This window comes from Gopherus evgoodei, chromosome 5, assembly GCF_007399415.2.
Source record: "Gopherus evgoodei ecotype Sinaloan lineage chromosome 5, rGopEvg1_v1.p, whole genome shotgun sequence".
Lineage (NCBI taxonomy): Eukaryota > Metazoa > Chordata > Testudines > Testudinidae > Gopherus > Gopherus evgoodei.
The window spans coordinates 93,579,643-93,723,821 of NC_044326.1; the positions used below are offsets into that span (position 1 = coordinate 93,579,643).

The 144,179-nt window shown below is 39.3% G+C and overlaps 1 long non-coding RNA gene across 1 annotated transcript; it reads left to right on the forward strand.

The window, feature by feature from the left end:
* Nucleotides 1-29,384: 29,384 nt before the first annotated feature.
* LOC115652152 lies at nt 29,385-79,617 on the forward strand. The gene is made up of 6 exons (XR_004000564.1): nt 29,385-29,563; nt 30,958-31,040; nt 65,686-65,769; nt 68,046-68,146; nt 69,415-69,529; nt 77,072-79,617. It is a non-coding gene; the product is annotated as an uncharacterized LOC115652152 (long non-coding RNA).
* The last annotated feature ends 64,562 nt before the right edge of the window (nt 79,618-144,179 follow it).

Genomic DNA, 144,179 nt, shown 5'->3' on the forward strand with positions numbered 1-144,179 from the left:
ATGCTCAGTGGAGACTAAATGTTTCCAAATGTTGAAGGAGATTCAGACTGCACTGACTATGCAGTTAAAAAAAAAATCTGATTTCAATAGGGCTCCTTGTGAATGCGGGGTTCATCTTATATAGATCACCATACATTTCTGGGGCCTAACATTTCCTGATTGTGTAATTATAGTCTCCTTTTTAACCCTCTCAATATAGTTTAGCCAGATTATTAATTATACAAATGAATAGATGTGGAATTAATGACGTTTGACAGTTTTCTTGTTTAGTTTGTTTATTTTGCAGATACATGTTTGAATTTCCTCCTTTATACAGCTGCTTCTTTCTCTCCTCTGCAATGGAGAGAGAGAAGCAATATGTTCAATATGTTCCACAGTGAACTGGGGAGAAGATCTACTGGAGATCAAGGACCTAGTATTTTACTTTTTATTCATTGCATAGCTTTCCCCCTACCTTGGTTGTGTTTCCACCCTTCTGTACACATGGAACTCCAGTCTTGATGTGGAGTCTTGGCCTAATGGAGCTGGTGCTATAGAGGTGATCAACCTCCCTCCCACTCCTCCAGTCTGGCACAAAAGGATTTTCTCCAGGTAGCTCCAGGAGGACACAATCAAGCCCTAAATTCCTTTGTGCTAGGTAGTTTTTGCATGCACTTCTAGAACCCTATTATCTCTGTCTGTTAATCAAGAGATATCAGTTAGGATTTACTGTATCTATTTTCTTCTATGCTTATTTTTATAGTTGTAAAATTCTATGATCCAGCATAGTTACCTGCCCTTTGGTTTTGAATATATGTTTTCTCATAGGTCAGCTTATGATAAACGTCTGCACTTCACCTCAGTAAACGAACTGTGGTTGGCTTTACATATTTAACAGAAAAAAAAAAACTTTAGCATTTTCCTTTTCATGTGAACTGAAGCAGCAAAAAACTTCAAGGGCTAGTGTAGTGTTACTGCTGTAGAGGCAGTCACAGACACAAATAATGTGGACCTGTTTCAAAATGAACTATACTTTTATTCTCAAATTTCCAATCTACATTAGCAGAATGCTAAACAATTGAGCCTTTCTTTTTTTCTTGGCAACAATTTTTATATATTTTATGTGCTGAATCTTACAATATCTCCTTCCCCCTCTTCTATATATGGAAAGGATAAGAGAGGTTCCCCTGGTGCACATTGAATACAATAAAAAACAGATGCTGAAACTCTCAGAAGGTACTGTATTCTTTAAGCAATGAGACTGTGTTTGGTGGGTTTCATAGGCAAATACTGCAGATTATTCTAAAGTAGTCTTTTATTTATCACTTAATTATTTAAGTCTCTGAAAAGATGTCTCTTTCCCTTTGACTTGCCTTTGAGTTTGCCAGCTTTAAAATACACAAGAATAATGCCATATAACTGACATGCAATGCAGAAGGCTTTTAAGATAAGGATTCTTAATCAAATAGAGAAAGTTTGTTTGTTGTCCGGCTTTCCTTAATCCTATTTAAATCTTATTGTATGTGTTGTAAATCAGTCAAGAGTGTGAGAGACAGCCTTGCACAAACATACATATCAATACCTGCAAGTGCATACAACTGAAATTTTTTAAAAGGACAAAACAAACACCTTAATGAATCTAATTTTCAGACACCCTGTGTGAGACTGTAGCCAATAAATACCATAACATTAAAATTCTTTCAAAGTCCATTTCTCTTTTATTACCCAGAAATTGGAATCCATTTGAAAGATTTCAACATGAACAAAAGCAGTAAAGTCTGCTGGGATGAAAGCTCCTGTCAAAGTTAATGTAAACTTGACTTTTCTGCAAAGCTCAAAGTGCTTTCAGATTAAGGTAGATTCAGGTCCCAGTGCCAGTATGACTTTAAAAGTGCATATATAAAAAGGAGGAAAGTCTTCTCTTTACTTGCAATTCTTTTGGGAGGCAAGTGTCATTTTTCTCTGTGTACTAAAACTGCCTCTAAAAACACTCTTCAAACTATAATGGAGCCTTTTAGTCAGAAAAAAAGAAATGAAAACAGAATTGCTTCACGTATTTCATTGTACTGATATTGGAAAAAAATAAAAATACATACAAAAATAAATAGTTCCTTTTTTCCCCCAATTGCCATAGGAGTTTGTTATATGGAGGCAGATTGTGATGGTCTGCCTGGGTTTAAAAAGGAGTGCAGAAAGCCACAAGGACCTTCCTCATCCATATTGCTATATTTCTGTGGTATCTACACTTCCTTCACAGTGAGCTACCCTTTGTACTCCCTTGAGTGTACATAAGGATATGGAGAGCTGATGAGGATGCTCAGGGGCCTGTCATGCTGGGAAGGGAATTAACCTTATCCATTATTCAGGAAAAGAAAACTTAACACACAGTTGGACAGTAATTGCAAGCTGAGCCACACATGTATCCCTGCATCTGCACAGGGCACCACTGAAGTCTATGTAGATACAGGCAGGGTGGCTCTAGACATTTCGCTGCCCCAAGCATGGCAGCATGCCGCGGGGGGCGGGGGGGCGCAGACAGCTCCGGTGGACCTCCCGCAGGTGACCAGCAGAGCGCCCCCTCATGGCATACCGCCCCAAGCACGTGCTTGGCGTGCTGGGGCCTGGAGCCGCCCCTGGATGCAGGATACTACCTATTTTTGATAGGTTGCAGGGTCATATGCTTGGTTTCCTGTCATCCCCAATTCAGAGCATACATGGGGAGGATTTATGAACCTAGAGTGAAGGCCATGATAGTTCAAATGATTTCTTGTTTAATATAACCATTTAAAAGGCTAACTCTCTTCTAACTGGAGTCTTAAAAATCACAGACAAATTCTGCTGCCAGTTACCCAGATACTACGTCCATTGAATTCAGTGGAGTTTGCCCCCTTGAATTTGAGAGCAGAATTCATTCCCACATCTTTATATGGCTGAACTGACCTTTTAAATTTTCATATGAAGTTTTTATTAGACAGATAACATTAGGTTCTTGCACTAACTTAGCTTAAAGTCACTTATGAGACACAGATATAATTATTTTTAGTTTGTATAATGGGAACAGTATAAGGGCCTTCAGGAAAAATCAAAAAGAATAACTATGGCACAAGTTTGTGCCTAGAGTAATATTCTGACATACTCTGTTCTATAGTTTTGCAATGGTTTTCCTTGTAGAAAAGAAATGAATCTCTTTGGACTTCCAAACTCAACTTTCTAACAGGTTTAAAATATGCAAGAAGAATTTCTTTAAAGATTTTTTCTGCATAATTCATATTCATTATTCTATAGCAAATTCTTCTTTCAGCTGAAGAGAGGACTATGGAGACTATGTTTAGAAATTGTGACTCAGTCTAACAAATTTAAATATAAATGTGCCCAAATGTGCTCTAAAAATTCAGGTGCTGTAGAACTTAAAGCAGAGGAAATTGCAGGCATATGTTTTTTCATACCCACGTTTCTAGCTAAAGTATATAATAGGCCAAATCCTGAAGTTCTCTTTCAAGTAAACTGCCAGTGAGACAAGGGTTTTCACTGACTTCCTGCCTACAGACTTCAGGATTTGTCCTGTTTTGATTAATATTCCTTCTACGTGTTTGTAATAGAACCCATGCTTTTCAGAATTGGTCTATTCAGTGCAAGAAATATCTCACTATTTCTAAGTTAATCTCACAAAGTCCTTACCTTCTTTGATTTACTGGCTTCAACTAGAAGCCATTAATTTTGGCTACATATTGCACCAAAGTTATGTTCAGCTTTTGAAACTTATAATTAAAAATGGCTCCATAATATGGAGTCAGTGTACAAACGGACACCTATTGGCTTATACTGGATGGCTTGTTCAAGTTGAAAAGTCCATAACTACATGTGTTGATTCTCTTAACACTCATGACATCCATCTGTTTGTTCATTCACTGTACTGCTGTGCAGTGTTTCACATTAAGTCAGGCAGACTAACTACAGATATGTTATTTCTAAGGTTTTCCATTCCAAAAGTTAGTACACCTCTACCCTGATATAACGCTGTCCTCGGGAGCCAAAAAATATTACCGTGTTATAGGTGAAACCGCATTATATAGAATTTGCTTTGATCCAGCGGAGAGCACAGCGCCCCTCACCCTTGGAGCACTGCTTTACCACGTTATATCCGAATTCATGTTATATCGGGTCGCATTATATCGGGGTAAAGGTGTACCTGTAATTTAACTTATGTCATAAATAGCAACATTTATGTCCCTTTATTTTCCTATGCACAAAATACTGGATGCAATTTTCAGAAAAAATAGTTTATTCAACAAAAATGCAGTTTTGCTATAACCAAAACTATTGGACCTGTTGAGTTTTGGCTTTGAAAGTTTTTCAGGGCCAGCTTCAGAAAAGTGTGTGTTGGTTTGTTCGTTCTTTCTCCTCCATACAAGCTTTAGTCTACTAGGTAGGTCACTTGCTTGGGATATGGGAGACTGAGATTTGAATCCCTACTTTGGTGATTACCCCTACGCCTGGACTGTAAGCTATTTTGGGGTAGATTGCACTCAGTTTTTCTTGCTGAAGGGATACCACTTTGTATAAATACGTAAATATTCCTTGGGCCAAAAAGAGCATGAGTCCAACTCTCTGGCCTGGTTCTTAAGGAACCTGCGTGATAGGAGACGTGGAGTCAAATCCCTCCCCTGAATCAGACAGATGATTTTGTTCTGATATCGTTATGATTATTCAGTTTGCTGGCGGAACAAAGAATCAAAAACTGGTTACTGGGTACAGTTAGGCAAATTTATTATCTGAAATATTTTGGCCAGATTATTGGATTAAGTATACATCAGTCAAGCATCGTTCCCATACTTGCTCAGTGAAGTAAACTTTCTGAACTGAATAGCACAACATTCACTGGCTCCTCATTTGAGCTCCTAATTAACCTCTGTCATGGGTAGATTTGTTACTGCACTTTTTATTACTTTCAGGTATTGAGATCAGAAATGCAGAATCAAAAAATTCTGAACTTCTTGAAAACACTTATTAAACAGGAAATCATTTTTATTTTTCTATTTTAATGTAGTATTTCTCATGTTGGGTTTATTCAATGCACTATACAGAGCACCATTTTAAATGTCTGACTATCTTAGAAGGTTGGATTCAGCTTTATGGGGAAATTTTCAGATCATGTCATTCAGGTTTAAGTGTGTTCTGTAAAATGTGATTTTTTTGACAGGATACTGTTTCACATTCTCTTTGCATATATTTTGATCTGTTCAGCACAAATTATATTTCGTAATACACTCAAGGTAAGCAGAGCGTTCATTTGGATCCAGACAAGTTGATTTTCATAAGTATGTTTGTGTTATTTGTGCAATATGCAAATACATATAGTTACAGCAGAAATTGGCCCTGAAATTAGAACATAGTTAAAAATTCTTTTGATGATTCATGAGCAGAGAAATTTATTCTCCTTAGTTTTGTAACTATTTTGAGCCTATAATACTGTGTGAACAGGAGTAAAAAAATATAGTTAACTACTTTTTCAGTAAAGTGAACAGATCCATTTTCAAAGTCACTTTCAAAACATGTTTTTCTTTGCAAAAACTGCAATTGTTATATACCCTTACTAAAAGAGTATTTCCACTGAGAGCCAGGGCAGATTTTGGACCACAATCCTTAGCTCTGTAAAAGCATATGTCCTGAACTACTGTCACATTGCCCTTTATGCTGTCCTTAATCATATGAAACATGGACCATAGCATAACAATGTCCTTGACCACATTAAATTCCTCCCTTCCCCATTCCAAATTGGAATTCCAAACCCATAAAATCACTTTTGGCATAAAACATTCTTTTTTACAACTGTTCTTCCACTTGGGACTCTGAAGATTTTTTTTCTTTAAATGACCCCAGTTCAGGCCATATTGGCAATGTGACTTTCTGTGCTAGAGTGAAATGGGGTTGACTCCTGTTAAGTGGGATTTTAGGTGTTTTCCTCCGTTAGTATGTACACAGAGCACTCACATTACCATTCTTACCACATTTTTATTCATTCTTCCTTTAAAAAGTAAGAATTTTTTATACTGTTACTATTAAAAAAGATTAGGCCACTTGGAGATGAAAAGTTGTGGTTTTTTTCTTTGGCAGGGGGCGAAGAGGTTTGAAGCCAGTCACTCAGAAGTCATCACAAGAAGTGTATTGCTTCCTATTCTTTTATTAGCAGCAAAATACCATGCAGTACTTGGCATTATTAATTTGAATAAACCATTGGGGAACATATGAATCTGCATATGAAATTATTCTTTATTCCTAAAGAAAAACACATTAATTAATCTTGAGTCTCTGACAGAAAAATGAAGACCTCAAAGCTTTCACAGAAATCATATGGACATATGGAGTAACTGAATAGTTGCTAATGCAAATGAAGCAAGCAGTGGCTTTGTACTATTCAGCTAGAGGCAATGTATATCATTATCTCTGTGCAGTAAAGTTTTGGGGCATCTATATCTATTTGCAAACACAGATAACATGAACAAAAAAACTCTATTTTTGAAGGACACCCCCAAAATGAGGATCTAAAAATGCCACCTCTCCCTCACCTGCTCCCTCACCCCACACAAAATAAATGAGATATTATGCAGAGGGGTTTTTGTGTTTTGTTTTACATTCTTTCAGGCTTTTCATTTAGCATGTGCGCTCTCTCGTATCTTGAGGACTGGAGATATGCCACCTCTGTTCCTCATTTCTCTGACAGCAGGCACTATAGTCAAAATGGTTAGATCTCCAGTTTATTTTTTTTAAATAACTGATCTCCATGACAAATATTGAGCCATGCATACTTTCTGTGAAATTATTTTCAAATAGGAACAGCTTCAGAAATTGATCTCAGTAGAACAGAGGATATCTGAAGGGGGCTAAGGATTGTCTGTTTAGGAGATAGCCAACACAAGGGACAACAAACATTGCTGAAGATAAAAGGCTAAATAACAATGGAAATGGTAGGAGTGTGTCACAGAAATGCAGTATTTCTAATTTTTAAAAAAAAAACTTACATACTCACTCAGCATGTTGTCCTACAAGGGAGAATCCCTCTTTATCACCACTTCATTCCTATGTTAAGTGTTACCAAACAGCATGTAATCCCAGTGGCAACAGTCTGGTCTAATCCCAACAGTCTGGTCTAATGCCACTAGAATACACTGGCTTAGCTCATGTGATGTGATCAGGTCTCCTAATGAATGGTCCTAGTAGTGCATGTAACAGTTTGCTACTTTCTCATAGGTAAAGGAGTACTACTTTTAATGCTAGTGGTAGAGGTCTGTGTGCTTGGGGAGAGGTTTGATCCTCTCTGTTGCCATGATGTTTGTAGTCAGAATTCATTAGTTCATTATACCACCGGGAGCTTTAATCGTTGAGCCAGATTCTTCGGACTTTCATGCTGTGTGGTCCCATGGGAGTCTTTGAAGTCAGTGGGGTTTCATGTTGTGCAAGTCAGTTGGCCCTGCGAGTTAAATTGATCCCTAGCACTCAGCTAGGTGCAATCAAAATCCTTGTATGTGCTCAAACACCTTTTTCTTCTCTCCCCATTTTCACCATCTTTACATTCACCATGCCTTTGACTGTTACATTGATTCCATCAGGCAGTAAGAAACTTGCTATTCAACATCTACACTACTATTTGAAATATGTGAATGGTACTGAAGTGTATATTATGTGTGATAAGGTGTGAATATTTTTTTTTTTTTAAATTTCTTTAATTCTTTGATATATGTTATGGAGGAGGTATTGCACAGTAATTGTTCCAGGAGTTGAAAATAATATGGGCCTCCTACGGACCCATATGGACCAATATTTCCTTTAAGGCCATGGCATGCACATTTTGGTGCAAACTCCTTATACTCAATTCCAAGTGGCTGTAGATTCCAATAACTATAAAAGGTGACACACAGCGTACCTTTAGCACACCAACAGAAGTGAAAAGTGACATCAGTTTAAAGTACAGAAGCACTATACTGCCTTACAATCCCTCTGAATATCCTAAAAATGACCAGCCTGGCTTCTGTCTCCAGGGTGGAAGTTTTCTAATGTATGAAACTCATAACTTTTCTTGCTTTAGGTTATATTGAATCATCTGCCATATTGCATTATGCTCTGTTGTATGTGTTGTGATGTAAGATCATGCAAACTGCTGTAATGCAAGTAACAAAGTGAAAAGCGGGATTTTTTTCACTCTCCCTAGTAGCCATCGTTTGAATTGCAAATTCATGAGCTGTTTTTTAATGTTCAGAGAAATGATTAAATTTACAAGAGAAGTTGTGGAATCACTTTCACTAGGAACACTAGACTTGGTGCCTATCTAATAAGGAGAGACTGTAGGGATAACTACTATGGAAGGGGATAGGCCAAGAGTTTTTTTTAAATCTAAATCATTCTGTAAATGTGCATGATGGATAAAAAAAGTCTGTTACTTGGAATCAAATAAACATGCTTGGCCCCCAGGTAAAAGTTACTTTAAATGCAGCTAGTTTAATGTACTATGTTTCAGATATAGATACTGCACAGCTACCAACAAGTTCAGTATAGCCACTGCATCACTATCACCTAGATTCTGCCACCCTTGGGTAATACCATACTCCTGAGTAGCTGGGAGTAAGGTACTTCTCACAGTGAGCAAAAGTAACAGAATGAGTCTATAAGCAAAGCTTTTTATATTTAATGTTTGTTCTTAGGTTAAAATTGTCACATTTCATGCTGTAAAATATTTTTATGGTCTACAAAGCAGCAGATTTATTTTATATAAAGCTAAAAATCTGGTAGATTCTTACCTATTGTACTTTATATAGGCTATGAACCAAATCCTGCGGTCCTTCATTAAAACTCCTCTTTAATTATTATTAGAGCACCCAGCAGCCCTGGTCATGGACCAGGACCTAGCTGCTTGTAGAAACACAAAACAAAGTAATGGTCACGGATCCAAAGAGTTACAATCTAAGTATAAGACATCAAATGGATACAGACAGATGGGGGAGTCACAGCAAACAAGACAATATTGGTCATTTTGACAGTGGCCTCAGCACACCAGCAGCCTGTTTAGGTTTTTTTGTAGATATCATCATGGAAAAGGAGAATTTTGAGGAGCAATTTGAAGGTGGGTAATGAGGTAGCTCTGTGAATATTTATAGGAAGATGTAGCATGGGAGAAAGCACAATGGTACTTGTTTGAACACATAGCAAGGGGGAAATGGAGGCTAGTATCAGTCAGTCGGAGTAGAACATCTACAGCATAGTAGCGAATGAGAGAGTTCATGTGTAGGTGAGGATGGGTTGTTTGCTATGGATTGTTTCAGGAGGTAACTGATCACTTCAGGATTTTTTAGGACAGTTTTCTGGCTACCTTCCCCTCCCACTGTTGTAACATGTAGCTCCTCTTTCTTTGTGGGGGATGGAGGTAATGTGGGCAAGAAGCAGGGGTGGCTCCAGGCCCCAGCTCTCCAAGCATGTGCGTGGGGCGGAATGCTGCGGGGGGGGGGCACTCTGCTGGCCGTCAGGAGGGCGGCAGGTGGCTTTGGTGGTCCCGCGGCTCCGGTGGACCTCCTGCAGGCACACGGGACCAGTGGACCGCAGAACCAGTGGACCCTCCGCAGCCACACCTGTGAGAGGTCCACCGGTGCTGCCTGCTGCCCTCCCGGCAACCGGCAGAGCGTCCCCCACGGCATGCTGCCGTGCTTGGGGCGGCGAAATGTCTAGAGCTGCCCCTGGCAAGATGCTATCTCTTGAGAAACTGGGAATTTGGGCAGATAACTCTTACGGAAAGGGCAGTCTGTATGCTCTGTGGTGGAGTGGACCAATCCAACATTGGATTAGGGCTGGAAGAGGTTAATGACCTGTCATGGAGATGGCAGCTGAAGTCTATTGTCATCATTATTGGCCTTGCAACACCTAACTGCAGTAGCAAGCCTGGATGGAAGGACATCCAAATGGAGGGAATAAAAATGTAGCCCTGCTGTCTTATTGGAGAGATCTAGGGACTGAGATAGAAAAGATCTAGAATGTGAGCTGAGCAGTCCTGAGAGAGGAATTCTAGCAACAACCATGACTGGGGAGAAGATTTGAGCTTTTATGCTGCTGCTAATTTGTTAATAAACCAAACCTTAGGGAGATGAGCTTTGAAAGCTAGGTGAGCTCCTTTGCTGTGGAGTGGCAGGATTGATAGCTCACTGGTGAATCATGCTCCTGAAAGCAGTTTGACAGTTAGAATGTCCGTAGCTAACTAAGATATTAGGCAAAATCCAATTGGTGGGCATCACCCCAGGAGAGAACTAGAACCAATGTGTTTGGAGCATGTGAAAATGGGCAGGGCTGGTTGCTGTTAAAAATCAAAAGGGACTCCTTTTGCACAGTCAGGTGAGTGTGGTGCTTTTGCATAACAGGTGGTAATAGTCAAGAGACTTTGGGAGAGGGAGAGCCAATATCCACCCTTTAAGTGGCTGCATCAATGATCCAAGTTTATAGAACTAATATCTATACAGTATAGCAATAGTTTTGACAAAATATCATTCTTTTTAGGAGCACAGTAAATAGATACATTTTTTGTGCCACTCTGATATTATTTTGAAATGATCTCATACTTTTTAAATAACAATATATGCTATTGTTCCCAACTAACTTAAAACTCATAAGAGAAACTTCCTTAAAATCATAGTTTGAGATGCAGATAGTCAACTAGCTTCTGAACATGCCATTGAAATGATGCAAACTTTTAAGGATTTGGATATACATTTTGTAATTGGGTATTTGTTGCCATTGGGGCTGTGCCTTCCCATCTTTTCATGTTTTAAAGGTTAATGTTGAAATTCTGTATCATTGGCCTCCTCTAATTCTGGTTTGATGGTAATGTATCGATAAATCAAACAATATCCACAAATATTGCCGTTCCTAGGGGCAATGAAGCAGCAATGCTCTGTGAAAGTTACATGTGAAACAATGTATGAAAAATATGCACTGCAGAATTTCACTTATTTTATCCATGATTCTGATCACTTAAAGGCAGACCTCCTATACTGTATGAACATTACATTCAGAATTTGACTCACCCCCAAATTTGGTATCTTTGTATTAGTACTCATCATATCATCTCAGTCTCCCTGTTTTCTATTATTTCTTCAGAAAAAGAAGAGTAAATATTTCATTGGTATATTTAATTGTCTGTGTCATAGGGCAGCCTCTTCCAGGACATCCCCTCATGGCTTCAGAGAAACACTGCAAATGGCCTCCTGCCTCAGTTTCCCCCTTCAAGGGACTTCTTCAATAACTTTCAAAACACTTTTTGAGAGTTATTGAACATTTCCAAGCCCTTCTTGGATCCTGGTTTATTAAATGAACATACATTCAAAATAAAATTCTCAGAACTCTCTTCAAGTCCATCCCTTATCGGTTCACTTCCAGGTCTTTCCTGCCTCTTTCCACTCCTCAAATTCCAGGGTGTGGTTTGTTTGTTTTTTTCTGTAGCCTGCTCATTCCAAGAAGCCTCCATTCTCCCTGTGAGATCTCTGTCCACCTTCTTTCTGCTCTTTATAGGGGAATCAGCTGATCCCTGCTCAGATGCGTCTGCTTAATAACTAGGGTTGGCTAGCCCCAGGATGCTAGCCTTTAAAAGAGCAAGCCACCCTGCTACTGTCTGTATGGGGAACACTGTCACATCAAAAACAGACAATACCATAGCAATCTTTACATTAATATTTACAGGTAACACAGCAAGTTATTGTGCTAGCCTTCCACTTCTAGGACCCTGGGTTTAATCCTGGCTTATGTTACAAGTGAAAATGCGGATGGTAGTCTGATCTTAGTTTTCAGGAGATGTTTGTTCATTTTACAAGAATGTTCTATCCTTCAGCATGACTGGAAGTTTCTTCTTATGAGAAGTCAAAGATTGCAAGGTGAGTGGGAGTACTAGGCAGGAGTGCAGTGGAATTAGAGCTGTTTATAGAAGCTTATGAAGTTCTACTAATCACAAGGCTGTTATTGCCTCACTTTTACAAGTATTTTTTGAAACTACTTTTCTGTGTGGACTTGCCTACTGAAGTCTAAAATGTATTGTATTTGCTCAAGTGGTATAGTTAGTCAAGTGATATAGCTTTTGCCTGTGAGTGTGTGTGTATAAAATACAAACATGTACATCACCGTGTACCAAATCAAACTGACAAATCAAACTTCAGAAGCTGTGGCTCTGTGATGATTAAGTGTTCAAATATGCTAAACCTATTTTTTATCATTTCTAAATGTGACAGCTAGTTTATACTCAAATAATTGTTGATATGTAGCATCCAAATTTACACTATGCCTGTGATAGTAATACATGTGGAAATTACCTTTGATGTGACAGAGTTGAAAAATTCAAGGCAGAAATTATTTAACACCTCCAATAATTATAGAACATGCTGTGTTTGAAATGGATAATGCTTCAAGTCAGAGTTCAGAGTAGTGTACAATGACAAGAAACATAAAAACTTGATTTAACTTGCATCAATATAAAAAGTTTGAATAACATGTACAAAGTTTGCAATTATAATAAGCCCTGTGACGTGAGAATGTCTGCTGTCAACCACAAACCAAAATTCTAATTTACCAGAACATTACTGCGAAATATGCAAACAAATCACATTATTTTATACTAGATCTAAAGCAAAAGGATGATTCTATGTCACATCGCTTAATATCAGTAAATACTTGTATAAAATATTTGCAGGGGAAACTGGCAATTGCTATAAGGAGTCTGTAATACATGACTGCTGGCGGGGAAGGAATTCAGAAACATGTATTATCTTAAGGCTAGAATGCAGAACAAAGAGAGAATGACATTTTGTGCACAGGGTTACTGTCCTAGTTGCAGACATCTTCCACATCCATCTGGGTGAATCCATGAAGACTGAGGGATTTACACTCATTTATGTGTATGCAAATGCCATCACCTATGGCTCAAGTGTAAATGGTATTGTTGATTATTGTGATGTTTGGGTGGGATTTTTAAAGCAACCTAAAGCAGCTGTGCCCAGATTCTACTGAATTTCAGTTGCACAATTCAAGCACATGTGCTAAATATTTGATATTAAAACAACAATTGAATACATATTTCTAAAATCTAACTTTTAATAAAAATCTAGAACTCTTGTGGGATTAGACTATGTTTATTTTTACTCACATCTTCTACTTGGGGCTTTTCTGGGTTTTTTGCCCTGAACAGCACCTAAAAAAAATGTAGGAAAACTTCGCTAACCACAACTGCATAACAAGCTTAAAAAAAAAACGTGGGGGAGAAAAATATTAAATAGACAGGATAATAAAGTAAAACAATCCCCTCCCCATGAAATCAGTTTTCAATAAAGCAAAATGAGCCATTTTATGAAACTGACTCTGCAAAAATAACTGCCATTGAAATCAGGACTATCAAATGTGAAGGCTTGCACTGAATTTAAAGTCGCAGCACTCTGAGGTAGCTTACAAAAGTCTCCACTGCTTGTTATCTCACGAGAACATTTTAAAATACATTGCTATTGTCACCCTCATAAGTAAAATATTTTCCCATTCATATGGTCTGCAGGCCTCTTGCAGCTAAATTACTTCATCTCAGAAAATGAGTTAAATTTTAAGCTGATTGGCACCATAAATGTGTCAGGAATCAATATCAATTGAAGATCACTAAATATTGCGTAGGAAGATCTTTACTGAAATTTAAGATGTTCTACAACTATTGATAAAATGTCATCCTAGGTGTTTAAAAGATCCCAATCACAGAATATTTACTTGATAAAAATAACAGACTTGGAGTGAAGTGAGGGCTAAGGAAATAAAGCATTTGCCTTTATGGATTAAACCCAGTAGAATTTTCTCTCCCCTTCTTTTACAACCCTTTATACAATAGTAATTAATTTCACACAGATTTTTAAACAAAAGGTCTTTAAATGATAAAAAAAAAATTGCCTGTGTGAAAATGTTTAATTCTGTGATAAAATTAGAGACAAGTAAAAAATGAACACTTTGGAGAAAAGTACATTGCATTTTATGATGTTTAAAGGGCTGGGTTCAAAAAGAAAGGGTTCTATATTGAATCCTCCAAAATATACAAACAGGCATTTATGGGCCCAGTTACCCATTTTTAGCTCTGATCCGGCTGGGACTCCTGAGATGTTATGTGAGAAGAGAGAGAGAGGTGGTGGATATATGTGCATACTGGGTTACTCATTGCTTTCTCCTCTTAAGCCACCCTAATGCAATTGGATCTATGACGATACAATGGCCTGTCTGCATGTAATTAGCTGCACCAATGTTTGTTCAAATATACCATTTTTGTGCATGGAGCATCCATCTTAAAAACGATCTTAAAATATTGACATAAGTTCATGCAACATAGAGACACCTTATGTGCATACAACTTCTCACTCCTGACGTGGGAGGCATCATTTCTTTTTTGTCCCTTACCCCCTGACCATTCTGCCAGGACCTCTACCCACAGTTTCCTGCCATCCTTTCCACCCTCAACCCCTAGTTTTCAGTTTTCTATGGAGAGACACTGAAACCTGGATTATGCCATGGAAAGCTGGTATAACCCAGAACTATATCAGTCCCTTTGTTTGTTCTTTGGATTTTCTGTTTCTCTCTTATTTTTACTCTCTTCTTTCTGTCGCTGTATGTGGTCATGTCGTTATCCTCCTTTCTTTTTAAACCATCTTTCACCCTAACACTTTTTCCTTCCTACTTATCCTCTCTACCAACATCTGTTCCGTCTCCATTTCTTCAGGACAGCCAAAAGAAAAGCCACTATGCTGGAGAAGTTTTGTGTGAGAGTTGTGAGTGGACTAAGGGACTGGAGGCCAGAGGAAGAGGATCTGTACTTCAAGTATGGAGCAGATGTTTTGTCCTCTTACGGCTAAGAAATGTTAGAGAAACATCTGCTGCACTGAGAGGTGGAAGGGAGCCTGAAGAGTCCAGGTGATTATATTTCATGGAGCTCAGCAGAAATGAGAGGTATATACATGTGTGGGAAAGATTTGTAAACCTGATCTAAAGACCAGGGCAGCCATGGCAAAAAAGGGGGATTCCTGGCAGAACAGGAGATATACAATGATAATACCTATCTTTTAGACTGCAATTTTCATCCTTGGATCTCAAAGCACTTTACAAAGGAGGTCACTATCATTATCACTATTTTACATCTAGGGAAACTGAGGCATAGGAAGATGAAATGGTTTGCCCACAGTCACCCAGAAAACCACCAGAAGAGCTTAGATTTGAACCCAGGGTCTTCTGAGTCTTCCAGTCCAGTGCCCCAGGCACTGAGCAAAGCTACCTCTCCTAGGTGTACATACTACAGCAGAGTTACCATCCACATAGAATTAGATTTGCATAAGATAAATGCTGTACAATTTTGTTGTGTGCGATGCTTAGATTTTTTTATATTGTCTGTGTAAATAACTTCTATTAGAGGAAGTCAGGGTAACCATCTAACACAACATAGGTTCAAATGAAAATAATTACAAATATTTATCAGGCTACCTGAGTGCAAAACAAGACTAGAAAAACCAATTAAAAGTCATTAAACTAATGGCTAAAGTCTTGAGGAAGGAATATTAAAATGGAAGATGATTTATAGTCCAGAATTGTTTGGGTTGAGGAGAGTAAAATGAATTACCTACCAAATTCTTAGGGAGTAGAGGGAGTCTAATGGAAAGGTCAAAGGGTACTTTGAGATGAAATTAGAAAAAGAACACCAACAGACTGAGGTAGGGCCTGGATTAATGCAGGGCAATATCAGGTTGGTAGAGACAGAGATCACACACAGCTCAGAATGGAACACTGAAAGCATCTGTGTGCAGCAAGGAAAAGAGACTTATTTTAGATGTGCTGTTAGAGAAAATTGTTTGTAACACAAAGATGTTTGGCCTGAAAAAGGTAGGATTTGTACAATTTCTAATTTCAGCCAACAAAGCACTCTGATTATGGATGTGTATCTGAACTCCTAGTCATTGTAATTAATGGCTAAAGATCTAGAGAGTAACAAATAGAGAAATTTGGGTCAAGGGAAGTGGAAGAGACCTGTGAAATACTATAGTGCAGGGATAGGCAACCTATGGCATGCGTGCCGAAGGCAGCACGCAAGCTGATTTTCAGTGATACTCACACTGCCTGCGGTCTGGCCACTGGTCCGGGGGGCTCTGCATTTTAATTTCATTTTAAATGAAGCTTCTTAAACATTTAAAAAACCTTATTTACTTTACATACAATAGTTTAGTTATATATTATAGACTTATAGAAAGACCACCTAAAAATGTTAAAATGTATTACTGGCACGCGAAACCTTAAATCAGATTGAATAACTGAAGACTCGGCACACCATTTCCACAAGGTTGCCGACCCCTGCTGTAGTGCCTTTACTAAACCAACATTTCTTTGGACTACCTGCAGGTAAGAGTCTCAAATTATGAAAATTTATGAGATCCCTTATTGAAGCAGATAGCAAAGTCTTACCAAAACATACATTAGAAATGGCTTTTCAAATTAGTTTCCAATGTTCAGATGTTCAAATTAGTCTCCTAAATTGTTCTCCCAGAGGAGTAAGATTTGGTATGTATAACCACAGGTGCTGGAACTAGAGGTACTGCTGTACCCCCTGGCTTGACGTGGTTTCCATCATATAAAGGATTTACAGTTTTGTTTAATGGCTCTCAACACCCCTACTATACAAATTGTTCCAGCATCCCCGTGTTTAACTGAGGCATAAGTCATACAAGAAATATAGATTCTGATTCTGCATACAGATCTGGTAGTATAGGCACCTGCACAAATTCCTCAAGACACACTAGCACCAGAGCATGTATCTCAGCACAGGCCTATACCATACTGTTCAGAACCTTATTCCAGAAGTAAGTGTATGTTATCTAGTAGGAACCCTGGTTTCAGCTGGGACCTTTAGGTGCTACTGTCATACAGGAAGTGCATGACATGCTAGTCCACACTTACACCACTAGTGCAGAGTAATGTACCATGTAGACAAGCCCTAACTCATCTCATCTGTGTCCAAAGTGGTCTGTGATATAAATACAGTCCCTTTCAAAACATCTTTCTGTTAGCATTCCATATTCCTTACCATATTCAGGCTCTTCTTTTGTCCTGAGAACTGCTGTGTCTTTATCAGCATATTCTTGCTTCCGAGGCTCCTCTCTGCTTCTCCACTTACACAGTCTTTTCAACCATCACACCTAATCATACATCCTTTGAATCACAGTCACCCCTGGCCTCATACCACGATGGTACTTTTGTAAGTGGCTAGTGGTTCATTTGGCACTGATCAAAATTCATGGTTAACAGTTTCCTGTAACAATTTGTGGAAACAATGGGAATCTCTTAGAACACATCTCTGAAAAACTGGAAGGCTGACATGTTCAATGCTTCCATTTGTATTTCCACCAGAATTTCATATACTTAAGGATTTTACCTATTGAGAAGCTCAAAAACCTTGTCAAATTACCTACTTACGTTATGGTTCCTACCTATACTCTTCTGCAAACATTATTATCTCTATTCTCAAACAGACCCTGTAGTGGAGTTACCCCACTCCTGCCCTGAAGGGCTTAAAACAGCCCTGGGAGACGGCTGTGGCAAGGGAAAAGCTGGGCTGATTGGGAAAGCAGCCACATCTGCGGCCGTGCAACCGGGGTCTAGTTGGCCCTTATAAGAGGGCGGTTGGCCAGAAGGAAGAACAGACTCTCTAGCCTCTTGAGAGAGAAGGACCTGGCTGCCAGAGAAGCTGAGGAGGGTACCTAATGTGGAGCAGTGCTAGGGAAGGGCAGAGGGAGCTGGGGAGCTCCAGCTTAGCTAAGCCCCAGGCTGCAGAACAAGTTAAGGGCCCACAAGGGTACTAGGGCTGCAGAGGGGCAGCCCAGGAACAGGCAGAGGCAGCTTGTCAGTCCCCCACCTTGCCGATGATGAGTGTTTAACAGGCTGCTGTCTGCCTCACTGAGCTGGAGCTAAATGGAGACTGGCATTAGCCACTGAGGGAAGGTGGGGATAGAGCATTGGGGGGTTCCCATGGGAGGGGAGACCCAAAGTAAGGGGGTGCTACAGTGGGCAGAACCCCTGGGCAAAGGGGACCAGGGTCTGGGAGGGACACGGGGGCCAGCGGCAGATGAGGCATCAGCCTTCAGAGGGCGCTCCAGAGCTGGAAAACAGCTAATTCCCTGGACAACCAGTAGGAGGCGCCATGCCAGTGAGTCATCACCCTGCCACACTTGGTGGAGAATGCAGGCATAGGCAATCTGCCCCTGAGACAAGGGACAAGGGCAAGGACTGTGGGACTATTGCCCAGACTTGAGAGATGTGCGGAACGGAAGGTGGATACAGATGGGCTGGTATTGGAGCGCCTGTGTGGCCTGGCTTGCATAGCAGCAAACAGGACTGTTTCAGCTGCTGTGGGAGAGGGCACATGGACCTCATGGGAGGCCAGGCACTTGGGGCTTGAGGCCAGTGCTATGGCCTAAAAACTGTTTCGCCTGTGGGTGACAGGAACAGTATAAATAGGATTGTCCCTATTGGAATGGAGCACAGAGGCCCCAGCTGGAAAAAGGAGGAAGTGGGAGAAAGCCCCCTGTGAAGTTAATGGGGGGGGGGTTCCAAATTCGCTGGGCCTGTGGGGAGCCAGGGCACAGGAAGAGGGAGTGCCCCTGCGGAACTCACAGGACCCGGGCTAGCCCTGAGGTGGCCAAAGGAAGGCTGTGCATGTGCTTCCTGTGCCACAAGGGGGGCCATTCCCGATGGCCGTCCCCCCCAGCGAAGGAGGGGGAGGCAGGAGGATCAGGCTGGGTCTGAAATTGCCCCAAAGGAGGGGATGGGGAAGACCAGGGCCCTCAAAAGGGGATTGTTGGGGGCAGAGTGGGAACCCGAGTAGAGAGGGGAACCCACATGGGAGCTGAGTGGGCTACGGTGGGGACCCAGACAATGGTGGGGGGGAGCAGTTGGCTCCAGATAGTGGAGACCCAGCAGCAGGAGAGGAATTCCCTGTGGGCCCAGCTGCGAGAGACACTGGGGCGATGGGGATCCCCCATGCATTCTTAAGGGGAAGGGTGTGTAATGGGGTGCTGCTCCTGCACTGAAGGTCTTAAAACAGCCCTGGGAGAGGGCTGTGGCAGGGGAAAAACTAGGCTGATTGGGAAAGCAGCCACATCTGCAGCTGGTGCAATCTGGGACCAGCTGGCCCCTATAAGAGAGCAGTTGGCCAGAAGGAAAAGCAGACTCTCTAGCCTCTTGAGAGAGAGGGACCTGGCTTCCAGGGAAGCTGAGGAGGGTACCTAGTGTGGAGCAGGTCTGGGGAAGGGCAGAGGGAGCTGGGGAGGTCCAGCTTAGCTAAGCTAAACCACAGGCTGCAGGACAAGTTAAGGGCCCACAAGGGTACTAGGGCTGCAGAGGAGCAGCCCAGGAATAGGCAGGTCAGCTCCCCTTGCCAATGATGAGTGGTTAACAGGCTGCCGTCTGCCTCAGTGAGAGGGGCCTAAATGGAGACTGGCAGTAGCCACTGAGGCAAGGTGGGGATAGGGTATTGGTTATTCCCTGGGAGAGGAGGCCCAGACAAATGGGGTACTGTGGTGGGCAGAACCCCTGGGAAAAGGACACTGGGGTCTGGGAGGGACACGGGGCCAGCAACAGGCGAGACATCAGCTGGCAGAGGTCGTACCAGAGCTGGAAAATAGCTAATTCCCTGGACAACCAGCAGGAGGCATCACACCAGTGAGTCTCGCCCTGCCACAGACCTCCTACTTTGGTTATGGACTGCGCAAATGTTCTTCTCAACCAATCAGATTCCCTTTCCAGTTGCTTTGCTGTCTAACATCTTTTCTTGTAGATTACATGTCTTATTCACAGGTAGACTATTAGAGTACAGTGAAATATCCTTTATGGTAAAACTTCAGTATAGCAGTGTGTGTGCTATGATAAAATGCTTTTTTAATTAAAAAAGGCAAATTTTGCTTTCTTTGCCAGTGAAGCTGTTAAGTGAGCTTGTACTGTGTCACATTGGCGAGGGAGACAGGAAGGTCAGAGGATAAATTCTGCTTTCTGTGTTATGTCTGAAGAAAACTAATCTTAATCACATGACTAGCAGCACTCGGGAGTGCCAAGAGAGAGAAGTTTTTGTTAGTGTCCCAGAACAAGGGAGAAGGAAAAGTTTTTGGGAAAACTTCACCAAGGAATGAAATTTGCCTCTCTTCACAACCTCCCTTCAACTTCTTTTAATTAAAAAAAAGTTTTTCTTTTTGAATGTGAAAATATGGAAATGTGAAAGTGCAAAGGAATGCGCTATGGGGAGATAGATCAGGGAAAGATCAAGCATTAGTGAGAGGAATTGGCAGGTCAGGCCAGGGCCCAACGCAGTATGAAGAAATGTAGCTTTGGTCCCCCTCCTCTCCCACCCATGCTTCCCTGAAGTAGTCACTGCACACAGAGAAACAGCAGCAGTTGCACCAGAAAGGTGCTGGTTACAGTGCTCATATCTCAAGTGGCAGTATTGATATGAAGAATGAGGCAAATAATCTGTTTTACAAAGTACATGTCAATGTGCAGATGACAAGCTGTTGGGGATATAGGGGCTTGTTTTTTAAGATACCACAAAGATGAGACAAGGAGGCCTAGATGAATTCCCTTTGGACTAAACTCATTGTGTATTTTTGGGTTTGGAAGGGTTCAATGTGACTATTATTCATTTTACAGATGGCTTGAAAAATGCACTTACCCAGGGGGCAGGGTAAATCCAGACACTAACCGGGTGAATACATGTTTCCCAGACAACCCTGCTAGGTACCCTGTTAGTGCTGCTCATGCTGCTTCCACGCTGCCAGCTTCTGTTGATGGATGCACAGGTTCCTTTGACTGTCTTTAAGCAGAATGAGCAGAACAGCAATCACAGGAGTTCTTCCATGGGTGGTCTCCTGTGATTTATGCACGTCAGACTGACCAAAGAAGGGAGCCATCACAATCTGACAAATGCTGAAGAATGCACTTTGCTGCAAAGGGGAGAGAAATACAGTACTTGGCCTCATTAGGGACTTGATCTTGCAAGATGCTGAGCATTCCAGTCCAGCAAAGCACTCAAGCACATGATTATGTGCTTAAAATGCAGACTGCAGAAACCTCTTAAAGGCAGAATGTGTCTCTGACTTCCCTCTCAGCCTCTCTACTGTGAAACAGTACAAGGCTAATTTTCACTGAACACAGTGCAATTTCAGTTGAAGCCAATGGGATTAATCACTTGCTCAAAGTTAAGCACATGCATTATATTACAATTCAAAACAACCTTGGCAAGTCAGGGAATTGGTCTGAAATCAACAAGCTAAAATTCAATAAAAACCTTATTCAATAAAAGGAACCTGAGGGTTGAGGAGGCAGGACTCTCTTGCAGGGAGAGAATCCCATTGAACAAAACAAGCAGACTCTTGTAAAAGAAGACCTGAAAGGAAATTTAGGGGATCTTAATGCCACCCTGTTCAGGTGCAGGAGAACCCACTTTGTTTATTGTTGATAGAAGCTTATGATGATGATGAACTTTAGATATTCTGCAAGAGGATGAGACTGGAGAAGTGTCCTATCCACAGAACTAGGTTACAGAGCACAAAGGACAAGCTTGTGTAGTGTAGAGAAAGTGACCCAAGGGAGTGCTTGAGGCACAGATCAGGGCAACACCAACTCCTGATTCAAGGAGGTGCTATGACTGTAAGTAGGGATAATTACAGGGGACCTGATAGTCTTTTAAATATATTAAGGGCTGTTATCAAGAGGACAGTGATCAATTGTTCTCCGTGTTCTTTGAAGGTAGAAAAAGAAATATTTGGCTTCATCTGCAGCAAGGGAGACTTAGGTTGGATATTAGGAAAATTTTTCTAACTGGAAGATTAGTTAAACACTATTATTATGGAATCTCTGTCACTGGAGGTTTTTAAGAACAGATGAAACAAACACCTGCCAGGGAAGGTCTAGCGACACTTGGTCCAGCACAGAGGACTAGACTTTTTGAGTTCCCTTCCAGCCCTGAATTTCTATGTTTCTGTGCCTAACTGCTTTTGCTGGGTCATGATCAAAGTGACTTCAATGGAACCACACTGATTTATGCCAGCTAAGGGTCCAGCCCTTGGCTTCAACAGCAGTTAAGGATCTGCCCCTAAATCTACTAAATGAAAAGATTCATATAGTGTACTAATCGGACTTTTCTCTCATCAGTAAAAAATCAAATGGATGCAGCATTCTAATGGAGCGGAAAATACAGCATGGAAAGGGCCTACAATAATTTTGTTTTCACATAAATCTATTTTTTCTCCTTTCATAAAATCTTGTTACCACAGACCAGTATCCAGATGATTCTATCACTTTTTTCCCATACATGGGAATATATTCTGATCAGCTGCACAAAGACGTTGAGAGGGGAAAATAATCAAAAGAGCATAATTGATTAGTAATGATGATTTTATTGTGGTAAAATGCAATGTTCGGTGAAGTTCCTTTATACTGTAAACTAAGCCAGTCAGAAAACTCTGGTATCTTCACCACAGAAAGGCTCTCCTCCCAGAACTCAGGTTCCTACGGCTGTGATAAACCTTTACAGTGTGACATCGTGACCTTAGATACAATTGCTTGAATGTGTAATTCTGTCAGTGACATTACAGCACTAGCTAGTTTATTTTTTCAGAACCTGGTTTGAAGACTGTAATTCCTATTAACTATACAGAAAAACATTGGAGGCAGCCTTGCAATTAGGTAGTGATATGACTTATAGTATTTTCAAACTGATTGATATACACTAAAGTAATCTTTAATCATGTCTAAATAAATTGACCCACTATCTGGTTGCACTATCTAGTGCATAATAAGAATGTGTAGTGGGATTTTCAAAAGTACTTAGGCACCTAACTCGAGTGGATGGTAGGTACCTTGAAGCTTTTGAAAATCCTAACTAATGTAAAGAGTGCAAATTTTCATACAATCAGAAAACTGTGAATGGAATGAACCTTCTCCTCTGCAGCTCAATTTGTTTCAATCTTTCTACTTTTTCATCTTTCTGCTTCATTGACTGTCCAGCTATTTTCAGACATCTGAAAGTAGGTACAACTTTTATCAGTGATTTGGGGTCAGGCATAGGTTTGTTGCTTTGGTTTTTAAACAAAGAACAAAATCTGTTTTAAACTTGTATACCTGGTCTTTCTCAATACTTATTTCTCTAATCCTTAAAGTTAGTGATATTAATGTTAAATAACTTCATGTCAACTGGAAATTCTGTGCTTGAAAAGTGATACTGTATATATAAAAATTGCTTTGCACTCAGATAAGGAGAGTTTTTTTTTCAGTGTGAAGTTCGGCAAAACCTGCAATGCCCCGTTTGTTGGTCTGTCTATCTTCCTTAGTTTCAGCACTACTAATACTACTTTGCACTTAGATCCTTTCATCTGAGAATATCAAAGTGATTTTCAAATATTAATTACTATAAGCCTCACAAAGCCCCTTTGAATCAAAGAATCCTTGTAATACAGCATTTGTTTTACTGGTGGATTAAACTGAGGCTCAGAGGTTAAGTGACCTACTTAAGGTCACATAACAAATCAGTGGCAGAGAAACTCAGGGTCCCTGTCTCTTGGTTACCTGCCCTACATAGGGTTGAAAATATTGCATTCAGAGAATTTCACTTAGAAAGTCTTCCTTGTGTTTTTAAATGTGCAGGTCACATTAGACAAACTCTTATTACTCCTTTAATGTAGGGAAATGAATCTTTAATGAATATGTCAGTAAAATATTGCTTCTCAAGAAAACTGTTTAAAAAAAAAGCAGTGCATATGACTCAAATGGTGACAATTAACATAAATATAGTTGTTCTGTGAAAGGAAATGGAATAAAAAACCAGTAATTGCTGCAGACTTCATTTTACATACAATGAAATATACATGGCAGTACATACATCTGAACCTACATCATAATGTAATCTTGATTCATGAGTGGATGTCGTCTGGAAATCAGTTTGATAGATGTATAAGAAAAGCACCCACTGCAAGAAACAATCTAGGGCATATTTTTATTTAAACATCAGAAATAAACTGGCCTGAAATCACTTAAAAGAACAAATTGCTCCTGTTGGCAACAAACGTGTTTCAACAGCTATAATCTAATTGCACTAATTCCTCTTTTAAATGTAGTGATTTCTTTTTAATTAATGACACTAACCTAATTAATGTACCCATGCTCACTTTTGGTACTTGATCAACCCGTTCTCCCTAAAATCATCCCTTTCAAAAGCAGTTTATTAGGTCTTATCAAATATTTCTACAAGTTCCTGAGAAACCTTCTTATTAATATAACTAATGAAAAAAAACTTCACCATGGTTACATGATCTCTCAGTAGTATATTCTGTGCATACCAGAGTATATAATCTTAAAATTAAGGAGCAAATGATAGAACTATAATCCTTTGATATTGTTCAGATACGCACATTAAAAGAAACCCTGCAAATCTTTTCAGTGTTCTCATTTTACCCTATTTAAATGCCCACCGCCAACCTCAAGCTGTTAGTCTCTCTTTTTTCCCACCATTTCAGTCAGAAGGATCTGAGATTTTTAAAAAGGATTTGGTAATCCAATTTGAGACAGTTGACTGAGAAATCTAATTAACTGCTGAAAGACAATCTTTAAGGATAAAGTAAGACTCTGAGACTTGAAAGAAGAGAAACAAGCCAGTTCTCTAGCCTAAAACTATCTCAAAAGCACAAATGTTTATCAGACCTATATTATGTTTAAACTTATCCTTCAGTTAGGATTAAATTGTGAGAGGAATATGTGTCAATAGTCTTTTATGAAATCTAATATTTAGATACACAGAAAGCTATAATGGATGGACACAGTCTTAAAATTTAATGATCATCTTGACAAAAGAGATTCTAATTAAATCTATTTTTTTACAAAAGGGCCCACTTTGTTTACTGGGGTCATGGCAATGACTACTGAAATGGATGTTTAGTTAGATAATTTTTGAAGACACTTAGTAGTTCAACTCATTGAGACACTCCTATATTTTATTTTATTTTCATCTTCATTTGTAAGTAAAAGCCAATTCCTGTCTTAAAAACCATGTTATTTTCACGTGGCAAGAAATATATAGGTTGCTGAGTCTGTCAGTGGGGAAAATAAAAACCCGACTGATTTGTGGTACTGAGTAATAATTTGTGGTAATGGTCAGGAAATTAAATGGCAACCTGTTTGTCCACATACTGTTGTTGGAATTTGTGTCTCTTGAGAGAAATCTATTATTCTTAAAATCCCACCCATGCCTCTTATAAAGTGATATTTGTTCTTTAATCTCAAGGTGCTTTTCACTGGATATAAATGCTGTTATCCCCATTTTACACTTGGGGAAATGAGGTACAGAGAGGCAAAGTGACTTGCCCATGGTCTTCCAACAAGCTAGTAGCAGAGCTGGGTATAGAACTGAGCTCTCTTGAGTTCTAGTCCAGTGCTTTATCCATTAGGTTCTTCTACTGCCAGAGCAGAAATGCACATTTTCACAAATGACAATTCAGTGCCCATATACACTAGTGATAAGCAGCCTCACTGAAATTTGCAATCAAGCTGCCATGCTGAATTCTTCTCTTAAAATCAAACAAGTTATGTTCATATAAAATACAATGTTAGGGCAGCATTTGTCTATCTTTTCAGATTGGCGACCTTGTACTTGAAGTTAAATATTTTGGCATCTCTAATATTGTGTAAGGTAATTTTTGTGTGTTTTCTGAGAGGTGGACAGAGAATAATTGATCTTGAAGTGTGTGGCAATCTGCTGAGGTTCTCAGAACTCAGTTACTGTGATCTTTCTCAGCCGCAGCCTGTGAGTTTTGCTACTGTTAAACTGTATGATAACTCTCTCTGACACAGCAGCATGTCTGCCTTGCTGGCAAGCTCTTCAGGACTCCTCCAGTCCAAGCCTTGTCTTGCAAGTTGTAGAACTGATAAATGAAATTGTTTTCAATTGTTCACTTTATTAATGTAACTTCTGTTCACCATTCACTACACTTGCCTATACTGTAACTTCTGTTCCATATTGTAATTCAAACCCCATTTTAAAACACTCACTCCATTTTGTAAAAGCTTCCTCCAACCTTCATTTTTGCAAACCCTGCTGTAATCTTATTAGTTTAGTTTAGATGTGTGAATGAGGTATGTATGAATGATGGAATCAACCTCCAGCCCCAGCCTGTCCTGATGAGAGAGTTCAAATACCAACGGCTGAAGACCTAGACAACAGCCCTAAACAAAGTAAGAAGCATCCACCCTAAAAAGAAAAGGACAACAGAAGGAAGATCAAAGCCAGGTCCAAGGCTGAAAGTCATGCCTGCAATTGATGGGTGATCAATCTAAACCCAGAGGCAGCTTGACACAGCAAGACCTATAGACTTTGAATCCAAACTAAAAGCCTATAAAAAAGAAGGGTGAGATGAGAGACTCTGGGTAACATTCTGCTGCCAACATGGAAGGACATCAGTGCCTGCCCAGCAGAGATCCAGCTTGTCCTTGTGCCTGGCTTTCCTGGCCAGTTAGTCGCCACAAGCTACGAACCCAAGCCACAAAATCAAGCTATGAACTTAAGCTATCTTCAGGACTGGTAACTATGCAGCAGCTGCAGAACACCTGATGAGTGAGTGTGTGTGTGTGTGGGTAATAGGTATAATGTGTGTGTATAAGAATTAAGATATTAGTCATAAATTGTTATCATAATAAATGTGGCATCTTTGCCTTGTCCCCTTTAATAAGATCCTGCTGGTTTTTACTGGTCTAATATAATTGGTGTAACAAACAATAAATCCCAAAGACATCTCCCTGCAGTGTCCAGCCCTTTCACTGAACTCTCACAGATATTGTATATTGCTCCTTAATCTAATGAGCTGCAGAGTTAAACTGAGGTTAACACACACTTCCCTTCAATCAGTGCACTGAATTTATTTAAAGTAAAACAACTTTATTTAAGACAAGGACATAGGATTAAGTGATATCAAGTGTGAGGAATAAAGTTAGGGTTACAAGCAAACAAAAGTTAAAAGTATGTTATTAAGACTAAAATATTATTTACCAAATTGCAAACTCTTGTTCAAAGAAACGTTTCTCACTGGCATGGCTGACCAGACTCGCTGGCCAGGATCCTTCACGGATCTCAAAGTGCTCGGACCCTTTCTCTGTCCAGGTGAAGGATATCAAAATGGCTTTCTCTCTCCTTATATCTTCCAAAGTTCATTGACTCTGCTTCAAGAGACAGAGAGCCCTCCTGGGGGGTCAGCTTGTTGTGCCCACAAGGGAGGCTGACACCATGTTAAATTTTGCAGTCCTTTCCCCCACCTCGATATAGGTAAGAGGCTATCTCCCACACTTGCTAGGGTGATGGTTTTGTTTATCTTTCATGAAAGTGTACTTTCAGTGTCTCTTCCTGATGATCAGGCTGGTCAGACAAGCAAATACACATTTCTTTGTCTAGGGCAGACTGGGCTTATGCATTGATTGCCAAACACATTTTAAAAACATAATTCTGGCAAATATTTGTGACTCTTTGAACACACCCTGTACATACATCATATGATGATTTTTTGGGACCACTGTGTCAACAGTTTGTATAGGATAACTTACATGATGCATTTTAGGTACAGATTAGGACAGCAGTGTAGTGAATATGTCAAACCTGAGAAGTTGCAGACACAGAGTAGTAAAGCACTGATGGGCCTCTGTCACAAAGAGTAAGGATGTGCAGAGAGTGAGATTTTCTTTGTTTAGATTGTAATAAAATTTTCAACAAGTACATTGTGACCCCGAGAGGGGTCACGAAAGATAGTCAAAGACCTGGTTAGGATATCTTGCAGACTCTAATGTCTTTACTTGTAGTATATTATTCAGCAAGCCACTTAATCATGTGCTTAAGTTCATCCCTATTCAATAAAGCAGTCAAGCACCTGCTTAAAGTTAAGCATGTGGCTAGGTGCTTTGCTTAATCTGGGCCTACATATCTCTGTGTAGAATTCCAGATATGGCATTGTACCTGGTAAGCACCAAGAGATAAAGCTGGAACTTGAGCTGTGTGGAAAACAGTTAGCGTCTATAGATGGTGGTTGTTTTTCTTCACTAAATACCTCCTACTTAAGACTGACTGATTGTCCTTTGACATAGAATGAAATACTATTTTGCATTCATAATAAGATGGCACAGTTGGACCTTGTGGCTGATGATGATATGAGACAGAAAACCAGTTTTATTTTCCACTACCAGAATGACTTTTAGTAAGGATCATTTTATTTGGGATGAGCAAATAAGATAGTCAAGTAACTAAGGTAGAACATAGACGGCACAGAACACCAGATGTGATTTCTGAGGAGTCTTTCTGAACATAACCACATTTTTACAATCTGACATAATTTGTAGTGTAAGCTATGCTTTTTGTGAACTTAAACCCTGTGTAAATATTTTCTCTGCCTAAAAATGGATCAAGAGCAAACTCTTTCTGAATAAAAATAATTTACTAGACTGGAGTGCCACCCTATGTGAACTGTCCCTTACTCCTATTTTACCCCTTCCCATTCTCCTTACTCAGATGCTAAGACCTCTCCCCCAACAATTAACTCTTTACTCTATTCTTTTTTGTTCTTGTTTTCTTCCATGTCTCATCTCCTCAGTCTCTCTCGGCTCCTTTCCCTTTTGCTTTAAAATAAGCTCCTTTGAAGTCCCCTCCCTCCTTTTTCTCCCTTATCCCCCCATCTCCCTCCACCAATCCTTATTACACTTCTGCTTTTATTATTATTTAATATGTATATTACTGTACAGACTATAAGCTTCAGTTAGGGACCTGGGCTAGGTATGGTAAAGACATATAGTAAAGAGTCCCTGTCCTAAAGGACTTGCACTCTGTTAATGACAAGACACATCAGGAGGATGAAATGGACAGGTATGGATGTGGGGAGGATGGGTGTGGTAGGAAAAATAGGTGTATATTTTCATGTAGACAAACTATGCACAACACAATTCTCTACCTAACTGGATGTTATCATGGTACGGTTATGTAAACACAACAGTAGAAGAGAGTTCTAAGAAGACATTTGAAATGGGATCTGTCTTATGCATTTTTTTATTTGAGTGTTTGTTGTGCACAAGAAGCAGGGTGGGAGAAAGTCCAGTTCACCCACAGACATTTTCACACTAACAGGCAGCAGAGGCAGGAAAGACTAGCATTACAAGGGCAACAATTAATGATTCAAATTAATGTTAAGTTAAGTGGGGTTCAGTACTGAAGTGCTTTGAAACTGAGGGGGATAATTGTGTGTTATATCTGATGTGATGAAGGTGGAGCTGGTGGTGTGCCTGAAAGAGAGGAGTGACAATCAGCAATAAGAAAAAAAAAATATTTTGGTGGCAGCAGTTTGAATGGATTTGAAAGCAGGATTTCAGTCAGCAAGGCAAAAGAAGAAAAGACTACAGTATCCAATGAGTGAGATAAGGACCTGTACAAAATTGTTGGTGCTGGATGGACCATATTCATTACTGGTGGCTCAGTCAGAATCTAGCCCAGAGAATGGTAAGCCTCTCATTTATTTCAGAAAATAACAAACAATGGTGAAGAAAACTGAATTGATTTCTTTTAGCAGGTTAACCATAAGTAATTGCACATGTACAAAAGGAATCAGTCATTTGCTTCCTCCTCCCCACACCATAATAGCAGGTTTACAAGACAATATGCAGCATATTAAGAGATTTTTTTTGTATTCTTTATTGGTGCTTGTTAATGTGCAGTATGTCAGGGCATGACAGCAGAAACCAGATTACAAAACAGCTATGCTTTAGAAAGGCTTACAACATTTAAATGCTAAAAATAAATGTATATTATCATGAATAGAAATTGAAAAAGAAAAATGGACAAATACATAATACCTTTCATTATATCAACTTCCTGTTCTTAAAGCTTCAGAATACTTGGATCAAAATATTAAGAAGTCACATCAGCATGAGAAAATAATTAACATTGAACGCACACAGAGTATACTGCTTGTTTCCTCATGCTTGTGCCTTTTCTGGTTATAGCTATAAGTGGAAATACCAAAATGCCATCAAAAACTAAACAGCCTAAGGTAGCTGGATTTTTTCATAATGATCACTATCACAATAGTGATCACATTCCTTGTCTAAGATGGCTGCATTTCATAATATCTGAAGATGCTTCTGATCTGAAGATTTCTGTCATATCAATAGCAGGCGTAGTTTTACATTGGTTTAATAGCAACAAAGAGAAAGGGATCTGCCAATATATCAGTCAGACAACTGAATTGGAATAAATGGTAAGACATTTTTTATGTTCCTAAACAAAATATAGTATATTTAAAGAGTTGTGTTGGTGAAAGGATAGCCAGCTAAATAGTTTAGTTTGATTATTTTAACTTGGATTAAATTAATCTTCTTCAAGAGTTCTGTGAGAGAGAGCCTAAGGTATGTCACCAAATTTCATGGCAAAGGAAAATTTTAAGCATGGGAAATCAATGCTACCTCAGTAAACAGCTAAGATGGAAACTAGATACATCCAGCATGAGGATGTGATCCAACAAATCAAGAAGACGGGATTAAACAATTAGAAGTCAGTTACCTTCATTGGGTAGGAGTGTTTATGAAAGTGGAGATCCAAATGGCCTTTGAAATTCTGTACTTGGTGACATCTAACACATGAGACTTGGTAAACCAGTCAGGAGAAGGATATGAGGAATTCCTCTGGACACACATGGAAGAGGCTGTGTCAGGGCTAATTAGGAAATGATCATATGGGACTTATGTCCAGATGTGAAAGAAAAGAAAATCTTACCCTATATATATATCTAAGCCAAGAATGCCTGTCTAATTTAGTTTATGAGAAGAGTAACGCTAGATAAATTATGCAAATAATTTGTTTTGCTAGGATTTTCTCTATCTTCAATCACATTTTAGGAAAACTTCTGTTTTGTGGGTAACTTGACACAGATGACCCCAAAGAGACAAGATTTTTTCTGCCTCTAAAGAGGATCTGGAGGGTAAGTCATTTCTGGAGACTCTCTCTCATGATCTGTTATACAGGGCATAGACATACATATTCCCTCCCCTTGAAGTGTATCACATAAGGGATATAGCTAGCAAACATGGGCGGGGTGGGGGGAAGGGGAGCCTAAAGACCAGAGAGAATATGTGAATTGGTAAGAGTGCAAGTGACAAGTTCAAAAATGCACACAAGTTCTCAACTGCACAAGGAGGGGAAGGGCTAAGTTGCCCCTAATTTTGTATGACATGGTAGGAAAATATTATCTTATTTTTAAAGACAGCCTTTTTCATGATGTTTTGCTGGACTTTTCAAGACCAGGAAAGACATGTGAGAAAATAGGGTGGTGGCTGAAAATCTGAGTTCAATTTGAGTTTTGAAGGAAGCTCCAAGTCAGATGGTGGTGATGTTACGGCAGTACCCAGAAAACACAAACAGGATTGAAGACTTATTGTGGTAGGCTGTGTATGATGATGTGGAAGTATTTTGTTTAGCTCTAATATGGATCAAGCTAATTTGTTGTGACATCTGAAGGATAGGTTAGGATTATCCAGCCCAATGTTAAATCTTACTTGGCAGAACTCTTAACTTCTTCACTTACAAATTTGTAAATGTTGCACAAATTTGAAAATTTCAAACAAATGTTAAAATAGGAACTCTCTGGAGTGAATTTTACACTTAATGAAAGTGAGCTTCTTCTAGAACAAGTGCATGCTGGCCTTTTCTGGCCAAAGCACGAAAAATAACACTGGAATTCTTAATAACTGACTGTCTTTAGATGCTTGTGTCTTCAGCTTCCAGTCCAAATAACAAGTAGTAACGAATGCCACCTTGAAGGTCAACTGCCAAAAGAAGTCAGAATGGCAGCCGCACTCTAGTATAAATGTATATTGTTTGGATTTTTCACTATCATTTCTGTGAAAGCAATGGAAATGCTATAAAAAATAATGCTAGGAATAGGCAGTGTGTTATTTTTATTTATGAGAAACCACAGATCCAAGAGTCATAAAGGAACAATGGTCACCTGTTAACTTATTGACATTTGTCTGATAGACTAGAGCCCTGAATCCTATTACAAATTTCATATCCATCCACATGTAGATAAATCAAAGTCAAGCTGTGGATGCTTGCTGACTGGTTTATTACTTGTTAATAAAGATTTCAATTATAGAACTATTAGAAGCAAAGAAAAATAAATACTATGATCTAGTTAAAATAATGCCACTTGAAAGAATAACTGGTCAGAAAACAATTGTAATAAAACTGATTTGTTTGAGATGTTAAAATTATCTGCCACTGCCTGGTTTAAAAGAATGTACTTTTGGTTTTGTTATACTATATCCATCTTAAGTGTGCTAAAATGCTAAACTGTGTAGTCTGTATATATAATTTTATGATGCATTATTAATGGATGCTGTGCTGTACAGAATCACAAGATTGGGGACATGCGGGAACAAGTAATTTAATTTTGCAAAAAAGTTATTACTATACATAATGTGGTTGTAATGATTCTATTCACAATTACTTGTTATGCATGTATATATGCCAAATATTTTAGAATCAATAGAGACTACTTTTTAAAAGTGCACAGAAACACGTGTGTGGTTATAATGTACTGTATATCTGTGCTGGCAAAAATCAAATTACATATCTGTTAAACCATCAGATAATGATATTAAAATGTAAACTGGAAAAAGAGCTCAGATTTTGGAATCTTTTAAAATGGGAAAATAACTAATATGGAAGCTGGCCAAGTCACCTGTGCTGTCACAGTTCACTGCCTACTTTCTGCCCTTCTTCATATGACTGCTTTGAACTGGAGTAAATTAAAATGGCTGTATACACAGGGAGGGGTTCATAAATTACCTGAATTGTTCTTATTGTGATTGTAAAACCCATGCTTTGCAGGTGGGTATCCCACAATGACTTATACTATGAAACTTTTTCTATCTTCCTCTCACTTTATATTCCAATAGTTTTAATATATATACATAAAAATATACAGCATAAGAAACCCTCTACCATGGCTTCATATTTACATAGTAAAATAAAGCCAGTTTTATTAACATTGACAATCTTTAATAGTTTTGCTTAGAGAATAACTGGATGGCTGTTCTTGAAGTGAAAAGTACCTCTTCCTCCTTAATTTACCTATTTGTGTTCAAGTGAGGTAATGTACGTCTACCCTCCACACTAAACTCAGGCTCTGACCCAGGTTTAAGCCCAAGCCCCCCTTCTATCCTCTCAAAAATCAGTTTGACCTTGGTCAGCAAGCACTCAGGACCCGTGTCGTAGAACCCTGCTGGTGAATGGATCAAAGTGTAAGTGTCCGAGCCCTGTCATTTTGCAATGTGGATGCAACTCCAGTCACTGACCTGTCAGAAGGTCTGCATAATGCAGTATGGATGTGCAAATGCAGCTCTGAGACCTCGGTCCAATAATTTTAAGCTGCGATCAGGACCGGTTCTAGGCACCAGCAAAGCAAGCACGTGATTGGGGCAGCACACTTCCAGGGGTGGCATTCCGGCCATCCTTTTTTTCCCCAGGAAAAATCCAACAATGTAAGAAGAAAAAAATGCATGAAGATCAAAAAAATCTCCAGTAGTGTGATAGGAGCATGATATGAAAAATACTGTCACGTCCTGACAGTCACTCATAATATGAACATGTATAAATGTTAATGGTTATTGATTGATTTAAATCAGGAATCATAATTATTTGCATGTACTGTGCCTCCCTATCGGTGCCATTCATGCCAATTTCCATGTCATGTTGGTGCCAGTGATTATAGGGCTAAAATGCTGGGGCAAAAACAAAAATGACTTTCTGATGCTGTCTACTGTCAACAAAGAGAGAAATGGCAAAAACAATTAGAAAAACTATCTCGTACTTCAAATAAGTATTTTTAAAAAGTCGACAATCAAGGAGAAAACTCTAAGCAATGCATTGAAAGTGATTATTCATCAACTGAAGAAGACCAGTTGAACCAGAGATTATCATTATCATCTAATAAAGATGAGCAACAATCTGACCAAAGATTATCTTCGCTAACTGATAAAGACAAACAATCACAATCCATCCAAAGATTTACTTCTTCAGCTGAAGAGTCCAGAAACAAAGAACTGTTATCCAAATCTAAAACTGAAGAACAAAATACTGTTCAGATGAAGGATTTGAAGAAACTGTCAAAGAAGCAACAACAATAGCAGAAGATCTTGATTTTGAACCGACGTTTGTCCTTCAATTCATTTGTCCTTGGGAAAAAAAACAAGACAGTTTTGTTATGAGGCTCATGATGATCCTATTCTCAATCCAAAAAGGTTTAAAGTTGAATGTTTCTGTTGTATTTTTGATGTACCTATAACTTCCACTGAAAGATTTTTATCAGTTGCATGGTCATTGTGAAACTTTTTTGAATTTTTATATGATATTGGAAACATTAAAAATCAGTTTTCCAAAGAAGACCTCATGAAGCACTGTCAAGACCTACATTTAGTGCTCAGTACCGATAAGGCTGCTGACTGATGGAGTAGAATTATATGATGAATTAATAGCTTCATCTGAGCTAATAAGTCCTAAAACTTCTCCTTTTAAAAGTATTAAGTATCAGAGGGGTAGCAGTGTTAGTCTGGATCTGTAAAAGCAGCAAAAAGTCCTGTGGCACCTTAGACTAACAGAAATTTTGGAGCATGAGCTTTCGTGGGTGAATACCCACTTCGTCGGATGCATGTGTCCAATGAAGTGGGTATTCACCCATGAAAGCTCATGCTCCAAAACTTCTGTTAGTCTATAAGGTGCCACAGGACTTTTTGCTGCTTTTAAAAGTATTAGAATTTATAGCAAGAAATGGTTTTTTTCATCCCAAACACTGTTATAGCATTACTCTTTCTTTTAACTTTACCAGTATCAGTGCCTTCTGGTGAGCACAGTTTCTCAAAACTGAAATTACTAAATTATTTGAGGTCCACCATTTCTCAATCATTTGTCAGGACTCACATTAATTTCAACTGAAAGTACCATTGCAAAAAAAAATTGATTTCACTGAATTATTAAAAAACTACACAAGTATAAAAACCAGGAACATTCAGTTCATATAAATTATTTTAATTTATGAGAAACTGGGTATACTAAGTCTGCAAGCCCTGATACTGCAGGTTTACAATAGTCAAAACAGTATGCTGTTTTTATCACATATGCTGTAATATGTGTACATGTACATTCATACAGACTGGAGTGAGCCAACAATAGAATGGTATGTTGCTTACATATCTTCTTGCATTTGTTAGTTTGTCTTTGGCTTGGAGGGCTATTTTCATATAACTTTTTGTTCTGAAATACTTTAAGGCAAGAAAATCTCTATTTATTGTACAGGGCCAAATCCTAACATCAGTACTTGGTTTTTATTGATTCCTTACACAGAAAATTTCTAACTGAATTCAGTGAAATTTTGCTTGCAAAAGAACGTCAGGCCACTCATTCATGCCTGTGTGTGAACCTACATGAGACTGTTAAAAGGAAAGAAATGTCTAGACGTTTTTTCCTTACAGAAATTTCTTCACAATCATTCTAGCAGGAAGTGTGTGATTCCTAAGCAACAAACCACAAGTGGTCAAGGACATCCGTACAGATCTTTGGGCATCAGCTCTTTGTATGTGTTTCAGCTCTGCCCCCCTTCCCACTGCAGTTCTGACCTTATTCATTGGCAGCACAGTTTCAATGGAGCCAGGCTGCAACAGTCATTCTTGTCGTCTGCAATTGTAACTGACCCTCTTTTATAGGGGGAATCCCACTGTGCAATTCTTAGGGCATGGAAATGTAATACAACTTCAGCCTCCCTGAGTTCTACATTATCACTGAGGATCAAACTGTCCTCTGACCCATTCCACCTACAGGCACTGGCATAGATCTCCAAAGTATCCACTGATTCCAAGCAGGAGTGCAGGGGAGTACACGTTGATGCAGGTGGCTGAGCCCTCGATCCCTTCCATGAAGAAAGAGGAGAGCTGTGTGCAGAGGATCAAGTGCTCTTAATGTATACAAGTAAAGGGGACCTAAAACAGGTTTAAAAGGATAATTGCCTGCATACAGTTTTAAATGAGAATAGTGTAAAACAGAAGCTAAATTTAAATGCAATTAAAATATGAGAGAGATCAGGAACAATTACCAAAGGTGGCATTTCTAAATCCTAGATGCTTCACTGGCAACTTTATTTCTAACAAAATATTGCTAATATCCATAGCAAGAACTACTTGATAGAATACTTAAAGTATAGAATGTCCTTGGAGGTGGAGAAAGGAGAGAAAAAATTCAATAGAAAAACACTACATCTTTTTATATACTATGCTCCTCAATAGTCACCTAATTTCTTTTAGACTACTGATTAATCCTCCTAGAGATCAAAATGATCAGCGACTTGGAATAGTTTCTCTCCCAGCAGAGCAGAAGAGACGGCTAAAGGCAGGAAAAAAAAGATGACTTAAATGTCCTAGGGAGAATCAGAATACTAAGATTAGCAAGGATATGTAGGACTGCTAGAAAATCACAGATGCCTTTACAAAAAGAAATGGCTGAAGCCTTGTCTAAATCTTCTCAAACCAGCAATCTAGGCCTGAAGTATTCTATCTGTCTGTGTATCTATACAGCTCTTTATATATTTATCTATCCATTTATGCACATATATTCAATATAGATTAATAAACAATGTTAATTTGTGAATATATTATGTTTACATATAGAATTGGCCTTTGGAGACTGCCTATGGTGCCATTGGCTTCCTGATTTTAGAGACCAAGAAATTCCAAGGCTAATCTCTGCATTCACTTATATATAGGAAAGTTTCTAGGTTTTTTTTTCCCTTGAAAAAATATCTTGAAAGCTATAGTACCGGGGTTTGATCTTTAGTTGATTTTTGTAAAGATCATGCATTATTTATGGTTGACACCAGAGTGACCTAAGTTTGTCCTTTTGAGCCCAGTAATTTACAGCCATGGATTCCCTGAATTTAGGGAAGGAGAACTAAACCAGTTCAAAGTCTGTAGAAGGGGTGGTGGTGGTGGTGGTGGTGGTGCTGCTGCTGCTGCTGCTGCTGCTGAGACTAGGATGATACAACACTATCCCAGCTGTTGACAAACAACTTGTGATGTATCTGGCAAACAACTTGTGATGTATCAGAGCCCAGAACTGGAGTGCAGAGCAGTTCCAGGGCAGTGGAGCTGCAGGTTTTTGCCTGGAGCTGGAGCAGAGCCGGAGCACAGCTCCAAAGCCCTGATATCTGGTTTGTCTGCTTATCATAACCTTATTCCCAGATTTGGACCTTAGCGTCCAAAATATGGGGGTTAGCATGAAAACCTCCAAGCTTAGTTACCAGCTTGGACCTGGTACTTGCTGCCACCACCCAAAAAATTAGAGTGTTTTGGGGCACTCTGGTCCCCCTGAAAAACCTTCCCTGGGGACCCCAAGACCCAAATCCCTTGAGTCTCACAACAAAGGGAAATAATCCTTTTTCCCTTCCCCCCTCCAGGTGCTCCTGGAGAGATACACAGATACAAGCTCTGTGAAACTACCCTCTCCGTTCCCAATCCTGGAAACAAAAAGGACTTTCCTATTCCCCCAGAGGGAATGCAAAATCAGGCTAGCCAATTCAACACACACAGATCTCCCCTGATTTCTTCCTCCCACCAATTCCCTGGTGAGCACAGACTCAATTTCCCTGAAGTAAAGAAAAACTCCAACAGGTCTTAAAAGAAAGCTTTATATAAAAAAGAAAGAAAAAATACAAATGGTCTCTCTGTATTAAGATGACACAACACAGGGTCGATTGCTTAAAAGAATATTGAATAAACAGCCTTATTCAAAAAGAATACAAATCAAAGCACTCCAGCACTTATATTCATGCAAATACCAAAGAAAATAAACCATATAACTTACTAGCTGATCTTTGTCCTTACACTTAGAAACAGAAAACTAGAAAGTAGAAACTACTTCTCCAAAGCTCAGAGAAAGCAGGCAGCCAGAAAACAAAGACCCAGACACAAACTTCCCTCCACCCAAAGTTGAAAAAATCCGGTTTCCTGATTGGTCCTCTGGTCAGGTGCTTCAGGTGAAAGAGACATTAACCCTTAGCTATCTGTTTATGACACTGCTAATCATGAGTAGAGACAGTTTAATAACATGTGAGGCATTAGGAGCCTGGGACAAGACAGGCTGAAGGGCCTAGGGGCAGAATGGGAGTCAGGTTTGAATGGGGTATGAGCAGAGGATCTATAATGCCTAGGGTGACCATATGTCCCATTTTGGCAGGGACAGTCCCATTTTAAAGCCCTGTCCCAGCCATCCTGACTTTTTGGCAAAAGCGGGCATTTGTCTTGTTTGCACTTGGCAACTTGATCAGTTGGCAAGAGCAAACGGGACAAATGCCCGCCTTTTGCAAAACAATGTAGTGCAGAGGAACGTGCAGGAGGATGAGCAGCAATGGCAGCCTCACACAGGTGTGGTGGCAGGGCTTTGGTGGGGGGAAGGCAGGACTCAAGTGAGCAGCACTGCCAGTCCCAGCCTCGTGTGGGGGTGGGGAACAGGCAGGACTCAGGCAACTAGCTATGCCAGCCCTGCGCAGCAAGCAGGGCTCTGGCCAGCCCTGTGTGGGAAGAGGTGCTCAGGCAGGTGACTCGGGCCACCCCATGTTTGTGGGGGCAAAAGCTTGGGCTAGCCTCACACAGTGTACCATTTTCCCTTTGGGAAATATGGTCTCTCTAGTGAAGCCTCAAAAAGTGGAATAGGATCCAGGATTCCTGAGTCCCAACACTTCTGTCCTATCTAGCAAATAACTGTGAAACCCACTTGCAAAATGTCTATCTCCAACCTCCCTAGTGATAGCAATCTTCAGCTGTTACACCATACTTTGTTACCTCATGTGACAGAGGAATGCACTGTTGATCTAAAGTTTCCAACCTTGCTGATGTGAGAGGTTAGTTTGGTTCTGCTTGACTGTTGTGTTTTTTATTTTTGGTAAAATTGTTAAAGACTTAAGATATTACATCATTAATAAGCTAGGAAATGCCTGAATGATGGTTGCCTGTGAAATGCTCCCATGTGAATTTGCATTATGATACAGTCTTTAATTATGTGATTATGTACTATTTTTTTTCGTGTGCAGGATAAATTGTGTTCACTGAATGAACTCAATCCTCATCCATCAACGTTTAAGTAGACCTTATTTCCTGATTTTTGCATGCTTAACTTACTAACCTTCATGTTCTTTCAGTGTATTTTTTGGTATGTAATATATGTATGGGTTAAAAGAGAGAGAAAATACTAGGGTGGTGATTACTTAAATCTTGCCTTTAAGGTGGGCCCATGCATGAAGTTTTCTTGTAGCTACAATTTTGATGAGAGAGGAACAGCTGAAGGGAACCCCACAGAACTGATACCCCAGAAATGGCCTTTTGCTTTTTCAGGTAACCTGGGGATATAAAGAGGTTGTGAGGGGACAAAATCTCTGCTTTTTGTGTATGAAGGCAAACTTTATTTACACTGCACAGAAAGTCTGGGACGGAATTTTGTGTAGCTTGTACAACAAACCTCATGGGCTTTCCTACCACCATTTCTTTTCTGTTGGAGAGGCAGCTGGACCCTATAATTTTACATTTAGCCTTCACTTCTGCTGTTGTGTATTAGCTTTTATTTTTTGCCAGTCTGTGTTGGATTTATAATTAATTCAAACAAAAAATCATTAAGCTTGAATAAAATTTGCTAGACTGCATGTCTTCCACTAACACAAACACACTACCCCTCTCTCATTCATTCCCTTTCAACTCTTCCCTTCTACTACTCATAGCCCCATATCACCAACCTCTTCCTGAACAACCAATAGTCACCCTGAAACTTCAGCCTTGTTTATTGGTTTTATATGTTTGTGTTTTGATGATTAATACAATTTTAATTAGTCTTTCATAAATTACATTGTTCTATTCCTGGTTTTATATTGGTAAGTATAATGGAGGTATGGTGACATGGAGTATAATGGAGGTTGTTCATGGTATATATGTCGTAAATGAGGGATCGTTGTTCGTGTTTGTTTAAAACATGGTATTTGTTTCTTTGCAAACGTCACAGGACTGAAATGTGAATGGAGTGTTATATAGATGATGGATTGTCCAACTCATGGGGCAGCAGCACTGAGAGAAGACCTACAAACACTGATGCCTCAGTTTAGAGAGACTTTGCTCCCCTGGCACAACTAGAGACACTGTAAGAAATGTGAGGAAACTAGGGCAAAAATCAGAAAGACTTTTCCAAAAATTCCTCTGCAAAAATTAGTAAGCATTTGTGGAGTTGGTTAGCAAGTATAGAAATCAGACTTATAATGCGAATCTGGCTTTGATTTTCCACTATGGAGCGGCCAAGCTATGATTGTTCCATAAAGGGACTATAAGGTGGCTGCAAAACTGGTTGAAATTCCATACTCAAAAAGTAGTTCCCAATGGTTTACTGTCAAACTGGAGGGATCTATCTGGTAGAGTCCCACAAGGGTCTTTGCTGGGTTCAGTACTAGTCAATATTTTCATTAATCACTTGAATACTGGAGTGAAGAGTATGCTTTTAAAATTTGCAGATGACATCAAGCTGGGAGAGGTTGGACGTACTTTGGAGGACAGGGTTAGAACTGACAAATTTGAGAATTGATCTGAATTCAACAAGATGAAATTCAATAAAGACAAGTGCAAAGTATTACTTTTAGGAAGAAATAAAACAAATGCACATCTATAAAATGGGAAATAACTGGCTAGGCTGTAGCACTGGTGTAAAGGATCTGGAGGTTATAGTGGATTACAAACTGAATATGAGTCGATGTCCACAAGCATGAGGTTTCAGCTACCATACTCCCTCCCCCTCCCTTTACTTTTGATAGTGGCCTGCTCCAGGGCTGGCTCTATAGGCAGGGAGCTAACTAAGGAACTACAGCTCCCAGGGCCCTCTGTTGGTTCTCAGCCCCCAGGCTGGATCCTTGCCAGCTGCCGCCCCTGCAAATGGGCTGCCCCAAGCAGCTGCTTGGTTTGCTGGTGCCTAGAGCCACCCCTGCTCACAGCTTTTGTTTGTGAATACCATAATAACTCATTTGTTGATTCACCAGACAGAGTAATGTACTCATGCAAATAGGACCTTTGTTCCATCCTTCTGTATTCATATTCTCTTTGTATATGCTTATATCTAACTGTATAAAATATAACTTTTAAGGAACCTACAAAACTAACATGTCTAGCAGCTGGGTTTTAACTAAATTGAACAAAGTTGAATTAGAAACCATGGGCATAATCTAAAAATATTATCTCAAAGACCAGCCTAATTCTCCAGTCAATTACATGAGTTTTACATTGGTGTGATATCACTGAAGTTAACAGAGTAATGATGACCATAAAACTGGTTCATAAGTGTGTCAAATCATGCTCTAGGCATCTTAGAGATAAAGCAATGAAAAATATGTGCCTTCTGCTATGCTGCTCCACCTGCATTTAAGAACCTCCTCATCTTGATGGGCCAGGTTCAAACCTTCTCCTCATTCAAATCTCTCCTAAAATTTAATTTCTTTCCCAATGCCCATGCTAACCCACATCAACATCCTTCTCCACCTCAGCATTATAAAAGATATCAAAAAAGGAAGGTTAAATAATACATTAAAAACCTATATCTTTTCTCTCTGTATGCTGTCTTCTCTGCCATGTTGTCTTTACTCAGGTCATGGACCATCAATATTTATGACATGCATAGCACCAACTCATTGGCTTTCAACAAGCAGTACATATAATAACAAAAAAATCCATCAATTGAAGCTTTAGTTCAATTTTCCCTTTATATTTCTCTGATTAAATGTTTAGCATGACTGTAAAGTTACCTATCTGGTGTACAGTAAAGTGGACTAATTGTATAGAAATGGTAGACTGCATACCATGAGTGGTGCTGTGATGTCTTTCTGCAAATGGCAGAAGGTGTTGTCACTGGTCCACTTCTGACATTTCACATGAACATTATGACTGGTTAGCAGATAGTGAGGTGATATTTCTAAAGACAAGGATTAAATTCTCTTGAGCAAGTATGGAGTTATTGAGAGTGGTGGTGGTGGTTCTTATGACGTGACAGAGGTTGGGAATTAAGGATAATGCCCTTCACTGAGAACTAACATCCAAGTCTGCATGAAAGTGGGTTGATCACCAGGGATGCCTTGATCTAGGATATTCAGAGGTTTCTGTATGCAGTAGCCTGCATAGGTATGCATCCTTTAGAATAGTCTGAGCCCTGATAGAGTCTTTGATTTCAGAGGGTTGGATAAGCCTGGGACAGTTGAGCATGGAAAGCAGGGTGAGAAAAAGAGCTGGGGTTGGGTGCTGCTTCCTTCTTTTCACTGGTGTTAGAGTTTGCCTTGAGGAGTTATCCTGTTACAATTACAAAGTTTTATGAAGTTGTTACCACTTTTTCCTAAAAATCTGAATATTCGTGTAAGTCCTCATTGGCCATTTTGCTATTTGAATTATGGAGGTACAGAGGAGCATCCAGTTTAAAATAGCAGGAGAACGCTTTAATGTATGATTATTTTTCTTTTTTGTATCACTGTCAAGAGTGCCAAAATAATTGCTACATTTGCTGTATTATTCCTCACTGTATTCCTTCTCATTTAGTTGAGGCTTAAATATTACAATCCATATTCATCACTTGATGTAAGTGGTTAAGCACTCTCATAGATTAAAGGCCTGGAGTATTTAGCTTACACAATGTTTCTACTCTTTGATCATGAAAGTCTTAAACTTCTGTTGACTAAAGGAAATTATCAGGAGTGGCACAGGGTATAGATAAGGTCAAGAAAATGCAGTCTGAGTATTACATATATGCTGTGGTGAAGTAACCTTGTTTATGGACAATTACAGAGGTGTCCAGGTTAAATTACCTCCAATCCTACTTAAGTGTTTTGCTCCTGAGAATTAAGCAAAGAGAAGTGTCTTAATCCTAACCATTCCTTCCAAACACCAGTGCATGTGGAATTATAGATCATCCAGCATATTTATGTCTTGTTTAAATGTATGGTATCTATTTGTACAATGCCTTGTTAAAAAACAAAACAAAAACCAAAACTATTTATAAAACTTACCCAGTTATGTTGAAGACTCCAACCTTTTTTAAAATGTAAGATAAAAGGCAATTAAAAACTTCCATTTGTTCTGTTACACAAGGGCATAGCAAAGGACCTTCAAGTGTATTGAAGCAAGTGAAGCTTTGGAGGATCAAGTTTGTCAAGCAGAGTGCCCCAGGGGTTGGTCCTGGGGCCAGTTTTGTTCAACATCTGTATCAGTCATCTTGATGATGGGATTAATTGCAACCTCAGCAAATTCAGATGACACTGAAGTGGAGTGGGAGGTAGATATACTGGAGGGTAGAGATAGGGTCCAGAGTGAATTAGACAAATTGAAGGATTGGGCCAAAAGAAATCTGAGGTTCAACAAGGACAAATGGAGAGTCCTGCATTTAGGAAGGAAGAATCCCATGCACCGCTACAGGCTGGGACTGACTGGCTAAGCAGCAGTTCTGCAGAAAAGGACCTTTGACTTACAGTGGACAAGAAGCTGGATATGAGTCAGCAGTGTGCCCTCTTTGCCAAGGAGGCTAACGGCATATTGGCTTATTATTAGGAGCATTGCCAGCAAATCGAGGGAAGTGATTATTCCCCTCTGTGCGGCACTGGTTAGGCCACACCTGGAGTATTGCATCCAGTTTTGGCCCCCACTACAGAAGGGATGTGGACAAATTGGAGAGAGTCCAGCGGTGGGCAATGAAAATGATTAGGGGGCTGGGGCCCATGACTTATGAGGAGAGGCTGAGGAAACTGGTCTTGTTTAGTCTGCAGAAGAGAAGAGTGAAGGGGGATTTGATAGCAGCCTTCAACTACCTGAAGGGGAGGTCCAAAGAGGATGGAGATAGACTGTTCTCAGTGGTGGCAGATGACAGAACAAGAAGCAATGGTCTCAAGTTGCAGTGGCGGAGGTCTAGGCTGGATATTAAGAAACACTATTTCACTAGGAGAGTGGAGAAGCACTGGAATGGGTTACCTAGGGAGGGGGAAGAATCTCCATCCTTAAAGGTTTTTAAGGCCTGGCTTGACAAAGACCTGGCTGGGATGATTGGTTGGTGTTGGTCCTGCTCTGAGCAGGGAATTGGACTAGATCTCCTGAGGTCTCTTCCAACCTTAATATTCTATGATTCATTTTTGCAGTGAAGAGAGTCAGGGAAGCAGCAAAGGCTTCCTGCTTCTTTTGTTGCCCAGTGTAGCAGGTATGTGGCCTCCCTTCCCATCAGTCTCGGAGGGAGGCCATGCCACTTCACTATATTTTTGCCTATATTATAACTACAATGCTTAACAAGGGAATTAGTCTTCGGCATCCTGACTCAGGCAGAAGCAACCTAAACAGTCTGGAAGGAGCTCTGATTGGGCAGAGCAACTAATTAGTCTTCCGCTTGGTCTCCTGGCTAAAGCACACAATACATAAACATTCTGTAAAGTGTTCTGATCCCCTGGGTGGGGCAGAACAAGTAAGAGTCTTTTGTTTTGTCTCCTGGCTCTGGCAGATAGTGGAGAAACACAGGCATCTGGGCCTAAGGTGGGTAGGTGGCCATCTCAGGGATGGGGTTGGTCACAGGGATAGGGGGAACCCGGCCCACACGACTCTACCAGATCTCAGCGCAGGGCTCTACAGTGGTTGGTGATCCCATCACTAAATCAGCAGGGATCTTTCCAAAACACACTGACTTGTTTCTTGGCAATATAACCAGACTACTGTCTGGTTTCCCTGGGCCACTTCCTGCTACCACTTCAAGTGTACCTCTTGTCTCCTAGGTTTCCTCAATCTCCCTGGGGTACAACCGGTAGCAATACTAGTAATTCCTCCAGGTGCTTGTCAGTTAGCAGTCCCAGCAACTCCTCTTGGTCCTTGACACTGTAGCACTCAGTCTTTGGCACATAGCTTGGCAGCAGGTGGGAGACATCTGCTTTCTTCCCTGGCTCTTGCACAACTTAGCTGTAGGTCCCACCTTGTAAGTGTCCTGTCCCACCCCTCTGCTTCTGGCTGGGAGTAGGGGACATGGCTGGTTTGGCTCTACCCACCAAGGAGGGTGGTGTAGTCCTTCCCCATTAGTCTTTGAGGGAGACTCCGCTGCTTCACTACACCCAGGTTTCTAAAGCCTGCTGAGATGATCACGTGCAAACTACCCCTAACCGTTTCTGTAGTGTGCTCATTACCATACTATCTAAGACCTTTGGAGGTTGTTATATAGTGCTTAGAGCAGGGGGACTCAGAGTTAGGACTTCTGTGTCTGCCTTGTATTGCATGGATTTGCAGACCCTCTATGATGAAAGAGCTAAATCTAAGAGTCCTAACACTCAGACCCCATTCTTTAACTACAAGATCCCTCTGTCCTGTTAGGAGCAGGGAATAAGTGTCAGACTGTCAGTCACTACATATGTTTTCTGCCTTTTGAGGAGGTTAGACTGCTTTTCTTTCTCAAACTGGATGTTCCATTTCATAGTGTCTGTCCTGTGCCACACCACTGAAAGGATTTGGTGGGTAATATTTAAAACCTTGTTTTGCTTGACAGATCACTTTGACCAATTACTCCTACCCACTAGCCTCCTTTTGAGTCTTCCCATTAACTTGTTCCAGTATCAGACAGCTGACTGTATTTCCTTTCCTGAGTTGCTGTCCTGTACTTCAAGGTGGAACTGTACACGTTATTGCCAAAGGGGAGAAAACAATAACCCTGGGTTGGTGATGCCATCCAGGATAATGCGTAATCTAGTTGCTCAGTAGAGAGAGGAAGCAAGCTCCTCCGCTCTTTCCAGAACATGTGATCCAAACTAGAGCTGGTCGGGATGCTTCTGTTAAAAGGCTTTTCTGATGGAAAATATTTTTGGCAAAATCAAAATTGTCCACTGAACGATTTTTAAGTTGCCAATTTTTTTTATTTTTCCATTGAGAAAATTGTAATAAATATATTTCATTTCAGGTTGGTTTGTCGTGAATTGGAATATTCTGTTCTACTGAATAGACTCAAAGTATTTTATTTCAAATCCATTCATCAAAACATAAAACTGCATATCCCTATCAGCACATTGCCTTATGGGCATGTAGTTTGGGCCCCCATTCTCTTCTATGAACTAGCCCCCCTAAAAACTACATCTCCCATAATGTAATGTAAATCTCCTGCTGACCAAGCTGCATTGTGCATCATGGAGTCACATGACTCTGGGGGTATTAGAGGAAGGGCACTCTGGCCAGGGAGCTGGGGGAAAATTGGGGCATCACTTTTGACCTACAACTTCCATGAGGCAATGCACCACAATCAGAAAACAGTTTAATGTTGTACAAGCTTGTACTAACTTGAAACGAAACATTTTAATTTGAGATTTGTCAAAATGTTTTGATCCAAAATGTTGGAATAAAATGTTTTAACACCTCTAAATTATTTTTTTTTTCAGAATTTTCAGTCTGGGAAAAAATTAAACATTTCAACTTTCTATCCTGATATAGTATGAAACCAAATATTGAAATGTCAGAATTTCCTGTATGATGGAAATTTTGAATTTTGCTCAGTTCTTAACCAAACATAGGTTTTTGGTGCTTGACACTTCCTATTCGTTGTAGAGTGGGTTTACAAGCAACACCTATTGCCACTCATTTGATCTCTGCAGGCTACTGTGCCTTCATATCTGTTTTGTCTACTCCAAGTTCTACTCTCGAAAGGGGTGGTTAAAGTAGATCAAACTGGCACAGTAGATCAGGATGTTACAATCTATGTTCTCTGTGCCCGTTCAGGCAATAGCTCCTTGCTAAAAAGTCAAGGTCCCAGCCATGGGGCACCATAAATCTGTCGCTTTCTAAAATCAACATTTCCAAAATTGTTTGGAAGATATTTATTTCTTAGCTTTGTGCAAACTAGATGGTTCGATCACTACCATTTGTTGTCAGACGCTATCGGTGTGGTGCTCTGCTTTGTTCAATGTTGATATCAATCAACTGCGTGCATGTGTTCCCTCTGTGTGCTATCCCAGCTCTGTGCAGATAGCTGACATAGCAGACCCCGATAGAACCTCCAATGACCACACACTCTACTAAGGTGGGAAGGCACTTCGGCCAGGTTTATTGTCAAACAAAGCACAATATTTCCCTCTAGACTTTACTGTACAGGACATATGAATATGTGCCCCCTGGCAATGGACTCAGCTCAGTCAGTGGTGGGACTTTCCACTGCCCTCTAGGCTGGACAAAGACACTGCCCCAGGGATGCATTCTTATACACAGGTACAAACAAGTTACACATCACCCCTGACGTATTGAGGTGCAACCCCTTCACGTAGTAAGGTGCCGCCTCTCACCTTGTATATGTTGGTTCAAACAAAACAACTCCATCATATTACCCTTTTGGCCCTGTCATTGGGATGGGTCAGCTTGTTCCTTGTGTGTGTGGAGTGTACAAGTATGCGAATGTTCTGATATCTGATGTCCAGTACCTTTTAGGTATATCTCTTTTTGCAGCATCAGCCCTTTCCTTGCCAGCTTCTGTGAGCAGGGCCTGCCTTTGGCTCACGGCTTAACTTTGCTTTAAGTTACCAAAGTCTTGACCATTACTTTAGTTCAGGTCTTAGGCCTCATACCAGGCCTCTGATACCAAGGTTTATATCTCAGGGCCTCCTCTTACTACACCGTTAATGCTGTTAACTTATTCCTTTGCACCTTGCTAACATAATAAGTAATCTCACAACATTTTTTTATTCATGAGATGAAGAAAACTAAACAAATGTTTTAGCCATCCAGGGAACAGTTAAACTGTAAGGCCAAATCTCATTTTATGATATTTCTATTAAAACCTAAGGTGCTTAAAGAAAGACTTTTTGGTAGAAAAGTACATCTCTGCGGAAATGTATATAGTTGGATAAATTCACATACATATAAGATTTTTTTTAAAGTTTTGTTAGTAAAAAATAATGGTATATAAAATTATTGTGTATGCTCTTAATAAATCTAAGAACATTGTATAAAAATTAAGCATAATAATTGTGAAGTTATTAGATTTTATTAGTAAGAATTAGCTAATGTGTTGCTAATGGTTTAAATGTCTAGGATGATGCTTAAAATAAACTAGAATACTCTAACCAGTTGGAGATAAGACATTTCATAATGAACCTTCAAACTGTTTAAAATTATGCTAATTAACTGAAAGACAAAAGTACCTCCTTCACATCTAACTCAACTCTTCTAAACTGTTCATCTTGCCTAGAAATTCAGCTTGTAATCTTATATTCTACTGCTTAAGATGCATTACTATCTTTCATCAGTTCCCAACCTTAGGATTAGCTCTGATTTGATGAGTTAACAGCCTATCTGCTCTGCACTGTGGAATAATAATTATATTGGTTGATTCAGGTACCTCTGCTTTGTTATGTATTATTATAATCATTATCAGCTAGCTCTGTGTATCTAAACACTGATTATTTTCAAGTTGTAGTGATAATGTGATTGTGATGTTGCCTAAAATTCATGCTTATCATCAAAATACTATTATCTTAGGTCAGAAGTAAACATAGTAATAATGGTCTAGCTGTTATGTAAATTAATTAATTATAGTGTCCTATCCAACTTACATAGATTCATCTTAATTTTTAGTTCATAAGAGTTTTAATATTGAGTTGAATTATCATTGCACTATATTTACTTCATTGAGTTTATCCTTGATTATCTGGTAGCATACTTTTATCTTCAGCTGTTGAATTATGTTACTAATGCTTAGCTATAAGTTGAACTTAATAAGAGTAAACAACTTGTTGATGCTAAGTAATTAAGAGAGTATCATTCTGGCTAATGTTCATAGCTTTTGAATTTTATACTCAGATTTATAAGACGAGTCCATTCAATATAGATAACCAACCTTGTTTTAATTTACTTAATATTTTAAAATTTCATGTTTAGTTGATCATCTGTTTTAAGAGTTGCTACATTGTATCACTCCTTTTAATCTGGTGTATTTGGTTTAATTGTTTGGGGTTTTTTGTCATGTTTATCATTTTGCTATCATTTTCTTTATTTCAGTTTGTTTTGAGGTATCCCTTAGTGTACAGGAAAAAAAGAATTCTTGGTAAATTTGTAGTGCCATTAACTACAATCAACAATTCCATCTAGGTTTGATTTCCCTGGAGTAGTCATATGAGAACCAATTAATAATTCTGTCTAATTATTGTTTCTCCCAATGACCAATTTTGCAAATTATTTTCTTTTGGTAATTTTGACTTTGAAAATTATATGGCATCCAACCCCTTTCTATCCCAAAGATGTATTGATCCCTATCCCCTTAGGTGCTCCCAGCCCCATTTCTACAAATGCATTAAGATTTAAACAGGAGATAAAAACTGAATTGATAAACGGGATGGAGAGAGGAAGGTGTTAGTTTTTTTTCTCAAAATTCTAAAATGCATGTATCTGAAATGATGACATTTCAGGTAAATCAAAAGACAGACTTATTTAAATCAATTTTCTATTAATCTGCCACCTTCTGTCTGCCAACAACTATCTGAGAGAAGATGGTATTTTGAGACTGATGAAAGATCTTCTTTCCCTTTCCCCTAACAAAGAAGGAAAAGCCAAAGGATGGAACAGATTTCCTTTAGAGGGGAAGATATGGATGGGTAATCCTAGAGGAGGCACGTATCTATCTCTGATAGTTGATGCATGTCCTCCACCTGGTGCCAGGAAAGCTGCAGCACCAAAATCTCCTTTAGCCAGGCACCAGCTATTCCTCATGCTCCCACTTCAGAGTTCCTTACTGGGCAAGTTCTCATCAGCCTAGGAACAGCATTTCTCTAAGAAAGTGACGAAAGGATAGTGTAGTAGCTAGAGCATTTGATTGGGACTTGGGAGACCAGGATTCAGACTGTATGTGACCTTGGACAAGTCACGTAACTTACCCTCTCTGTTTGCCGTCTGTAAAATGGGGATAGTATTTCCCCTCCTCACAACAGTGTTATAAGGATAAATTGTACTAATGATTGTGATATGCTCAAATATTATTGTGAGGAAGGCCGCATAAATACCTAGATAAGGACAGGTAGAGAGTTCTCATGCTTTTCTTAAAGATGGGGAACTTCATTCCCCTTGCTTTAACAGCTCGCCTAAATAAAGCTATCCTGATTACTGCACTATATAAATTTATTACTGCCTATCATGTTTGTGGTATAATGTGTCAAAAGTTACACAATGGTTAGGGCTCAATTTAGTTGTGATGAGGTGGCCCTGTTTCTTTCACCAATTTAAACTAAAGAAGGCAGGAAGAAAATAAAAATAGCTGTTCATATTTTGTTCTCTTTTTTACTGAAATTTGTGATACCTATCACTGTGAATTTCTGGATTGTTATCAGCATCTGCAGCAGACGCAATATCTTCTGGTTGGGCAGGAAAGGAGATAAAAGTAAAATAGCGAGTTTCCTAATTGTGCTGTGACTGCCCTGTTGAACTGGTAAAGCAGTAATGTAGCTGACATATGGTCTGTACTGCAGATGGATTAGCAGTGATACACATGCAGTTAATTATAAAGGGTGTGCAGGGGGTTGATTTGATATCTGCCACTCACCATCAAAGCCAAAAAGTGTAGAGGTCCCCCACTGTTCTTCCACTTAGTGTGCGAGGGGAAGGGGGAAGAGATACAGATAGACATGTCCTCTGCAATAAGCTCAATGCTTCAAACGGACTTTAGTTTCATTTTTTGTCCATATTTAAATAACTCAGTTTCCCCTCCTTTCACCACAACTTCCCATGGGTTTAAGTAGCCACATGTTCTTACATTACAGTGCATAGTTTCTATATTTTTTTATATGGAGAGGGAAGAGGGAGATTATTAAGGGCAATTGGAAGGTTAATTATTATTCATCAGGCCTTCTGTTGTAATGATATGAGTGCCTTTTGTGATAGTGATTAAAATGCATATAAAATGGGAATGAGGGGGAAGAACACAGGCTGAAATAGGGAAAGAACAGGTTAAAGAATATTTAGATGACTTAGATTCAAATTGGCAGGGCCTGATGAAATTCATCCTAGAATACTTAAGGAACTAGCTGAAGCAGTCTTGGAACCATTAGCAATTATCTTCAAGAACTCAAGGAGGTCCCAGAGGATTGGAGAAAGGAAAACATAGCACCTATGAAAAGGGAAACCAACAGGACCTGGAAAATTAGAGACTGTCAGCCTAACTTTGATTCCTGGAAAGATTATTAAAGAATCAATCTGTAAGCACCTGAAGATAAAAGATTGTAAGGAATAGCCAGCATTGATTTCTCAAGAAAAAATCATGCCAAACCAACCTAATTTCCTTCTTTGACAGGGTTGCTGCCCTAGTGGATGCGGGGGAAGCATCAGATATATTTTTTGAATTTAGTAAGGCTTTTGATGCTGTCAAAAGCAAACTAGAAAAATATGATATAGATGAAATTACTATAAGGTGAGTGCACAACAGGTTGAAAGACCATACTCGGAGGTTTGATATCAATGATTTATTGTCAGTCTGGGAGAGCATACCTGGTGGGGTCCTGCAGTGGTCAGTCCTCGGTCCAGTACTATTCAATATTTTCATTAATAACCTTAATAGAATGTAGAATGTAATCATAAAATTTGCAGACGACACCAAGCTGTGAGGAAGCACTTTGGAGGACAGGACTAAAATTCAAAACAGTCTTGACCAATTGGAGAATTGGTCTGAATTCAATAAGATGAAATTCAATAAAGACAAATGCAAAATATTTCAAGTAAGGAGGAACAATCAAATCTCCAACTACAAAGTGGGGAATAACTGGCTAGGTGGTAATATTGCTGAAATTTAACCCCTGGAGGTTATAGTGAATCACAAATTGAATACGAGTCAACAATGTGATGCAGTTGCAAAAAAGACTGCTATAATTCTGGGGTGTATTAACATGAGTGTTGTATGTAAGAAAGGGGAGGTAATTGTCTCACTTTGTTTGGCACTTAGCAGGAGTATTGTGTCCTGTTTTGGGTACCGTGCTTTAGGAAGGATGTGGACAAACTGGAGGCAGTCCAGAGGAGAACAGCAAAAATGATAAAAGGTTTAGAAAACATAATCTATGAGGAAAGTTTTTTTTAAAAAAACCTGGAATGTTTAGTCTTGAGAAAAGGAGACTGAAGAGGGACTTGGTAACAATTTTCAAATATGTTAAGGTCTGTTTTAAAGAGGACTGTGATCAGTTGTTCTCCATGTCCATGGAATGTGAAATAAGATGTAATGGGCTTAATGTGCAGCAAGGGAGATTTAGGTTAGCTATTAGAGAAAAACTTTTTGTTGTTATAAGAGTAGTTAGGCTCTGGAATAGGCTTCTGATGGAGGTTGTAGAATCCCTGTCATTGAAGGTTTTTAAGAACACGTTAGACAAACACTAGTCAGGGATAGTATACGTTTACTTACTCCTGCCTCAGTACAGGAGGCTGGACTCGGTGACTTCTCAAGGTCCCTTCCAGCCCTATAGTTTGATTCTATGTCCACCTGAGTGATTTATTGTTAGATGCTGGGAAGAGGAGAAGGAAGCAATGACCAATGTGTGCACAAGTTTCAACTTCCTAAAAATAGGAAGAACATTATATGAAATTAAATGAGAACAAATGTGCGGAGCTTTCACATGTGACTATGTTACAAAGCTTACTATATCCATTCATTTATGTAAAAGCATACAATCTTGATTTTTTTTTCATGGAAAAGTCATTTTGTGCCAAATTAGTCAATTTCAAAGTAGAAGCCCTCCTCTGACATTTTTGGAGTTAAGCTGAACTGGTCTATATAAAAGTGAAATTTTACTAAGCACATTGCCCGTATTTTAGCTACACAGCCTGATTTTTATCAATTTTATCAAGGAGGTGAGAGGGAGAGAGCAGAATAGTAACACTCTAATGGGTTTAAACTAATGGATATTTTGAGCCTTATCTTTATGGAGAACAATCATGGCTCTAAAAAATCTACAGACATGAAACTAGTCAATTTTTTTATAAAATAGTTTGAGTTTTTGAAACCAACAATATTTTAGATAATTTTCCTACAGTGTCTCAACTATAAAAAAAAAAGTCAGCAAGAAATTATTTCTCATTTTTAACTTTTAGCTACTGATTATATTATTAAAATGGACCACGTGGTGGGTTTATTTACAGTTATACAAAGTTGTATATAATTTAGCTTAAGTCAATTATAACTAGCAATTATAATATCTGAATCTAATTTATTCTCCTGAAGGAACACAAGCCATTCTTTAAGGTTCGGGATCATTGTATTAAGTTATTTTCTTGCACAAAAAGGAACTCTATACTTTCATCATGAATTATTATTTCAGATTAAGGTGAACAGAAAAAGAAGTCAATAAATTCTTCATGAGAAAGCATGTGTATCACTTCTGTAGCATGCTGCATCGCTCTGCTTTACAAGATGTCAGCTTTCCAGTACGGAGCAGTACACTGTTTAGATATTTAAAGGTGAAGTACAACAAAAGGGGAGAAAACAAAAATTACATTGTTACTTACACTACAGGGATCAAGTTCAGTTCAGGAGACTTAGAAATCTGCCTCTTCACAACAGCCCCTTATCAAACCTTGGCTTGCTAATCCTCAATCAAATTTCCTCCTTTGTTTCACCCTAGAACCACCATCCATTCAAATTTCTCCTGCCTCTGTTGTGCACTGTGTTTTCCAGATGGCTTCCCAGACAAGTGGTCTTTGTTCCCAAATCTCACCCCATCATTTAAAGATTGTGTGGTTCAGCTGCTTCTCTCCTCCATATTTAATTCTCACATGCCCAGGTACACAATGTGGTCTGAGGCATTGTGAAGTTATGTTCAGATTTGATTTAAAATAAAAGTGAATGCTGCCAATTGTCTATACTCTATTTATGGTAAAACAAAGCTTCCATCTGTTTTAGTCCCACCTAACTATATCTGAGCAAAATAAGATTAATTTAGAATGTCTGTGCCTGCTTATGCTACATCTGACTTTGGCCCAATATACCTGCTTCTTGGATGGCATCTCCAACAATTGTCATACTATAGTAATCCAATACAGAAAAGTCCATATGGATCTTATTAAGTGTAAACATTTACACCGTAACCATTTTTAATCCTGCTTAAGTCAGATTTGAAGACAGTATCCTGTCTCACTGATTTTACTTCATTTCTTCCCAGAGCATTGCTGCATGATGTTTTGAAAAGATTCATATGATCCCTCATGAACTAGATCTGCAAAGGTTTTAATACATGTAGTTCTCCATTCTTTCCAATTGACCCACCAAGTTTTATTTTGTTTTTAATCTTTAAAATGAAATGGTTCTAATGTTAGTCTCTTCATATCTGACAGATGAGAAACAAATCTTCAATAGTATAGAGTCAGGCAAAGTTTGGTCCCATAAGGCAGTTTCATATTACTTAGCAGTTAAGAATGACAGCATAGCCTACCTAGGGACTTATTGGGCTGTTATGAGTATGTTTATTAGCAACCATGGGAAATACAATTCACATGTTGACCCAAAAATTATTGACTAAGGGTGTTAGTTTTTCTTATTTTGCTCTTTAACAAAGTAAATTTAAATTCAGATTCTTCATCTATTTATTCAAAGGGTAGCTGATTCTGTTTTGTCAAGCTAAATTTAAAAGTACAAACTGTAAGTCCTTCTCTTCAGACTAATAAAATATCTACCTATTATAAATCACGAAGGGAACATTTCTTAGTGTTATTACATGAGGCAGATGTGAATCTCCATTGACTTCCACTGGCCATCATGTACACAGCTGTGTGCAACATGTTGCAGCATCAAAATTTTCCATAATGTGTGAAGGGGTAGAATAATATACAGAAGAAAAGTTAGAGACAGTTAAGGCTATTACATACCGAATATATTGTCATTTCTGCTACCTTCTCTGTTCCCTTTGAAGTGTAACATGTTTTATATTTATTGTATAAAACTTGCTATTGCCACTTTATTATAATATGCATGGAATAGATTGTAGCACAAACAGGAGCATCTCATACAAGAGAGATTCACACACATAGTTTTCTCAGAATTGCACTTTTGGAGTGGTGGGTGTTTGCTGATTTCCTCCCGTAGACCTGGCCTTGGATTTGGGGCTAAACTCCATGGTCTGTCTTGCTGGCCACTGACCTAGAGATGGCTTATGACTGCATAAATTAACTTGGAGAGGGGAAATAATGCTAAAAATGTGATTGTCCAAGCCGTGTGGACTGCTTTCAAAAGGTATTCCATGGGAGTTAGGGCAAGGAAGAAATAATGCATAAATATTTCAGAATGTAAGCTTAAATAAATAAATAAAATCTATGCCCCAGTCCTGCAAAGACGCTAATTGCCCTTATTCATGTGAGTAGTCCCAGTGACTCCAATGGAACTCCGATTAAAAGTTTGCAGCATAAAGTCCATTGCCTGATATAAAAACTCCAAAGAGGTACAGAACACCACCTTTCATCTAATGGGTTGCCAACTCAGAAAACTCAGGCATGACCATGTTATTCTCATTAACTATTTCACTGATGATTGTTTTAGCAAAAACGTGTAGCTACTTCGGGTTTGTTGGAGGAACGTGAGTAGGGACCCACTTTCTTCCTTCTCTTCAGTTGTGTTTGATACAAAGAGAGAACACATTGAAATTACATGTCTAAACATTGCTTTTAATACACATTTTAAACAGTATTTTTTTATGTAAGAATCATCCGAATTATTGCAAGGAATGCATTGTTCACCTGCTCCTGTAACTGATTTGTTAGTGGCTCATGAAGCCATCCAGAGTATGAGTGGGCTCCTCTATGATGTTATATACCCATTCTTTGCAGCATGAGACACTGAATTCAGAGGTTGAGTGGAGGTACTCTGGGATTACAAAAACAATGTATAGCCTATACAAGTTCTACATGATGTAACTTTTCTTGTTCTTTGTTGCAAAGAAATAGGCATAGGTTTGTAGAAGTTCCTTGTATTGAATCAAACAAGTGTTTGGGTTATTTGCTTGGATTTTCTTCCATTCTCCTTTTATTTTGTTCCAAATTGTCCAAGAACAATGACAATGTATGGAGGTGGTGAAGTAGAAAAGGCATTGCAGTGGAACAGTAGTTGGGAAGTGGTTGTAGTGCCTCATGAATACTTCCATTAATTGGCATCTTGATTGAGTAGACTAGAGTAGAGTTTTCTCTAAGTAAGCTTTGGAATTTCAAAGGGTCCAAGAGTTTTCAGGAGTGGACTATTGTCCTGGCTTGTTCTAAACTTGGAGTGTGGAGAGTTTGGATTTTTCCATAAAGGAGAAAGTTGTTTGATCAGGACAACAGATAGTCTGTGTTTCTTATGCCCAAGTCCAGCCTGAGGAGCCAGTCCAGGGTTTGGCAGGCAATGGATTTTGATTGAGAGGATTGTCTGTGAGACCTCATATGGTGAGGAGTTTTGATAAGATCTTGGTGCTGTCAAATCAGAAGCATTTTTCATGTGAACACGAATATTTCCAAAGACAATGAACCTTGTGAACTTAATCATACAGCATCTGAATCATTCCTCTGTGAAATCTTTGGTCGCTGGATTACATGTCTACATGCTAGCAAGATTTCCACATTAATTTGTGAATCTGGAAACAAGATTAAGATGGCATAGGAGAGAAACTTGAAATAACAGTACAGAATCAAAATTCTGCTCTTCAATGCATGCTACCATTTAATGGGCTCTTTTTGCTGAATTTCAGCTACTCGAGTTCAGACCAATTGACTGTACTACTCATGTAGCATACTGCAACTCTTCTATACTGAGTGCATTTTAGAGTGCTTCAAAATAATATTCACAATGCTTTACAGTTTGAGTGCTCCAGTTACAAGCAGCATGAAATACAGAGAAGTACCTCTTTTATTTTGATTTAAAGCATGACCATATCCATAAAAACAACTATGTAAAATATCATCTTGTTCACACTGTCTGTGCTCTAAATTCATCTGTTTCTTTATGGACACAACTAAAATTTTAATAATAGCACGGTAGAGTAAGTGAACCTGTGGCACAGTGAGTTGGGTATTCTGTCCCTTGTGTCATCAGATTAAAATAAAACTTCCTGGTTTCAGAATCTATCCTGGTAATGATAAAACAGGCTAAAAGAATAGCACTCAATGTTCAAATCTCAAGCTGAGTTTGAGAGGTTGACAGTTAGAAAAACCATCGTAATTCTGCAATGTTCATTTTCAGAGAGTCACTTGACTGTACTTCAGCTACACTGCAAAGACTTTCAGCTTTACAAATTTCCAACTGAAGCTGATATCAAAGCTCTGAAGTATAATTACTGTGAGCTCTGGCTCTGATAGTTTTAAAATTATATTGCCAACATATAAAGCAGTCCACAGACTTCACTTTGAAGACCCATCCCGTATTACTTATTTAGACCTTACTTAGGCAAAAGTCTCATTTGAATCAATGGATGACTTACCTGAGCACTGATGGGGCTGAGTAAAGATTGCAAGATTGTACTGTGTGAATGTGAATAGAAAGCTATTACAGAACATGATTAGTGAGGGTATTTTATTATTGAGAAATTTAAAGTATGTCAACTTTCAAATCAATCTGGAATTTTAGAGAAACCAGTGAGGAAAGTTTAGAATCAGAGTAAATGGTTGGAGCCAGAGATCATTTGAACAGCAGAAGTTTAAGTGAAACCATGAAAAATATAGTGGAAGATTATAAATAAAAATATGAAGGAGCTAACCTTTAAAATGACAGTCATGACTAGTATCTCCAATTTATTTTTAAATGAGAAGCTGTTTCTGTAAGGCATTACACTATGTCAAAGATGCTAAAGAACCAGATTTTACCACTCTGTCATGTTACATAGCCTCTTAGTCTATGAATAGGCCTATAAATCATTAAGAATGCTCACAGTTTAGTATACTACTCAATATAAATAAGGATGACATAATCTGGTCCAAGACAGGCAGAGGAAACCAAGAAAAAATGCTTCTTAAAAGGTAATGGGGAGTTAAATAATAAACAGCAATTACTAGAAGATCCTAAATTTGTGAAAGTGATGGGTTGGACCCCACCCCCTGTCCGGGATGCCATCTGATGTACTAGGGTTTCACGCAGCCTGCCTGCTCCACTAGCCTGGGTTCCCTCTCCCTGTTTTGCTGAATAAGGCTCTCTGGCTTCTGGCGCACACGTATACAGGCAGGGACACACCAGCTGTAGATTCACAGAGTCTGCACACAGCTTTCTATGGGAAAATTCAATTACAGAGTTTCCCAGCACTCAAGTTCAGCTCCCCTCTGGAAAGTACACCCAAAATAATATTATCTTGCGCTATAGAGAAATCTATACAACATAAACTCATAAATTTGCCCCCTCCCTCAATGTGGAGGAAATTATGCACAACTTCTTGCCACCCCCTCCAGTTATAGATTGCACAAACTGAGTATTATAATAAACAAAAACAAGTTTAACTACAAAAGGCAGATTTTAAGTGATTAGAAAGGATAGCAAACAGAACAAAGCAGATTACTAAGTAAATAAAACAAAATGCATACTAAGCTTAAGATCTTAAAGAAATTTGTTTCAAAAAGTAATTTCTCACCCTAAATGTTGCTTTTGGGCAGGATGTGGAAATTCTTGAAGGCTAGCTACCCTGCTTGCAATTTAAATCTTCAGACATTGTATTCGCAGGCCAGATCCCTTTTCCAGCCTGGACCCCTTCCCCCACCACACCTCTACCCCCACCGTGTCTTTATTTCTCAGATCTTTCCAGCTGCCATCCTGGGTGGGGATTCAGTGAAGAGTGAACCTGGATCAACTTTCTCCCCAGCCTTAAAAAGAATTTACATTAGGCAGGAACTTTTTGTTTCCCAATCTTGACCTCTCCTTCCTTTTAGTGGAAAATCACTAGAAGTCCAAGATGTTGTTTAGTACCAGGTGACCTTGTAGTGCCAAAGCAATGTCCCAGCTTCTCAGCAAGGAGAGAAATTAGTATCTTCAAAGTCTTATTTTTTCTCCCTAATGGCCCATCAAGGCTGATAGACTGCTGTCTGGTGGGTGTTTCCCAAGTACACACACACTTGTAATTGTTACATACTCAATATTCCTAATTATAGATACAGAAATGATACATGCATACAAATTGAATAATCACATTCAGTATAATAAGCTTTCCAATGATCTCTCACATGACCTATCTTGCATAAAACATATCTTAGTTATTCCATATTCATATCATAACAATATTTCTATGAAGAATATGGAGTGTGACATCACAGTTAAACATGGACAAGAAATGCCAAATAACATTACAAGTTATAATACCTAAAGGTAGTGGTATATGAACTCTATGAAAGGTAATTGCTGTAGAGGAGGTAGTATTTAAAATACGTTTGGACAGAGAATTTGGATTTATAGTTCATCTTTCTAACCCAGTGGTTCCCAAACTTGTTCTGCCACATTTGCAGGGAAAGCCTCTGTCAGGCCAGGATGGTTTGTTTACCTGCCTCATCCGCAGGTTCGGCCAATTCCGACTCCCAGTGGCCACTGTTTGCTGCTCCAGGCCAATGGGAGCTGCTGAAAGTGGCGGCCAGTACGTCCCTTGGCCTGCACCGCTTCCAGAAGCTCCCATGGGCCTGGAGCAGTGAACCGCGGCCACTGGGACCTAGGGTCATCCGAACCTGTGGACGCAGCAGGTAAATAAACCGGCTTGGCCCACCAGGTTTTCCCTGCACAAGTAGCGGAACAAGTTTGGGAACCACTGGTCTGACCCAATGTTTTGAAGTTGGACTTACGCAATTACTTTTTTTCTGTGGCAGTTGACTTATTACTAACATCTTTTTTTATAATCAGTCTGTGCAATAAAGAATATTTTAATGTTTAGCTTTCTCAACACCTTTTCTTCTGTCTATCCTGACTTAAGTATACTGTGCAATAGTTTAAAATACAAGTAGAAAGGAACCCTTATTATCTGTTGAAATAGTCATACCTGTGTTCCACTTCTAATAAATAAGTAAAACAAACAATTTGCACAGTTTGTCCCATTGCATCCACTTCTTTATTCATGACCTAGTGTGGACTCTTCCTATAAAGAAGCTTAATGTACAGGTGCATGCTGGCATGATAAGGTGGAGGCAAGCAATGATTTGTGAGATTCCAGTATAGCATAACATCAGTTTTGGTTCACCTGAGAGTTATTCACATGCTTATTATGTATAAGTTATGAGGAAGAAGAGTATTATTAAATAAAATACCTACTGTCCTCAGAACAGCAATAATTATAGTGACTTAGAAAGAAACTGCTACTGGATATTACATATTTCAGATTCTGTCAACTACAGTTATTCTCCTGCTTTGACCCGTGCAATCTGTTTCTTAAAAAACCACAAAACAAAGACCCCCCTACCCCAAACCTAAAGAACAACAGTGATGGCCACTGGAAGGGAAGAAGAAATATACTGTAGGTTTTGCTTCCACTCATCCCCTTTTCAGTATAAAATTGATGATGCACTGAAATGTCAAAGCACCGTCCCAAATTGTGCACTTTCATTCTTTATTCTACAGATTAAATAGTATATTGCAAATTCATATTATAAACTGTTATTTCCTTTAATATATTTTAATGTAAATTACTTAAATATTTTTTCTTAAGTTTCCTGAAGTTGGAAGACTGCCGTAGTAAGATAATCATGGATTCTTTTCTAATTTTAATGTGCTGAACGATGGTGTGTTTACCACCATATGGAAGAAAAAATTACATATGTGGTAAGACATTCACTCTCAATAAAGCTGTCAGCCTTCCTTTCAAAGGTCACATCACTGCTGTGAAATACCAGACAGAGGCGGAGGCTGTTACACGCATCAGTCATCTCATCAAAATAATGATGCAAATTGCAATATGTCCACTGTACTGTATTTATTACGTTATTATTATTACATGTTTTTAAAGCACTCACACCATAATTACTGGGTATTATTTTCCTAAAGTTTAATGTACAGGACTGCAGAAAATGTACTCCCACACTCTTATCTCAGAACCTCTTACCAGAACAGAGCAATTATACATGGTGGTGTGGTGACCACACAGCTGTCAGGAAAACGTGTCCATTAAGAGATTAATCCTGTACCATGCCCTAACTATAGCAAGACTGGCACTCAGCTTGGTCTATGACTTGATGGGAATGTTTTGTCCCTTGACCCTCTGAGGTATATCCTGGGCTAAATCAGCTCAAGTGCCACTACTGACTGAAGTGGACTCACCAGAGTGCAGAAAGAAGTAGTCTCTGTCATGGTGTCTGAAGTGGCTCTCAACTGAGAGTGCCAATTTCAGATCAGACTGTCGGAAAACGTCCCAAACTGGTGGCATATTCTGTAATTAGATTTCACCAACCCAGTAACATATGTGAACTCCCAGTCTTACCATGAAGTCACAAACAGTCCCCTTAAGCTCTCTAGCCTACTTGCCACTTAGACAAACTGGATTTTGTGATACTGGCCACTGTATCAAATACCACATCACATGACATTACTCCCAGCCCCAAAGGGTCGGTCATTTAACCCTGATCAATTAATACTTTTGATCTCTCACCAAAGACAATGCTGGCAACCAATTTCTCTAGTAAATTAACTAAAGGTTTATTAAGAAAAAGTAATGAGAGTCATTGAGGGGGTAAAGCAGGTAAAATACATTAACAGATTAGTCAAATTTTGTAAGTCCAAAATATTAACAGAATTGTAGAAATCTGCTAAATTTCCAAAAACGTTCCTCCAGTAATTTTGGGAATCTCCATCCACTTGTTCAGTATTCCACCTTGGTAGAATCCAAAACAGTTCAGAGCTACAGGATCATTCCCTAGATCCATTCTTATAGTATCTTTCCATGGAAGGCAATTTGGCAAGTGTTTTCATTCACAGCATGGGCTCTTCCTTTGTTGCTTAAATATAAACATAGTCTGTGATTTTCCATTGTTGAATACAATGACCCATGCTTTGACGTTAACAATCTTTTACATTTCCAAGGCTCCAATCTCCTATGATGGGTAAATGTAGCGTAAACATAATGTGATAGCCAGAAGAAATCCTTCATTAGTTTTCATGAAGTTTACACATTTAGTATATTCAAATCTTAACACTAACACACACTTTAATTTTTGGTTATCTAATTACCAGGCATACATAATGGAATATGGTAGTGAACAATAGGTTATAGGTAAGTGGAGACAATAACATTGACATTTTTTGATATTCACCCACAATTGTGACTTAGTCTATGGTTTTGATGTCAGCTGGCCTGTTAGTGTCACAGTCTCGTGCACTCAGTATCCACTACCTTATATATAATATAGGCAATTGGGTGTCATTACTATATATTTGAGTTATGAGCTTTTCTATTTCATCTCAGATCCAGCTATTTACAGTATTCAAATACAAATATTGGGCCAAGGTAATCCTGCAGATACAGATGATGCAAACTGCACCCAAAACACAAGCTTTTCAGTCACCAGCTCTTGCAATTACAACAATCTAAAGTATAAGAATTGCTTTTGCATCAAATACAGATATCCATAAGTTCCCGCTATTGCTGGTGTCCTTTACTGGCAAACACAGAATGTTATCCCATCCTCCTAGCAAATTTCCTCATTTAAATATGTATTCATCTGAGTCTCACCAATATAAACAACGGACACTGTGCAATGCAAAGGCACTTATTTCCTGGATGAATTGTAGTAGGGACTATGTAACTGGCAAATATGTTTGAGGGGGAAGGGAGGGAAATGTCCCTGTGTACACACTAAACCTTTTTAGTGTTGTTTTTAATATTGTTACATCTAGAAACTTGTAATATATGACAAAGGACATTCAAAGTTGGTTTATGTCTAAGGTAACATTCTATTTCTTTAAACTGACAGTTGCAAAAGTAAGAGCTCATATAAAAATTCTTCTCCAAGGAAACTATTTGTCAGTTGAGTAAAATTATCATACTGTTTGTCTTTGTGTCCGTGAATCAGAAACATGATGCTTAAACATCCGTGTTTGATGGTGAACCTGAGAAAATTTGGAGGCTCTGAAAGCTTCCAATAACAATCTCCGTCTAGACAAGGCCAACAAATGTAAGAGTCTACATATGTTTGAATAAGGAAGAAAGGATTTATTTTGTGTTATAAATGAGCTGGGGAAGGGAATATAAACTTGGGGAAATGGAATGAAAATAAGTACATGAAAATTTAGAATGCACATCAGGGAAACTTCCCTAAAGTGAAATTATTGAATTGTGCAATAATCACTCTGTTCAGCAATCAACCCAGTTATGTCAGAGAGGTTCAAAATAATGAAAGGTACAGCAAAGGTAAATCAGGTGCTCATGTTTACCTTTTCTCATCATGCAGAAACAAAGGAACATCCAATGACATTGAAAGTCAACAATGTCAAAAATTAATAAAAGAAAGTACTTATTTAACCTGTGGAGCTCACTGCCATAAGAAATCGAGAGTTTGTAGGATTTTTAAAAAGGATTAAAATGTATATTGGTAAGGAGAACTTTATATAACTTTTTTAATATTTAGGGAATATAAACCCTTATGTTTCAGGGAATAAACCAACCATTAACAAACCGATTTTGAATGATTTTTTTTTATGAGCAGTTGATTCCATAGAACTGTCTATAGTACTTTTTCTGAAGTATCTGGTATAGGCCCCTGTCAGACTGGAGAGTTCGGACAGGTTTGATCTAGCATAGCAATGTTCCTATTACTGAATTGTCCAGGGAGGGAAAAATAACTTCTATCAAGCATAACCCCTTTCACAATTAACTTCTTCATAATCTCAACCCTAAATACCCTCCTTCTGATCACTTCCACATATGGTCCCCTCAATCCCTCTTCTCCTTCCTTGCTTCCCATTAGAGTCCCCACAGTCCTCTCCTTTTTCAGTTCCCATTGCTCACATTCTCTTTTCTTTTCTCTTCTCTTCTCTGATCCTCCACCCAAGAGCAGGACAGGGCATGCCTATCTCCTGTTTGTCCCAGTAAATAATTTTATTTGCATTTATTTATTTTATTAACTGAGGGAAAGAGTGAATGGATAAGATTCACTTTGTATCCCCAGTGAGCTTCTATCCATATTCAAAGAGTCTTCATGTGTGCAATAACTTCTTATGCACTATTGTTGATAGCTATTTTCAGTGGGTGAACTTCAGACAAAGCAACAGTCATGATTGGTTGGTTAGTTAAGGGTCTTGGGGTAAGGGTCTTGTGACTGCTTTATATCACTGATCCCTTCAAATAACCTTTGGAGCTTTTTTCTTAGTCTTACTTCAGAATTGTGAGCCATTCCCTTGAGACATGACTAACAGAAGCCTCACAGTGAGTGATGATATATTTAATGGCGCAGCATCAAGAATGCATAAAGGGGTTATTTTCTTATGTTCTTTCTTTCTTTATTTTTCTTTTTCTATCTCTCTCTTTCTTTCTACTAACAGCTTCATAATAGAAAAATTCCCCTCATGAAACTTTACCTGTTTTAACTTTCTAATTCTTCAGTGTTCGTTTCTCAGAATGTTTTGCTGTATAGACCAAAAAAAAAAAAAAAGCACTTGTAGTTCACTGTGCACCAGACAGAGAATCCCTTGAAGACAGAACATCCCTTGAACTGACCTTCTTTTGGAAGGATTCATAAAGCTTCTTTTTAGACTGTTCATGCTATTAGAGTGTGTGTAGGGGACAAAGGAGATCAAGGAAGGGAACTACAGAGTCCCCTGGAGTTTCTGGCAACAGCAACTATAACAGGAACATTTTGGGGACGGAAATGGGGAAGAGATTCTGGGGAGGCTGAAAAGGGATAAAGGTTAAATAGAATAAGTGAACTAACCTTCAGAAACTTTTGAAACTCACCTATCATGAACAATTATAAAGTGCATGAAACAATGCCACAAACCTGAATATGATTAAATACTTACAAGTGCTGATGCCAGTAGCTTCATTGTTTGAACTTTTTATCTTGCTTTCTTGACTAAATGTTAAAAATTGTAGAGTATGCTTATGTCTATCAATTAGTGATACAAATTTGTTCAATATTTTACTGTAAAGTTCAAACTTTCTTTAATTTAGAAGAGCTATAAAAGGCAAGTTTAATTTCTAAGATATTTAAAATTTGGTATACTGTTTTCCCCCTTCTTCAGAAAGTGCCTGATATTACTGAACTTAGTAAAGCTGTAATGTGATGTATGCCTTTTGACAATATTATGCCAATATTCATCTTAATATTTATTAAAATAATAAGCAGGAAGCTTTTAAAATGTGTTCTAGGTTTTTTTCCTCTGAGACAGTGAAGGACTCTACACTGAGGCAAAAAGAGTGGAAAATCTTGTTCTAATTGAATACTTCAAGAAATCTCAGGTTTCAACAATGTTATATAGCAATGTTGAAGTAGCTGAAATTCCTTTGCAACAACATAACAAAATATTTCACAGTAACTTTTTAGATAACAAAAGCAGGACTTTTTTCTTTAAATGCTTTTACTTTGAATAATTTATTTCATTTTATTATTGATAGCTTTATTACTAACCTTATTTCCTTTTCGAAGGTCTCTCTACTTTAGTGGTGCTCAATGAATATGAATTCTTCCTGCGCTATCAAATGATTATTAGGACATAAATGGAGTGATCAGGTAAGCAACAAATGATTCTGGTTAAAAAAAAATCATATGGAACAAAGTTAATATTACCCCTTGATCTCTAGGAATCTCTAGTTTACAGCCTATCAAATGCTAACCTTAGTAGACAAAGCAGTTTTTGCTGCTTAGAGCATATAGCAAGGTTTTGCCAAACCTAGCTATGATGGCAAAATATGCCACCTTTTAAAACTGCTGTGCAATTGGGTAAATTGTACTCTGATGCAGAAGGACTGTACGTTTCTGTATGAGGGAAAGGAGGATAGCAGTGTAATCACCCCAGATAATAACTTCCATACCCTTTGAATGTTTCTGAAACTAATTGTATCTGCTTCGTGTAGGCTGATGCAAGGAAATGACTAGGATCAGGCTGGGGTGAGAGGTGGTTATTTTGTGGATTCAGTAGTCAGAAGTCTTTGCATAAGTGCTGCCAAGAAAAACATGGCAACTGTTATAATCTGTAGGCTAAAGTAGTAGCAGTGGTGGAGGGAGGAAGTGGTTTAACTGCCATTCCATACTCTCCCTAAGAGCTGGAGAAATGCATTTGCAGTACATCTGCATTTCACCTACATAAACAAGATGGGTTACTGAAGTTTTTGTGGTTGAGTAAATTGCATTTTTCAGGAAATGATAGCCAGGGTATTACTTTGGGGACAACATTGATTTTAGCTCCTAAGTAAATACAAAACTGATGTTAGTACATTTTCTAGAGAGAAGTCTCTATCAAGCAAATAACCATGGAACAGTTTGATGCTAAATATAATTGATCTAAGAAAACAAAACACAGAAAATAATTCCCATTCCTTGCTGATACCTTTCCATCTGTCCTTTTTGGGTCACATTATATGTTCAATAGTGCTGATATTAAATATCTATCCTTAATCTATGCAGTGCAGTTGTAGCCTTGGTCCAATAAAATATATTACCTCTCCCATCTTGACTCTCTAATATCATTATCCTGGAATTTGATCTTGACATGCAATATAAAATTTTGCCTTTATTCTGCTGTCTATTTTAACAGAATTTGCACCCATAAAACAGTTGTAAGCCATACACACACAGATTAACACATTTCAGAATCTCACTTTGACTCTGTGTCAATTTTGCAAGCACAGCTTGTCAGAAATTATCCTAGATATTAAAACAAATGTACATAAAAGACAGACTAATTGTCAAACAGCACCAGTCTCATGGTGAGAAGAAGCTATTGACATTTAATTCCTTGGCCTGGATCATACTTGCTACCTATCAACAGCTGTGGCGAAGTGTCATATTGATAGGGGCACAGAAAAGGTAGAAAGCTACTATGAGACTGAAGCTGTTAGACCGTCGACAGAGAGAAAAATACATGTACCATGTGAGTAGGATGAGAGATTTGACTGAAGGATCAGTGGGCACTGACAGTTCTTAAATGATGTAGAACTATATTACTACTATAGGACATCTGAAGTCTCTTCAGTGCCTTGAGTGTCTGTGTAATTAACTGTTTCTTTGAAAGATACACATTTAAAACTTCTTTGTGTGACATGTTTGATACAAAAACTGATTAAATATAAGGCATTTCTCTTATATATTTATATGACAGTAGCACCTAGCTGTCTCAGCTGAAATCAGGACCCCATTGTGATAAGAACTGTACAAGCCTGTAGTAAAAGATGGACCTTCTTCCAAGGAGTTTACGATCTAAATAGACAAGACAGGCAAAAATTGGGAGGACATTTGTCAAGAGTCATATAACAGGCTAGTGGTAAAGCCAAGAACAAAACCCAGTTTCTTGACCCCCAGTCCAGTGCTCTATTCACTGTCTGTGTTGCCTCTGTGTAAAAATATATATATATATATATGTGTGTGTGTGTACAGTATATACATATTCCATATATATTGTGCAAGGTCTTCTTTGACTGCTCAGTTTTTCTTGTAATATTGTTTTGCTTGCAGTTAAGTTTTTTCAAATACTTATTATATAAGCATGCTCTCTTTTTTACTAACAATGTTTATATTTCAATAGTGCCCAATTGCTCCAGACATGATCAAGACCCCATTATGCTAGGCACTGCACAAAGACAACTGAAAAAACAGCCCGTGTCTTGAAGAGCTCAAATGCATTTATTAAGTAAAGAAAATGTTATTTACTGCACCAGGAATAAGAGTAACTCCTTCTCCACTTTGCTTCCTCTATGAGTTATGGTTGGTATTGCAAATAATATTAGATCACATTATCTCTGGTTTAGTTTTCTTTATTTTTGTTCCTTTGTATATGTTTGTGTGTGCAGACAGTTGTCATTTGCATCTTTCACACTCAAGTTGTTTCGCCGTCTCCTGGAATTTCTCCTGAAAAATTATAAACGTTGGCTGGTGCACAATGTGTTACAAGGTTCGTTATGATTTATGCATTTTTAATGTTCTGACAATTTAATAACTATATGCCACTTCTCTTCCACTACATAATACTGAACAATAACTACAGTTGAAGGTTTGCATTTTCTGCATGTTATTAAAAAGAAAGTTATGTCTCAAGGCAGTTTGTAATAATTCTGCAGTCAGAGGTTGAAATCAGAGGGGACAAAATTGATCTGATGCTGTTTCAACTTCCGTAAAATGCTAAATGTATTAACTTTAGTTCATTGTAAGGTAGACATAATTTGAGATTAAGCAGTACAGTCGATGTAATCAAGGTTTTCTTTTTAAACAACTGTAGTCGTGCTATTGAAAAGATGCAGTCATGAACAAGCTTAATAGAGAAATACACAATTATGTATGTTCTTCTGTTATTTAGGAATCATATACAGTATCCATTACAATAGAAGCATAACTACCTCATTGAGGTTAACTTTGCCCACATATATATCGGAACAAGTTAGTTCTTTTTCTGATTAGTTGCAATGTGAATTACTCATGTATATTTGGCCATTTACATCAATATGCAACACAAATAAAGCACAGCAGTCCTTGAAAGTGTTCTGGGATCATAATTATGTAAAAGATGAAGGGGAAAATAAAAGAATACAAACCTATAGTAAAAATTACATTTTTGCTATATCCAAATGTTAGAGGAATACTCTGTCCATGATCCAAAAAAACATGTGGAACAAGATTTTCAAAAAAAGCAGCAAAGAATCCTGTGGCACCTTATAGACTAACAGACAGTCTAGTCTAATCTATAAGGTGCCACAGGATTCTTTGCTGCTTTTACAGATCCAGACTAACACGTCTACCCCTCTGATACTTGACAAGATTTTCAAAAGTGCACAATTGTCATTTAAAGACTTAAGGTGCTTACTTAAAAAAATCAACTCATTGGGTGAAAATCTGGTCATGAGTGTCACAATGAGAGATGATAATTGCAGAACCCTATAAATATCTGGCCTTTGTAGGTGTGAGCACTTTTGAATATCTGGCCCCAAATTCTTCTGAAAATCTGACTTATAAGCAACTGCATAATATCTAATGGAACTACTCACAAGCTTTAAGTGAATTGTGCGATTGTGCTTTGTCAGACTAAGGCCAGAGTTCTCAGCTCCTTGTAGGATCATGCCATTAATCAGCAAGTGTTCCATTATTTTTTATAAGGCTAAAGCAATAGACCAAATCACATTGTACTCCAGATAACAGATATTCTGTCCTCTTTTTCTCTCTTTTAAGGTGGTCAGCAAAATCCAGCAGTACGCCAGCCACTCACTTAGGTCCTACTGTGACAAAGGGACCGTTCCGGAAAGATGGTACCCTATAACACCTCCGATATCTTCTTACTGCGAAAGTAAGTTTAAATTACCCTAGCTCTTGTCATTTTATACAGGTTCACATATTTCATAGAGTTCAAGGCCAGAAGCCCCATTAGATCACCTAGTTTGATCTATATAGCACAGGCCATTCACTTTCATGCAGTGACCTCTTTATTGATCCCAGTAACATTACCTCTACCATCACAGTCCCCTAGATCAAGCCTGTTTTTTTTTTCAAAGTGGATGTCTTAAGTTAGACTCCTAAATCCATAGTTAGGTGCATATAAGCAGCCTGACTTTGGGAAGTGTTAAATACACAACAGCACCCACTGGAGGGTCAGAAAAATCTACCCTCTACATGTTGATAGGTTCAGGAGAGATTATTATTAATAAATTACTACACTAAATTACTGAAATAAAGAATAAATATCTGGCTGATTTAGCACTTATGGATTTCAGTGGGAGTATGACTTTTGAATGGTGATTTTTTTTTCTTTGTATTTTTCATTATTTCAACTTTTCACACTTTTTGATTTTGTTCTACCTATGGCCTCCTGGGACAGACACACAGTTCACAGGTTTGTATTTCTAAAAACATTATATATACAATGAGTTGTGCTGAGGAGGAAAAGCGTTGTGTTTTTGGTCGATAAATTTTAAATTTTGGTCCAAGTCATGTGACACTACTCCATGGCAAACACTTTTTATTGCAATGTTTGTGTATGCGGGCATATATGCGGGGATATGGCTGGTTACTTTCTTGGGATCCAACTAGTTAATTTGGGATTATTTGCATTAAAAAAAAAGCCCTGGATGGTGATAAAAATACCTTCTTTAAATACTTTTAGTGTTGGTTTCTGTGTTTTTCATTATTTTAGAAATAAAAATATTATCAAGGCTCATGGAATATTAAAAAAAAGTAGTCTGTGACAACTAGTGAGTATTTGTATTTAATTCCAGTAACTTTGCAATGTAATCCAAGGAATTTGTGAATTTGGGACAGATAATATGTTGCTGATTTTTGAAATTGTACTCTGCTATAGCCAGATTTAAAAAAAACAACAAAAAAACAGCCATATGTTTCCACTTTGTTTTCTTTGTCTCTCACTTTGATCTGTTTCTCTGATGCAAACTGATCTAGGTAGTATAGTAGTATTCTTTTTCAGTGGCTTGATTCATCAGCATTTTAATTTATGTTTGTGGAGAATTTGTCATTAATATGAACAGTACTGAATAGACTAGATTCTGCCTGATTGTCCTCTATAACCATAATTCTGCATAATAGCTTGCATTTGTTTCCAATCTCCAAAACGTTAATCCTCCCCCTCCAAAAAATCAATATAAATTAGACCCTTTATGGTTTTAGTCTAAATCTATTTTATTAGAAACCACTCACTTTCCCCTCCCCCACTTTGTTTTTGTTTTGCTACCAAAAACAGGAGGAAGAATGAAATACAAACAATAACTCCCCCCCCTGTAATATTTTGTTCATAATTGAAAGCTCTAGTTTTGCTATGGCAATGCTATGGAGTGCAGGTAAATGCAAATACAAAATAATAAATCCACCCAGAATATTTGTAAAGGATTCTTAGTTGCAGGCTCTAAAGTAATAAATAAATAAATAAATGGGTTTATTCATTCAATCAATCCCTTCTCATTAAAATGAGTGATGCCTGGAAAATAACCCGTTAGACCACCCTATATTTGTAACAAGTGAATGCTATCATTCTACAACACTGAATTATTTTAACAAGCTGCTACATTATAGTCAAAGAAAGCAAAGAATTCCATCAGGCATTTGTCTTTTTCAGTTAAAGATGTATGAATGCCATTATTTCACATTCCTCAGACTCAGATTATTATAGGACAAGTGGGGAAAAGTGTAAGGTTGAATTTTATATGGAAAAAAAAACTTTCTCTGTATACAAGATCTAAACAAGTCTGTTACAATTAAAATGCAAAAATCCTACAAACAAACAATGAATAGTTATGTTTGCAACTGAATGGTAAAATAATCATTTTGAACAGATAAGTAATATTCTTATGTTCTGGTGACTAGACACTTATAGATGGTCTGCTGGCACTGACTTCTAGGAAAAGGCAGGTATTAAAAAAGCATCAAAAATAGATATGTTGGTTTTCTGTCATGTTAAATTACTGTAATTTCATAACACTTGGCTTTAGGTTCTGGTTCTTTAAATTGAAATTTGGAAGGCATTTAAAGGTTGGAGCATTGAGATTTTATGTTTCTGCTGAGGTCAAAAGAATTTATATGTATGATAAACTGAAAACTTTGCTGAAATATAGTCAAAATATAAACAAATATTCAAAAAGAGTTACATTAATTTTTTTATCATTTAATTAGAGTGGAATGTGCATTAATTAAAAAGGACTATTTCAAAGAAAATATTCTGGTCTAAAGACATTGTTCCTATGAAATGATCATTTTCCATGGGCCTTCTAACACTCCCATTAATGTTAATGGAATAACCACATTAACGCCCATGGTACAGGAGTAGACCCTAATTAAAAATGGAAAAGTTGCCTTTTTCTTTCCTGCATTTATGTAGATCAGGCCGGCACAACACAGATGGAGCCTCACTGTGCGGCCTGCGGGGGGATTCTAAATCCCCCGCACATGGCGTTCTGCGGGCAGCCCAGAGCCCTTTAAATCCCAGCCGCAGCCAGGAGTGAAAGGGATCTGGGCTGCCTGCAGCAACGGGGAGCCCAGAGCCCTTTAAATCCCAGCCCACAGCCGCTGATTGCCCCCTCCCCGGACCCCTGCCGCAACTGCCCCCCAGGACCCCCCACCCCTATCTAAATGCCACTGCTTCTTGTCCCCTGATTGCCCCCTCCCGAGACCCCTGCCCATAACTGCCTTTTGGAACCCCAGCCCCTATCTAAGCCTCCCTTCTCCTTGTCCCCAACTGCCCCCTACCTGTGCCCTGATAAACCTTGGGACTCCCATGCCTATCAAACTGCTGCCTGTCCCCTGACTGCCCCCCTGAACCCACCATCCAACCCCCCCTGCTCCCTGTCCCTTGACTGCCCCCTGGAACCCCCTACCCCTTCTCCAACCCCCAGCCCCCTTACCATGCCACTCAGACCAGCATGTCTGGCTCCATGCAGGTCCAGACATGTTGCTGCCATGCTCCCCCGCTGAGCCCACAACGTCCCACCCCCTTCCCAGCACCTGTCTTCCAGATTTGAACACCTCAAAATTCAGGAGTGCTCAAGCTCAATTTGGGCAGTTGTTACTTCATTTCTCCCAAATCAAATATACTGATCCACTGTAACTTGCTGTAGAAAAAGTAGGATAAAATTGAGCAAGAAATGCTTATTAGGACTGGAATTGCTATTTTCAAGGCCCTTGCCTTTTTGTTTGTTTAAAAGGAAGACAGTGATATTGCATTGGCAAATTCCCCATAGAAAGAAAGAGTGGAACAAAAGAATAATAAAGGCACCTCAGCTTTTCCTCATTTATGGAGGACAGTTTGATAATATGCATCCAGATATCCTCCAATCACACATGCTGAAAATTGATCCACTTTACTGCAGCTCTGTAACCATATGGGAACCAATCCTGTCTGTGTTTTGTGCACATCCAAAATTCCTGCTGAATGATCCGCCCTGGGAGTGAGTTACCATTGACCCAGGGCTGGGGCAGCAGGAGGTGGGGGGGGGGGGTGAGCCCAGGGCTGGGGCAGCAGCAGGGTGGGGGGAGGGCACTGGTGGGGAGGAAAGGGGGAAGCCCAGTGCTAGTGCGGCAGGGGGTGTGTGTGTGGGTGGGTGGGGGGAGAGCCCAGGACTGGGGCAGCAGGGAGGTACAGGGCGGAGCCCAGGGCTGGGACGGGGGACAGCCAAATTTTTTTTTGCTTGGGGCAGCAAAAAACCTAGAGCCGTCCCTGCCGGGTTCCCCCAGCTGCCGGAGCCCTGAGCCCTTTAATTTGCCCCTGAGGGCTCCCAGCTACCTCTTCAGCTGGGAACCCCTGGCTGATTTAAAATAAAATATCACCTCCCCACCCCCAACCTTTCTTTTTGGCCCACAGCTGTTTTGGTGGGGCGGTGCTGGGGAAGGAGGGTTTGTTTCTACAGGGCTGGGCGGCGCTGGAGTGGGGTGTTTTTGCGGGGCTGGGAGGTGCTCGGGGGGGTGTTTCTGCAGGGCCGGGAGCTTTCGGTCCTCAGCTGTTTTCTTTAGAGTAATGTGGCCCCTATATCAGGCCTTACGAGTTGTGCAGGCCCGATATAGATAATGACCATTTTAGTACTAGTGCACCTAATGTCAATCCTTTTCTCATTTACTATCACCTACAGACTGACTTCTCTGAAAGACACACAGACTCTAACCCATATCCCTCAAACACTCTTCTAACTCACAAAATACAATATAAGGGAAAAAATGTCCAAATTAACACTCTAGGTTATGTCTTCCATTTTGTCTTGTCTCTGATCAGATTCTCAGCTCTTTTCCTTCTAGAGTGAAGAACATACCATCAATACTTAATTAAGCAAAATAAATAATATTTATAAAAGAAGAAACTATCAAAAGATGACAGAATGAATAATTTCTTATAGTGCAGATTAGGCAGAGTCAATCTCTTTGGCAGTAGAGCCAGTTCTTAAAAATGGGAAATGTGGGATTTTCTCTGCTTGAGTTATATCCAGTATCACTCACTGAAATTCTGTAGATGCTGGGTGAACTTCAGGCTACCGTACTCAAATTAAAGGCATACCTCTCCTAGCTGGCAAAATCTCGTGGAGAGACAGTTAATCTTCCAGTGCCTCCCCATAGCAGGGCAAGATGCCACCTTCAGTTAAGGAAGTGATTGTTCAAATGGCAGGGGCACTTGGGCTATACCTGATTTCATTAACACTGGTCAATCAGATATTATGCTTTAGAACATGGACTGGCTTTCTGAGTCAGTAACCACAAGTGACGGAGAAAAAAAATTGTCTTTTTTTTTTTTAGTTAATGTGGCCAGTGCTTTGCCAAACATGGAATGAAGACAGTCCTGGCCCCCAAGAGGTTACAATCAGGTTTCCTGAGAATTGTTAGCTGGCCTGGATAACATTGATCATACTGCTGTCATGGCAGTGTTCCTCACTGGGATTGAGACAATTATGATTGTGGGGTGAATCCAAAGGGTAGTGGTGAGGGCCTTGCCATGCAGGGTACCACAGGGCTCTCCTGTGTCTCCTCTACTGTTCAACAGGTATGCAAAGTTGATAGGGAAGTAGTGAAATGATATGTCCTGCGTTATCACTAATACATGGATAATGCTCATCTATGTCATTATTATATTAGAACCATTAAATGGCTGAACAGCTGACCCGAGTCTAGAAATGGGGGTAAAATCCAGTCAGTAAAGCACCCAGTAGGTACGAAGACTACTTCTGTGTCTCCACTTCTTTGCACTTAGTCATCATTTCTGAGAGAAGCTGAACTGTTTTTACAGAATTAAAACAAAAACATAAATACTTCACCATCCTGTAGCAGACACCTGACTTGGAAAATTTCTAAGCAAAAATATAAGGAACTGAAAACTGGATCTTATAATGTAAAGAGTTGGACAGCCTTAACTGTAGGCATTGCTATGTGTGCTGCCTGTATGTGCTTGGGCACCCAGTTCCCAATTTTCTATAGCTTAATAAAGTTCCATAGTTGCCTACTTCTTTGGTTCATATCTTTCAAAAGTGTTTTAACTGTTGTTAATTAATTAGCTGTTTGAGATACAATACAAAGAGGAGCACCTGACATAGCTTATAGGAAAGTTCTGCTTTGAGCAGGGGATTGGACTAGATGATCTCCTGAGGTCCCTTCCAACCCTGATATTCTATGAAAGGCAATTTTCTGGAAACAAGAATAAGCAGAGCTAGCTATATGCTCATTATTGGTTAAACCTGATGTAACATCAAGTTAAGATCTATTTGATTTCTAGGAATCTTTATCTGGAGGAATATTTACAGATGAGTATTCATTAGAAATGTAATCAACATACTCATTTTCTTCAAAATGTAGAGCTCTGTTTCTATCCTGGATTGTGATAGTCTCTTTACAAGACAATAACTCTTCTTTAAGTGCATTGGTTCAATAATGTACAAATCTAAAGACTTCAGTAGATTTTAATGTTTTGTATATATTTTGTTTTTGCAAATGTCATTTTTGTCTGAAATGTGTATCCTGACAACTAATTTGAACACACTGAAATCTTTTACTGTTAGCTGTAATTGTTTGTGTTATAAAGTGTGCAGGTCTTTGTTCATCCTAACAACTCAAATTCTTGTAATTTGTTCCCTGACTTTTGAAAAATCTATTTCACTCGGACTTTGTACTCTTCCAGTAATTCTTAGATGCTAATTCCTTCTTCCTTAGGGAAAAATAATTGAACTCATTAATGTTTCAATTTAAATATGAACACAATTACCACTTAAAATTTTTGACCTATGTGAGCACATTTAACATGATAATTTATAGTTCAGCTAGCAATGTCTAGAACAAATATCTATTTATAACAGAGACAATCTGCTTAATATGCACAATATTTCTCAGGAGAAACCTGCTTGGAAACCTTGCTGATAAAATACAGTGATGTAAGTCTTTTCTACAAATAGAATTACCTTATTCTTCTAAAGCCAACTTCCATAACCTTTGCAATTAATAGAAATCAAGATTTTGGGAACCCTTAATATTTAAGGTTTTTTTTTCTTTAGACATTTTATGGAGCTTTGAAGAAAACACCTAAAAATATGCTCAGATTGTAAAGCATTTACTCTTGTATATAAAATAAAAGACCAATTATAGAAACACTGACATGATTAACTCTGCTCATATGAGTAGTCCCATTGAATTCAATAGAAGGAAAAAATACTCGTGTCTGTGCAAGACTCGTCCCTAGTACTGCAGTTGATGAAAGTGTGAACACTAAAAAGAGAGCAGCAAATAGCTGCAGTGCACAGCATTTAGAGAGTAAAACCTAACCCCACAGTCAATTTGCATGAAACTTTTTTTGAAACATTCTGTAATTATGAATGCAGAACCAGGCAATAATTGGGTATAGACAAATAAACAAAGTAAACCAGTATCAAGATTTGGGTAAGGGTAGACAAGATTTGTCTACACAGCAAAGAAAAACTCATGGCTGGCCTATGCTAGCTGACTTGGGATGGGGCTGTGGGCTCGTGGGGCTGTTTCATTGCTGTGTAGATTTCTGGTTTCAGAGGCCCTGTGAGATGGGAGGGTGCCAGAGGCCAAGCTCCAGACTGAGCCTGGAAGTCTACACAACAATGAAACAGCCCCTGAGCCCAAGCCTGCTGGCACAGGCCAGCTTGCAGATTTTTCTTTGCTATGAAACTTCCAGGTTCAGTCTGGAGCCCGTGCTCTGGCACCCTCCCACTTCACAGGGTTCCTGAGCCCTGAGAGACAAAGAAGTTGAGGTAATAATAGCTTATTGGACCAACTTCTGTTAATGAAAATTACAAGCTTTAGAACTACATGGAGCTCTTTTCTGTTACCTGTTAGTCTTAGCTTCACATGATTGTCTAGTTTTCATCAACCCCTTCTTTCTTTATACTTTCAGACTGTGGAAGTGCGGACTAGAACTGTTTAATGAAGTTCTACTCTGGAAAAACTACTCTGGAAAAAGTGTGTCATGAAGTTCCATGTTTACTGTTTCTCAGTGACTCCCAAATCTGCTTTGACAATGAAAACCTTGTTCTAACTGTCAATCCTGTAAACTCACCTGGGATCTGAAAGTGTTTTGTTTCTGGATCAGGTATTCTCAACAGAAATAAAGACTGCAGTCACAGCTAAGTTTAACAATTCTGTTGGTGGTGTGAAAACCAGAATAGATTCCAGCTCACCCACCAATGGGTGCATTTGCTCTGCTCTTCTGACAGAAATAGTAAGAAATAAAACCATGTTTAATGTTCTCCTTCTCTCTCAGACAAATACCCTACCGTATGTGTGTCTTCAGTCACAACTCTGGTTGCTGCTGTCACTGCTGCTTTTCAGGTGGGCCAAGTGGAAGGGGCTTTCCCAACCCTGTGCTCTGTTGCAGGCCCCAGTATTGTGAGTACTGGGAGAGAGAGCTTGAGAGCTCTGAGTCATCACTCAGGGACTTCATTGAGCTAGGAAAGAGTGGATCCCCAGCTCATCACTCTGCCAGGCCAAAGTGTACCATCTTCCTAGCCTGCTGGTGTAGCTCTTTAATTAAGGCTATTCATAACCTCCCAGCCAGGGCTCTGGGCTCAGATGTACTCCTGCATCCTGTAAAGAGAACACAGCAAGGTCAACATTACCATTCTCCTTCCTGAGTGAGGACTATATAGGTGTGGTGGGTGAGCCACTCATTTAAGTCAATGGGATCAGTTGTGGAATCAGGTGCTACACAACCTGAGGAGTATCAGAGTTTGTCCCACTCTGACTTTATGCTGTCTTTCTAATCTGCCTTTCTTCCCCTTCCATTTTGAAGTTTCATACCCAGTGCTTTTATGGCATAAGAATAGCCATTCTAGGTCAGACCAATGGTCTGTCTAGCCCAGTATTCTTTTTTCTGACAGTGGCCAGTGCCAGAGGCTTCAGAGGGAATGAGCAGAACAGGGTGGAATGAGAAATATAAGAGAGAACCTATTATACCCATCATTTCAAATAATGGCATTCCCCCCTTACCTATGAGAATGAAATTCATCCTTATTGAAGGGTCTGGCACAAGACCTACACAACACTTTAGTCACCTGTTGAGAGTTTTAAATGGGTTTAAGTAGCATACAATTCTCTACATGTAGGTGAATTTCACCCCAATTTCTTATTTTACAGTCTCACTCTGACTTCCATTTGAAATCCTATTCACAGATATATTTCATATAATTTTTGTAAGATTTATGTTTGTCTGTTCTTATTAAAAAATTAACCCACTAAGTTGTGATGAGTTGATTTTAGGATTTGATATATAATGCACTAATGAAAGGACTCTTTCCCCCCTTTTTTTATTTAAAGCTTGTATTGATAGCTAATTTACTTTACTATGATAGATATTTTTTTCTAAATTGTATTCCTATGATTTGTCAAAATAAACAGAAAACAAATATTTGCTAAAGCCGCCTGCCCAGTTGACTAGTACTTCTTTGTACAAATCGCACTTGACTGATTGACCCTGAGACCATATCACCGAGCTCAATGTCCAGTATAGTGGTCTTTCTGATATATGGAGTCTAGGGGCTGAGCATTAGGGAACTCAGAGGACTGATCACTGACATACATCCTGTTATAATATTAGGCTTATGTGACCTTCACGTGGATGGCACTGATGTCAATTTAAAAGTCATGAGTTTGAAAAGGGAAAGCTTTTCAAAAGCTACAGACTTTGAAACAATACACCAAACCATTCTTCCTGTAACTCCATTAACATGAAAGAAATTTCAGTGGAAGGATATGAAAGTATATAGAAGAGAAAAGTCTGTTGCAAACATGAATGAAGTTTGGATTCAAACATGGATCTGAAATTTGCAGCTTGGGGTCCAAATAAAGCAATGCAACTGTCTTTCTAAGCACGATGAATGTAAAAACTGACAGTAATGACCTTACTATAAGAGTACAGAAAATAAATTTTGAGTGAAAATACTGAAAATATCTACATCATCCTAATATGAAACTTTCTGTTTCTCTACAAGTAGATTATATTAAAATACAAAAGCATAGAAAATATCATTAGTACAGTTTTCCAGTCTGTATGTAATATGTCTTATCTTCTAGAATTCAGTGGAGGACAAATGTATATGATGACACAGAAAGGAATAATAGCTTAGTTAAAAATGTTGTGATAATCATTGCAAGTTTGCAAATTTTTATATTAACATGATCTGGACAGTCTTGGAATAGCAGTATATTGTGTTTTGAATGTAGCTCCCACAGAATTGTATTAAAGTTAATTTTGTCACATTAATGTTATATAGTAGGAGTAGGACTCTGTAGACTTGCATTGACATTGTTTCATTTCATCATGACATTGTAATGTGTGGTCTCAACAGACTTTCATTGACACATGATGAGATTGTTATGACATTTGCAAGCCCCTTAAAGCAGTGGTGGGCAACCTGTGGCCCATCAGGGTACTGCGCTGGCAGGCCGCGAGACAGTTTATTGAAAACTGACCATTCACAGCTACCGCCTGCAGCTCCCATTGGCCGCAGTTCACTGGCGCTGGCCAATGGGAGCTACGGGAAGCGGTGGCCAACACTTGTCCATGTGACTCCAAACTCCATCTTGTAATTTCTAATTTTCCACAAACTAGAACAATGGGTTTCCCTCCACAGGGCAGAAGCTATGAAAGTCCCTGGAGACATCTCCATTTTGCCTCTTTCCTGCTCTAATCTCTGGATTATGGATTTATACTAGTGGGAGCATTCTAACCAAGGGGCTGAGGATCTTCCAATCATTTGGGAGCAACCAGAGACTGAACCAGTGATGGCATAAACCTCTTCAAGCCTGTTCCAAGAACTCTTTGCAACACTAAAGCTTACCACCTCTACTATGATACTGGCCTCAAAACTGTATTCATTGCTGTATGTATAGTGATCTTTGAAACAATTCTCTCTCTCTCTCTCTTTTCTTTGTAAATAAACTTTAGTTTAGTTAATAAAAATTGGCTGCAAGCATGTATTTAAGTAAGATCTGAAATATTCATTAACCTGTGAGGTAATGTGTGCAGTACTTTGGGACTGGTAAAACCATTTTATATAATGAACATGGTTTCCAGTAATCCTCATCATATTTGAATGGGTAGAAGTGCCAGGCTGGGTTGCTTTAAGGGAACTGTGTTTTGGCTTCTGGGTAACCATAAGGTATTGGAGAAGCTGTTTTGTTGCTAGCTTGGTGGATCTAAGTATTAGAATAACTATGAGTTTGGGGGTTTGCCCCATTCTTTGCAGTTTGCCCTGATTTGAGCAATCTCAGTGTGGCCACCTGGGACCCTGGTCACAGGGATATATTTTGGACTTGCCAAAGGGACAATGAAGATTGGAGTGGATTCAGTTCTGCTATGTTCTGGAAAGACTTCTTGGAGAAACCCAGCACAAATCACTGCAACTGGAACTAGTCAGGAATTTTTAACAAAGCATTTTGTATCAGAAAAATCTGATTTGCTTAAATCAAAACTTTTCTTGATTCTTTTTTTTAAAGTTTTAAAATTATTTTTAAAATAAATCTACTTGTCTGGTTCAAAAATACTTTGTTTAGAGTTTAAGATAATTAAATCAAATCAAAGCAAACTGTTTAATTTCAGTGACCCAAACTGAATTCTTTTTTTGTAAAATGACTGAGATTAAAGTTTTCATTCTGATTTCAGATGAGAATTTGTTTTGAAATCTCATATTATCATTTCTTGTTTAGTTGTACCTGGTGTACCTTTGGTTCACTAATTGACTCTTGAGTGAGACAACACATTCCACATTACCATGGAGCCCAAGTCATAAACTTAAGTTTCTCTTAACTGGAAGAATCTAGGGAAAAGGCAGAGTCAGTACTTACACTTGCCTATCCTATGGCTGAATTTCCCTCTTTGCAGCTGACCTTGCAGACCCAAGTATGCACCACAGAGTTCAATCAGTTCCACTGTATTTCATATTACTAGCCTTTTTCTTTGTTAAAATCTAAACCCGAGCACAAATAACTATAATAATTAATAATGACTTGAAATTTATATAAGTCTTGACATATGGAGATATTTTAAGTGCTGTTTTTACATATGTAATGAAAAATGGTAATTCCCACTAGAGCAATTTTATTTTTCCACCTTCATGTCCTAATTAATATAATTAAAACTTACTAATGCCAAACAAAAGAAAAAATATTTTCTTTTGGATGAACACGATCTGTTAGTAGATACACTATGTTCTCCACAGCAGAATAGATCATCATTTTAAGTGGATTTCTGAAAAGATTCTGCTGACACCTTGGAAGTTTTCTCTAATGGCCTTGCAGCCCATTCTGATCCATCCCTATTTTCAATCTTTAAGACAAGTTAGGAAAACAAAAAAAGCAACAATGGGAAAGGGGGCATGTGCAGGTGTCGAAGGAGTGGGGAATTTAAGAGTAGTATTTGGTTTCCATCTTCCATGACTATCCTTAGTATCTTGGATGCCTTAACCGGAGCAGGGGGAACAAAGGTGCTCATGCTTTACTTCCCTCCCTTTTGATGCAATCAATAGTTTGGTTTTGATCATTGCCACCTCCTTCCATTCTCTCCACAAAAAAAAAAAAAACTTGTCTGAGTCAAGTCCATTTTGAGACTGGTGTAAGTGTGTTCAGCCCCTTGTAAGAAAAGGCCCATGGACTTGGTTGTCCATGGGATCAAATTCCTCCAACCAATGGTCATCGACACTCAGGACTGGGGAGACTCATGGCTTGACTTATGTATATTTTGTGAATGGAGATCATGGAAAGTCATTCCTGCTACCCTCAGTTTAACTGCAACTCATTTTTGAGGTCTTCCCCTTTGTAAACATTATCTTAATATTTAGACCACATTCTTAAAAAAATGCTATGCGCAAGGCAGGCCAGATCTATCCTTAGATGTCAACTCCTAAAAGGCATTTGGCCTCCTGAAGAACTTCAGGGAGTCAAAATAACTCTGCGAATAGAGAGCCAAGATGTATAGCTACTGAAGTAAAGAAAGAAAAAAAGTTTAGCAATTGTTGCTGACACTTTCAGTTCTAATCTATGAATTACTGCAGATCCTTGCCTAGTACTGTACCCTGATTTTGTTTGTTTGCTTTTCTTCCAGGTTCAATCTTGTAAAACCACAGATCAAATGTTCCTACAGTTCTGGATAACTGGGTTTTAAAAATCCTCAGCTGACAGCACCAAATAAGCACCATGCTTATGTGAATTAGAAAGGTGCTATTTCATTGAAACCCAGATGAGATGATTTGCCTCTGGAATCCAGGAGCATGAATACCTTTTGAGATAAATCTAGACAACAGCTTAAAACGTCGCTTACTTACTGGTGCCTGCAGTTTTGAACATTTTAATTTAAGCTTTTCTTTTATTCCAGATAAAAGAAGCTCTGTCCATCTGTTCAAATTTAAATGTTAGTACATTTTAAGGCATATGTTTTGACAGTTAAGCTATGGTGTAGACATTATTTTAAAAATAATTCCATTGGATCCACAGCTGATGTAAATTGGGATAGCTCCACTGAAATTAATGGAACTACACCAGTTTGCCGCAGCAGATCTAGCCCCTTGAACATCTAGCCCAATTCCATTCTCATAAAATACACCTGTGTCCAAGTCCCAATTCCAATGTGACTTATGCACTTAGAAGCACTTTTGAAAATGTTACTCAAATTCAGATGGAAACGTATTGGTTGAACAATCATATTTTGAACAGACTCCCATGAAGCACTGAGGTCATCTTTCCATTCACTCATTTGTGAATAGGGGTCTTCTTCAAAGATGTGTATACCCTAATGGAAGTAGTAAGTTATAAGAATTGTGAATTTGTAATATTTTTAACAACTTCTACACATTGAGTTTTCTCCCCCAATTAACTTTTCACTGCCTGATTCACAGATCTGCTAAGCAGTTTCTCAGTCCAAAGGTAGGTTAATTGGAATTTAGTTTAGTTTATGCCTGAAATTCTTTAATAACCTAGCCAGGTCAGTTGGTAGTGTTCCTCTAATTGCATATTCATTCCTCCAAAATGCTGAAGCTTTGTATTGCAGCTAAGCTCATTAAAGGGGCTACCAAATTGGTTAGTTGTTACTAATTAATAAAATCATTTTATTCATAAAATCAGTTCATTATCTATTCATTAGCAAAAGGCTTAATTTGACTGTATACACTGTATAAGCAAAATTAAATGATACAGAGATTTTGAGATGTTCTGCATATCAACAAGGTAAAAATAGAATGCATCTTAAAGGATTATTAAAAAAAAAAGGTGGGGGCTTTTGGTCCAATTTTCCTACAATGCAAGTGAAGTTGACACCCAAATTACAGAATTGCCTTCATTTGCACTGCATGCGTGTTTCTTTTGCACTTTCAACACTCTGGAATGGTTATGACTCCATTCCTATCAGCAGTGGACAAAAGAGTTTCTGTATTAACTAGTATCAGAGGGGTAGCCATGTTAGTCTGCATCTGTAAATGCAGCGAAGAGTCCAGTGGCACCTTATAGACTAATGTATTGGACCATGAGCTTTCGTGGGTGAATACCAGCTCTTGCTTCAATGCATCTGTTAATCTATAAGGTGCCACAGGACTCCCTGCTGTATTGACTAGTATCTCGAAGCAGCAAAGGCCATAGCAACAATGTATCCATGAGCTCCTAGTGGCAGTATTTTCAGTGAGAATGGAGGAACAAATGCCAAAGGCATCTCATGAACTGTTTATTTCCCACTTTCCCAGTGTTTGCAGAGGAAAGTGTCCTAGAAGTTTGTTTAAAGTAGGAGCTTTAATGTGGATGTTAATACTTACGTGACTGGTTTTAGAATATGTGCTCCATATACAGAATATCTACAGAGTCCTACTGGATCCATAGTATATGCTTTATTTGCTATTATCTATTACAAAAACTTTACTTATCTGATAATGGGTTTAAAGAAAGGGTATCAGATGTATAACAGCTGTATGGGGCTCAGTCTTGCATTTCCTATGCATGAGAACTCACATTGGCTTCAATGCCTGAAAAATGGCCTACAGGATTAGATCCTGTCATCTCTAAATTGAACTTCTTTGCTGGAAGGGAAATGGCAACACAATGCATATATTCAGCAAAACGTGGGGAAGTAACTTTAATTTAATAGGCCAATTGTTTTCCTATTAATTAAATGCGTATTGATTGTTAAAAGAACAATTATTGAAGTTTAACAAGTATGAAAGAGATTAATCTAGACGCAGTCCAATTAGTTCAAAATTGCATGAGCAATACAAATGCATAATTAGACTGTTTAGAATGTACTACACTTGTAAGGGAGATTAATATTTATTCATGAAAAAATGTTCCAGTCAGGCAAGTACATTTCATAGACTTTATATGAGAAAGCCTGGGAGGTGATTGTTTAGTAAATTACTACTTTTTTCCTATGATTCATCATCCCTGTCATCCCTTGCACCGTACAGTCACAGTGATGTACGCAAATAAAACAAGAGGTAGAAAATAAGGACAGTAAGATTTGTGGATTTTGCCCACATGCACCTCCCATTTGACTTTACTTATGCACAGAAGGACAGAATTTGTCCAAAGATTCAGAATTTTTTGACAAGGGTTTTTTTGTTGGAAAATGCAGATTTGTCAAAATTTAAACTATTTGTGACAATGAAACTTTGATCAGGAAGTTTTTTTGAGGTCTGGAATGGAATTTAGAGAGGGAGTTCCCTGAATAGCTGATGGTTAGATTACTCACCTGGGATATGGGAGACACAGCAGGGACTTGAACCTAGTCTCCCATATCCCATGTGAGTAACTTGACCACCAGGCTGTTGGCTATTCCAAGATGTATGTCCCTCCTCTCTTACTTTCTGTTTGTTTGTTTTTTAAAAAAATCTGTTCCATCCCTATGTTGAATGGGATTTAAAAAAAAATCTTAAACCTTTTGATAGGATGGGAAAACTGTTTTCTGTACAGCTCTAATAATAATTTTATGTACTGTATCATTTTAATAGCATTAATAAATATCGCTGTAGGGTAAATACTATCCCCATTTTACAGGTGAGGAAACTTAAGCATTAAGAAGCAACATGCTCAAGGCTTTATACTGAGCAGAGGACAGGGCCATTTTGGTATTAGAATGTAGGACTTCCTCCTTTGCAACACTTGTTCACATATTTAGAATACACTGCCCCTCTAACACATGTAAAGTATTGTGCCTGTGGTCACAAGAGGCCAGATTTTCAAAAATGCTCACTTCCCACAGAGAACAATGGGACTTTCTATTGAATACTCCTGAAAATCTGGCCACAACATAGTAATAAGCCACAGCAGACTGTGCATTAGTAGACTATGTGTCCATGCATCAAGCATGCTGAAAGGCAAAAGAGCAAAGTTTACCAGTGTCTTACTAAGGCATAATCTGCACTTAAAATTTAGGTTGATACAACTCTGGTGCTCAGGGATGTGGAAAATCCACACCTCTGAGTGCCATAGCTGTGCTGACCTAATCTCCAGTGTAGATGTAGCTAGGTGAACCTCTACACCCACAGGATTATACTGGTATGAATATGGTGTTGTAGATATGATGTTGTAGCACCTGTTGTGTAGGCATAGCCTCATAAACAGACCAATGGAGTTTATTGCTATTAGAGGGTGGCTCTTTAATCTTAAGTTTTTTTAAAAAACAAACCCATACTTCAGAAGTTATATTCAATATATCTTTCCCCTACAGAAAGTAGAACTCAATAAAAGGCTAAGAGAAGAAAAGCATGTAATATTCCTTAATATTTTATCTATATTGTTTTGGTTTTTCACTCAGTTTAAAGAATCTGCTAGATTATTTGGACATCTCTCCCCTCATTTCTTTACAAGTCTGACTTCTCTTTCAGAAGCAGTTTGTTACAAAACAGTCACTTCCAAATTACTTTCTATTAGAAATAATTAGGAAGGGGGGAATCCTACATCCCCCCCTCTAATTTTGGTGAATTTTTCTGAAAAGCTCTGCTTCCAGAATGCAAGAGAGTTAAAGGTCTGGAGGGCTACTGCTGGAGCCTGGCACCTTGGCAGAACAGGGAGAGTTTAAAACTGACTTTTTGCTCCAATCCCCTCATTCTGCTGTCCCCTTGAGCTGCTTAGTAGCCTATATGTTTAAAAATATCACTTACATGTTATTAAATAAAAACACATGTTGCCCAGCAACAAAGAAGTAGAAACAGTGCAAGAATTAGCAAGGAAAAGGTTTCCCTCATGGAAAAAAGGGAATGCTATAGCAATTGCCTTTTAAGAGAATTGAGTTCTCTCTCTAGAATTGCGGTAATGTGAATGGAAAACAGGACAGTTGAGATCTGCCCTGCCACGTATGGGAAATAAAAGGAAAAAAGGACATTTGGAGTATATGTATGGAGGCAAAGGAATAAAGGCCAAACAGGGGTGAGTGATACTAATTTCCAGCGATATTTGCTCACATACAGTATTTGCAAACAAGTTTAGATTATTAACCTCAAACTTTGCAATATTGATGTTAAAGTTAAATAGAATCAAAGGCAGAGCTGATTGATTGATTTATAAAAAGACATTTGAGACAACCCATGACCCACAATGGAAGCAACCCCCTGGGTAGTATTCAACATTTCAGGGAGACAGATAAATTTCCTGCTAGCTGTAAAAACAAACTATGTGTGTTTAATCCCTTCCTCATAATGGGACTAGAGCTGCTGAATTGGGCCTCATAAAACACACAGAGGAATTTGGGACTATATTAAATAAAACAAAACCTATTCAAAGGGAACAGAACTAGGAGATTACTAGATGATCATATAGAAAGAAAGTTAAGAGTTTCAGGTAGTTCAGAAAAGCTGCAGTTAAGCATTTTAACTTTTTATTCAAAAAGAGCAAAAAAAAAAAGAATTAATTTAAGCATGGAACAGAAGAATTGTATCACATAGACTGCAGCATAAGTAGAAATGTGATATTAACAACATGAAGCAAAATTCTTAGAAATGTCCAACTGGCTTATTAAACTGGAAAATGAGTACAGTATTTCTAATTTATATTGTAAAATACAAATAGTATCGATATGGCAAATCAAATAATCTTAAAATTTTCTTGTCCAGAATTACTGAAGTATTCTTTTTTCAATATAGCATCTACATTGCATGCAAAAACAAACAGTTGTATTTACGTAGTACCTTTCACAGTGTTACCGATATTAAGGCTAATAACACCTTTCCCTTGCAGCACAGAGAAACTAAGTGACTTGCCCAAAATCATGGAGCAAATCAGTGGCAGAGAAATGAATAGAATTCGGTCGTCCTAATCCCAGTCCTGTTCTTTTACTACTAGACCACAGTAGTAAACTAGATAACTTCTAAAATGGACAGTTCTGCTTCAGATAAATAATTTTCTCTCTATTATTTCAAATATGTTTCAATGTCAGTCAAATAATTGTTCATGTTTCATCTTTTATTTCCTTTTGTACTCTCCTCACACATTTATTTTGAAAAATATAGTGAAAATCCATCTGTCTCAATTTGTCTGTTTTCTCTCCTCCAAATATTCCCTGATTAAGAATTCTAGATCACTGGCTCATTGCAGTTTGTTTGTTTCTTATCCATGTCTTTTTTTTCTTTCCCCACCATTTACCATTCTCTATAAGAGCAACTAGTGATTAGAAGTATTGTGCAGGAGATGTTCCATCGTCTGAAGACAGATGCTGGGCATTATTGGCTTTCAGAATGAGGAACCAAGCGATGCTCCCTTGACTCATTGCCCGAGTGTTAACTGAAGAAGCTGAAGCAGATGTTTCTCAGAGGACGGCAAATCTATCCAAAAAATACTCCACTGAGGTAGTTACAGTGGGGCTAGCATTGCTAAAGCTATTGTACATTGAGATTATTTTTAGGTAGGTAAATGTCATAAAAATTCCTCCATGTATTTGTGAAAGCTATGTGTTGAGCTGTCCTGCTTGAATCTTTTGAATGTTGTGGACAGGGCTTGAGGATTTTTGGTTTTAATGAAGTGGACTCTGCATTTTTTAATACTAACTTAAAAATAGTCATTTTTTACTTGTTGTAGGATAGGGCGTAGCACTAAAAATTATGCTGAAAGCCCCTCCTGCCTTTTCTATTTGGTCATTCAGCACAAAGCTATGTATCTAGTTCATGTAAAAAAACGACACACAAGTCTCACTAAAAATTTGCTATTAAAATAAACCATCTACTATACAAAGAAAAAAATAGCATTCCAGGATGAAGCTCTAAAGGAGAGACATTTTAGAGAGGCAAACACTTGGAAAGAGCTGACATATTTATAAAGGCTGAAGAAACACTGGTTCACTGGCCAAGTTGTGACAAAATGTGCTTTACAACCTAACCTACTCACCAGGTTCCTGGGCTTCTGAGAGGACAGAGAAAAAACCTGTCCCACCCTGGCCAATCTAGCAGTGAAAGAAAAAAAAATTCCTCCCCATCCCCCAAAACACAATTAACAAGATGCCCACAGCAAGACCCCTGAACCCATACTGCTTTACTTCTGAGGGGGATAGTAAGGAGAGGGCAATGGGGAGCAGGGGCATCATTTGTAATGGGGCAAGTCAGGCAGTTTCCCCCTAGACTTTGGTATGCCCCCTGACTTTTCATATAGCTATATGATCCATTATAACTCCCACTCTGCCCCCTGCTCTGACTTTGCAAAATATAATATAATTGCATATAATATTCTATATGTTGATATAAATTTCCCCTCCCCTCCCCTGCTGAATTTCTCTGCACAGAATGTTTGGGCAGGGGGCAGGACTTATAAGCCTCCCTTTAGTGTGTGTAGAAGCCGAGCGGCTTATGCTTCATCCTTCTGTCCAGTCATTCAGGCACAAAGCTCCCCTCTTCAACCTTACAAAGAGACTGAGTGCCAACAAGGTGTGTGTGTGTGTGTGTGTGTGCGCAAACCTTACAGGGTCCAAGGGTTTTAGTTCCCTGCTGTTATCTTAGACAAAGCCTCTTCTCTTGTGAAACTGCAGGGATGGGGAGGGCAGTTGGATTGATGGTTATTTTAGGAACACAAGGAATGCATGTTGAATCCCAATTTCTATTTAATGCCCAGAAACATAATGGAGTTCATAATGCACTCTCACTGTGATATGTACCTTGTGCTAGTTTGCAGCTTGCGCTTCCTCGTAACAGAGCTGGATTATTGATCACCACTGCATGTGAATTTGTTATAACACTCCTTTCCAGCACTGTTGTTCTCACACACCAGTGACAACCTCTTGAAATGGGATTGCTATTGTTTAAACTACTGAATACAGTACTTCAACAGCGGTGCTCATTAAAAGCAACCACTGTAAACAGTGCAGAGTTACTACATCCAATTTTCCCTTTTGAACATTAAAGACCTATTTGTATGTTATGCATTATTACTAAAAATCAATAAATATAATGCTTAATTCTTGATATCAATCCCTGAGCCCAATGATATACAGTGACACACCGGATTAAATGTTCTGGCCAAATTAGAAAAGAAATCACACAATAAACTAAACATGTGATAACTTCTAAAATGGGCACTTCTGCTTCAGAGTAATAATTGACTGACAAGGAGATTGATATTTAGAAAGAAGTAATTGATGAAAAAAGTGAACAAATAGCAAAATACTATCAAATCCATGAAGTACTTGATTCTATCTCCAACTAACAATTATAAAATATATCTTGGATATGATTAAACACGTTAATTGTTTTAATTTTTATTAACTAAAACAAATTTTAAATCCCAAAAATGTTGTGCCAAATGGCAATTTAAGAACAATTTTTGCTGTTGAATGATATGTCATATTGGCACTTTGTGTTGCAGCCTACATTGTTAGACAGCAGCCGGGGATGGAGACTGAGTTACCCCTTTTCCTCTGACAAGAAGAAAGGCCTCTGCTGGTGTAATGTGTCCAGTTCTGGGCACCACATTTCAGGAAAGATATGTACAAATTGGAGAAAGTCCAGAGGACAGCAACAAAAATGATTAAATGTCTTGAGGAAAGATTGAAAAAAATGGGTTCATTTAGTTCATAAAAGAGAAGACTGAGGGGAGACATAGTAACAGTTTTCAAGTACATAAAAGATTGTTACGAGGAGGGTGAAAAATTGTTCTTAACCTCTGAGGATGGGACGAGAAGCAATGGGCTTAAATTGCAGCAAGAGAGGCTTGGGTTGGATATTAGGACAAACTTCCTAGCTGTCAGGATGATTAATAACTTGCCTAAGAAGGCTGTGGAATCTCTGTCATTGGAGGTTTTTAAGAACAGATTAGACACACACATGTCAGGAATGGTCTGGATAACACTTAGTCCTGCCTTGAGTGTAGGGGCCTCGCTTAGATGACCTCTCGAGGTCCCTTCCAGTCCTATACTTCTATGATTCTATAAAACAAATAGGTTTAGACAGAGGACTCAATATAGATACAAATACTATACACTCTTTAGAAAACAACTCTGAGGAGAAGCAGAATAAATCATTATTGCGTGTGTAGCTGAACCTGCAATTTCTCATTTATTGTTGCTACTTTTTTAATTATCTTCTTAGTGTGTAATACATCTTGAAGTACTGGATGTATGATAAAGTGCTAGGAAAAGACAAATATAGTTGTTTAATATCAAGAAGCCAGATCAAGGACACCATAGGGTGCTGAGACCAAGGTGGATACAGGTTGCTTGAGCTCTGAAGTAACCCATGGGGAATCCCCAAACATTGTCCCTTAAACCCCACCATCAAACATCAAGAAATATTGCATCTGACTACTGAAACCTCCGAAACGCCCTCTAGCTCTGCATCTTCCTCTCCAAATCCAAAAGTACTGTAAAAACAGAGATCTTCCTCCCCTCCTGAGCCTGATGTAATGCAGCTGATGGCTGTACTGCAACAAGTGGCTGAGGATACTGGTGAAATTAAATATTAAATAAATTCCACCCTACAGACCACTATGACCGAGATTCAGAGTGTACTACAACACCTATCCAGATAGATGGGTGAAGCAGAACACAGAATTTTTTAAGTGAAAGATGATTTTAAAGAGAATAAATTACGTTATGAAGCACTGCAATGATGTCAAGACTTTAAATTCAAACAAATTGATCTAGAAAACTGCTCACTTTGATGTAACATCAGGATTGTGGGCATACAGAAAGGTAAACCTTCTGAATTTGTCTTAAACTGCTAACTAAATTGTTGGATTTGCTGGCAGATTTTTGTTTTGATACAGTACAGGCTCGCCAGGTCCTGGCCCCCAAGCCAGCTCCAGGAAATTGACCTAAAGTGTTGTGAAGTTCCTGAGGGCAACGTTTAATGAAGAAAAACAATTGGCCAGGAAGATGGACATTAAATATTTTATTAAATACCCAGCAACACTCCATATTAATAGTGGTGAGAAGATGGTATCATTAAGTTCCCTCAGGAGCAGAAAAATACTTCAAAAGATGCAAATTACTCCCTCTGAAGAGAAGACATCTCAGTAATGATCTGACCAAATGGAATGTATATGTTGCTCCCTGAAATCTGATATGGTTGCTCTAAACAAGTTGATGGGAGTTAATTGATGTTTGTTAGCTCCTTTTCTCTTTTTTCTATTTCATTGGGGTTGAAGATTAAAGGTTTAGTATGAATTTACTTCCTATTGCATTAACTCATGGGAAAGGAGAATCAATATAAAATTTATAATTTTGGTATATTATATAATTGCCTTATTAGATAGTACTTCCTTATTGACTAATGTATCAAGGTTCTATTGGTAAAACGTGATTACCATACTTGTAATGTTTGGGTCTCAAGTAGGTATGGGGATCTCCAAGTTTCACCTGATTTGCTCACCCTCTCTGGGTGTCAAATGTGTATTTCTTCTTCCACTGTCTTTTCCATTTTGTTTTTTCAAAATTTAATTCCCTTTTCTTCCCCTTTCCATGCTGGGATTTCTCTTCTTACTCTTGTAGAAAATGTACTGGGAAGCAATACCCTATCCTTGGATTATATAACTTGCTCTGCATAGCTATGTAAGAACTGCATGCAGCTCAGGAAAAGCTGCAATTTCTTATTTATTCACAAAGTGACTTTATATTTTATCTGGTATATTTTGACACATTTAATTGCTGGAACCAAAATTGTCTCCTGAGTATAAAGGCTTTTAATAACCCTCTTAAAAGATATATACTCAATGCTTAAAAAAGGGAATGCTGACATTGCCATGCTCCAGGAGACACATCTGATAGAATTTAAAGCTTGTAAACTGAACAGAGGTTGGGTAGCCATCTCAACTAATTACTTTAATACTAAAACAAAGGGCATAGGCATCCTAATACATTTTTAAAAAAAAGATGAATGTTAACATTCTGAGCACAAGGTCTGACGGTCAAAGCAGATTTAAGGTTCTAAAATTGGCAATTTGATGATCTGTGTAGTGAGGCGGTGTGGCTCCCCTCCTTCCCAGGGAGGGTTGAGCCCCGTTAATCACCCCTCAGGGCAGAACCGCTGGGAGGAAGTCCCGCCCCTCAAAGGGTCAGGCGGCGACCTGGAAGGATAAAAGCCGGGCCTCAGCCCTCAGTCAGGGCCCGGCCGCTGGCAGGAGCAGATGTGCCTGCTGACTCTCCTCACCGGGAAGCCGCTGAGGCCCGAGGCCGGTGGGAGCTGCCCCACAGTCGCTACGACGAGGAGCTGCCGGAGCTGCCCCGCAGTCGCTATGACGAGGAGCTGCCAGAGCTGCCCCGTCCCCACTACGGCCCTGAGGAGCCGCCAGACCAGACCTGTCCCGGAGGTATTCCCGGACCTACCGCCCTGCCCGGACTGGGAGGAGCCCATGGTACTGGATGCCCCAACGGAGCAGGTAGGAACCAGGGGGGAGGCTGGAAGTAGCCTGGGGGCAGCTGACTATAGTCAGGCTGCAGAAGGCCCTGTGCCTATGTCAGTGTGTTTCGGTCAGGACCCCCTTCCCCATTGACCGCCACTAGCAGCGTCAGCAACTATTAGGGCCCCAGGCTGGAACGCAGAGGAGTGGGTGGGCTTGTGTTCCCCCTGCCACCCCTAACTGGGTGGCGGACTCCCCCCCCATGCCTGTTGCCACTGCTCTGCCCTGCTCCAAAGGCCCGAACTAGCTGAACTGTGTTTGGTGCCCCGCCCGAACCAAGGGCTGGGCCCCCTTTGACTCTGCCACTGCTCTGCCCTTCTCCAAAGGCCAGAGCTAGCTGAACTGTGTTTGGTGCCCCGCCCAAGCCAAGGGCTGGGCCCCCTTTGACTTTGCCACTGCTCTGCCCTGCTCCAAAGGGCCAGAGCTGATAACTGTGTTTGGTGCCCCGCCCGAACAAAGGCTGGGCCCCTAGTATTTAACTGTGTAGCTGTTCGGTCCCGCACACAGGGTCCGAACCTCCGGAGCGGACTGCGATCCTGAGGGCAGAGGCCCTTGGACGACGAGATGAGGCCGGTGTGGCTCCCCTCCTCCCCAGGGAGGGTTGAGCCCCGGCACCCCCTCGTCCACAATCATCTTTGCCAGTCTCTATGGACCAAACAGGATGATCCCAGATTTTTTCATAGTTTTTGAGTATAAAAGACATGGCTCACCATCCTATTATTATTGCTGGAGACTTAAATAAAGCCCTAAACAATTTTTTCCATCTTCATATAAGAACATAACTACTCATCAGGTACTTTATACATACATAGATGATTTAGGTTTACAAGATTTATGGAGACTAAGTAATCCTACAACCAGAGACTATAGTTTTGTTTTTTTCCCGTTTCAGCTCATTCAGTATATTCAAGATTGGACTATTTCTTAGTGTCACAAGACTTGTTCCATTCTGTCGCTGACTGTGACATTGTTACATCCGACCATGTTTTAGAAATAGGTCTTTCAGGCCCCCCAGGATACGTATCCTCAACTAAAATATGGAGATCAAATACTTCTCTGCTGTTTGATACATCATTTGTTAACTCTATCCAGAGGGACTTAGAACATTTAAAAAAAATAAATACTCCCACTTCTTCATCAATTACCACACTCTATGAAGCTTTTAAAGCCTTCATTAAAGGCCATATCATCTCTTATGCCACCTTTAAAAAGTAATGGAGTGAACACAGAATTGATACACTTGTGAAGGAAACTAAGTCCTAGGATGTGGACTATGCTTCTGTCCCCTAACCAGAGAAACTCAAAACTTAATTAACAAACTTCTGTCCCCAAAGGCTGAGTTTGCTCTATTCTATTTGAAGCAAAACTACTGGAAATTGGGTAAGAGAGCTGGCAGGATGTTGGCATAGAGACTTAAGCAAAAGGCTAATAGAAATAGTAGCAATAAATTATATATAACAGTCAGATATTAATAAACCGTTTCAACAGTTTTATTCAGTTATTTAGCTGAAGAGGAAATCAGTAAAAATGCTATCTATATCTATCTATCTATTTAGTGGATAGTCTCTGCCACAGATCTCTCATTCTCAGAAGGAAATTTTAGATGTTTCTCTAGAAATTGAAGAACTGACTTAGGCTATAAAAGAAATTTAAGATTGGAAAGACTCCTGGTATCGATGGGTTCCCAGATTAATGTTACAAAAAGTTTTCTGAAACTTTAACACCTAGATTATTGGATATGTTTAATGAAGCCAAGAATTGGCAAACTCTCCTGCTTACGCTTACTTTCAGTTATTCCTAAACCTGGGAAAGACCTTGGACTATCTCATAATTATAGACCAATTGCTTTAATCAATTATGATGCTAACATTTTAGCTAAAGGTCTTGCTATGCGGCTGGATAAAGTTCTCCCTCACATTATACACATAAATCAGGTAGGCTTCCTTCATAATAGACATGGCTCAGATAATTTACATCGATTGACTGATATTATTGCCACTTCGAGACATTCTAAAGAATCTTAGCTGTCGTTTCTTTAAATGTTGAAAAGGACTTTGACCACATAGTCTTTTCCATGTGTTAGCAAAATTTGGATTTGGTAACTAATTTATTGCTTGAATTAACTTTTTATACTCTAATTCAACTTTTTGGGTAGTTACCAATAGTATTATTTTTGCTCCATTTCCATTAAAGAGAGGTATGAGGGAGGGTTGCCCTCTTTCTCCTTTTCTATTTGATTTAGCAATAGAACCTTTACCCATTGTCATCTAAGCAAATCAACATACTCATGGTATGAAAGTGAGCACAAAAATTATGCTCTATAAGGTATCTGTATCTAAGCTTGAGGTTACCATTTCTTAACTTCTAACCACTATTAAGACTGGACTCCTCTCAGGATATAAAATTAATTGGAATAAATCAGAAGTCTTGGGCATTAACAAATATGCCACAAAGGTCTTTCCTCAAATGGGGATTTTCAATGGTAATCCTCTTACAAGAAATAGTTAAGAATACTGAATCCCAAAAATATTCAGGACATCTCTAAGACAAAGATAGAACCAATTATTGCCCAAGTGACTAAACATTTGGGGAAAAGTAATTCATTAACCCCTTTTGTGTCATAAAATTTATATATTCAAAATGAACATCCTTCCCAGAATTTGACATGTCCCGAGGGGTCTCCCTATTGCTGTTCTCTAAATTTATTTTAATAAACTCAATAACATTTTGAGAATGTTTGAGGTGCAAGTAAGAAATCTGGACTGGCCCTAAATAAATTACAGAGCCCTCAGCTCTTCATTTTCCCAAATTGGAAAATTATATCTTCTTTTTGTTAAGCCTGGCATCTTTGTAGCTGTTAGATGTAACCCAACCTTGGATTCAGATTGAATGAGAATTGCTATACCTTCTTTCCCTTTCAGGCATGATAGGATCAAATTATTACAGATTTGATGGTTCCTGAGATCCCACAATGGCTGTGAGGCAAGCTTGTTCAAACTTGGCTAGAAAGTTCTGCTTCCATCCATTCTTCTAGGTAGAGGCGAAACTATGAAGCAAACCTCTCCTTAAAATTGGTGGCAAAACATCAATGTAGAGGGATTTGAAGGAAAGAGGAATTTTCACTGTGTTGCAGCTAATTTACAATGCTAAATGTAGATCATTTGTAGATCTTCAGCAACAATATTGTTTGCCCTGCTCTGGAGCATGGTAGTACCACCAGTTAAATCACGCACTAACAAATGTATTTGGACCAGATGCATTGGGAGCTCCAGAAACTTCTGGATTTACGTAGCCAGCAGTATCCTTTTATGATTTTCTGGGCCAAAAAACTCTGCCAAAGGTTGATAATTTGTGAGTTGCTTGGAAAAGGGATTTGGATACTCAACTATCTCCGACCTAATGGAATACAATTGTATCTAATGTTAAAAAGCAAGTATAGGCCTGAGAGTACAGCTTATTTAGCAAAAGGCACATTCAAATCTACTGGTCTCCCCATAGGCTAATGGTAACGGGCTTCATAAATCCTGACCACTGTTGAAAATTTAACTTCCTTGGTGCTACATTAGCTCATATGTTTAGGAAGTGACCCTGTATCAAGAATTTCTGGTATGAGGTGGATCAAAGGACCAATATGATATTGGATGGTAAGTTGGAGCGTTCCCTTTAAGTTTGATTCTTGGATATATTCTGGATAATTGAACATAACATTTTTCCCAGATCTGGACCTTAGCGTCCAAAATATGGGTGTTAGCATGAAAACCTCCAAGCTTAATAACCAGCTTGGACTTGTTAATTGCTGCCACCAGCCAGGAATTATACAGTGCCTAGCTCACTGTGGTCTCCCCAAAACCTTCCCTGGGGGACCCCAAGACTCAGATGCCTTGAGTTTCACAACAAAGGGGAATAAACCATTTCCCTTCCCCCTCCTCCCCTCCAGGTGTTCCCTCCCTGGGTTCCTGGAGAGAGATACAGAAGCAAGCTCCATGAATCTAAACAAAAGGATTTTCCCCTCCCTGTTTCCAGTCCTGGAAACACAAGTATCGAGAGATCTAATCTCACTCCCCCTCACCCAGAGGGTATGCAAAGTCAGGCTTAGTAAATCTAACACAAAGAGATTTTCCTCCTGACTTCTTCCTCCCACCAATTCCCTGGTGAGCTGCAGACTCAATTCCCTGGACTCCCCACTAAAGAAAAACTCCAACAGGTCTTAAAAAAGCTTTATATAAAAAGAATGAAAAAAGGACATAAAAGGATCTCTGTATTAAGATGACAATATACAGGGTCAATTGCTTAAAGGAAAAAAATGAATAAACAGCCTTATCCAAAAAGAATACAATTTAACACATTCCAGCAACTACACACATGTAAATACAAAAAAACAATATAAACCTATTGTCTTACTATCCTTGTACTTACAACTTGGAAACAGAAGATTAGAAAACCTGGAGATAGAAAAATCACTCTCCCAGAGCCGAGAGGGCACAGACACAAGACAAAAACAAAGAACTCACACCCAAAACTTCCCTCCACCCAGATTTGAAAAAGTCTTGTTTCCTGATTGGTCCTCTGGTCAGGTGTTTCAGGTTACTGGTGTTACCCCTTTACAGGTAAAAGAACATTAACCCTTAGCTATCTGTTTATGACAGCAGCTTGGTTCCAAGGTAGAATGTTGGTCACTAAAAAAGAAACATGGATTCACTAGAGTCTTTTTTCTCTCCTCAGTTGATATGCTGTATGACAAACAATGAGTCCTGATGGTTCTTTAGTCAATTGCAAAAGTATATTGTCTGCTTAAAAAAAAAAAGATATGAAAAAGTCATCCTAGGTAATGTACCTGTAGGAGATATCAACACTATTAATTCAACTCTATATTTTTTTTATTTAAAAAAAATCGAACATTGGCCTGCAGTGCATCTACACTTGGCAAAAGACTACTCCACATGCTCTGGTCCTAATATTGCTATTTATTTTTTATTTGAAAAAAAATTATTCCTAATCTTGGCCTGTATATAATTGATCATTGTCAGCTGACAAATGGTTGATGAGTTTGAAAAATATTCTCTTTAGAAACATTCCGCTTAGATAAATGATTTTCTGTGTTTTTTGTTTCATTAACCTTTATAAAGTCATGAACATAAAAAGAGGATCTTTGCATTTTAAAATTTGATCTGATCCTGCTGTTTATACAATACCCTGTGGTATGCTCAGATACTGTAGAAATAAGTATGATGTTAGACAGGATTTTAAGAGATCCAGATTCAGCAAAAAGAGCAGGTGAATTCTTAACATACAGTATTCTGGACCTAATTTTCCCCACCTGTGTACCTTGTGTTGTCATTTACATCTTGTCAAGAGAGCACAAAATGTTACTGCCTCTGTGAGTAAAGAATTAGGATTTGGTAGCATTTCCCACTCACTTTGCATATGTGTAAATAACCACTCAAGGTTAGGAAAGTCCCAATCCCCTAGTCCTTACTTATAAAGAGCAAGGAAGAGACATTTAAAAATATACAGGCCAAGATTTTCAAACATTAGAGCTTTAAAATAAGTGTGAAATACCATACTCTGGCTTCTAGATAAGTTTGACCTGAAAAATGCAGAATGCCTTCAACTCGAATTGATTTCATTTTCAGCTTTCTGGGTATTTATTTAAGAGTTTAAATGTATTTAAGAGTCCAACTTCAGTTTCCAAAAATTTCCAGTCTCTGGCACACAGTTTTGGTATGTATTTTTTTTGGTAAATATTTTTGAAAGTCTCCACCCTCTCCCCAGTCTAACAACAATTCTAAGAGAAGCTTCACAGATGTATGAGTCAAAGTGAAAATGAAATGTAAGATTTGCTATATAAAAAAATCTGGAATAAATTATGATTCTACTCCCACAACTGTGTGTAGGAAGTGATAAGTGCAAAGATGGCATAGAGACTTAATGAGTATGACTCTCAGTACAAAACTTTTAAACCGAGGTCTAAAAGAGATGGATGACTTTGTTAATTAAAACATCACTTTGTTGACATTAGCAGGTCATTAAACTTATTCGTTACAGTAAAAAGTGTTTTTAAAAGCACTATTTTAACAAGTCAATCCCCTTTCCTTTAGAAGACTTCCTCAGAGAGATGTGTATGCTTTCTGTCAGCATAAACTGTCAATCAAATGGAATCTACAATAAAATATTTGTTTTGATTAGTAGACTGAACCTGTGTTGCTTTTAGGGACATGAAGTGTACCACCCTCACCAAAACTAATTTATATGCTTAGAGCAATAAACAGTTTGATGACAGTTATACTGGCTGCTTTCTCCCACATTATGTCCCTACTACACAGGGATATGCGCTATGGAGTCCACTCCATGCCTCACCTGAGAGGGTTAAGGTAGCTAGGAAGGGGCTAATTAACCTGATAGGGTGCACCTGGAGGAGGATAAGGCTGGATAGGCAAGCCCTAATGGAACCTTACTGGGCCAGAACAGGCTGAGCTTGTATAAAACTAGAAAGCTGAGAACAGGGAGGGTTGTAATGTGATGGCCCGTAGTTACTCCTGAGCCTTAGAGAGAAAGAGGCTAAAACCATGTGGAGAATAGAGGCCCTATGATCCTGGCCTTGGGAGAAGGGAGTACCCAGAGGAGGGTGGAGAAGGAGCCTGACTGAGGTGAAGTAGGAAACAGCCCAGGAAAACAGTTGCGAAGTTTGAGACAGTGAAAACCTTGGCTGCCAAATGTAGGAACCCTGGGCTGGAATCTGGAGTAGTGGGTGGATCTGGTTTCTCTGACAAGCTGCTGGGGAAGTTGAGGGATCAGGCAGTGGAGCAGAAGACTGCCTAGAACTGTTGTCTAGTGATATCCCAGAAGGGGAGGACTATAGTGACCTCACTAGAGGGCCAAGTCATGAAGAGAGAGCACCCTGAATTGCAGTGAGGTAGCAGGGCATATGAACAAGCAGTAGAAGGGTGCATCAGACCTGGAAAGAGCTAATCCCCAGCCCAAGGTATCCTAGTGGTGAGTGTGCCCCCATGATCACAAAATGGAATTGCCAAAGTTTTGAAAATGTGCTAGATACAGCCGATGGTCATATTCTGCAACTGTTCTGCACACAGACTTCCCATTGGCTATAAGACTGACACATGTTTGTTCCTGGAAACTATCCAATAACTACAGCTGTTGGAATCATTGACTTTTAATTTCACTGACTGTTCTGAAAACTTCACGTTGACCCAACCCAAATCTGAAAATTCCAGAAACTTTTGTCAAATCAAAAGGGTCAACACAGACTTTGTTCTATGTCAAACAAAACATTGTTTGACTCAAAATGAATAGTTTTGTTTCCTAGCACTTTTGGATATTTAATCAAAAGAAATGGAATGGCTGGAAGAGGAGCTGCTGCTGCCTCTATTTTAACTTTTGGCCCAGTGGCTAGTGTAGTCAAGTAGGATGTAGGAGATATAGGTTCTATGCCCATATCTGCCTGATGTGGAGAAAGGATTTGAACTCCAGTCTCCCACTTGGCTACAGGATATTATGATCTGGGTCACGCTCATTCTTTCCTGTTAAAGCTGTTCAGCTTTGTATAACTAAACACAGTCATTGGAGCAGGTGCATGAACTTAGATCTCCCACATCCTAGGTGATTGTCCTAATCATTGGGCTAAAGGTTGTGCCAACACCATCTTCTCATTCTCCAGCCATTTTGAATGGCCTCAAAGTCCCCATAAAACCCATTTTTGGCCAAAACTATTTAGATCATATATGTCAAATTACTGTGTAGTTTTGAGTCTACAGAAACTGCATTTTTCAGTGAATAAATTTGTCCAAAATATTTTGCCTAGCTCTGATCATGTAATTCCCAGAAATAAACATGGAGATTAATCTTGTAGCATCTCAGCACACACATCTCTCAGAGAAGTGAATTGGAGTTCTGTGTGCAGTGGAATAGCAGGGTAGGACCTTTATCATATCTCTAGTGCAGGGATGGGCAAACTACAACTCACAGGCTGCATCCAGACCACCAGCTGTTTTAATCTGGCCCTTGAGCTCCCACTGGGGAGTGGGGTCTGAGGCTTTTCCCAATCCAGATGGGGAGCAGGGTCGGGGGCCACTTTGTGTGGCTCCCGGAAGCAGCGGCATGTCCCTACTCTAGCTCCTGTGCATAGGGGTAGCCAGAGGGCTCAGCTCATCACACTGTTCCTGCTCTAAGCACTGCCCCACAGCTCCCATTGGCCAGGAACCATGGCCAATAGGAGCTGCAGGGGAGATGCTTGGGGCAGGGACAGTGTGTGGAGCCGAGCCCTCTGGCTGCTCCTATGCATAAGAGCTAGAGTGCGGATATGTCGCTGCTTCCGGGAGCTGCTTGAGGTAAGCGCTGCCTGGAGCCTGCACCCCTGAGCCACCCATCCTACCCCTGTTCCCCAACCCTCTTCAGCCCTGATCCCCCTCCCACCCACCAAACCCCTTGTTCCAGACTGGAGCCCCCTCCTGCATCACAAATTCCTCATCCCCAGCCCCACCCTAGAGTCTACACCCTGAGCCAGAGCCCTCACCCCCACGTGCCCAACTCTTTTCCCCAACCTTGATCCCCCTCCTATATCCCAAACCCCTCATCCCCAGCCCCACCCCGGAGCCTGCAACCCCAGCCAGAGCCATCACTACCTCCAGCACTCCAATCCCAGTTTCATGAGCATTCATGGCCCGCCATACAATTTCCATACGCAGATGTGGCTACTGGGCCAAAAAGTTTGCCCACCCCTGTTCTAGAATATACGACAAGCTTTCAAAACATTCCCATCTGGGGATCAATATATCTATACCTAAATGAGGAAGGACACATGTCGGGTGCTTCCCCCCCATATTAGCCTTTTTTAATTATTATTCTAAAGATATGTTAGTTTCAGCAAGGGTGATTCACTGCATGTCTATAATAGTTTTGCATATTAAGTCTACCAATCAATATGGACATGCTTACTAGTTTGTGTGTTGCTATCCACATTATTCTCTAGGAATTCAGTCTTCTCTCACAGGAAGAATGACCAAGTTGTAGCCATCCTCATAACTTCAATTAATTTCAGCCATGTTTGAAAAATAATAAAATTTTCCACTAACCATCTCAATTAGAGTCCACAGGCCAAAGGTTACAAACCTGGTAACCGAGTCAGCTTCCCAATTTTTATTTGAATCTCATTCATCTGTCTTTTGTGTTAATACTTTGTGTTGAAAGCTTTTGACCTGTACAAAGAAAAGAAAATAAGACAGCTGAAGGAGATATTGGTGAAAAATAAATACTATATACTAATGAATGCACCTAAAAATAACATTTCATAAACAGTACAAGGAGACTAGAAAAACATCATTAGGGAATTAATCAAGGAGATTCATCATGCTAATGTACTTTTTTAAATGTGACAAATTTGACCATTTATCCAAAATGCTTTTGCTTCTGATATTTTCCTGTACTGCCACTTTCTAAAATATTTAAACTGAACATAGCTTAAATTGTTACAAGTTTGCATATACAAAATTTTCCATTAATATTTCTCTCCTTACTGAGCATTAAACGCTTACTGCTATATCTGCAACAGGAATGGTGACTAAAAGTCAATGATGCTGGAGAGAGAAGGTGCAGAAGTGAAGGATGCATTGCCTTTGCCCTCATCTCAGGTGCTCTTGGAGACTTAATTGAGTGTCTAATTTACTTGGTAAGCACTTAGAAATTACTACGACAGGTGTTATAAAAAAAAACCCATAAGATAGATACTTCTAGAATATCAACACTTCACAACCTGTAAAATACATAAAAACACTAATAAGTTACTCATTAGGATTATATTTATTTGATTCTTGCAATACAATATCCTTCTTTAGACTACTGTGGGACATGACACAGGTGATAGTGGATTATAGAAAAGGAACTGGGCTGGGGCAAGGAAGAGCATTATGAGTTGCTGACAACTATTAGGGTGAGGAAAAGATGGTGTACAATGGCACCCTTACAGCTGATATTACCTTTACAGATATCTCAATATCACATTTGCATGTTTCTTGCCCCTACCTAGTCAATGGAATAAAACTTGATACTTGTGTGCAGTAGGACAGTAGAAATTCCCCCCTCCCTTCTAGTCACATTTCCCCTGTTTTGTTGTTCTCAAATTCATAATCATAGTTCCAAACATCATTTTTCAATATTTTGAAGCAACTATCCATTAGGTGGTTGAGGGGGGTGAGTTTGAAGTGGTGGCAAATTTGGGGGAGTGGGGAGGAAAACTTCCCTAAAATCTTGTCTTATATTACTTAGTAGTAGCAATAGAAGAATTCCAGTAGTTTCTATGATTTGCTAATTGCCAGGAATGCACAATCCCTGCCCCAAATTACTTAAATGATCATATTTGACATCCTGCAAAGTCTAAACAAGATCTTTTCACTTTGGCTTCCAGGTAGAGCTGGAGCTAGAAGTACCAAAAAATAGCATATCTGCCCTCATGGTATTTCTGGTGGCTATTGGAAGTGGAAATGAGAAAATTTCAAGTCTGTTTGTACAGACTTCCAGCTGATTCTGCTGGCTCAAATATTTTGGATAATTCAGATAAACTTTGTAAGTTGAACTTTGAGGTTTCCCCATCACTTACATGTCATAATTAATTCAGCTGGTAAATGTTTCATCTGAACCTTTTCAAAGGTTAAGATTCAGTTTTCAGAGAACAAGTCACAGTAATTGGAATTTACCCTTGACTTTTTGCAGTGCTCTTTGACTGAGGTGCACAGCTTGTTTTCAGAAAGCAAAATATTTTATTTTTGCTCAAAAAGAGAACTTTCCTACATTTCTGGCAAAATTGTTAGTTCCTTTCCCTTCAATGTAATGTTTTTCTCCTACAAATAGGAAACTATCTGCATAGATAATGGCTAGTCAAATAGCCAGTTGTGAATACTGCTCCTGAGTGATTAACTATGGTATTTGTCTTATTAGTTTTGTTACTTTGTCTCCCCTGCCTTAACCCAAAGCCTCCTGTTTGTCTCATCCACATGAGATTTTGTATCTTTTTAGACTGTCAACAATAAGGAGACTGCTATTTTCTGAATCTTGTGTCATGTTCATCATAATAGAGTCCAATATAGCTGAGACCACTAATGCTAATTCTATATATATATATATATATATTTAAAAAACAAACAAAAAAACCACCCTACATTAACAGAACATTAAGGTTGCAAAGCCAAGTGTGCATGTAACAGAAGAGGGAATGCTCAGACACTATTCTGTCCACATCTATGATATTTCCCTTCCTCCTGCTCCAGAGCTTAACACTTTACTGAGGCACAGACCACAATTTTGCCTTTCCAGGATTTTCAAAAAGCATTACAAAGAATTTAACCTCTGAGCTATTGTATGTAAAACCTTGATAAATTGATGTTAATAGTTCCAGCCAACTTCGAAGAGTACCATAAACTTTCTTAGTAAAACACCATAATACACACACACAACACATTGTAAATAGTATTTGGAATATTATGAATAGCTTTTAATCAAAAGCTTTTAGATAATAGATCTACTCTTTCTTATAGTGACTTCCCTCTTTTCTTTGTGTTACAAATATGCAAATACATAACATTATGTATACTTAGCATAAATATCAATACTATCATTCCCCTCTGATTTTTTCCCCTCAAGGATGATTTCTCAGTCTTTATAGTGTAATCATCATATGTAATGTTTGTTACTCGGTGTTCTCCAAGTTTGAGGAGAATGGTAGCATATCAGCCCTCTCAAATGCCTCAGAACCTGTCAGAAAAAAGCAGTCTGGGGATCTCCACAAGTAGCAGCATTTCAGCCCTTAGGTTAATAGCTAACTAGTAATCTGAGATGCTGGTGAAACAGAAATCTGTATCAAAAGTTGTATAGGGATTCAGATCAGCATATAAGACATCCATTCTCTCAGCCTCTACAAGATTTTTACTCTGTAGAGTGCTCTCTACTCCCCATAAGTACATCTAAATCAGGTAAGAATTCACAAACCCTCACTTCACTAATGCTGTCCACCATTCTTTTTTAACTGAGACAGATTCCCAGTTAAAGCAGTGAGCTGATAGCACCATCTAAATTCCACCAGGCTCTTTAGCCACTATGAGGGTCACAAATGCTTACATCTATCTTTCCCTTTAGTCCATTGTTGTGGACTAAACATTATCCTAACTGGGGGCTTCCTTAATAAATACAGCTGGAATAGCACTCACCTATATCTAAAATCAAACAGATATTGGGACCCAGCATTCAGAACAAACATAATTCTTGGTGCTATCTTAATCAACAGCTAAGTCCACAAGCCTATTCATCTCTATTTGTACCCATCACACACCCACTGACTGACTCAATTCACAGACAGTAAATAGGATATGAACTGCAAGGTAGGTTTCCCACAATGAAAACTTCCCATACAGCATTAGAACAACTACTAAGCATGTCTGGTTACTCTGTTCTGGAAGTTTCTGGTCATTCTGAGTTGCCTTACTTTGCTTTCTGCAGATGTGCAAAGACAGAGTATCTAGCTAAAATCCATTTCTCTTCCCTTCCCCTGGAGAAACAGTCAAATGTTGCAGTATAAAGCCCGGGGGCTACACTCAAATTAAGAAATGCCAGAATTAAGTTAATCTGTGCAAACTTAAATTGGCCCTTTTGTGCATATATATTAAAAGTGATGCAAGTAAAATTCATTTCTTATTGGTACGCTGCACTCATGGGAGGGACGCGAAGTTGGGGCACCAGCTAAAGGGGGGCATGTTACCTCCCCTCATGTTACTCCTCCTGCCCCCAGCCTGGGGCCCCTGCGCTTTCCCCGTCCTCTCCCCATGATCCATCTCATGTTAACTTGGAGTGGCGGGGGTCTCTGTCCTCCTTCTGCTGCACCGGAGACTTCTGAATCTCAGGGCTGTCCTGGGAACTGCAGCGGCCAAAGGAGCAGAACGTAGGGCAGCCAGCAGCTCCTCCAGCAAGGCTGTATCACCCCAAGCTCTGTCCTCTGGTGGCGCTGTTGTAAAGACCCCAGACAGGAGATGCAGCTGTGTGGAAGGTCTGAGGGTGGTACAGCCTCACCAGAGGAGCTGTCGGCTTGGGGCTGCCCGGGCCCCACGTTCTGCTCCTCCTTTGTGTTTCTGGTATGGAGTACTGGCATAGATATCTTACTCATATGGCATACCAGGGATCGTACCACCATACTTGCACCACTGATTATGATACAGTCTTTAATTATATGCTGACATACTATTTTCTCTGCAGGACTTCTGCTTCATTCAGTGCACAGAATGGATAGTACTCACTGAATGAAGTTAGTCAGTGTTTTGTTTTGCCCACATCACTGAATGTTTGGCCCAATGCCTTTTGTGCCTACACATAATTCAAATGTGCTTTGAATTCTTAATTTTCTTACAGGCCTTCCTATGGCACTCATCATTATAGTATGGAATTTCTTCTCAAAATTTCCTGAGTTTATCTACCCTCTGAGGTAAGGTATTATTTTTATTTCCATTTTAGAGATGGGGAAACTGAAACAGATAGTTTAGAGTGCAGCTGTCATTGACTTCATTTGCAGCTGTAAATGAGGACTTCTACAAATCAAATTGTCTCAGATTGGGTACCCAGAAATTGAAGAATATGCAATTAGTAGCCCTCTCTGAAAAGTTTGGTTTAAATAAGTTACCGAGCATCACATAGGAAGTCTGTGGCAAAATCAGGGACAGCAGTCAATTCTCCTAGATGCAATTCAACAACATAAAGTTATTTTCCTGTTTTGTTCACTGCACACCTTCCATGTTCTGCACCAAATAAGGCAGGGATCGTACAGACAAGACTCCTTCATTATACCTCCTTGATTCATCCTCAGAGTCCATCCTGTGCACTGAATGAGCCAGGGTTACTGCAGGGAAAAAGAAGGATGTGGTCATGTAATTAAAGACTGTATCATAATGCATATTCACAAGGGAACTGAATTAAAATTTCAACCTTCATTCTGGCATTTCCTAATTTTGAGTATTTGAGTTTCTAATCTTAACATTCTTTTAATGTATTATTTTTTATTTCCTAGGATTTTGAAAAAAAAAACTGAAAAGGAAAAAACAAAAACAGAAGTTCCCTCATGTGGCATCACATTGACCCCTCTATGGTTAATGGTCAGCAGAGATGGAACCTATAGATCCACAGTACAAACCTCTGAAGCTAAAAGAATAGCTGATAACAGGAGGACCATCCTCTATGTGAACAAGACAGTAGAAAAGGCAAGCTCTGCCAGTGGGTTTCACAGATAATTGCTGAAGCAAAAAACTGTTGCAACTCTGAAATCCTATGTTCTGTTCCAGGATCTGAGGGGGAGTGTATTGTAGTGATTACAGACCCTTCTCCCCTAACTCCTCCAGCCACTCTTTGTGTCAGTGCCGGTTCTTCCCTCCCAGCTTCATGTCCTAATGTCTCCACTCTGTTCTTCATGGGCCAGTTCACTGCACCTGTGACTCTGTCCCAGTTCCCAATTAGTAGAAATCTAACTTTTCTCAATTAATTAGACTATATTTTTCATGTTTTTCCCCTATTATTTTAGTTGTTCAGACCTGTTTCTTGAACAGTTACAATGGAAACATATTATTTTCTTATGTCAAATATACTTGAAAGATCAGTGTGGGACCGAGACTGGGCTCAACAGGCATTGAGAGTGAATGGAAAATGGCTATTATATAAGATCATCTGTAATTATATTTATATTTTCAAAAATGGCATGGCAAAATGCATTTGCAAATATAATGAAAAAATAGCAAATATGTAACATTTTATATAAAGTTTATCTAGATATTAATGGAATTTCAGTGGCACTACTTGCAGATTGATGATAACTTGACATGAGTAAAAGTGACATAATTGAGCCCTTAATACATTTTATAAAATATAACCTATATATATCTTGGGGCTGTTGATTAATCACAGTTAATTCTTGCGATTAACTCAAAAAAATTAATCACAGTTAACGCAGCTTTAATCACACTGTTAAAAATAGAATACCAATTGATATGTATTAAATATTTGTGGATTTTTTCTAAATTTTCAAACATATTGATTTCAATTATAATATAGAGTACAAAGTGTGCAGTGCTCACCTTTTTATTATTTTATTACCAATATTTGCACTGTAAAAATTACAAACAGATGAAATAGTATTTTTTCAGTTCACCTCATACAAGTACTATTGTGCAATCTCTTTATTGTGGAAGTGCAACTTACAAATGTAGATTTTTTTTTTTTTTTTTGTTAAATAACTGCACTCAAAAACAAAACAATGTCAAACTTTAGTGCCTACAAGTCCACTCAGTCCTGCTTCTTGTTCAGGCAATCTCTAAGAGAAACAAGTTTGTTCATGTTTATGGGAGATAATGCTGCCCACTTCTTATTTACAATGTCACCTGAAAGTGAGCACTTGTGTTCGCATGGCATTTTTGTAGCCGGCATTGCAAAGTATTTACATGCCAGATATGCTAAACATTCTTATGCCCCTTCATGCTTTGGCCACCATTCCAGAAGACGTGCTTCCATGCTGATGACGCTCACTAAAAAAATAATGTATTAATTAAATTTTTGACTGAATTCCTTAGAAGAGAATTGTATTTCTCCTGCTCTGTTTTGCCCACATTCTGCCATATATTTCATGTTATAGCAGTCTCATATGATGACCAATCATATTGTTCATTTTAAGAACACTTTCACTGTGGATTTGACAAAACACAAAGAAGGTACCAATGTGAAATTTCTAAAGATAGCTACAGCTCTCGAGCCAAGGTTTTAAGAATCTGAAGTGCCTTCCAAAATCTGAGAGAAATGAGGTATTGAGCATGCTTTCAGAAGTCTTAAAAGAGCAACACTCTGAAGCAGAAACTACAGAACCCAAACAACCAAAAAGAAAATCACTCTTCTGCTGGTGGCATGTGATTCAGATGATGAAAATGAACATGCATTGGTCTGCATTGCTTTGGATCGTTATCAAGCAGAATCCATAATCAGCATGGACACATGTCCCCTGGAATGGTGGATGAAGCTTGAAGGGACATATGAATCTTTAGCACAATTGGCACAGAGATATTGTGCAACGTCTACTACAACAGTGCCATGCAAATGCCTCTTCTTACTTTCAGGTGACACTGTAAACAAGAAGCAGGCAGCATAATGTCCTGCACATGTTAACAAATTTGTTTATCTGAACAATTGTCTGAACAGGAAGTAGGACTGAGTGGACTTGTAGTCTTTAAAGTTTGGCATTGTTTTATTTTTGAGTGCAGTTAGATTTTGTGCATAATTCTACATTTGTAAGTTCAACTTTCATGGTAAAGAGGTTGCTCTACAATACTTATATTAAGTGAATTGAAAAATACTATTTCTTTTATTTTTATAGTGCAAATTATAAATAATAAAAATAAATAAATATAAAGTGAGCACTGTACACAGGGTATTCTGTGTTGAAATTGAAATCAATATATTTGAAAATGTGGAAAACATCCAAAATATTTAAATAAATGGTATTTTATTATTGTTTAACAGTGTGATTAATCACAATTTTTTTAAATTGTTTGACAGCTCATATATACATATGCATGTATATACATACATATACCTACACACACCCTAATGGTAATATTAATCCCCCCCATTCTGTGATGCTGGAGTCTACAAATAGGGGTAAGTAGAATTAATTTTTTTTCTGATGTTGTTTTACTTATTTTTTCAGTATACTCTAAAGAATAAACAAATAAAAATGTAACAAAAAAAACCACACTCCAGAAAATCTTTATTTTCTGTGTTCTTCTCAATATTTTAGAATTATTTCCTTGATTTCCTTCTTTCTTTGAAGCAAAATATCTGACCTGCTGTCCATTATATAATTTAATAGAAAACCCTGTAATTTTTGATAAACCCCTGGAAACACTGAGTTTAGAACTGTATGCCAATGCACTGTGCAAGGTTCAATTGCTGCAAAGCCCATCTGCTCAGTGAAATTGAAAACCTTTTTTTATTTTTAAACTCTTCTTTAAACAAATGATTACTCTTCATTAAGAATCTATTGAATTGATAATTGTAAACAAACTAGTCCTGATTCAGAAAATGATTTGTAGAGTAGAGTGCAACACCATGAGAACTTTTTACAAGTATATGCAAGTATCTGAATCTCCCAGAGAGAGACTGCACTACAGAATATCTATAAAACCTAAAATAGAAAAAAGCTCCTGTGATGTAGCAAAAATTACAAATATTTTCTTGACACTTTAAAAATTGCCTGTCATTTAAAATAATCATAAAGCACATTTGATTTAGCAGATATTCCTGTTAAAATTAATCTTGTTTTCCTGACCCAGGTCTTATGTTCAAGTTTTGACACATGCTACAGCCCCCGAAAGAGATGGCAGCACTGTTGATGTGTGAAAGACCCAGCCCTGTAGTGATGTTAACAGGAACAGTAAACAGATGCCTCTCTGTATATTGCAGTGTAATACTGTTTAAAGGAAAATGCAACATTTAAATGGTCCCTGGTTGCTTTTTGATATATTAAGATTACAGCCAGCTCTGAAGGGAGATTTAGCTGTCTACCATGTCAAACAAGACTGGTGACCATATAGAAGTTAACAGGAACAGCAGATGTAATCTTCTTCTTAAATTACACTTTAAATCCTATTCAAAAGAACACACAGCAATTCATTTCCAATTTTAAGGTGGTGAACGAAAATGACATTTCCTTTGCATTCCTTCCCTGGCAGTATCAAAACATGCTGGCAAGTGTTCCCACATAAGAGTTGTCAAGAAATTGGTTCAGAAATAAGTGAAAATGAGGGAGACTCAAGACATGAAAGTTAAGGTAAATCAACTAGAATGTGTATATTTTTGTGAAATCTTTAGCAGTAACTTGGGGGAAAACCCCATTATTTTAATAATGAGGCTTTAAAGTGAAGAGGCCCACATGCTGTGCAGTAGCTGTATAGTAAACAAGAGTGGTGAAAATATCGAATCAGTAAATTCACTGTGCTATGCTGTATCTTGTCAGTGTTTGGCTGAAGAACATGAACACAGAGCTCTTCTTCTGGAGCTCTGAATAGGATGCTACATCTGTGTCCATTTTGCTGTTTGTTTTTGCAAGTTTTAGCCATCCATGTTCACAATTTGAAATGTAAATAAAAATAAACTAAGAAGGAATATTCTGAGTCTGAATCCATTCATTTCCAAGGAGAGTAGCTGGGGCAAACCACTAACTGGCTTCAAGACAGAGCTTGATAAGTTTATGGAAAGGATAGCTTGATGAGACAGGCTACATGCCATTGTAAGAAATCTGTGACTGCTAGGAGCAAATCTCTCCAACAGCTGCTGATGGAGTACTAGCTGGAGAGGGCTCTAAGTTAATGCAGAAAATTCTTTCCCAGGTGTCTGGCAGATTGGTCTTGACCACATGCTCAGGGTCTAACTGATCACCATATTTGGGGTCAGGAAGGAATTTTCCCCAGGTCGGACTGGCAGAGAAACTTTGGTTTTTTTGCCTTCCTCTTCAGCATGGCACATAGGTCATTTGCAGGTTTGAACTAGTGTAAATGGTGGATTCTCTGTAACTTGAAGTCTTTAAATCATGATTTGAGGACTTCAGTAACTCAGCCAGATGTTATGGGTCTATTACAGGAGTGGATGGGTGAGGTTCTGTGGCCTGCAATGTGCAGGAGCTCACACTAGATGATTATGATAGACTTTAAGGCCCGAAGAGACTGAGTCTTTTTCTTTTCCAACAAGGAGACAATTAAATAGCCCGCTCCCAAAGAACAAGCCCTTATTGGGCATTCACAAACTAGATATTACCTTTGTTGTTGCTAGCCAAATGTCTGTCATGGCAAATATAGGGCCAGACTTGAGATGTAGGAGGGTTGTGCTGCTTTTTGGACGTTTGGGCTGTTTTGCTGCCTTTCAGCAAATGGATGAGACAATACAAAGATGTTAAATCCATCACTGTGATTGTCCTTCAGTTCACTTTTTGGATGCCATTTTTTTCAGTGTTACCCAAACTAGTTAAAAATACAGTTTTTTGTAACTGGAAAACATGTTCATGACTTTTTAATCTTCCTTGATTCACTTACCTGACTGAAAACATATGAGGCCTGCACCAAGTTAAAAAGTTAAAAATTGTTCTAGGAAAGATATTAAGGATAGATCCATTAATGGCTATTTGCCAAACTGGTCAGGGATTCAATCCCATGCTTGGGGTGTCCCTAAGTCTCTGACTCCCAGAAGTTGAGAATGAACAACAAGGGTTGGATCACTCAAAATTGCCCTGTTCTGTTCATTCCCTTTGAAGCATCTGGCACTGGCTACTGTCAGAAGACAGGACACTGAGCTAGATGGACCATTGGTCTGTTCCAGTATGGCCATTCTTATTTTCTTAAGTGTTATACTTAAGGTCTTATCTTACCTGGATTTTTTGCAACCTGATAGTGGCTAGAGGATTAGCAAGAGAGACCCTATGTTCCACTGCAACTACAGCTCCCAATAACAATAATTCCTGCACAATAATTGTGTAAACAAATCTGAAGGGGGATTGCAAGATCAGTAGCTGTTGAAAATTATAGTTCATTAGACTAAGTTGTATCCAGTATATAACACTAACTAAAAGCAAGTCATGGAACATCTCACTAGATCACTATGGAGTTAGGACTTGACAGAATGGTCAATGACAGACTTTATGTATGAAGTCCTTGGACACAAGGGTCTTTATTACAGCTGATCAGATGACACCAATTTTGTTACATGGCAACTTTTGTGGTATCAAAACTTGTTTTTATTGACCTTTAGAAATTGTGTCAAAATAGTGTGTGTGCATGCATGTGCTCTAGGGTCTGGTATTTAGGGTACTGCTTTGGGATGTGGGGAACCTGGCTTCAATTCCCTGCACTGCATAATTCAGAGTAGAATTTTTTCACCCCAGATAGCTCTAATTCAGGTAGATCAAGGCCTTGAACCTAGTTTTCTCACATCCCAAGCCAGAAACTAGGCATGTACATAGTACTTTTCCACAATCTCAAATGAATTAGCACTAAAAGGAACACTATGGCAAAATGCTATTTTTAAGTCCCAATGCACATTTTAGAGTTATGTGCCTAACTTAGGCATCCATCTTTCAAAATGTAGCCTCATAGTTGATTTTGTCCAACTTCCAGCCTATTTTTAGCTTAATGATTAGAAGGGAAGAGTTCTGTGCAGGAACTAAGAGGAGACCAGACACTGTTGGAAGAATAACACAATATATTATAGAATACAGCAGGGATTGAAGGGGAAATAGTAATAAAATCATGAAGAAATTTGGGGCTTACACATCACAATTCAATTGGGTAGTATCAGTTGTCTTTTAAAGTTTCTGTAATATTACTTCTTCTTAGTTTATGTGCAACGTGCCTCAGGTTGCACATGACCAGGATTCATCACCGAATTTGGTCTGCTGGTTGGATCATTAGTTTTTCCAGGCTGGACTGGATATGGATGGGAGAGTGCACCATGAATGCTGATCCATTTCCCCCTGTAACGTTGCTGATATGCCCCATCTAAACTACTTTCTCCAAAATTTGACTCAGTTGAATTTTCTCAGTTTTAAAAAACACAAACCCTTGTGGAGGGTAGAGGGGAGGGCAGGGGATGAGATTTCAAGGATTCATTTAAAGTGAGTTCCTGCTAGCAAAATCATGTGCTGAGCATTAATTACCTTTTCATTTTTAAGTGCCCATACCAGGCAGGGCTAACTATGTAAGGAGAGATTTTTCTGAATTAATTATGAACCACGTTAAGTAGTGCCTATTTCAGAACTCATACAATCTTTAACTTGTTGGCAAGGGGAGACGTGCTAATTCTGCCTGTAAATGAAAAGAACAAGTGTCTGCCAATTAAATCAAGCAGCTGCTTCACAGCAGAATTGCTAATAGCTACCAACAAAATTCTAACTCATTACTCTAGATTGTTTAGTCAACTACTTTGTATAGTAAACTCTAACCTCTATATATCAACTTGTCATGTAGGGATTTCATTGCACATCTCCAGCTGAATTTAGCAATCATCATGTGACTGTATATACTAGTGTACCATGCTGGAATTTAGCCACACCCTTGAAATATGGAAATTTAGAAGAAAACTGCTATAGAAGAAATAAAATGAATGATAAAAGGTAGTGTATCAGGCTAAAGGGAGATACTAGTGGGAAACTGAAGGGATCCACATTGGTTGTGATAGTATTTAACATCTTCACAAATGGTTTATTAAAAAATGAGTAAGAAGCATTTAAGTGAAATTTGCAGAGGACTCTAAACTGCAAAGAATTGCAAATTGTGAGAATAAAGTAATAATATAAAGGGATGTTAGAGGTTGGAAACATGGGCAGAAATTAGCATGCGATTCAAATAGGAAAAATACAAGATAATACATCTATGGACAAAATAATCTGAAATCTAGTTTCTCGATGGGTGCAAGAAACCCAGGAAACTGTGATAGTGAACAAAAATGATTTTGTTATGTGATATTGCAGCAAAAGAGGCTAATGTCATTTTGGGTCTGCATACTCAGGTATCGCATCTTGTCTTCCCCAATGTGGCTCTGGATCAGTTGCTTTCTGTATGATCTTGTTGCAACCCATCTGGAATCTCTTATTCCATTTTAGGTGCCACCTTATCTGCAAGTTTTGACAAACTGGAAGTAACTTTAAGAGCAACAAACGATAAGCAGGAGGCTAGAAGACTTGGTGTATGCATGGAAATTAAAATATCTGTATTTATAGCTCAGCAATACAAATGTGATACAGGAAGGAAAAGTATTTAGGGCATAGGACATAAAGGGGCATAATTAGAAACAATGGAATGCAAATTAGAAAGGGAAAATATAGGTTGAATATCAGAATATATAGTGAGTTATACAAAATTCCCATTGACTTGAACTTGGGCTGGGATTTCACACCATGTTTCTATGGGACCATTTAGGAGAGGAAATGTAGAAAAATAATTTATCAAATTGAAGCTACAGTTAAGTAGCCTTCAGATATTTCAAATTCCCTGAAAATAACCATTTCCTTCCCCTCACCTTGGACCATAACATTGTTATAGTAGAGAGGCTCTCTGACCTACCTGACTAAAATTAATGATAGCCAAACACATTGAGAGGAATTTACTGCACAGAGCAGCAACCCTGAGCAGCCACCTTCAGCCAGTGGAGTTTAGTGTGCCATCTTCAGACTAGAAACAAGAAGGGGCCAGGCCCAGATGCCATACCTGTGGAGGTCATCAAAGCTGGTGGAATAGCACTTATGAAAAACTTCGTCAACTTCTTGTTAGAATTTGCATTAATGAGGAACTTCCACCTAACCTAAAGAATGCCAATATTGTGACCATTTTTAAGGAAGGGGACTAGTCAATGTATATTAATTACCAAGGCATTGCCCTCCTTTCCATTGCCAGGAAGATCCTTGCTTGCCTGCTTTTGAATCATTTCCTCGCTCTTGCCAAAGGCATTTTTCCAGAATCCCAGTGTAGTTTCAGACCATCTTGGGACACCACTGACATGATTTTTGTTGCACAACAGATGCAGGAGAAATGTAGAGAACAACACTAGCCATTGCTTATGACATTTATTGACCTAACTAAGGCCTTTGATTCCATCAATCATGAAGCATTATGGAAGGTGCTGTCTAGGTTCGGTTGGCCATGAAGTTCATTCATGTTCTCAGGCTAATTCATAATGGGATGACTGCCACTGTCTTCTGTAATGGGTTGGAGATGGACCTATTCACCATCTACTAGTGTTATGCAGGGCTATGTTATTACCATAAGCCTTTTTTCCATCTATCTTGCCGTGATCTTGATTCTCATTTATGAGCGCCTTTCTTCTGGAATTGGGATTGAGTATTGCATGGATGGCCAGCTCTTCAACCTACAGCATCTTCATTCTAAAGCTAAAATAATCAGGACAGTTATCACTGACCTTCAGTATACTGACGACTGTGCTATCTTCTCGCATATCAAGGTTGACTTGCAATCCACACTATATCTTTTCTCAGGTGCTTATCATAGCCTGGGACTTTCCCTCAATATTGGCAGGGTTAAGATGCTCCATCAACCTGTCCCAGCACAAGTTGTCTCAATTCTCCCACAGATTGTCATGGTGAAGAACCCCCTGGAAAACATTGAGCATTTCCCTTCCCTTGGTAGCCACCTCTCCTTGATAGCCAATCCTGATGTGGAGATCAAACACAGAATTTGTTGTTCCAGCACATCCTTTGGAAAGTTGCTTTGTTGTGTTTTTATCGAGAGAGAGATCTGTGGATGGAAACTAAGATCCCAGTCTACAATGCAGTAGTCATCTCCACTCTTATTAGTGGATACAAGTGATGGGTGACATAGCAAAGCCATCTTAAGCATCTGGAGTGGTACCACCAGCACTGCCTTAGGAAGATTTTCCATATCAGATAGGAAGATCATTACACCAATGCCAGTGTTCTCGCTTCAGTTAACATTGTCAGCATTGTGGTGAAGATTATGAAACATCAACTTCGCTGGGCTGGCCATTGTGTGAAGATGGGTGATACTCATCTTCCAAAGCAACTCCTCTTTTCTCAACATACTCATGGTAAGAGAACTCATGGGGGACAGAGGAAACGCTACAAGGACCCTGAAAATGTTTCTTAAGAAGGAGGCATTGACCGCACAAATTGGGAAGAATTGGCTGGCAATAGACTGCAATGGAGTTTCATCATACATCAAGCTGCATCCCCTTTTGAAGAGAATTGACTTGCTCATGAGGTTGAGAAATGGCAGAGGAGGAAGGAAAGGGTACAGGATACTGGCCAGCAGTTGTGCTCTCGCCAAGCAGCCACCTGACATATATGTGGAAAAACCTGTAGAGCACAGATTGGACTCCTCAGCCATCTTAAGTCTCATCAATAACGTTTTTCCCCCAGCAGACATCAAGATGTATCAAGATGTAGCAGATGAAGATGAACTTTATTCTATAGGCAGAATAATGGGTAGATATAAACTGTTCAGGAAGGACAGGCAGGGCAGAAAAGGTTTGGGGAGTAGCTTAGTATGTAAGAGAGCAGTATAACTACTCAGAGCTCTGGTATGAAACTTCAGAAAAATCTGAGAGTCTCTGGATTAAGTTTAGAAGTGCGAGCAACAAGGGTGATGTCATGATGGGAATCTGCTATAGACCACCAGACCAGAGGGATAAGGTGGGCAAGGTTTTCTTCCAGCAACTAAGAGAAGTTACTAGATCACAGGCCCTGGTTCTCATGGAAGACTTTAATCACTCTGATATCTGCTGGAAGAGCAATACAGCAGTGCACAGACTATCCAGGAAGTTTTTGGAAAGTGTAGCGGACAATTTCCTGGTCCAAGTGCTGGAGGAACCAATTAGGGGCAGAGCTATTCTTGACCTGATGCTCACAAACTAGGAAGAATTAGTAGGGGAAGCAAAAGTGGATGGAAACCTGGGAGGCAGTGACCATGAGACGGTCGAGTTCAGGATCCTGGCACAAGAAAGAAAGGACAGGAGCAGTATATGGACCCTGGACTTCAGAAAAGCAGACTTTGACTCCCTCAAGGAACTGATGGCCAGGATCCCCTGAGAGAATAACATAAGGGGCAAAGGAGTCCAGGAGAGCTGGCTGTATTTTAAAGAATTGTTACTGAGGTTGCAGGAACAAACCATCCCGATGTATAGAAAGAATAGTAAATATGTCAGGCAACCAGCTTGGCTTAACAGTGAAATCCTTGCTGATCTTAAACACAAAAAAGATGCTTACAAGAAGTGGAAGATTGGACAAATGACGAGGGAGGAGTCTAAAAATATTGCTCAGGCATGCAGGAGTGAAATCAGGAAGGCCAAATCACACTTGGAGTTGCAGCTAGCAAGAGACATTAAGAGTAACAAGAAGGGTTTCTTCAGGTATGTTAGCAACAAGAAGAAAGTCAAGGAAAGTGTGGGTCCCTTACTGAATGAGGGAGGAAACCTAAGGACAGGTATCAGAGGATAGCCATGTTAGTCTGAATATGTAAAAAGCAACAAAGAGTCCTGTGGCATCTTATAGACTAACAGTTAGTTAGTCTATAAGGAGCCACAGGACTCTTTCTTTATTTTAACCTAGTGACAGAGGATGTGGAAACAGCTAATGTATTCAATGCGTTTTTTGCCTCTGTCTTCATGAACAAGATCAGATCCCAGCTCACTGGGCAGCTCACTGGGAAGAACAGCACGGGGAGGAGGTGACCAGCCCTCTGTGGAGAAAGAAGAGGTTCAGGACCATTTAGAAAATCTGGATGAGCACAAATCCATGGGGCCGGATGCGCTGCATCCAAGGGTGCTAAAGGAGTTGGTGGATGTGACTGCAGAGCAATTGGCCATTATCTTTGAAAACTCATGGTGATCGGGGGAGGTCCCAGATGACTGGAAAAAGGCTAATGTAGTGCCCATCTTTAAAAAAGGGAAGAAGAAGGATCCAGGGAGCTACAGACCAGTCATCCTCACCTCAGTCCCTGGAAAAAATCATGGAGCAGGTCCTCAAGGAATCAGTTCTGAAGCACGTAGAAGAGAGGAAAGTGATCAGGAACAGTCAGCATAGATTCACCAAGGGCAAGTCATGCCTGACTAATCTAATTGCCGTCTATGAAGAGATAACTGGCTCTGTGGATGAGGGGGAAGCAGTGGACATGTTATTCCTTGACTTTAGCAAAGCTTTTGATACGGTCTCCCACAGTATTCTTGCCGGTAAGTTAAAGAAGTATGGGCTGGATGAATGGACTATAAGGTGGATAGAAAGCTGGCTAGATCGTTGGGCTCAATGCGTAGTGATCAATGGCTCCATGTCTAGCTGGCAGCCGGTATCAAATGGAGTGCCCCAAGGGCTGGTCCTGGGGTCAATATCTTCATTAATGATCTGGTGCATGGCTTGGACTGCACTTTCAGCAAGTTGGCAAATGACACTAAACTGAGAGGAGTGGTAGATATACTGGAGGGTAGGGATAGGATATAGAAGGATCTAGACAAATTAAAGGATTGGGCCAAAAGAAACCTGATGAGGTTCAACAAGGACAAGTACAGAGTCTTGCACTTAGGATGGAAGAATCTCATGCACTGCTACAGACTAGGGACTGAATGCCTAGGCAGCAGTTCTGCAGAAAAGGACCTAGAGGCTACAGTGGACGAGAAGCTGGATATGAGTCAACAGTGTGCCCTTGTTGCCAAGAAGGCTAACGGCATTTTGGGCTGTATAATAGGAGTATTGCCAGCAGATCGAGGGACGTGATCATTCCCCTCTATTCGACATTGGTGAGGCCTCATCTGGAGTACTATGTCCAGTTTGGGCCCCACACTACAAGAAGGATGTTGAAAAACTGGAAAGAGTCCAGTAGAGGGCAACAAGAATGATTAGGGGGCTGGAGCACATAACTTATGAGGAGAGGCTGAGGGAACTGGGGTTGTTTAGTCTGCAGAAGAGAAGAATGATGGGGGATTTGATAGCTGCTTTCAACTACCTGAAAGGGAGTTCCGAAGAGGATGGATCTAGACTGTTCACTGGTAGCAGATGACAGAACAAGGAGTCTCAAGTTGCAGTGGGGGAGGTTTAGGTTGGATGTTAGGAAAAACTTTTTCACTAGGATGGTGGTGGTGAAGCACTGGAATGGGTTATCTAGGGAGGTGGTGGAATCTCCTTCCTTAGATGTTTTTAAAGTCAGGCTTGACAAAGCCCTGGCTGGAATGATTTAGTTGGGGATTGGTCCTGCTTTGAGCAGGGGATTGGACTAGATGACCTCCTGAGGTCCCTTCCAACCCTGATATTCTATGATTCTAATTCTATGATAATTCTATGATTCTGATTCTATGATAATATTATAGTTTCCATCTTAATTATTCAGAATGATTAATAACTTTATGAAACATTTTATGCTGTTGTCTAACAGGCAGCATGTCACCACCTTGTGTTTCTCTCATCCCAACTGCTCAATAATACACAGTCTTCTAAAAATCCAAGACTTAAAGAAGACTTATTCTCCCTGTGCCAAAAAATGATGCCAACTTCTTATTTCATTTGATAATTTCTGTGTTCTAAGTAAACTGTTATCTTCAGTATTAGACTTTTGTAGTCATTAACTTTTTTTCAGTAGCATTTCACAGGCTCCTTTAACATTACTGAACCCCGAAACACATTTTTCCAAATCTCTTTCAAAAGAGTGATGTCAATATCCTATAACTTTTAGATGATGGTTCAAAGAGCAACTGGTACATCAGGTTCACTTATACTGTGTATATTTCCTTTGGTTCACATCCACGTTTTGGCCTCAATTCAGACAGGTATTTAAGCATCTGCCTACATGTAAGCACAGAAGTATTCCCACAGACTTCAGTGAGACTACTAACATATTTAAATTTACCTTGCTGAACTAGCACTTTGGTTGGAAAGAATAATTATAATTTACATAATGTACTATCTGTACTACTGTACTTAATATGACCTTCTGTTGATGAGCAATTTGGATGAATAAATTGCAAAACTCCTGAAAGGTGACCCTTGAACAATTTAGTGATATGGCTGGGATAAGCACTCAAAATTTCTGTTTCTTATCCAGACTATCTGAAACTTTGGGGATTTTTTTTTTTAACATGTCTTGCTGAAGCGTATCTCTATTGTGGCCCTTACTTGCTTCCCCTCTCATGCTACTTCTTTGCTTAGAATGAGCATAAAGAAAGGGTGAAGTGCATGGTTTTAGGTCCCTGCTGGTAGGGAAAACTAGCAGTCCCCCAGGGTTTTGGCTTGAAGCAAGTGTATATAGCTGGTAGTGGGAACTAGCACAAAGCAATAAAAGAGCACTGGTGCATACACTTGAGGTGGTCTCCAGCTGAGTTTTGTGGAGGAGCCAGGAGGGCACCATTACAGTGCTAAATGGAACTATTTTATCCTGCTAAATTTAGGGTTGTTTCAGAAAGAAAAAGCAATACTTTCTTAGACTTTCATAAAGTAATGGAAGATTTCCAGCTACCCTGCACCAAGAAGAGCTGTCTGAGCTCACATTTATGTGATCTTACAAAATCCTGCACAGTGAAATCATATCAGGATTTTCCCTGGTGGCCTGATCCAGCTCCTATTTGTGTCAATTAGATGAGTCCCGTTGATTTCAACAGGAGCTGGATGAAAGCCCCAAATGTGTAAAATGGAGTCCATATGAATTCTCTGCAGGATGCTCTTAGTATTTCTGTGTGCAAATGATGGTGCACAGAGTTTCTGGTGCAAGTGTGTTTCAGCTTTTGCTTCAGTGGGTGTTTTCCAAGTGTAAAATAACTTCTAGATGAATTGAACTGCTTCTAGGGACTCCCACTGGCATGGGGCATCTCTGCCTCTTCTCACGCCTACTCCTCCACCATGGGTTGTGGATTAAAAAAAGTCCTATGAGTCTGTTATTACTTGAAAAGAGTCAAAATAGATCCATTCCCATGTCCCATCTTTGCTTTAATCTTAAGAATTCAGAAATGGACTGAACATTTATTTGTTTTTCTCTCTGAATTTTAAAATTCAAACTATCAAACAACACTGAATAATAATATAAAGAAACTTTTATTGTTGTTTTCTGAGTCTTGTACATCCCTCAAGTGCAGTAGAGGATGAAGTGATAAATATTTTGAGAAGATTTCCTCCACTCTGCTCTTATTAGCAGCCAACATCTGTCGTAAGAAAAATGTAAGTGGAAAATAAGGAAAAATTAAAATAAAATAGACCAGTTTCAATCATCAGCCTCTGTGCTCTGTCTGGTAACTGTCTTGTGAGTAAATCAGATTAGAGAAACTACATTTACATGTGGATCAGAAAAAAAGAGAGACAAAACTTCTAACTTTACAGATGGCTGTTTTTCTTAATTATATGGGTAACAGCTTAGAAATACCTAATTGGTCATGCTTGACAAGTAATAGCAGTTTTTCCAAGATAAACAAATATTCACATTTTTCATACTTAATCAGGGAGTTTGTGTGCAAAAATGACCAAATGTATCATCTATTCTAAGCCTGCTATGTTGTTTTGTAATAAGCCACCATCTGTACTTTGATTTTACTGAAACTGTCTGTGATGACCCCAGAATCTGATTACATGGCAGATGGTTTTGGGGGAAGAAACTTGATTTTTTTTTATTTTAAAGTAAATACAAAAGCTCTTTTCATTATTTTAGATAGCTCCCCAAAGCAAGTTTCTTCTGCTTTCAGCAAACAGGTAGTGTGTGCACTTTGGGAACTCACCGTTTTCTGGTTTTTGTTTTCCTATGTGTTGCAATTTCAAAGATAGTGCTTGCAGATAGCATACAAAATATTTAGTTGTAGGTTTACTGTATTTTACTTATGTTTATTGATTGGCTAATATATAGTTCAAAAACGGAAAGTTCAGGATTGTGTTAATTTATCTAAAGAAGTTTTTGATGTTATGAAACTCTATAGGAACTTTCAAATAAAATCTTGACTCCAAGCCAAATTTTCCTCTCATTAACACCAGAATGACTTCCTTGAAATCAGTTGAATTAAACTGGCAAACCCTAGGAGAGTTGGGACTCAATCCTCAAGTGCTCTGGAGCAGCATTCCATGCACCTTTCCCTATAGCTCCCTCCAGTCCTGGAACTGGCTCTGGGCTTGTTTGACCTCAGGTGCAACTTAAAGTAGGCTCTAAAATGGATTTCTCTAAAGTATGCTAGATTGTCATGGACTTCTAGAGACCATTATGCTTCGTGGGGTTCCCAGATCACGCTGCACTCTTGCTGTATCCCTTCCCATCTCTGGAATGCTCCCATAGAATCAGGATAGATGTTACCCCAGTCAAAATATTCATTGCCAGAGGAATCCTCAGCTGCCCAACTGCATTGGTGTGATGCACAGGGTCTTAACATCAGCTAGAATCTCCATAACATGGGAATTGAACAAAAGACAGTAATACATTGCTCAGTACCGTGCTTTAATTTAAGTGGTGTGAAATGACCCGTTTGGAATAGAAAATCCCTTTAAAAATTACCAGATTTACAGCCACTTTCAGCAAGACTTCTATAGCCTGTTCCCATACCCTTGCAACACTGTATGTTGCTGTGGACATTTCCTATTTTAGAGAAGTCAAAAAAGCAGAGAAACAACAGCAATGATGAAGCCATTCAACACATATGATATGGTTAGGGATTCTGTTTTCCAGGGTTTATTAATTTCATTTTTTGAGTTTATTTTAGCTATTTTAAACCGAGATATCCAAAAATTGCAGGGAAGGATCAGTTGGTTTGGGGGCTTTCTCTTTGTATAAATTTTAATGAGCAATATATATACTCTAATGAGTAATCTCTTTGTAATGTTCCCTAGTTTCAAACAGCACAAAGTTAAAGTGCACCAGGGAATCTTCGATGAGCACCAGTAGGGTCTACATGGATCAATTAATGCAAAACACGTTAGTGCATTTTAGAAATCATACCGGTGTAGTTCACGCTATTGCTTCACCTAGACAAGCCCTTAGAGATAAATAACAATTGCTGCTGGTTTTCTGGATTTTTTTTTGATAAACACACAGATTTCATTACTTTATTTATTTATTGTGTTATCAATGTTTTGTGGTTAAAACCAAAATCAGAAGCCCTAGATATGTTGGAAGGTAAATACTTACAGAAAAAGCTGGGTGATCCTTCTTTTCTGCCTTAGGTGTGCATTTCCCTGCTTTGTGGTTTGTTTTCTACTTAGATTCAACCCAAATTGAATGGTAGCTCAGTGCCACTGTGCGGGACCGGAGAAACACAATGATGTCCTGAACTCCCTGGCATGCAAGGAGAGTTTTACCCACATTACTACAACCATTTATGAGGTGTTGCTTATCTTTTGCACTGTATACTATGGCTGGGTTGTGGGGAGGGCAGAGCCATGGGTCCATCTTCTCCTTGCCTTCTTTGGGTGGATATGCCTTCCTAAGGCAGTAGGTACGGAGTCCAAGGATTGCCTGCACCTTAAGCACACCTTACAAAGGGAGGGCAGGCTCCAGATAATCTTTTCTACCTCACACCATGAACCCACAGTAGGGTGAGGCAGCATCTAGCCAACAGTAGTTATTAGATTTGATTCGGACATGCATCCAAAAGTTTAGAAACATATTCACCTGACCTATCCCACCTTACTGGGTATTCAGAGCTGGGCTCAAACTAATTTCATTAGACAAGGATCTCTCATAAGATTTCTAGTACCTGACATTTCTGGTCAGGTTGAAACTACTATAAACAGTGACTTTAGGATATTTCAGCACTTCTGCTTCCAATCTCAGCTTGAATCAGGAAGCTCAGATGTGTGCAAAATGAAAATTGGCTTTTAGAAATGGGCCAGTTTTTTTTTTTCAAAGCTTCTGTAGTTCAGTTTGTATTTGTTTCAGTTTATGGCCTAGGGTTTGGATTGGTTTTCATTACGTACAAACCTGTAAACCTGTTTCTTTTGCAAAGAGTGAAGCTGAATGCAGATAAAGTTAAACAAACAGTACTTTAAATCTGTTCACTGCTCTGTCCATGTGGGTGGCTAACTCCTTGCACTCCCTGATGTCCCCTCAATAGCAGTCTGCAGCTTCAGAGAGTAGAACTGAGGAGTTCATGGCACAAGGAGGTGGCTAGGCAGCCCCCTGGCAGCTGGTGGGTCTGTGTCTCAGTGACTGGGATCTGAAGGATCTCACCCACGTTTCTACAAATCAGCATTCTCCATCAGTTGCCTCCTTATCACAATATCTTAGCAGCAACATAAAGGTAGCACCCTGTAATAAGAAACCCAAGACTAATAATCAATTAACATTTTTAGGACTGAATGTGCATGGTGGAGAGTATTTTCTCATAAAACACTGTTTAATAGTGCTTGGTACTTTTTAAAATCTGCTTGTGGATTTTGGACCAATTCTTATTAACCACATCCATATTTACAGACGTTTCCTTTTTTGCTTAAATTTCAGGAGAGAGCCTTAAATGAGTGCCATTGAAACTGAACAGATTTTGTAAAATATTTTGCTTTGTAAGAAAAGATTATTAAAGAGAATCCTTTCTAAAAAGATCTTTTAACGACATTCTATGGGTCTCAGTTTTATAATATCTCTGAGTTGGAGGTATTTTTAGAATTGTTTCTTGATTAAGGATTTTGATTTGCATTAATCAAAGGATTTAAAAATCTCTTTAAAAGGTATTAGCAGCGTTCTTTCTACTGATCTGCAATTTTCATAGCTAATTGAAAACTAGCACAATTTTTTGAATTTGTGAATGCAATCAGTTGGTTTCCATTTGGATACGGACAGAGCAAATGATTCTGCCAATAGCCGTTTATTCCATATGTGATTATCTGCCAAGTGGTTAACAGGAGGAAGCAGGGCAGTGAGGGTCTCTTTTGAAAATGACTAAACCAGCTCAGAAACCTGGGAAAACTAAGCACATAGTCCCTGCATTCACTTAACAGGCAGAACATCCCCACTCACAAGCAGTCTGAGCCTGTATAAAACAAGGCAACACAGCGGAATGGGAACACAGTCTTAAACTTGGGAGACACGGCAACAGAATATATGCAAATATAGAGTAAAATACCTCTCCCATTTCAGTAACTTTAACAGTAGGGTATTAGAGGGGTAACCATGTTAGTCTGGATCTGTAAAAAGCAACAGAGAGTCCTGTGGCACCTTAAAGACTAACAGATGTATTTGGAGCATAAGCTTTCATGGGTATTATTATTTAACAGTAGGCTAACTCCCTTCCCACCCACCAGCGAGAATGTCTCATAAGGTAACAGGCCTGTGGCTGCACTATCTCACCTATCCACTAAACCACACCCCCAGTTTGGATCATTCAAGTAGCAGTAGTGTCTCTGCAGGTGGGTCAAATTCCATTCCATGGGAGTTGGTTGCCTGGTCCTACTTGATGTGCCACCACCTAACCCAGTTTATATTAAGATGCTAGTTGGGTCAGACCTCACAGTCACCTTGTAAGAAAAAGGCTCAAGGTCATTATGAAATCCTGAACACTTGTCCATCACCTATTCCGATTGGGGCAGGGGCCATCTCTTTGGAATGTGTTTGTACAGCTCAATGGAGGCTCTGGTCCATGAATGGGGCTCCAAACCACTGCTGCAAACAAATAAATAATGACATGTGAGAGCTCCTCATCTTGCTTAACTTAACCTGTAACATCCTATTTCCTTAGACACAAGACAGGATGATTAGAATAAGGCCAAGGAAGCATGAAGTACAGGCGCCAACTTCTCTGCACTAAATCAATTCTTTCTGTCACTATAGACTCCTTAAAATTCTACATGCAGATTATCAGTTAGGTCATTACAAGGAGACATGCTAGAGTTTTACACATTTGAAGGAACACAATGGAGTAAGGGAAAACACATTTGCCTTTGTAAGATTTTATTTATTGTTCTCCTGTTTAGTAAACATCTTTATTTATGTCAAATAACTCTCCTGAATTCCCTTCAAAGATCAAAGTGGGAAAATGTCATAGCATTAAGCATAAAGACTCATTTTATTCCTCGAGGTCCTTTTGTCCCTAGATAAGCATGTGTGTAACTCTTAAATACTTCTAGTGAGAAGCATGTGCTGTACTTTTGGAACACTTGGTTGTTTGATTTCTACAATAAATTGAGCTTCCCTCTTTACCTTTGGGGTCAATTTACACAAATGAAGAAACATTGTTTGGCTTCAAATAAAGAAGAAGATACTATTGACATTAGCTGTTGAATAGGTGGTAGATACATCACTATAGGTACAATTGCAAACTCCTCTGTTTTCTCCTTAATGTTATGATGGGGGTCACTGGATGGTGATGTTACATAGTATTACAAGAGCTTTTTCTTAGTTTATAAGAATGTTTTTAGTAGTTGAGGAAATGTTGTATTATAGAACTGGTTGAAAGACAGAATTTCTGTTCCATGGGACATTCTGAAAATCTGAAGGACACAATTCCATTTTGGAACCAAAAGCAGAATTTTGAAGTTTCCAGTGAAAAGGAAATCTGAAAAAAAAAAAAAATTTGAAATAATCAGAATGTTGGGATTTTTTAAAATATTGAAACAAAATTAACCTTGCAGTCCAAGCAGTGATGCTTATTACTCAGCTGTGGCTCCCATAATTTTAGGCTTTCAATTCCTTGTTTCTTTGAAAAATTCCCAACCATCTGTACTAAACTGTTTTGTTATGCAGTAGTTCTTTGAGACAAGCTGTGCCAGATGGCAGAAGGTTGTCTCTTTGTGTTATTCTCTGTATTTCAAGGCAAATTTGATGGCAGAGTGGCATCTTGAGGACTGGACATGGATGTTTTGGGCTAAGATTTCTGGTGCAAAGAAGAGCCTGCATACTGTTCGTGACTACCTCTGTTCAGGACTGGTGTATATAAAGCAGATGACAATGAGAATATAGTCAACCTCCATGTCACACTGATTTCTCCTCTACAGGGAACTCAACCTGCAAGGTAATGGACATTTGCCACTTGGTAGAGGGTCAGCACTGGTGTGAAAAATAAAACAGTGTCAGAAGAAAGAGCTACACAATTATTCATAAAAAGGAATATTGTTACCTCTTTCTGTGTTCTTTTGATCCCTTTAAGAAAATGATTTCTTGGTTAGTTTTCCTTTTCCCATTGGCTTACATTAAAGATAATGCTCATTAGAGTAACTAAGCAGATTCATTCAGCTTGAAAGTTATTTAGAAATCCAAAATAATAAAAAAAATCATAGAAATGCAATGAGAAAAAATGATATAAGTATTCATTATTGACCAGTGCATGCTGCAGCATAATATAGTGATAAAGAAAAATGCTTTAGTGGGATGGTAGCCATCTGGAGTTTATGGATAAAAATTAAGAAAATAATGATCCAAGCTGCCTCTCAAAAGCACTAGCAGTTTTAACATGGGAAGGAAAGCCTTGCTAGTGAGTGAGATGAGGCTCTTTTATCAATCTATATATAGAATGTGTTGGTGCTTCTTATCTGATGTCTCATCTCATTAGCATGTTAGATGGGAGCACTATAAAGGGAATCTGAGCACAAAACCTATACAACACTACCAGTTTTCACCCCTCAAGTATTCATATATAAAAAGCAGTTTGTTCATGTCTCCTAAGTATTTGGCCGTACTTCATAAAGCTTTATTTTTTCTGTTTGAATTCATTAAGAATCCTTCCCCGCCCCTCACACCAAACACACACAGCTATACTCTAATCTGAAATGCACATGGGACCCTTTTCAGACAGAGGCCACCACCACGGATAACATTTCATGGTTAACAGTGTATGCGAATGATGATCACTCTGAAATAAGAATTTCAGTCCTCTACCAAAAGTTTCTTAACATCTCAGCTATTTGGAGCAAATCTTATCCCTTCTCTGCAGCCACAGAAGGTCCCAGAATGCTCCCTGCATATACCAATGTAAAAGGACTTGGGAGCAAAGTTGGACTAGGAGAGAGGTGATGCAGTGAAATCATTTTTATTACTCCATTATCTGGGAGGAGGAAAGATACTTTCCAGTTTCTGAGACCCCATGTGTCAAATCCTTGTATTCAGCCAGGGGTAGAAGGCAGAATTTAACTGTTTGTAAAGTAGAGTTTAGAAGCTACATTGTGTTAATATGCTTTTGTTGCTCATATATATAGAGATGGCAAGAATTGGAAGGTGAAGTACTAAAATACCACAAGAAGAGCTGTTCTTGCAGAATTCCTGGACCAGAGGAAACCAGACTGTCAAGGTTTTTTTCCCCAGTTTGAACTTCAGAGTACAAGAAGTGGGGACCTGCATGAACACTTCTAAGCTTAATTACTAGCTTAGGTCTGGTACACTGCCACCAGCCAGAATTTAGTGTCTGGCACACTTTCTGTTCCTCCAAAACCTTCCCTGGGGAACCCAGATCCAAACCCCTTGGTTCTCAAAACAAGGAGAAATTAACCATCCCCCTCCTTTTCCCCTCCAGACTTCCCCCTCCCTGGGTTGCCTTAAGAGGCTTCACACTGATCCAAACTACTTGGATCTTAAAATAAGGAGGAATTAACCATCCCCTCGCCATCCCCACCCCCGCACCAATCCCTGGTAAATTCAGACCCAATCCCTTGGATCTTAAAACAAGGAAAATTCAATCAGGTTCTTAAAAAGAAAGCTTATAATTGAAGAAAGAAAAGGTAAAAATTATCTCTGTAAAATCAGGATGGAAAATGCTTTACAGGGTACTCAGATTCATATAGATTACAGGGACCCCCCCCCAGCCTTAGATTCAAAGTTACAGCAAACAGAGGTAAAAATCCTTCCAGCAAAAAGAAACCTTTACAAGTTGAGAAAACAAACATAAGAGTAATCCGCCTTGCCTGGCTATTACTTGCAATTTTGAAACATGAAAGACTGATTCAGAAAGATTGGGAAAGCCTGGAATGATGTCCTGTCCCTCTCAGTCCCGAGAGCGAAGAACGAACAAAACAAAAAGAACAAACAAAGACTTCCCTCCACCAAGATTTGAAAGTATCTTGTCCCTCTATTGGTCCTCTGGTCAAGTGTCAGCCAGGTTTACTGAGCTTCTTAACCCTTTACAGATAAAAGAGACATTAACCCTTAACCATCTGTTTATGACACTTCCCCCAAATCTCAGACAGTGTGGAACCACACTGGCAGTGATTTCTTCCTAGAACTTTAGAATAAACAGATTAATAAAACACATGCACCTTTACATATATTAGTAATTACGTAAACTACAGGACTTTTCACATTTTAAGGACAATTTTTAACCAGTTGATTCTGGGAAACTTTCACAGGAGAGTGCATCAGCTACTTTGTTAGAAGCTCCTGAAATGTGTTGAATTTCAAAATCAAAATCTTGGAGAGCTAAACTCCATTGAAGCAGTTTTTTGTTGTTTCCCTTGGCAGTATGAAGCCACTTCAGTGCAGCGTGGTTGGTTTGTAGCTGGAACCACCGTCCCCAAACGTATGGGCGTAGCTTTTCCAGGGCATACACAATGACGTAGCATTCTTTTTCACTGATTGACCAGTGACTTTCCCTCTCAGACAGTTTCTTGCTGAGAAACATGACAGGATGGAAGTTTTGATCCGGTCCTTCCTTCATTAAAACTGCTCCTACATCGCACTCAGATGCATCTGTGGTTACTAGGAATGGTTTGTCAAAGTCTGGGGCCCTTATCACAGGGTCAGACATGAGTGTCGCCTTAAGCTGGATAAAGGCCTTCTAACACTTGGTAGTCCACTTAACTGCATTTGGCTGGGTCTTTTTGGTCAGGTCTGTTAGTGGGGCAGCAATTTGGCTGTAGTGTGGTACAAATCGCCTGTAATACCTAGCCAAGCCTAAGAAGGATTGAACCTGTTTCTTTGACTTTGGGACAGGCCACTTTTGGATAGCATCCACCTTCACCTGTAGGGGGTTTATTGTTCCTTGACCCCCCGGTGTCCAAGGTAAGTCACTCTGTTTTGGCTTATTTGACACTTTTTAGCCTTAACAGTTAGTCCTGCCTGCCTGATGTGCTCAAAGACTTTTTCCAGGTGTTCCAGGTGTTCTGCTCATGAATCAGAAAAAAAGGCCACATCATTGAGGTAGGCAACTGCATATTCTCCCAATCCTGCTAGGAGACCATCTACAAGTCTTTGGAAGGTGGCGGGTGCATTTCGCAGCCCGAAAGGAAGCACATTACATTCATACACCCCTGCATGGGTGATGAAGGCTGACCTTTCTTTGGCGGGTTCATCTAGCGGTACTGGCCAGTACCCCTTGGTTAAGTCTATTGTAGAGATGAACTGGGCATATCCCAATTTCTCCAATAGCTCATCGGTGCGTGGCATAGGATAGTTGTTGGGACGAGTTACAGCATTTAACTTACGGTAGTCCACACAAAAGCATATTTCCCCATCTGGTTTGGGAGCAAGAACCACTGGAGATGCCCATGCACTGGTAGAGGGGCGGATTATACCCATCTCTAGCATGTTTTGGATCTCTCGTTCTATAGCAGCTTGGGCATGAGGAGACACCCGGTAGGGTGGGGTTCTAATTGGGTGAGCATTACCTGTGTCAATGGAGTGGTATGCCCGTTCAATCCATCCTGGGGTGGCTGAGAACAATGGGGCGAAGCTAGTGCACAGCTTCTTTATCCGTTGCCGCTGCAGATATTCCAAGGTTGTGGAGAGGTTCACCTCTTCCACGCCACCGTCACTTTTTCCTTTGTAGTAGACACCTTCGGGTCACTCAGTCTCCCTGGGCTGTAAACTGACAAACCTTTTAAGTCTCTGGATAAAAGGGCTTGAGAGAATTAACATGGTACACTTTAGGCTTTAGGGTTGAGGTGGGAAATGCTATGAGATAGTTAACAGCTCCTAGGCGCTCTTGGACCGTGAATGGCCCTTCCCATGATGCTTCCGTCTTATGAGCCTGTTGTGCCTTCAAGACCATAACCTGGTCCCCTACTTTGAAGGAACATTCTCTGGCATGTCTGTCATACCAGGCCTTTTGCTCTTCCTGAGTATCCTTTAGATTTTCTTTAGCAAGGGCTAAAGAGTGTCGGAGGGTGCTTTGTAGGTTGCTTACAAAGTCTAGAATGTTAGTTCCTGGAGAAGGCGTAAACCCCTCCCATTGCTGCTTCACCAACTGAAAAGGCCTCTTAATCTCATGGCCATACACAAGTTCGAAGGGTGAAAACCCTAAATTGGGATGTTGGACAGCCCTGTAGGCAAAAAGCAACTGCTGCAACACTAGGTTCCAATCATTGGAGTGTTCATTTATGAAATTACGTATCATGGCCCCCAAAGTTCCATTAAACCTCTCCACCAGGCAATTGGTTTGATGGTGGTAAGGGGTAGCAACCAAGTGATTCACCCCATGAGCTTCCCACAGATTTTTCATGATCCCTGCCAGGAAATTAGTTCCTGAATCTGTAAGGATGTCGGAGGGCCAACCTACCCTGGCAAAAATGTCTGCTAAGGCCTGACACACAGTTTTAGCCCTGGTGCTGCTTAGAGCTACTGCTTCCGGCCATCGGGTAGCAAAGTCCATGAAAGTTAGTATGTACTGCTTTCCTCTGGGGGTCTTTTTTGGGAAAGGACCCAGAATATCCACAGCTACTCGCTGAAATGGGACCTCAATTATGGGGAGTGGCTGGAGAGGGGCTTTGACCTGGTCTTGGGGCTTTGCCACTCTTTGGCACACCTCACAAGACCGGACATAATTAGCAACGTCCTTGCCCATCCCCTCCCAGTGGAAGGTCTTCCCCAACCTGTCTTTGGTTCTGTTCACCCTAGAATGGCCACTGGGATGATCATGGGCTAAGCTTAAGAGCTTTCCCCGGTACGTAGTTGGAACTACCAACTGTTTTTGAGGATGCCAGTCTTCCTGGTGTCCACTAGAAAGAGTGTCTTTGTATTAAAGTCCTTGTTTTACAACAAACCAGGATCGGTTTGAAGAGCTGAGAGGCAGTGGGGTGCTCCATGCCGTCACCCAAGCTTTCTGAAGGCTGTCATCTGCTTCCTGCTCAGTCTGGAACTGTTCCCTTGAGGCTGGAGACACCAGTTCCTCCTTAGACTGTAGACTTGGGCTTGGTCCCTCTGGAAGCAATGTAGGTGATAGGGTTGTTTTCGTTGATGGTGAACCGCTTTCCGCTGGTGCACTATGCGATATTTCAGGCTCTGGTTGAGCTTCTTGGGTAGGGTTGTCTGCTGCTTCTGCCAGTTCAGGCCCGCTGGTGCCCTCTGGCGTTGGGGTTGGAGATGGGTTTGCAAGCACTGGCGTCAGTGCTGGTGTCATAAACAGAGTGTTAAGGGTTAATGTCTCTTATACCTGTAAAGGGTTACAAGCAGGAAACTGGACACCTGACCAGAAGACCAAACAGAAGACAAGATACTTTTAAATTCGGGTGGAGGGAAGTTTGGGTGTGAGTTCTTTGTTCTTTGTTCTTCTCTCAGAGGGTCTGAGAGAGACCAGACATTACTACAGGATCTCTAAGTCTCTTTTCAAATAGTGAGTAAAAAAACAGGCAGTTTAGGCTTTTTAATTGTTTTACACTATTTGCATTTGTGGATCTGGCTGGTTAACTTTTATATGTGTAGTTGCTGGGAATATTTTGATTTGTATTGGTACTGGGGGGAAAGTCTCTTTCTGGTATCTGTAAGCTATAGGACCCTGTATATTTACATCTTGAAGTTACAGAGATAATTCTTTACTTTTTCCTTTCTTTTATTAAAAGATTTCTTTTTAGAGAACCTGATTGATTGTTTTTTCTCTGTTTCCCTTGTTTTATCCCAGGGGATTGGGATAACTCACCAGGATGGGTGGGGAGACGGGAGGGGGAGAGATAAAATCTCTCTCTGTTTTCCTTGAATCTGTTTGCCTCTTTGTGGAAGGGAAGGGAGATACTTCTCTGTATGGTGATTTAAGAGGTTAGATCAGTATCTCAGGATAGCCCAGGGAGGGAAGTTCTGAGAGGGGGAAGGTGGGGAAATGGTTTATTTCTCCTTGTTTTAAGAACCCAAGGGGTCTGGGTTCTTGGGGTCCCCAGGGATGGTTGGGGAGATCAAAGTGCCCCAAAACACTATATTTTTGGGTGGTGGCAGCCTATCAAATCTAAGCTGGTAATTAAGCTTAGGGAAATTCATGCTAGTATCTCATTTTCTGAACTCTAAGGTTCAGATCTGAGAAAGAATGCTATGACAACTGGCAACGGTTCTGGTGCTGGTTCCTTATCCAGTTCCAGTTCTGGGACTGGATGCACTGTGGCTGTTGCAATCATTGGCAGGGGATCCGGGTCCACCACCTCTTTCTGGTTCTCTGATAACACAGACGGGGCCCTTGTGGATGGCTCAGGAATAGGGATGGGTCTGGAAGCTTGCCTGGCTTGGCTGCGTGTAACCATTCCCACCCTCTTGGCCCACTTCACCTGCTTGGCCAAGTCTTCCCCCAGTAGCATGGGGATGGGATAATTGTCGTAGACTGCAAAAGTCCACATTCCTAACCAGCCTTTGTACTGGACAGGCAGTTCAGCTGTAGGCAAGTTTACAGATTTTGACATGACTGGGTAAATTGTCACTTGGGCCTCTGGGTTGATGAATTTGGGGTCCACTAAGGATTGGTGGATAGCTGACACTTGCGCCCCCTTGTCTCTCCACGCGATAACCTTCTTTCTGCCCACTCTCAAGGTTTCCCTTCGCTCAAAGGGTATTTGAGAGGCATCTGGGCCTGGGGATCTTTGGTGTGATGGTGTAATGAACTGCACTCAGTTGGGGTTCTTGGGGCAGTTGGCCTTTATATGTCCCAGTTCATTACATTTAAAACATCGCCCAGCTGACTGGTCACTGGGCCGAGGTGGGTTGCTGGAGACTGGTGAGATGGGACAATGGGGCGTCTGTGGCTTTCTTTGGGTTGTAGGTGGGGTCTTGGGTTGCCCTCGGTGATAGGGTTTATTTTCAGTTTGCCCCCTGTGATATTCGTTCCCATTGCTAGTAGCTTTTTTCTTTTCTGCCACTTCCACCCATCTGGCTCCAATCTCGCCCGCCTCGGTTACAGTTTTGGGCTTCCCATCTAGGATGTACCTTTCTATTTCCTCAGGAACACCCTCTAAGAACTGTTCCATTTGCATTAGGAAGGACAGCTCTTCCAGAGAGTTAACACTTACTCCTGATATCCAGGCATTCCAATTCTTTCCAATATGGTAGGCGTGTCGGGTAAATGACACCTTAGGGCTCTGAACCGCCGACAGGCATGCTCAGGTGTTAGCCCCATTCTGATTCTGGCCTTGGTTTGAAAAAGTTCATAATCATTCATGTGTTCCTTAGGCATTTCAGCCGCCACCTCTGCTAAGGGTCCACTAAGCTGTGGCCTCAGCTCTGTCATGTACTGGTCTATAGAGATGTTGTACCCATGGCAGGTCCTTTCAAAATTTTCTAAGAAGGCCTCAGTATCGTCACCTGCCTTGTAGGTGGGGAATTTTCTGGGACGGGAAATAGTACCTGGAGAAGGGCTGTCAGGGTTAGCTGGTACATCCAGCTTAACCTTTGCTAATTCCAGGGCCTGCTAGTGGGCCTCCCTCTGGAGCTCCAAAGCCCTCAAGTGGTCAGCCTCTTTGGCTCTTTCTTCTCTTTCTCTCTCTTTTTCTTTCATCTCCATCTCTTTCATCTCTATAGATCTCTTGTGGGCCGCTTCTTCCCTGGCTATTTCTGCCTTAATTAGTTCTATCCATCTCTTATGTTCGTTGTCTTTCTTTGTTGCTTTCAGCTTAGCCATTTTTAGTTTGTTAGTTGCTCCACTGGTACTCATTTTTCTGCTTTCTTGTGCTGGCCACACCCTCTTTCTGCAGCTCACTGACTGGGATGCTTCAGCTCAGGGCTGCTTGGTTAACAGAGATTTTCTAACTAGCTATACCCAAGAGGTAAAAAGAAAGAAAACAATTTAACTTCTAAATGCCTTTTGCTGGCTGTCTGCTGACTCACAGCTGGAAGCCTTCTCTTAACAAAGACCCTTGTTAAAAACTTACCACCTCTGCCCTCAGGTTGCTTTCCAAGCAGCTAGAAAGGAGAGAAAAAAAAATCCTACTCGCTTTTGGTTCCTAAAAAATCCCACACTGGCTTTTGGTTCCTAAGAATCCCAAACCACTGCTCACCGTGTCAAGGTTTTTTTCCCCACTTTGAACCAAAGTGAAAGTTGCACTTAGCGGGAAGAAAATGAAATTTGTCAAATGATTGAGGCTTGGTCTTGCAAACCATTCAAATAGATCTTACTCACATAAGTAATCCAGTTGTTCTTAATAGTACTACTCATGTGAAGAAGGATTTCAAAATAGAGCCCTTGTATTGTGTTTCTTCCATAAAAGACTACTCTCTTTCCAGTATACTTCAGTATTTCACATCATCTTCATTAATCTTTTGCTATCTCGTTCATCATCATTGCTGCATCTTTACAATCAGAATAACATGCACGTGGCATTACTCTAGCATGTAATTCCGAAATCAGCAGCAAAATGAGATGAGAGGGAGAGATTACCTCTGCCTTTGATATTTCCTGTTGCTATTTATTGCATTTTCTTTCCTGCCTCTCATTCTTCACCCACTGCTTCACTTCATCTATTGGCACTGAGGTGGTCCAAAATGAGTTTCTAGTCCACTGTGCTACAAACTGTTCAGAAGGTACTGAAGCAACATTTTGGGTTAGGTTATGATCTAACTGACAGTGATTTCACAGCAGTGTAACTCACTGACTTCATTTGTTCCCTCCTCCCCTCCAATTTGAACCAGTATAAGTGAGATCAGAATCCCCAACTTTTAATTCAGGAGTGCTTACCCTTTTTGATGAAAGGGCCATTATACTGTGTCCTGCATAAAATTAACAAATCACTATTTTTCAAAATGCCAAGCTTTATTTTGAACTATTTCCTAGGTCCTGTGTTATATGCTTTGTTCTGAAGCTTAAAGATGAATGTGGGATTGGGAATCAAATCTTGCATTGAGCTTGTTATGTAGGAGGATGTAGAGTAAAAGCATATCAAGAAGTACAGAGAACTTCTTGCTGAAGTGGGGAACTGTTGAATTTACTCATCCTCTCCAGCTGTCTGAGCACAGAAAATAAATCTTTGAGATTATAAACAATTATTCCCTTTATTTCCCTTCCCTAGATAAAACAGTCATTGCAGAATACACCACAAAGAGATACGGTATGCTGAAAGGACTGGGGAAATTGCCCTTTGGGGGATATATTTAGATTAAATTAAGATGTTATAACTCTTCACTTGTAGAAGAAGAGGGTTAAAAGTAAGAATTTTTTGTTATTTATACTGTAGCTTACCCTCTGCCTTGAGCACCTCTCTATTTTATTCTGTTAGAGCTGGGCAGTCTGAGCGCCACTGCCACTGAGCTTCCTTCCTGAGCTCTGATTCTATTAGTAACTCAAATAATCACCATCATAAACCTCATCTGAAGCTTTTTCTCAGAGGCTCAGTGCTTCTACAGATTTCTCTGCTGGTTGTTTCTGTCCCAGATTTCAGTTCCCAGTACTGAGAGAGAGATTCCTACACCCATTTATCATTGTTAAAAGTAAGCAGTTGTAATTACACTGAACTTCCATGTGGGAGTTCAAGCACTTTAGAACTGGGTGACACAATGGAGGAACAGTTGTCCTTATGCAAGGACTTACAATCAGGGAAGTTCTTGTACCCATTCACAAATAGAAAAAAGCTAATGGTATTTGAAGCAAATACATAGGTGGCTGAGAGATTCATAGTAATTTCTCAAAGGAAATTTGTTGAACTCTGGCAAATATGTGCCAGTGGCCAGTAAACAATGATATTGGTGGGGGGAGGGGAATCTTACTGAGAAAAACTTTAAAACACACATGAGGATGTAGCAAAAAGCTTTCAACCAACTTTTAAATTGAATAACAGAAGTTCTCATTGTTTTCTTACTGTATTTTTTTTATTTCACAATTATACCTAAACAAGTTGTTCATTCTTCCTCCCTTTTCTGTATGCTATTCCATGTATCTGAAAAGGGCAAACCCTGTTGTAGTGCCCTCAAGAATGAAAGAACTTTCAGCTATCAGTTGCAGCTGTAATGAGCAGGCTCGAGGTAAATGCTGTTTTTTCTTAAGAACTAACCAGTGGTTGAACAGGATTAAGAAAGTAGTAATTCAGGCCCCAACTCAGCAAGGTACATGAGTAGTCCCATTGAAGTTAATAGGTCAACTCCCATGCTTAAAATTACGAATGTACTTAAGTATCTTGCTGAACTAGGACCTTAGTGAGAAAGAATAAAAGCATTGGCTTTTGTTGAAAAAACATTTTTTTCTGAAAAGCAAAATCATCCGTAATAGTGACCTCCCCGCCTTAGTAACTATGTTTTATTAATTTCTTCCTCACATCCACAAAAATTATTTGCCTAGTACAATAAAATCAAATTGAACATCCAGGTACCAGATATGTGCATGCACACACACGTGCACACACACATCTTTGTGTGTTCCCTGCTGATCATGAGATACACATCAGATAACAATAGCTTTGGAGGGCATAGATTGAGAGAAAACTCCATTAAAAAAGAAAGTTCACAGCATATCTAAAAAAATTATGTTTTCATACTTCTGGCTACCTTATCTACAGGTGCTGTAAATCCTGTTAGAGCTTCTGACACTGCTAGGGCCTGATTTTTACAATACTTTTGAGAATCTGTAAAAAGATATACTAGTTTGTTTTGTTCAACCATGTCACCCATTAGATGTTAATTTTCAGTGTGGCACTCTACATGGAATCATTGCAGTTATTGATTTGACTAGTGATAAGGGAATAGTGTTAGTATTATTTGTAGAGTCCCAAGAATGTACATGGAATTTTATAGATGTATAAAAGACAATGCACTGGTATGAAAGAATTTACAGTCTAAGGATCTGATCTCACATTCTTCATGCACCCAAAGCTCTCCCTGAAATTAATGAAAGTTATGGGAGTGTAAGAAACGCAGGATCAAGAACTAAGTTAATACAAGATCTAACAAGACACAATGAAAGGCTCTGGGGACTAGTGAGAAAGGGAAAGCAACAGTGGGAACATAAAATAAAGTTGTGGGATGAAAATAGAAATATATTTTTTGGCATTCCTGAAAGTAATATTAATCTGAAAGCTTGCTATAAATTTACAGTATATATATATTATATTGATAGCACTATTGTGTCACTAGTTCTCACAGATCATCATCAGTTATTGAACTACCACATCCATGACCTCAAGGATAAATAGCTCAGGTCTTCCCTGACTTCTCTAGCCTTTTTAAATTAATTCTGCACTTTTTTTCCTCCCAAGATCAGTTTAAAACTAAGTCTTCAGTTAAGGCAATCATATCTATTCTCAAGTATGGATTACTAAACCTTTTGAATTAAATTAAAAACTGCCTTGACTCTTCACTTAAAACTTCAGCCAAACTAGACCTGAACCTCCTTAGAAGCACAAAGTTCAGATAACTGTTTTATTATCCTTTCATATACTTAAAAATGTTTTGGGTTTCAGAGTGGAAATAAAATAATAAAACATTACAGGAAATGCCATGCTCACTTGATTTCTAAACTTGGGGAAAACATGAGAAAAGCCAGACCAGTGAGATTTCTAGCTTAATTATTAGATGTCTGGAGAGGATTATGAATTTCTGAATGTTTTTTAACCTTTTCAGATTTGACCATCATTGTTCTTCTGAACATTGAACATGTTGATTTATTTGAAATGGCAAGGTTTTTCTAAGTACTTCCATATTTATTAACACTTCATTTTCAGGTGAGGGAAGGGCTAGAGGATGATATAGAGGAGATGGGTGTAGCATGAAAACAGATGACTACAAATTTCCTAATTTCTTAATGACAAAACACTGAAATTGCCAAATAGTTTCAAAACTACTGAGTGATGTTTCCCTGTGGTCTAAAAGGACATGTATGGAAAACAAATAGAATTCCAAAACATGCATGTATCAAAAGAATACTAAATCCTTCAAGGACCAGAACCAACAGGAAGATATATAAATGTACTAGCTTGTTTCTGTACTGTTGAGTATATGGGAATACACATCTGTGATTTTAAAATAATTTGCCTAGGAAAGCATATCTGGTTTTCCCAGTTTTACAAGTTGCCTGACAGAAATATGATGCTTTCAGATGACTTGCTGGAGATCACATAGTGAGTTCTTGATTCAGCCCCACTTTGAAGATTTATGCATGTACTGTACTTTAAGCACCTGAGTAGTCCCAACAGGCCTGATTTTCATTTACTCTAAGGTCCCTTTACATTCACAGAGAACTGACATCAATAAGACTGCACACATCTGTGACGTTCAAGTGTGCAAGATTAGGGTCTCAAATGGGATTTGGGCCCTGAATCCTTCATATTCCCCTTTCTTGATTAACCACTGGACTACACTAACTCTTAATATGTTAAGTAACTTGTAAAGTTTCTCTGATAAGAGAAAAAGAAAATACCAGTGCATACCATTTTAACTCATCTTTATTACAATTGAACTAGAATGTGAATGGAGAGATACGTTACCAATATATAATATGCTCTACCATGAGAATATCAACAATCCAGGTGTTTTAAAACTGCAAAAAATCACAATAGAAACTGTGCTTATTTTTAAACTTGAAAGGTTTGATGGATGCTAGGCATATAGCTACCTTTTCAGCTCATAAATGTAGCTTTAATTCCAAATTTCTCTCCTTATATGAGTTTAAATCAGATGTTCAATATTACTTCTTTGTTTTTAATGGCAGTGTATAAAATCAACATACCATCAAGTTAATATGCATTTTTGCAATTACCTCATGTAGTCACTATATAATCTGTTACTACTGGTGAAATAGTTTAAAAATATACAAAATGCACCAAACCCAGACAATTCTGTACATAAGAATATAAAATATTGATGGGGTTCCTGCAGATCAATACTATAGACTATGAGCAAGTGATGAGTTTATTAAGCCAGTAATTGTATAGAAATAAATATCTGAGATGAATGTGTAGAATGTGGACACTCTTTTTGATGGTTCTATAGCTCCATGTATAAAGGAACCTAAAAAATGGATTTTGCATTATGCTGAACATTCCTGGGAGGTTCTGAGACCCTTCAGCTCCCTTCATGTCAGTACTTCACAGGAGCATTCACTGCTTTGAGTCCTAAGTGAGAAGAATAGGCAACAAATGGTAATGGGTGGATAAGAGCTGATATTTAAACTCTCTTGATTTTGCTGCTTAACTGTGACCAGACTGATGGTTCAGAAAGGGAGGCACCTATGTGACTGTGTGCCACCTTTGCAGCAAGGAATCTGAATGGGGAGCAAGGTCCAGAGATTTGACACTTGCAAAAATTGAGTTAAAACTGGCAAATGACTTTTTCCAAACCTGGGAATTTTTCAGAGAAGTTTAGTAAAAAACAAAACCAAAGGGCCTGTGGTGGAGCAACTGCCCCACCCCAGTAAACAGGGGTTAAAACCAGCCCTGAAGAGGGCTGCAACCAGAAAAGCTGGGCTGATTAAGGAAGCATCCGCAGCTGTGGCCAGATCAGTCAGGGCCCAGCTGGCCCTTATAAGGTGGCAGTGGGCCAGGAGCTAGACAGTCTCACTCTAGCTATATGAAGAAGAAAGACCTGGCTACCTGGGACGCTGAGGAGGGTACCTGGGGTGGCAAAGTGCTGGGGGAAGGGCAGAAGGATCTAGGGAGCTCCAGCCTAGCAAAGCCCCAGGCTGCAGGCCAAGCCAAGGGCCCACAAGAGGATACTAGGGCTGCAAAGGGGCAGCCCAGATATAGGCAGAGGCAGTTGGTCCAGCGCCCCTTGCTGATGATGAGTGGTTTACAGACTGCAGTCTTCTCCAGGAAGTGAGGGCTAGACAATGACTGGCAGTAGCCACTGAGGCAAGGTGGGGATAGGGGGTTGGGAGTTACCCTGGGAGGGGAGACCCAGAGACAGATGGTTTGCTGCTGGGGGCAGAACCCTGGTATACAAGGGCACCGGGATCTGGGAGAGACATGGGCGGGCGGGGGCATAACAGCAGGCGGGACATTGGTCCGCCAAGGATGCTCTGCACTGGAAGAGCTAATTCCCTGGGTGACCAGCAGGGGGTGCCGCACCAATGAGTCATCACTCTGCCACAGGGCCTTAAACAGTTATACGATGTCTAGCTCTTTCCAGATGGCACTGAACTCAGGAGCCAGGATGGACTGTAAAGGGCTTTTGGACTCTTTAGCAGGTTGATGCAGATCCTATTGAGATATTATGTTATATCAATAAAGACCAACAGAATCTTGTAAGAGGGATAAGGCAAAAGCACTGCATTTATTGTAAATACAAAACAGTAGTTCAGTTACGAAAGGAAACAAAATACAATCCTCTATAAAGACACACACACACACCTGCAACCTGAAGTTGTTATAGTTATCAGCCTAGGGGTTGCTCGTGCCAAGCTACTGGCTAGGTAGCCTGGACATGAGGATGGAGCGGAGTCATTGTCAGATGCACATCCGATGCTCCTGGAGGGTGGTGCAGAACTAGATTCAAAGTCCCTGAGATTTTTGGTTCTGTTCTTATAGGATTTTGTCCTTATACAAGTCTATGGGAATCACTTCATCATGCTGATGTTTGTTTGAAGTGATAATCAATCAGCAGATGGCACAGCCCTGATGATTGAGTGTTATCTTGTTCTTCGAGTCTTCAGCCCTCTATTGGGGAGGGGGACTGCACTTTGGTGGATTCTGCTTGCCCTGCAGAGTGACCAGGTTATCTTGCATTCTTCAGCCATGGGATATCACAGTTATAACTTTTAGGCTGGCATCTTTGATTTGCTAATTATTGATTTGTATCACATGCATTCATTTACATTCATTCTCTATCTTTAAGTCACATCTTTCACTTTTGTTCTACTACCTCCTCTTCCTTGACATTCTTATTTTACAATTCTATTTTCCAGATGTGACAGACTCCCATCAATCTATTTAACTTTTCTGATACAATAGTAGAAAACAAGCAGAGCAATAAATGAAGGGGGAGCGGCTAAAGGGTTTCTGCAAGACCAATTCCAGAGCACAGTTGTTTTTACAACAGCTCTTATCACCTCCTTGAACAGACTCTTTGTGTGTGGATGTGCTAGTACAATTAGCATGTTGTCCTTGTAACTTTTCACACAGAGATACAGGGAGGATAGTTTTAATTAGCTTGTCCTTGGTGCTCGAGATCCTATATTCCTTTCTGTTGGTTTGGTTTGGTTTGGGGCCTAAAAGGGTGTGTGTGTGTGTGTGTGTGTGTGTGTGTGTGTATGCCTATGAAATCACAAAATCACATATAAAACTATTAATACTCAGCAAATAAACCCATTTTTATTGTAGTTTTTTTAAACTTATGTTTAATACCAAATTTAGATTCATTTTGGGGAAAAATTGGTCTACTACTGGTATAAAACAGTGAGTAATCAATATGCATTGTGAATTACAATTACAAAAAAATTTCCAGAAGCTTTAGTACATTATACCAAGTAGTATCAACTAAAGAATATTTGACTAAGATTTATGCAAATTAATTGACAATCATCCTTGATCGTAAAGGGATAAAACACAAAGAACCACATAAACGTAGCACACACAGCACTAAGACTGATAATTACATAATAATACTGATAAGATAGAGAAACATAGCTAGGGAATAAAAATTAAATCTGAAAGAAAGAATACCACAAACATCATTGGGAATCTATGCAGCACTTATGGTAACCAAATAGCTGACAAATGACAACATGCATGTTAATGAGCTATGATCAATTAATGCCCGTTAATCTCACTGATTTTGAAGGACATCACACTAAGAACATCTCCTAGAACAAACAGCAGTCACCTGACAGACCCCTTTCCCCCTCCAGGAATTCATATCTGAAGCAGCAGAGGTATTTGTGAAAAACAATACAATTTGCTACTTGGATCAAACTTCAATGTGGAACAAAATTAAAAAAAAACAATAAAATTACTTTGAGTGCAGAGAGAAGAGAGAACTCACTCATTACCCATGGATAATAACACATCTTGAGCTCCACAAAAAGAATTCTTTTGACTTTTTGAATATGGTATATAGCTTTTATTAATAGAATCAGTTTGCGTACATTGTGCATCTCATGCAGAACCAGATGAATCTTTTTTTCCCCACACATAAAGCTTTTCTTTCCTGTATTGTGTAATAATCTGTTTTAAATTTATTAAAAAGACCTAACTTAAGTACTGTCCTGTAAATGCTTCTGCATATTCTTAACTTTAAGCATATGAGTAGTCCAAAAGACTTCAAAAGGATTATTGGTGTACTTAAAGTTAAGCATATTTGTAAGAATTTTCAGTCTCAGGGTTTTTAAGTATTTCCTGCATATTGTATTAAAGTATGATTCACCTGGCACGCTTAGATTTCAAACAAAATAAAAAATATAACTTTTCTTGAGTATCCGTGACAAGGTGGCACTGTGGGCAACTGTGAGCATTTGAGCAGAATGACCCATCATTGTGTAACAATAGATTGTAATTAATACTGTGATTCTTGAATGCTATGTTGCCTTGCTGAAATACTTTGAAGTAAATATCTAGCTTTATTTGTTTCTTCCTGCAAGTGACAGCATTGTGC